Source organism: Drosophila virilis, chromosome 6 (assembly GCF_030788295.1).
Source record: "Drosophila virilis strain 15010-1051.87 chromosome 6, Dvir_AGI_RSII-ME, whole genome shotgun sequence".
Classification (NCBI taxonomy): Eukaryota; Metazoa; Arthropoda; class Insecta; order Diptera; family Drosophilidae; genus Drosophila; species Drosophila virilis.
In genome coordinates this window covers 984,420-1,104,290 of record NC_091548.1, presented here as the reverse complement: position 1 = coordinate 1,104,290, position 119,871 = coordinate 984,420, and the positions used below count along the sequence as shown (strand labels likewise).

At 38.2% G+C, this 119,871-nt stretch overlaps 6 protein-coding genes and 1 long non-coding RNA gene across 25 annotated transcripts; 4 read left to right on the top strand and 3 right to left on the bottom strand.

Moving 5' to 3' along the window:
- Positions 1–9,282: 9,282 nt before the first annotated feature.
- On the top strand, positions 9,283–68,848 carry zfh2 (Zn finger homeodomain 2). 6 transcript variants are annotated; one of them, XM_032434195.2, is made up of 13 exons: positions 9,283–9,320; positions 11,836–12,080; positions 33,301–33,346; positions 43,698–45,499; positions 48,340–48,521; positions 49,623–51,272; positions 57,323–58,795; positions 59,395–60,104; positions 60,175–60,321; positions 60,411–63,404; positions 65,044–65,713; positions 68,014–68,068; positions 68,130–68,848. In XM_032434195.2, the coding sequence occupies exons 4-12, from the start codon at positions 43,728–43,730 to the stop codon at positions 68,028–68,030; spliced, it is 9,615 nt and encodes a 3,204-aa protein (XP_032290086.1). In that variant the 5' UTR covers positions 9,283–9,320; positions 11,836–12,080; positions 33,301–33,346; positions 43,698–43,727; the 3' UTR covers positions 68,031–68,068; positions 68,130–68,848. The 6 variants fall into 6 exon arrangements, with proteins under 6 accessions (XP_032290086.1, XP_002059708.2, XP_015024115.1 ...); XM_002059672.4 differs by lacking the exons at positions 68,014–68,068; positions 68,130–68,848 and having other exon boundaries at positions 65,044–67,540; XM_015168629.3 differs by lacking the exons at positions 65,044–65,713; positions 68,014–68,068; positions 68,130–68,848 and adding an exon at positions 63,836–63,984.
- Positions 20,528–20,935, top strand: LOC138911447 (uncharacterized). The gene has a single exon (XM_070210653.1). The coding sequence runs from the start codon at positions 20,528–20,530 to the stop codon at positions 20,933–20,935; it is 408 nt and encodes a 135-aa protein (XP_070066754.1).
- Tdg (Thymine DNA glycosylase) lies at positions 68,832–92,078 on the bottom strand. Of its 5 annotated transcripts, none has more exons than XM_032434251.2 (6): positions 91,725–92,078; positions 81,156–83,122; positions 79,905–80,597; positions 79,126–79,282; positions 78,670–79,032; positions 68,832–77,159 (listed from the first exon to the last, which is right to left on the bottom strand). In XM_032434251.2, the coding sequence occupies exons 2-6, from the start codon at positions 82,994–82,996 to the stop codon at positions 74,598–74,600; spliced, it is 5,616 nt and encodes a 1,871-aa protein (XP_032290142.1). In that variant the 5' UTR covers positions 82,997–83,122; positions 91,725–92,078; the 3' UTR covers positions 68,832–74,597. The 5 variants fall into 5 exon arrangements, with proteins under 5 accessions (XP_032290142.1, XP_002059706.3, XP_032290143.1 ...); XM_002059670.4 differs by having other exon boundaries at positions 91,769–92,078; XM_032434252.2 differs by having other exon boundaries at positions 91,840–92,078.
- A 723-nt stretch (positions 92,079–92,801) lies between these two features.
- Pur-alpha (Purine-rich binding protein-alpha) lies at positions 92,802–99,654 on the top strand. Of its 7 annotated transcripts, none has more exons than XM_015168631.3 (9): positions 92,804–92,956; positions 93,784–94,005; positions 95,211–95,273; positions 95,854–95,966; positions 96,516–96,618; positions 96,674–96,807; positions 97,491–97,612; positions 97,794–97,899; positions 97,971–99,654. In XM_015168631.3, the coding sequence occupies exons 2-9, from the start codon at positions 93,963–93,965 to the stop codon at positions 98,124–98,126; spliced, it is 840 nt and encodes a 279-aa protein (XP_015024117.1). In that variant the 5' UTR covers positions 92,804–92,956; positions 93,784–93,962; the 3' UTR covers positions 98,127–99,654. The 7 variants fall into 7 exon arrangements, with proteins under 7 accessions (XP_070066793.1, XP_015024117.1, XP_015024116.1 ...); XM_015168630.3 differs by having other exon boundaries at positions 92,810–92,966; XM_002059669.4 differs by having other exon boundaries at positions 92,813–92,972; positions 96,689–96,807.
- Positions 94,001–95,257, bottom strand: LOC116650493 (uncharacterized). 3 transcript variants are annotated; one of them, XR_011417067.1, is made up of 4 exons: positions 95,177–95,257; positions 94,912–95,076; positions 94,576–94,858; positions 94,001–94,515 (listed from the first exon to the last, which is right to left on the bottom strand). It is a non-coding gene; the product is annotated as an uncharacterized lncRNA (long non-coding RNA). The 3 variants fall into 3 exon arrangements; XR_004303462.2 differs by having other exon boundaries at positions 94,576–95,076; XR_004303464.2 differs by having other exon boundaries at positions 94,618–95,076.
- A 1,211-nt stretch (positions 99,655–100,865) lies between the features above and the next one.
- Positions 100,866–102,782, bottom strand: ND-49 (NADH dehydrogenase (ubiquinone) 49 kDa subunit). Its single transcript, XM_002059668.4, has 6 exons — positions 102,612–102,782; positions 102,376–102,497; positions 102,197–102,306; positions 101,937–102,138; positions 101,684–101,871; positions 100,866–101,625 (listed from the first exon to the last, which is right to left on the bottom strand). The coding sequence occupies exons 1-6, from the start codon at positions 102,704–102,706 to the stop codon at positions 100,936–100,938; spliced, it is 1,407 nt and encodes a 468-aa protein (XP_002059704.1). The 5' UTR covers positions 102,707–102,782; the 3' UTR covers positions 100,866–100,935.
- Positions 102,783–104,009: 1,227 nt separating this feature from the next.
- On the top strand, positions 104,010–117,585 carry Ephrin (ephrin). Of its 2 annotated transcripts, none has more exons than XM_032434253.2 (5): positions 104,010–104,161; positions 105,584–106,667; positions 110,920–111,230; positions 111,294–111,932; positions 114,059–117,585. In XM_032434253.2, the coding sequence occupies exons 2-5, from the start codon at positions 105,850–105,852 to the stop codon at positions 114,337–114,339; spliced, it is 2,049 nt and encodes a 682-aa protein (XP_032290144.1). In that variant the 5' UTR covers positions 104,010–104,161; positions 105,584–105,849; the 3' UTR covers positions 114,340–117,585. The 2 variants fall into 2 exon arrangements, with proteins under 2 accessions (XP_032290144.1, XP_002059703.2); XM_002059667.4 differs by having other exon boundaries at positions 104,010–104,176.
- The last annotated feature ends 2,286 nt before the right edge of the window (positions 117,586–119,871 follow it).

Below are 119,871 nucleotides of genomic sequence, written 5' to 3'. Positions count from 1 at the left end.
TATTATTATGTACTTTTATATTAGCATACCTTTCATACTTGTCCCCCAGGCTTGAATGTGTCTTTTCTGTTTATGTAGGCATATGTAAATATGTAGATAAGATGTTGATGAGTATGCTCGGAAAACCGGTATGCGTATCAACCTCTAGCATCGCGACTGGACTAAAGATGGACGCTGGCCGCAACACGAACACGAACACGAAACACGAAAATTAAGACCAAGTCACGACCCAGCCAGTTGGAAATAAATCTTCTACATTTTCTAGAAAGCAAAAGTTTTAAGACATGATTTGATATGACAGTTGGTCAAACTAAAATAATTATATCTCAACTCGGCTCAACTCTGTTTGACTTTAATTGAGAATATTCGCTGCTATTAAAAAACATTATAATTGTCTGGATCACAATATTTTTCAGAGACAAATTATTCCTAATTATCTATAATCACTTTCATATTGGTTCGAAAGTCTTGCTTTTAAGATTGTTAAATATCGAATTATTGAGTGTGCTTAGGATACAATTTATACTTGATTATCTGGATGTTTATTCGAAAGACTCGTGATTAACAATTCTAAGCATCGGAAGTATCGAGTGTGCTTTCTCTCTCGACAAATTGTACCTGATAATCGCTAATCACTTTCGTATTGGTGCCAGTTCATGCCCATCCCTAAGTATGGACACCGTGGCATGCTTTGTGCGCCCAAATAAACTGGGAATTTACAAACAAATATGCAACCCGTACATCTATCTGTATAGTCACACCTCTATCCAGTTAGATTTTATTATAATGCGTTTGTATTCATGCGACTTCGACGTTGACTTAAAATTTCGGATTTCTGATTTCTTTCTGTTGTCTTTCCACGCTCTTTGTGAGTTGCCTGTGATTATTATTATTATATTATATGCATGTGGGCTATATATTTACCTTTTCTGAATGAATGGAGCACAGCACCAGCCTTCAATATTAACGCGTTTAACTGATCAGGTTATATTTATTGACATGCCGTTCTCATTTTCATTGACAAGAATCACCGACCATTCACACGCGACTCGCCCCACGCATTTCTCTCTTCCCCGTGTTCAAGATTAAGAGTTTTTTTGAAGAAGTTTTACATTCTAACAGAAATATGTGCACATGTGTGTGGCTCTACCTGGCATTGCACGGCCAAGCACTTCTGGTTGACAAATTTATATTTAAAATAAATTCAATGCAACTTTTCTTGCCAAGACTTTGGTCTGGAACTGGGCACCAACTCAACCAGTCGCTTTACAATTGTAACGAAATATCAATTTACACAATTTGTGATTCGATTTTTAAAGAGGTTAATCAGTAGGTAATCTGACCTAGCTCCAGAATTGCCATAGATACAGACAGACTACAAATTTCAAAAGATAATCTGACTTGAATATACAAATTTTAAGTCTTTAGAGTAAGTAATGTATGAAAATAAGAAGAAGAAGAAGCCCAGCGCATGCTGGGTATCTTCTACTCGAGCACTCCCGACTCTTTCTGGCTTATTATCCCCTACAAATAGGTAGACTGTATAAGAAGGTCGAAAAGGATCGATTACAAGCTTTTTTAAAGAATATTTTGGTCTCGATCTGGAAAGTTAGTGATCAGATTTCTTCACTTTCCAATATATGTATTATTATTTATTATTATTTTTATACCCCATTTGTGCAAATGTATAAAACAGGCAGAAGGAAGCATCTCCGACCCCTTAAAGTATATATATTTTTGATCATCAACAGCTCAACAGATCAAAATATATTAAGTCTATCTAGCCATGTCCCTCTGTCCGTTCGTCCGTCCTTATGTATGAACGCAAGGATCTAAGAACCTAGTCTATGCGTAGATCGAGTTTATTGATGATGATCGTTAATTCACCTCGTATCCAAGCAATTGATACAAATCGATATGGAAATCCTGTTTTTTTGAAAAAATTGGGTATATAACAAGGGCTAGATTGACCAAAAGTAATATGTTTATTCTAGAATAGTGTATATATATCAAGTATCTATCATTTTATACCCATCGCAACTTCCCCGCTACCACCGCAGAGCTATAAATCATGGTTATAACCCAACTTGTATTGCCCACGTGTTTGCACCGAGAGCTCAGTTCGAAGAATTTCTATAGCCATACATGTACACAATCACATTCATGCGCGTCTGCTTCGAAATTTATCAACAGCTCGGCAATTGCGATTGTATTGCTTGCTGTGCTGCTATTTTTATTCGTTTTTTTCTCAACAAGAGGGTGGCTGTTGTATGAGGGTGGCTGTTGAGTAGAGGCGGTGGCAAGTGGTGTGGTATGACGCGAATTCGAACCCTACCGAAGAAACTATTTTTATACCCTGAACCCATTAAAATGGGTATAAGCGTATATTGTATTTGTGCAAAATCCAAATGTATGTAACAGGCAGAAGGAAGCATCTTCGACCCCATAAAGTATATATATTATTGATCAGCATAAATAGCCGAGTCGATCAAGTCCGTCTGTCTGTCCGTCCGTCCGTCCGTCCGTCCGTCCATCCGTTCGTCCATCCGTTCGTCCGTATACATACGGAAGGACGGACATGGCTAGATCGACTCGGCTGATGCTGATCAAGAATATATATACTTTATGGGGTCGGAGATGGACAAATACAATATACCCTTATACCCATTTTTAATGGGTTCAGGGTATAAAAATATGTATTGATTAACTTGTTATGTAGGGTATTGGGGCCGATCGGACAAAACATAAATTCGTTGATCTAAATTTTTTGCTTAGGAAGCTTAGCTTTTGCGAAAGGTGTGAAACTCAAATTAATTTTCATTAGGGGTCCTAGGAAATTAATTAAAACTGATCTTAATTTCCACCAAGAAGGAATGAATTTGAACAAAGATAAATAAAAAACGTTTTCTTGCGGGCGAAATTTCCCAAAGCCCCATCTTAGCGAGCACCTTCACCTCACATTAGGGAACTGCAGTAAACATATAGATATGGAAAAAATTATGTGTAGCATTTTCTATTTACTGGTTGGAATAATTGAAAATAAATCCAATAATTGTAAGCTTGAAGAAAATGTCGACATAGATAATTAGAAATCAACACACGTTGATGTGTAGGTAGATCCCTATTGGCAATTCAAACTACAAGTCAGAGTTTATTTGAACACCTGTATTTATTTAAAACAACTAATTCACACAAACTACTTATAATAGTCCCCAGCGAACCCATACACACGACTCAGACCTAGTCGATAGTGAAGCATCGATGCATATGTGAAAATTTGTCTATAACGAATATGCCCATAGAACCCCACGAATGTTTACCGATCGATTACCTTCTCGTACGTCTCGTCTGCCTATGGAAACGCATTGAGGGAGTGGCCTCAGCTGTGGATCTATCTGTTTTATTGCCGTGTACAATTATTGTGTATTTTATTTGTGTGATTAAATAGTCGCTGTGACAAAGGAGGCTAGAAACTTGTTAATTAAATGAATTAACAGAACAGAGAATGATTACAAGGGGACGAGAGCAGATAATTGACTCAGCTCTCCATTATTGGACTTAACATTCAGAAGGACTTCCACGTACCCTAGATCTTGTTTTTATATAATCGCCGAAAATAGTTGGATGTAACGTTTTGATGTTTACCCCTTAAAAATTGGTGTAAGGGTATAATGGTCCCGGTTCCAGAACCTATAAGAGGTAAAACGTAGATTCTCTTACGAGTTTGTTTTCAATTATCGATAGCTTGCCCAATTTTTAAACAGTCAACGAAAATCGATATCGATAATCTTATATTTTTTAACGTACCCAATTTGGAAAATCAGAAACTGTCTAGCAGATAAATAAAATGTCAAATCTAGAAAATATACACGCTACACATATCGTGACAAAAATGATTATACAACTCATTGAAATCGATATTTATCGATATTATATTTGGAGAAGTAACCGAAAAGAAAAGCCTACCTATGCAACATATCCGCTTATTAGCATGATTCTACAAACTTCACATACTGCGATTTCATTAGCAAGTGACAGTTGTCTTTAAATAAACAGCTAATCGGTTTGATTCGATTTACCCAGGTGCTAAAACGTCAATAATACGGCCTCGAAGTTGGGGTTAGATTTAATGGATTTTATGCGAGTTCAATTATAAATTATAGCTATGTACATTCTGTGTTATATCAGTTGCTTTTGCTAAGGATAATTTTATATTTTCCATAATATCGGTGGAATTCGATCGAAATTCGATCAAAAATCGCAAAAAGCACCCAGACATTTTTTACATATGTATGTATGTGAAAAATGTGGTTTCTTATGAGAAAAAGTGTTGCCTGCATTACAAATTCGCGAGAAATATAAGAAATGTTGACAGTGGAATTAGGCTATAAGACAAACAATTAATCAAAAATGCATTTATGCAATGCATTTATGCGCTCGAATTAAGGCATACATATATATTCTCGATCATGGTCTCTATCTGTTTGTTTGTCTTCTTCTTGCGAACAGCACGCCCATGCTGGATAACTCCTAAATGAGCAAATCTACTCCTGGAAACATACATACAGACATACATATGTGTGTACGAGTGTATGAGAATGTACGTAAATGAATCTGTGTATACAGTAAAAGTCATGTATGCAATGAATAAAAATATATGCATACATACATATATATATATATATATATAAATATAAACATATATAATATAAATATATATGTATGTATATAAATACCAAAATGCACACACACATGAGAAACGTACTCATCACATACTACTTATGTGTGTGTGCACATATCTACACACACATATGAGCGCACACATACATATAATTGCGAAGGAGTTAAAAAGGCTTGCTCGTTAGTCAAAAACGAAACGAAGCAACGACTTTGCTCTCATGTCACCTCCCTCTTCTGGTGTCACCTCCCTTTTATTCTTTTTTCTTGTACGCTGAGGAGGCTGGCAATACAGCTGTTGGTCGTGTGTGCGTGTATACATATGTTTGCATATGTGCACACACGCGCACACACACACACACACACACACACACGCATACATATTTACAATAACGAAGAGTGTGAGCGCGCGTTTTGCCCAAAGGGGTTTTTCTTCACCTTCTGCCGTGCGGCGCGGCGTGTTTTATTCATTTATATTTAAAAGCGTAAACGCAGACGCGAGTTTTCGTTCTTTTCATTCTTCTTTTGGCTTCGAGTGTCACTTTTTTCAACCAAATGAGAATGTATGAGTGCGGCGCTTATACATATGTACACATACACACATATGCACACCTATGACATGCATACATATGTATATACTAATATTCGCACTCGCACTCGCACACACACGCACACCCACGGCTAGGCACACTTGTATTGAATCAGTGTGTGGATGGGTTGGCTTTGGCTCCATATTCACTAATAATGTATGTATGTATGTACATACGTGCATATATTTACATACATACATATGTACATAATAGTATGAAACAACATATATGTATACGAATTTCTTAAGGGTGGAGCAAGCTTCGCAATGTACCGGGCTCTGGTATTGACCACATTAATATAAATAAAATGGAGTTTTCTGACTGATTCGCACCGTTTCTGCCAAATCAAAATTACTTTGATATTGACTATAACAGAATCCAAGAGGACATTAATATATAATTGTGTACCGCAGATCTGTCCCTTCGTTCAGCCCAACTTCGATTGAACAGGCCATAAATATGAGCTGCTAAACTAGTTCATGATTTCCCAACTGAAAAGGATAACTTCGACGATATCATCTTTCACACGCATTTCTCAACCCACATACATAAACGTAGGGGTAAGGGAGAAAATGTTTAATTGATCTCAGAATACATACAACCAGATAACTAAAAATGTTCATTCCATATTAAACATTAAAAATTGCAAAATTCAGTTACTTTAGTTATAATTTCTGTGAGACGCTTTTCGAAACATCCACCCATTCTGGGGAGAAGAAGCAAAATTATTTTGTGTCTTTCCATCAGATTCAAACATTTATTTTAAAGATAGATCTAAATAATGAAAACCTCACTAGTTTCGAAAATTTCACCCTCAATTGTGAATAGTTACCAGAAAACGTCTTATCTTTGTGGAAATACATCTGCTAAGTGTTAAACTCTTCTCGAAATCGCAACCTCTTGAATGAACAAAGCGAGTTCTAAGAACGTAAGCTCGTCACGATTCTTGTCAATCTCATTTTCTTTGTAAGATATAACTCTCGACATGAAGTTCATGGAGTGTGTTAAGGTTATATTTGAGCGTCCCACGGGCGGGAAATGGGGGAAAAATTGATGTCTGAAATTTGCATTCAACAACAATTGTATTAAAAATAATATTAAATAATTATTTAATGAATTAATATTTTATATAATAAATATTGCATTAATTGGTTTAACTATGACCATAATCTGAACCGACGTACAATATTATATGGCACTTTAAAAAGAATCCGTTAGTTGTTGTATGGCAAAAATTCTGTTTTCCAAGGCATTTTCACGTCCTTCACTATTTTCACATATCTGCAAATGCTGTAAAAGGCAAAAGGCTGCAAATGTCAGTATAAAAAGGATCATTAATACATTATTTATTGAATATATTATTTGATTCAAATTTATTGAGAGGATCATTTGTATATTATTCCTTAAATATATTATTTAATCCTTTTCAAGAGCTCAGGGTACAGTGGAAAATCAAAAACAATCCAATTATTTATGATTTTTTCACTTTTGTGTACATTTTCTATATTAGCTATAATTTCCACAAGTCGTTCGTTTTCATCTATATATCCTTAGCTTTATCGTGTGACTGACTCTTTAGATATTCCTAAGACATGATAAGTAGATCCCAGCTCCTCTATAATAATACTTGAAAGAAGATGTATTTTATATATTAAAAAAATAACTGCACGTTACGTATTTTTATTGATAAATAACTTTAACAAATCTTTAAAGTAAATCGATATTTTATTGCAAACCTGTTGCAATAGATACGACAGAAGCTTACTTTTTGATCGAGAAGATTTTGGAAAGTAGGAATTTTTTTTAAAAAATTCTTTTATTTAATATATCTGATATCTTTTATTATTATAAGCGTGAGGATTAGGAATAAATAGTACCAATAGCCTTGGCTAAAGGGAGATTAGTTTAGATATTTACAGTTAGTATATGGACTTCTGAATATATTTATTTTTGTTGGAGAATGGATCACCTTACAGATAAGAATCTTGAAATCGGAAAAACCTAACGTATCTTTGCTCGGATTTACTGGAAGGCTGTTTAGCCATTTTCGAAAACTGATCGATCCTAGGCGGAAATGAGGTCAGATATTTGTTGACTAAAGATTCGGGATCGAATTAAATGTATTCCTTTGTTCACACATTTCGCAGAATCCAAGCATCAGCTGTAGAAAACTCGGACCAAATATTTTTTGGGAGAAGTTTTTAGAATTCCTTTGGGAATTCCACCTGCAACTGCGGTAAATAGGCGACAAATGGTTGTATGAAATATACCGTTTCCGTTTACCATTCGATCGACTTCAAACTGATTTTCAAATATCTTGTTACGTTGCGTCACAAAATCAACCTCTCGGGAAATGGGCGGAAAACATTGATGCCAATTTTTGCCATTTAAGTCGATGGACTTTAAATTCCCTTTGAAATATCTACGAAGAGTGTAATAATATAGGTATATAGCCTCAAGACGGGTTGGGCTCAAATTTTTGACAAGCCTAATTAGAATATCGATATACACAAATCTAAGGAGCTCAGATGTTAACTACAGTTTCCTTTTGGGTCAAAAGGGTGCACAGCAATATAATTGGGTCGCACGGTCAATAGAGAAGTCGGTGGATCAACTCGATCAGCATTTGTCAAGTTTGTCTATATCTTTTTGTTGTTCTTTTCTTTGAAAAAGAAATATTATTATAATATAATATATACATATAGAATATTGTGTTTAATATTATGTATATTATATAGTATATAGAATATATTTCTGAATAGAAAACCAGTCGATTTTTAACAATGATATTTGCAATTTTTCTTTGGCACATTGGGCATTTTGGAGGTCGGGACCAAAATAATTAAAAAATCATAAAAAAAAAAACAAATTTTATTTTGTGAATCAAATTCAGAGAGAATTATTTTCTTTTGTCCAGTTAAGCTGAAACTATATGAAGGAGGGCAACAATGACATCCTACGGCAGCCTTTACTTGCTTTATTGATTGGGCCGCAACCGGGACATGAATAGGGTATGAATAACTAGAGTATGATTTGCTGGGATTTGATTTGATTGGGGTCTTGGACAGGGAAAAAATTGCTTAAGGTCAAAGTCGCGTCGGGAAATGCCAGTTTAAAAAAAAAAAAAAACACAAGAGTTCAAATTATGGATACGCTTCAGGAGGGGGAATATCTGGATCTTGCAAAAATGTTGAAATCCTTTCCTCAACTCTCTTACCAATGCCATCTCTAGTTTTTAGTTAGTAACTAAATCGATTATGTAAAACAACAATTAATTCCAAATAGGGAAATAATCAACAAGAATATGAAGACAGGTTGCGTTTTTGATTCAATGGAATTTATGTGATTATTAAAAATAAAAATTTGTACATGTTCGAACTAATCGGAAATATGAAAGCCCACGATGATGTGACAAAGCACAGTTCACACATAGAGAGACATAAACTGCATGTACATATGTATGTACGTAAACACACCCATACAGCATACACTTGTAAATACGTATGCAAAGAAAGGGAATATATAAAGCAAAGACAAGGAGAATAACGGGCCAAAGAGTGGGCATGCACATAAGCACAACATCCGACGGTAGTTATAAGCAAAAATAATGAACGATGATTGTCATTGCCCGGACTACTCCCACTCCCACACGCTAGTTGGGCGAGCACAATAGGCGCTCACGTTCTCGCACGAATGAAAAGCACTTTGGTACTTTGTTTTATGGCATCTTTTGTCTCGTTCCCGCCTAATTACCACTCTGCATGGCAATAATTACCCATTACGGAACTCTTGCTCTCGCGACGCGCTCTCTTTGGCGCTCTCTCTCTCTCTCTCTCTCTCTTGCTCAGTGCCATAGTGATTCCGGTTGTGCTCTCGTGCTTGGGCTCTCGCAATGCAGATAGAGAGAGCGAGCGAGAGTGAGAGCAGTGTGCGTACGAGACCATCGCTCTTTAGGGTGAAAAAGTATCTCAAAGACACACAAAAAAGTCAAGATACAGATACAATTGGTAGTATGAAATCGACGGTGGAAGCGGCTAGGTTCACGTTATCGAGGTACAGCGCATAGTGCAACAGCGGATTAATCAAAATAAATATAATAATAATACATCATATTCGAGCAATTAAAATGAATACCAATTTACATACAACAAACAAACATGCATAGACATGCATTTCATGTACACATTCCACGTACTTCACATTCCACGTAAACTGCGCAATTTTGTTGCATATTCCGAATATTCAAATAACGCAATCAATTCACAAATTTCGATTGATTGCGATTCAAAAAAATATAACAAATCGTATTGTGATTATATGTATGTGTTTGTGCAAAACTTGTAAAACCCAATTCGAGTTACTTGTTTTAAATGAGAAATACTGAGCAATAACCGAATCCGCGCAAAATATATCAATCCTATAATCAAGTTCCGCTACGAGTCCAAGTCAAATAATTCATCATATGATAAACATTCAACTGTTAAATTTTTTAAATGAAATGCAAGCTTAAATACTTCTGTGTATGTTGTGTTATGTTTAAACAAAATGTGACTGGATATTCAAATGCTTTAAATTGATTCTTAACATATTTTTCTTTCTACGGATTATCAGTGCATTAAATATACAATTTAATTGTCTACCGCATAACCGTTTAACCGCATAACAACTGCCAGATCTTGGCATATGCTCTGTTCCGTTAAGTTCCGTATCTGTTATATTCGCAGCAAAGGAACCTTTCGGTTCAATATTTTGTGCTTGCCAACACGCTCCTGTCATTTGACCACATCAATTAGTGCAAAACACCAATAAATAAATAAATAATGTACATATATGCGAGCGTACATACTAATATAAACATGTGCTTATGTGTGTACCGTATCCACGGCTCACAAAAAAAAAAAAAAACAAAAGACAAACGTTCTCTGTACAAAGTAAAAAGAGATAGCACAATAAAAAATACGGCGAAAAGGCAGGCAGGCAACAGAGACTCGGGGAAAATTTGTTAATTGCATTCATCACTGAGAGTTTGAACATGTGTGCGTGTGCCTGTGCGTGTATGTGTGTGTGTGTGTGTGTGAGTGTATGTATGCATATACCGAATTTAGGCAGTTAAAAGAGTGTGAAGCAGTGCGGCTGCCAGAGCGAGAGAGAAAATGCGCGCATAAAAGGGGTGAGAGAGCATCGATGTAGCAGATATGTGTTTGCTCCTCTCAGCGAAATAATGAGGCACGTGGTCCATGGAGGAAAGTAGATGTGCAAAAAATTTGAATACGCATACATACATACATATATGCTCATGAAAGTATATGTGTGCGCGCGTGTGCGTGTGTGTGAGTGCAAATTCATGTGCGTACATGAAAAAGAGACAACTGTCTCACTCGTTATAACCAACTAGGAGTAAAAGTGTTGATATTATAAATGCAAAAAGCACAAGTTGGCAAATTAAATCGGCGGGCGTATTGAGCGAGAGCCTGCACTATCTAGTCTCTCTTTCGTTCGCGCCTGCAAATTTCAGTTGTATTCCAATCGTATACATGTACATACATCTGTGTGTGCGTGCATAAATATGCTTATTTACACACAACCGTATGCATGTACACATGGGTGACTGTACGTAACTGTGATAGCTTAAGGTACATAAAAAGCATATGCACACATGCATGCGCCGATTTAAATACGTGTGTGTGTGTGTGTGTGTGTGCAGACACTTGCACTAGATTTAAATTTTGTTAGAGACGCACATGTATTCATTCATACATGTAAGTATGGATATCTTACTGGAATATGGCCTAACAGAATCCCTTCCTCTCCGGGCTCACCCCCTCCCCCAGGCCACCCGCCCGTTCAGACCAAGCGTGCATAGCATTTAGGAAATTAAAATTTTTGTTCGACGTGCCTTTAAGTATTTTCTGTGTGCTTCCAGACATTATTTTTGACTTGTGATGGCAAAAACTAGCAGCTATATATGTCTAGTATTATGGCTAAATGCAGTTACTTAGTATTTTAAACAGCTTTCGGCCGAATTGACAACTCTGTCTGTGACACGGGACATACAAACATACATATCTACAGTTTTGTGTGTATACATAATACATATATGTATGTATGTATGTATGTATGTATGTATGTATGCATGTATACATTGGCAGGATTTATTGTATACTCGTTTAGGCCTGGACTGCCGGGCAGTGCCGGGTCACCTGTCACTGGTCATGGCAATTACACCCTCACTCTCCCTCTCGTCTCGTCCCAGTCACCCTCGCCGAGTCGCGCGGGCTTCTGTGCTTAATTTCGGTTTCGGTTTCGCTTTCGATATATGATGTCGCGATCTCGCCCTCATGTCGTGCATGCCGCGTATCCTGTGACTGTCCCGATTTGATAGGTAGCGACCGGAAGTAGGTGCCATTCCTGGCGGCATACAAAAGACGCTACAAAAGAAAAATTAATTGCTATTTCAAGCAAAAGGCTCTACTCGCTTCTTCTCCTTTCTTATCTGAATGAATACACATATATCGCATACACGCACACACATACATATGTACATATGTATCTCTATTTATTGTTTCAGGTGCAATCCAGTTTGAACTCGTCACGCCACACACTCGATTTAAAGTTCCTATAATATTTAAGCTAAAATTAAAAACAGTACAAAAACTAAACTAAACTAAACTAAACTAGAATCTACATCAGCTAAATCTTAAAAAGAAAATATTTAAAATGGTAAGACTCGAATACAGCGTAAATTGATTCGGAATCGCCCTGATGAGACCCAAAAGAAACAGATCCATTTGCACTAGGATTCGTTTAAACTAGGTAAGTGACAATGTCCTCCCATTGGGCTAATTTAATGTTCACAAGTTGGCATAATATCTATATATCTATATGTCTTTATATCTATGTATATATCTATATATATATATGTATATATATATATCTTTATATCTATCTCTACATATAAAACAGTTTGTCCTGACTGACTGACTGATTTATTGAATGACTAACAGCCAAGAAATTTAAAGTCAAGGCGGGCTTTTGGAAAATTTCACCCACAAGTATCGAAAAATGGCGCAAAACTTTTGTATGAAACTATTTTGCTTTTCAATTTCTTTTCCAAAAATGTATATCTCCTTGCTGGAAATGGGGGACAACAGTTTGGAATGCGGCTCAAAGAATTTTGTCCGATTTGCTTCGAACTTATTTTCAAAGCTCTACATAAGAACTTAATGTATACGTGTTTCAGCGATTTATGATCGTGTTTGATTTCCGTACAAAAACACATTTATCGACACATAGTTTTTGACACATAAATAAAATGCTTATAACGGAGTGATGCAATATTTTTGTATCTTTGTAACTAATAGATTGTTTGCACTATATCGAATTAAGCGATTGACAAATCAAAATTCGCAACTGAAAAATGTTCTTAAATAAAAGGACTTTATTGTTTGTTGGAAACATAGTTCGATAAATTTCTCATTTAATTAAGGCTGTGAATAAGTCGATACAGTCTATGCGTCTATCCCCTGCTTCTTCTTCTTCAGTTTCAGGGCAAGGATAAAGAAAATTGGCATGCGATAAGCATCTGTCGAGATCGGCTGCATGAAATACTTATTTGTTTTTTCCAAATATCAAAATAAATACCCAGCAAAATTGAGATTTATGAAGAAATTGCTTTTTGTTTCAAAGCAAAAAGACGTACTCCAATTCCACCTTTGCTCCAAAATCATATTTAAGAGATATAGTAAGAATGAATTATCTTTCACACAATTGGATACCAAATAAATATAGCTTAAATCTTAAAAAATGTTAAATAATTCAAGGTATTTAGATACCTTGAAATTTCGAACTTGTGGACCCTTCCACTCTCTATTAAATTTCCTTAGATATCCACAGAAAGATACATACATATATGTACGTAGATACTTATGTACATTCATTATAAAGATACGTTTGCTGTAGCAAAAGAAAGCTCAAGTTAGTCGCTTGCCCGATGCCGAAACCCTGCGATAGAACGACAAACTCGCAGCCAATTAAAAGTTTTGAGCTTTGGCGCCGAAGCTAAATTACCCTTTAACACGACGATAATTAATGCCGAGCGCTAATTAGCCAATGACGAGGCAGTTGAGGTTCTTGTTGTTTTTGTTGTTATTCTTGTTCAGTTAGTTTCTGTTATTAAGCGACGACAATGATTGCGTTCACAGACTTAAAGAGAGTGAATGGCTTAATACCGTTTCAGATGCACGCTCTCTTTCTGCTGCTGCTGCTGCGGCTGCTGATGCTGGAGAGCCACAGTGCAAGCCCTTGCAAATGTGAGAGAAGAGTAAGGCAACAGTGCGGGACAGCGGCAACTCGGGTCTTGATTGGTCGACGCTTATCGGGCGGCCCCCTTAGCGCAGCAATTCCCCATACCCATACCCATACCCATACCCATACCCTTTCCCTTACCCTCCTCCCTCCTCCTTCTTCGGACAAACATTGCCATCCATCGTTGCCGGTGTTGCCGCTGTCACTACATGTTCTCATGCTCATGTGTTTTGTAAGGTTTTGCCTTGCTTTGCTTTGCTTTGCCTACTACACATACATTTACACATACAGTTACTTCGGCTCTTCTCTGCTATGCTGCTCTTCTGCTCGTCTGCTCTGCTGCTCTTCTGCTCTTCTGCTCTTCCTACCAACCCCCGGTACTTGCAAAAGCTGCTGCTGCTGCTGCTGCTGCTGCTGAGGCGCTCTTTGCGCGTGTGTCTTGCTGTTGAGTTTCATGTGCATTGCTTTTTTGATGCCCGCGAGAGTGGTAATGTGTTTGTGTACGGCAAGTTAATTGCTCCTTTCGCCCGCCTACCCGCCCACACACAGACGTCAACGACGACCCCGTCCAGTCATATGGCTGACTGTCGTCTACTCTTGTTACTGGCTGAACATCAAACTTTGTGATTCGTTATCGCCTTGAAAGGGAGGAACGCGATGGCACAGACTAATTATTAGAGCAAGCAATTAACCAACGGAATATAACTAACTGGGCACACACACACGCGCACATGCATGAGTATGCATGAGCATGTTTATGTGCCTGTATGTATGTATGTATGTATGTATGTAAGTATATAACCGGTACATTTATGTGCAGACACATTTGCACATATGTAGCTGTAGCGTGTCGTGTGGCCAATTAAAACAAAGCTTTGCAGATTCCGAGGCTCTCACAATATGCGAAACTTTGCTGCAACCGATTCCTGTACATACATAAATTTCGTCCTTTGTTTCTTTTCGTTATATTCCGTATCATCCAAGTGTTTTAATTGGCGCTATGGGTGTGGCCGAATCAAGAAAAATTTACATACAGCACTCCTACATATGTATACACACATACAAGTGTACGTATGTGGTATACATGTATGTGTGTGAGCACACCAGCCTCGAGCCAGACGTCAGGCGTTTCTTACGAGAAATGAGCTCTCCCCCTCTGCTCCCCTCTGTTCCCCTGCCCTTCCCTTCCTAACCCTCGCAGGCATGTAAATGGAAATCAACAAACAAGGAAGTGGTAGGAAAAAATCGATAAGACCGAACAACCAAATTAAAATAAAAAAATAAAAAAAAAATAAAAAGAAAAACGACAAAGTAAAAAAAAACTTCTTTATACGAACATTTTGCTGGGTGGCTGTGTGGTTTTGTGTGTGTGTGTGTGTGTGTGCGCGCGTATATATGTATGCAAGTATATGTACATATATACATATATTTGAATGGGAATGATTGTATGTAAATGCCACATTTTTTTTCAAAATAAGAAATTCATAAAACAAAAATACAAAATAGAAAAAGGACAAATTATTTATTCCCCCAAGTGCAATAGATGTATGTATGTATGTACTTACATACTTTTACATGTGTATGTATGTTCACAAATTCACGTATGAATAGATTAATATTTCGAATTTTAATTTATTCTCATTAAAAGGAACGTTATTTTACGTTATGCCTGTACATATGTACATCAATGCAATGATAAAGGGTATCCTGGCATTATCTACAATATGTAAATGAGGAACATAGACAGAAGCATTAATGCAAATACGTACATATATACACGTACACACACATACATATATAGCTTTGTCGGCTGCCGTAATAATAATAGCATACATGAGATGCGAAACTCCCACATAGACACACCACAAGTAAAAATAAGTATATGTAGGAACAAAAAAGGAAGGGAATTCTCTCTGTGTGTGTGTGTGAGGGGGGGGGGGGGGTTAAGCTGGCTGATTCTAAAGTAAGATGAAAATGTGTAAGCAAAATAAGAAATCAGAGCGAAGGGAAATATAAGAAAAAAAAAAAAAAAAACAACTGTAACCAAAAGAAAAAAGGAATAGTAAACACACGCGACGCGACGCGACGCGAAGCGACGCGAAGCGACACGCGTGTAATTGCGTACTTTATGCTCCTGAGCGCGGGCTCAGGCTCGGGCTCGGGCTCGAACTCGGACTCGGACTGAAGCTCATTCACCCTCGCTGTTTCTGTCCCTTTTTAGCGACAGCGACTGCGACAGCGACTAGCTCCTTGGCGCTCAGCAACACCCACAATAAACTCAAACTGCGTCTTGGTCTGGGTGGTTACAGTGACGTTGCCATAGAAGGCGACGCCGCCGCCGACGACAGCGACGACGACAGCGACGACGACGACGACGACGACGACGACGGCCGACAAAAGCATAACAAAATGGGTGAGAGAGAGAGACAGCGAGCTGCATGTAGCAAGTAGAAGTCGGCGCAGTCAGCGCATTATGTATAAATTATTTATTTACATTATATTTATGTCCGCAACGTTGGTCCTGTAGGTAGCTCAAGTTGTGGATGTAAGAGGGGAACGGCGTTGGCTGTTGGGCTGCCACTTTGTCTCCTTCTTCAAAACAAAGTCCCAGGAAGCTGCTGCTGCTGCTGCTGCGGCTGCTCCCCCACAAACCGACCTGGTTTCCATGGTGGGTGTGTGCTTGAGTGTGAGTTTGAGCAATTACAAAACGGCATAAAAAAATAAAAGGGGTAAGAATTACAAAGGAAAAATGAGAATCTGACTGAAGCGCCTCTCTCTCCTCTCTCTCTGATGATGTGTGTTTGTGTGTGTGTGTGTGTGTCTGTGTGTGTTTATGCGTTTCAGTAGAGGAACTTGTTTTTGAGGCTATTATAAATGCGGCATGATTATTGCAAAAATACATACATAGCAAGAGGGAGAGAGAGTAACAGAAAGAGAGAGAGAGAGAGGGAGAGAGTGAGTGAGAGAGGGAGTGAGAGCATACAAACAAGAGCTGTGCGCTCTTGATTAAGTACATCCCGCTCTTTCATTTTATACTCCAGCACTAATTAAAAGCTTCTCTCAGTATATATCTCTCTTTTTTTGTTTTGTTGTTGACGCTCTCACAAATCAGTGGCTCTCCACTCTCCACTCACGGCTCTCTCTAAACGCAACACTCTTATTCGCTCTCAAATGGGCGTGAGCGAGATGGGTGCATTGGGCTCGAAAGTTAGTGGCAATGATTGCGCTTTACTGCTCATTGCTTTTGTTTTGTGGATGCTGATGTGGTGATGCCGCTGCCGCTGCCGCTGCCACTGCTGCTGCTGCTGCTGGCTCGGTGGGTTTTCTGTTTCGCTCGCGCTCGTTTATGACGCTTTAAGGGGTCTCTCATTACCGCTCGTTACCGTAACCCTAAACTTGATATAGAGGACATGTGGGGACCGGGGACAGCAGCTGGGGAAGATGACACACCAGCGAGCTGCATAGGCGTGGCTCCGATTCCGATTCCGATACCGACTCAGACTTAGACTCAGACTGCTTGGCTGGCTGGCTGGGCTGCGATGATAAAACATGCCTACTGCATTGCTGTCGACTGTCGCCGTGTCGTGTTGTTGTCAGCGACTGTTGCTGTAATTATTTGCATTTAAATTTTTGGTACAGTTGCAATAACATACATACATACATATACGTGTGTATATAGAAGAACTCTTAAGTGTGTGTGTGTGTGGTAGTTGTATCAACTCTCGTGCATAAACACATATGCATACGCACACCCACACACACACACACACACATGTACATTAAGCGTACTGTGTTAGTATTTAAGCGTATTATTCCCCTCACCACATTGCTTACTTACGCGCCAATCTCACCACCCACTCGACCTCACCAAACTGTCGCATACACACATATATTTTCACATATGTACACATACATAGATCGCATGTGTGCATGTGTGTAGTGTGCGGTGTGATTCAGTGTCTACACACTTGCAGAGGAACACACACACACACACACACACACACACACACACACACACACACATATGCAACAGACTGTGTGAGCGAAGCGTCACGATGTTCGTGGAATATTCGCACACTTATGAATGTGGTTTCCCCATCGCATCTTTTGATTGGTCGTTTGTGCGCCAGCGCTCATCCTGAACCCACTCCCTCCCTCTTCTACAATTGACCTGCTGGCTGCTTTAATTAACTTTTCCATTTGCTAAACAAGCCGCACTTAATTGGTGCAGACAACTGAACCACAACTCGGCTTCGCTCGGCTCCACCCACCTGTCCCCAGCGTCTTGCCAGATTCGTTGGCTAGCGATTTTGTATGTTTGTATATTTCTATTCTGACTAAGTGGATGTTAGTTAATAAGAAATAACATGCTATGATTGGCAGAACTTAGTAGTAGTATTTGTAAAATTTAATTATTCACTTACAAACTATCAATGCACATTGGCATCAGCAGATTCTTTGGCAAACACTTCTAGTCAAAATAATAGATTGACTGCCAAAAAAAATTAAAATAAATATGCGATTGCATTTTTATTCATTTTGTTGATATAACAATGTTGTTTTTATATTATAGTCCCGATAGTCCAGATGTATCTAAGTATATCTATAAGGTTCTCTGTGTAATACAAATCGACTTATTTTGAATTTAGAATTTAAAAGGTAATTTTATGGATTTAGATTGAATACTTGTTAGAATAAAATCAAGCTATATTAAATATCTCTAAACGTTTAGATTTGAACTATTTAAATGAATGTATAAATTTTTATCACAAACGAAAGTGCCTAAATTTGATGAAAACGATCCAAAAAATGATATCTAAAATGTTCTACATGTATCGAAAATTCTTGCAAAGCGAATCTACCCTCTTGTTAAGAAGAGTTTTGTTTATTCCTGTACATATGTATGTGTATACGTGTACATATATATGTATGTATGGTACCAAACATTTGCATAACATAAAGTAGGGCAACATATTGAACGTCTCCTATATGCAGGGTATTTAAATTCGGCAATACAAATATAAAACTGTTTCTGCGTGTTAGCCTTACGTACATATGTATGAGCGTGTGGGTGTGTGTGTGCATCTGAAACTACGCGATTAAAAAATGGGAAGACCCCGGACACAATTTGTTAGTTAACAGCAGGCAATGACACGCGCGCAGACCCCGCACCCAATTCCCCTTGACCGTTCCCCCTTGCCTCTGTCAGTCTCGTGACTGGGTCAGGTCAAGTCTGCGTCGTGTTAGGGCAGCGATATCGCATGTTTGACCACAGTTTGTTTGTTTAGTGGCATACTTACATGCAGGTGTCTATGTGTGTGTAAGTGTGACCGTGTGTGTGTGTGTAAGCGTGTGAGTGTGTACGTGGTTTAGCACCTACTCCTTCTCGTAACTGCTCGCTTTTATCTTTACGGTCAATAAAGGTTTTGTTCCTGTCGAGATGCCTGCTTTAAGGGTAACAGCCCAGTAGCACCTGCTAGACTACCCAGCAGTACTTCTCGCTGCATGGTTTTCATTTGGTAACAGATTTTTCAACTGAAAATGCAGTGTTTTTTCCGCTTAACAAGGGCGTTTTAGATATCTAAAACTTTACATTTGCACCAAATTTTAGAAGATGAAGAGAAAGACAGCTGCAAGCCTCACAGTAAATTCTCATAGAGCATTAATAATAATTCACTTTAATCAAACTAGGGAAAATCCTTCATTAATTTCCCATTGCACTTCGGTTCACACTTCTTTGGCAAATTCCCAGTTTACAGTTTTCTCTCGTAATCTACGTGGAAGTGGCTGGGTGGCATGTAAATGTGGAAAAGCGGCCATTTGGTCTCTCAAATGCCCGGTCCAGGAGGTCAGAGCAGCAAACGACGGATTCGTGAGAGCAAAAATTAATGGAATCACCGTTTACAGTTGCTTCGCACCCGCAAGCTGGGAGCTGCGGCGATTTCAGACCAAGTTGGAAGAAATTTCAGAAGACGGTCGCAATAGAGCTCCTCTCGTCATAGCCGGAGACTTTAACGCCTGGGCCGTGGATGGGGAAGCAAGGAAACTAACGCGAGAGGGACCACCCTGCTAGAAGAGTTCGCGGCGCTCGACTTGGGCCTTGCTCTATTATAGACCTTACCCTGCTCAGCAGCTCACTTTACAGGCCAACTACATGGAAAGTCAGTAATGAATTCACGTTCAGCGAGCACCGAGCAGTGCGCTTCGAGATCCACGGGAGAGGACGGAGAAAACAGCAGCCCAAAACAATGGGCCCCAAATGGAAGGACAACAGCCTAGACGAGGAAACCTATACGGACCTCCTACGTCATGCTCAATGGACTTGGGCCACGGAGTTAGCAGACGACATGGCGCGGCAGCTCATGGGAAACATCTCGAACGCGTGCGACTTATCCATGCCCAGGAGGATGCCAAACACAAGAGGAGCACCTTGCTACTGGTGGAATGAGCATATCAGCGACCTAAGGCGCTCTCAGCGTGCCCGAGGCCACCCAGACTTTGCATCTAGGCTGGAACTTCTGCGGGCAGCCAAGCGAGACCTCAAGAGAAGCATTAAACGAACCAAATCCAGCTGTGATGAGGCCGATGGAGGTGGGGAGACAAGGAGTATTGCGCGGTGATTACGTTGGACATCCGCAATGCCTTTAACTCAGCAAGCTGGTCGCGGATACCGTCCTTCCTTTTCCGTATAATATCCAACTACCTGTCCGGTCGGGTATTGAGTTATGATACGGATGACGGTGCTAGGAGTTACACGGTCTCAGCAGGGGTCCCACAGGGGGCGGTCCTGGGACCACTCCTGTGGAACATAATGTACGACGAGGTGCTCAGAGTGCAATTGCCCCAGGGATGCAGAATCAGAATCAGCCATAAGGATCGTGGCCAGCTGGATGCGTGGCGCTAGCCTGGAGCTGGCAGGCCATAAAACAGAGGCGGTCCTCATCACAAGCCGCAAAATGGCCAAAATGCAGGCGGCCCGTTCGAGGATGCTACCCAACATAGGAGGACCCAAACCAGGTAGACGCCTGCTCCTCGCGAGAGTTGTAGCCTCCGTGCTGCTCTATGCTGCACCGATATGGGCTTCAGCGGTTGCAAGCCAGAAAAGCCTCCGAAGGAAGATGTCAATCCCCTATAGGCTCTGTGCTCTGCGCACCATTTCTGGATTTCGGACGGTGTTGGACGAGGCAGCCACAGTATTGGCAGAAATGCTGCCAGTAGATATACTGGCCAAGGAAGTGGAGAAAATTTGGATGGCCCAAATGGCCACGAGACATGCTGTCCCAATGGACGTCATCCGGTCGGAGAGAGCAACATCAATGGCAACTTGGCAGGAGAGATGGAACACGGCGAACATGGGGAGATGAACACATAAACTTATCCCCAATCTGGAGCAATGGATTAGGAGACGGAATGGCGAAATGAACTTCCACCTAACACAGTTTTTCACTGGACACGGCGGGTATAGGAAGTATCTCAATAGGTTCAGGCATGAGGACTCTCCAGAGTGTCCGAACAGACGAAGAACCGGAACATGTGTTGTACTAATGCTATACAGTGGGCTCTGCACCTCCACCGGAGGGACTGGTTGCGTTCATGCTGGAAGGAGAGGACAAGTGGAGAAATATAAGCCAGCTCATAATAGGCATCCAGAAGGATCTGAGACGATGCGAAAAGGAGCGACGACTAATGGATACTGCCTAAAATAGGCAACCCATCCCCGCGAAGTAATACTTTGCGGTGTTCCCGCGGGAAATGTGGTGTGTGAGTGGGGGGTGAGTTTAGTGCGTGGGCGCTGACAGAGTCAGCAAATCGTGCTTACGGTTGGCCCGGGCCATCAGTATCTTGCGAAGATTTTCACCTCCGTGCCGTAAGCAAAAAAAAAAAATACACACACGCACACACACACTCACAGGTACAACGTAAAACAAGTAAGAGGTTCTAGTCGGGAGCCCTGATACCCTGAACCCTCTTCTTCCAAAATCAAATGCATATATATATTCTACTTTAGAAAAACAGGAGTAAGTTATCGATTATCGGAAACAAACTCGATCTGCGCAGGCACTAGGAGCACCTTTCGGACAGACGTACAGACAGACATGGCTAGATCGACTCGGATATTGGTGCTGATCAAGAATATATATACTTTATGGAGTCGGAGATGCTTCCTTCTGCCTGTTACATACATTTGGATTTTGCACAAATACAATATACCCTTATACCCATTTTTAATGGGTTCAGGATATAAAAATACCAACACATTCAAACACACATTCATTCATATGGCCGCGTGTACATGTGTACGCCGTTCATCTGGTTGAATGTGTGTGTGTGCTCGTGCGTGTATGTGTGTGTATCGAACAAGCGTCAGCTGTCGATTTTCATCTAATTTCAGGCTCGATTTTAAAGGAAACAAGAAACTTCCTTTTATCAGCTGTGAAGAGAGTGAAGAGCAAGAGAACTTAATTAAATTATAAACAACAAATTGGTAGGGTCTAAGGCGAGGTACCCGACTGCAGATACCCTGTGACCAGCTCTGATATTCACATTTTGTTGTGTTGCGTTGCGTTGTGATGTATGCATGATATACATTTGTACATATTTATAGATAGGATTATTTTATACCCTGAACCCATTAAAAATGTGTATAAGGGTATATTGTATTTGTGCAAAATCCAAATGTATGTAACTGGCAGAAGGAAGCATCTGCGACCCCATAGCCCATAGCCGAGTCGATCTAGCCATGTCCGTCTGTCTGTCTCTTCGTCTGTCCGTATGTCCGTATGTATGAACGCAAGGATCTCAGTACCTATAAGAGCTAGAAACTTGAAATTTTAGATGTAGGTGCTCCTAGTGCCTGCGCAAATCGAGTGTGTTTCCGATAATCGATAACTTACTCCGTTCTCTCTTCTCTCCGCTGTGAGAGCGCAATGCTACAGATTTCGTTTTCGTTCTCAATTTTCAAAAAATCAAGCTGCATAGTAGCATTTTGTTGTATGGCGTTACTCATCTTAGTGTTTATATTGTCTTTGGTTCAAGGTATCCCCTAGTCGGGAGGTCCCGACTAGAACCTCTTACCTGTTATATATTACACTATTGCAAATAATGTATAAAGATCGTAAGAAATAATAGATATGTGAGATAACCAAGGAATACAATTTAACCTTCGCATTCCTAAATTGAATACATAAAAAAACGGGGTTGATATTGGATTAAGCTTTGCGCCAAAGAGATTCGCTTGGAATTCACCTGCTGGGCACATGTTTTGGGTTCATTCGGCAAAAATGTTTTTTATTTGTCCAAAAATTGTCCAATACATTATTATCATTTACATATAAATATATATATGTATATATATGTTTTTTTTCGTCAAATATATATTATATTGCTTCCTATGCTAAATGAACTTGCTCTTTTGTGTGTTTGCAGACCAACTTAATGTTCCTTGCTTGAGTTTTGAAACGGTAATAAGAGCTCGGAGTGACTTTTCAACTCCTTCTGTTTATTATGAGTCAATGGATTTTTGCTTAAGAGTATATAAATATTGCTTGCTTGTGCAAATTTTTTTCTATTGCTTTTCGCACCAAGCAATTTGTTTGTGTACGAATAATTGTGTTTTTAATGTGTTTACTTGCTCTATCTGGTGCACCGTGTTCGATTTGCTCTGCGCCCTCGCAACCTGCATTCGCATTTAATAATTATGTCGTGCTCTAAGAAACCGTGCACGTTCAAGCAGGCTGACGATTCCGCACTGCCGCAATTTGTTAATTGCTGGCTGTGTGAGAATATGATGCATGCTAAGTGTGCAGGTCTCACTGGGCGTGAGTGCGACAGGATCGCTGCTATTGCCAAGAAGGGCTGCGGTGGCTTGCGTTGGTCGTGCCCAGAATGCATCGACAAGCGAATTGATTTCGCCAGAATGTATAATTCTGTGAGAAGTCAATTCTAAAAATTAAATAATGTGGCTAAGCAGCTCTCGAGTAATTTTGACTCGAGTTTCGAGTTGCTTGGCAAATATAAATTTGAGTCCCCGACCAATCGCCGGTTGGAGCTCCAACTTTTGCAATGGATTCGTAAAGAAGCGGTCTGCTTGAGTTTACTTCCTTGGTAAATGATGCTTTCCTTTCGAAAATGCAAGCTGATGTCATTTACACTGACTTCAGTAGGGCGTTTGACTCTGTGCACCATGACATTTTACTTTTTAAACTTGACCGAATAGGTTTCCCTCTGTCCCTTTTACTTTGGATTAATTCTTATTTAATAGGTAGGCCCCAAAGAGTAATACTGAGGTTGACTACCTCTAAAAGGGTTCACGTTACTTCTGGTGTTCCTCAAGGTAGTCATCTTGGACCTTTACTCTTTACTCTTTTCATAAATGATCTTCCCTCTGTTATACCACATGCCCGTGTACTCATGTATGCGGACGATGTCAAACTTTTTCTATCATACACTAACCCCCTACATCATTCTCGTCTACAAGACGATTTGAACGCTATGCAACTTTGGTGTTCGGCCAATCAATTGCATCTAAATTGTTCAAAGTGTATGCTTATGACATTTAATCGTACTACACCTTATCTTGTCAGATATACAATCGACAATATCCCTTTGCAACGTATACTAACAGCTAAGGATCTAGGCGTTATTTTTTATTCAAAACTCTGTTTAAATCTTCACATAGATACCATTGTTAATGAGGCAAAAGGTGTACTTGGTCTAAAGAGCTTAACGATCCTTTTATAACAAAACTTCTGTACATCTCTCTTGTTCGCCCTATCCTTGAATAGTGCTCTTGCATCTGGTCTCCAGAGTATAGCAACAGCCAGGATCTTGAATCTGTTCAGAAGCAATTTCTGCTTTTTGCCTTACGAGGTTTAAATTGGGATCTAATATTCGGTTGCCGTCCTACTCCAGCAGCTGCTTGTCGTTAACCAACCGTAGGACAATTCTCGGTGTTGTCCTTCTACATAAGTTGATTATTGGCGACATAGATTCTCCTTTTCTGCTAGGGCAGAACCAACCAGAAATTATCGCCCCTTAATACTATCTACGTGCACAACAGACTACGCTATGCACAATCCTTTTCGCGTGCTATGTAAAAATTATAATAGTTTGCATCACGTTTTCTCTACCGAACTTTCTCTACCCCTAATAAAATACCCGAAAGTATCCTGTTCGGGAAGTCGCTGACCATTCCCAGCTATGAGCAGGGGCATAGCTTGCCGGACAGGCTGAAAAATTGTCCCCCACCGGGTCGGTGATTTCCTATTACTTTTCTCTTTGTCCTCTACTTAACACTCTTTATCTTATTTACATTGCTTTACTTTATTAACAATCTTCTTACTTTCTTTTTTCCTATTTATTGTATTTTCTTTATTAATATAGCAAATTAAGATTATTTTAATTTTACTTGAGAACTCTTTTTTCCTACTTACAACCTTCTGCTTAGATGTAGGCTCTAATAGCGTCACTGACAAAATTAGCTGTGAAAAGGGGCACACCTGGCCGGACTGGCAAATAAAACACCTCTATCGATTAGCATATAATTCTATTGTACAATCGTTTGAATAATGAGGAAGACACTCGTTTTGTCGACCATTAATAAATAAATAAATAAATAAATAAATAAATAAATAAATAAATAATATATATATATATAATATAATATATAATATAATATATATTTGACGAAAAAAAGCAATATGTATTTTAAATCCAAACCATTTATGTATAAACAGTAAAGATTTCTGCGCCCTTGCAAAAGAGTTCTTCTTTTTCACAGTCCATACATAAATACACACATATATGCGTATATACATATATACATATGTATTGTTGTAAATATGTATTGACAGGCTAACGCGAGCCAATGGCAAGCAGCGGGCATTAATTAGTTGCTGCCAGCAGCCACCCCCGATGCGAATGTTGGGGTTTAATTGGCAATTCTGGATGATGCGCCCGGACACGAGTAGGAGGAGGAGGAGGGATGGAGGTGGAGGCGGAGGTGGAGGTGGTGGACGTACTAAGCTAAGGAGTTGTCGTAGCAGCAGACTTGCCATTGGCCAGCACCAGCAGCAACGATGGGGATGGGCATTCGGTTCACCGTATTGTTTCATTTTGCTTTTGCTTTTGCTTTTGCTTTGACTGATAATGAGCCAATGACTCAAGAGTCGCTATCCTCTTCATTCCACATAGATACGTACATGATTGGGTTACATCTACAATCTCTGTACATAATGTACCAAGAAAACCCCACAAACTAGAGATGCCACTGAGATATCGAACAATAACTGCGTCTATCGTCTATCGTATATTCATATAGCTGCCATATCAGTCGAAAAGCCTTTTCTTATATGGCAAAATATACTGTTTTCCAAGATATTTTCAAATATTCTCATCTGCAAAAGGCAAATGTCTGCTAAGGCTAAGAGATATTCTTATATTCTTATGAGGAGTAAAGTAAAACTAATAAATGCCAAGATATCTTGAAAAACAAAATATTTTTTCATACAAAAACTTAATTTTCGACCGATCGTTCCTATGGCAGCTATATGATATAGTGGTCCGATCTTAATAGGATTTTGCGTATATATGAAGAGTAAAGTGAAACTAATAAATGCCGAGTTTGGTCAAGATATCTTAATAAACAAAATGTTTTTTCATACAAAAACTTAATTTTCGACCGATCGTTCCTATGACAGCTAATAATAAAGTATATATATTCTTGATCAGCACCAATATCCGAGTCGATCTAGCCATGTCCGTCTGTCTGTCTCTTCGTCTGTCCGTATGTCCGTATGTATGAACGCAAAGATCTCAGAACCTATAAGAGCTAGAGACTTGATTTGATTTGATTGAATTTTAGATGTAGGTGCTCCTGGTGCCCGCGCAGATCGAGTTTGTTTCCGATAATCGATAACTTACTCCGTTTCCAGGCAATCGATAAAAATCGATATCAATATCCTGCTTTGCGAGCAAATTTGGTAAATAATAAGAGCTAGAGTTCCCAATCATGATATGTTGCTTCTAAAATAGAATATATATATGCATTGATGTGGGAAGAAGAGGGTTCAGGGTATCCCCTAGTCGGGAGCTCCCGACTACAACCTCTTACTTGTTTGGTTCTAAGACAGTAGTAGACCAAACACAATGTAACCAAATGTTTCACACGACTGTAATTCACGATTTTTTTTAATACTTGCGGGTGGAATTTCCCAAACCAAGTCGCAGGGTAAAAAGTCACTTCACTAAAAACTTTCGGTTATCCGTTTATCAATTTATTTAAGCGCATGCTGGCGCGTTACTTCCACATATTCAGGTACACGGAATCATAAGTTCAGTCATATCGAACATACTAATGGGATTTGTTCATGCACATTGTAATTAAAAAAGAAATTACAAATGAAATGAACGTAATTAAATACCTGCACAGCAAATGGTATAAGAAGAAGAGACAATGAGAACTGGACTAACGTACATACATTCACACACATACATATATACATGAGTAAAAACATTTACATTTGTTTGTATGTGTATAAACAAGACACACACACACAAACGCGAAATCTGTGAAGAACCTCTAAAGATATAAACATATGTGCCCAACTAGTTGGATACCCTGTACGAGGACAATGAGGATAAACATTATACGAAAATACAGATACACATACACATCCCTTTGTTGTGACATTTCAGGTAACAAGAATACGAATATGATACACACAAACACATATCATACATGACACAGCAGCAATAGATCATGCTGCCGCCGCTACTAAAGTCAGATTCTTTTCATGACTTGCGAAGGAAGAGGCAAGAAAATGACAAGATAATTATTTGCCAGTTAATGGAACCTTTGCTGCCAAAGTAAGATTTTCTCATGTATTGGATGAAGTAGGAAGCAGGATGTAAAAGTGCATCTCTATTTGTATACCCTTAACCTGTTGAAATGGGCTAAAAAGTACATACATATATATTCTTGATCATATCGACCAGCTGGGACTCGTATAGAATGCCTGGAAACCTTGCCCGGCGCGGGGCACGAGAAACCTGCAGTCGGATAGTCCTGGCAGGAGTATAAAAAGCTTATAAGTTTTAGATATATATAATGAGATAATGAGATGTTATAAATGAGCCAAATTTGATCAAGGTCAATTTTCTATATTATATTTTATACAGCTCCATTAGAAGAATCTCTCGAAGAATGACTTTTTGCATGTTCTGTTTTCCGAGATATTTGCATTTACGAGCTTCACAAACCTATCAACCTACCCTTATACCCATTTTTAATGGGTTCAGAGTATAAAAAGTATGACATCGTCCGCATACATGAGTACACGAGCATGTGATATAAATGAGGGGACATCATTTATAAAAAGAGAAATGTGCGTTTATTTATCGAATATTGAGAATATATATCGATAACGGTAGTCTAATATATTGGATTCTGCATTTATCAATATTCAGCGCATGGAACGAGCTATCGGGAGCACTTGTTCTGCCCTTAAGAACATTTTGATCTCGGCTTTTCCTGATCCTTTTAGTGAGGATGAACGACTTGCAGATACCCCGTTCTTAGTTTCGAAGCTTAAAGTCGAATATTGTTCTATGTGAATATGGAAAGTATGCTTATATTATACCCTATGCCAAGAAATTTTTAAAGTTATAGGGTATAACATTAATTTTGCTTCCGCTTAGAGTTTCATCAGCAATTAGTATGTATGTATGTGTCTATTGGGGTGCTCTCCCGAGTGAAAGAGGAAGATGATAATAACCCGCCAATTGTATGATAATTTTTCTTCTAATTATCCCAAAGCTATTACCAAATTAAATTGCGCTGTTCATAGAAAGTTTAATTTTAACAAATTTGTGAATCATTATTTTTGTGTTTTTATGCTTATGTACAAACATACAAACATACATACATACAATTTAATGAACCTACATATAATAGTAGTTTAAACCTTCCGTTTGAAAAAAAACAGCCTGCTGGAGTAGGCTGTAGTCCCGACAAGTGGATACCCTCAACCCTCTTCTAACAACAACTAATACAATATATGCAGCAAACACATGCTTGCAAAATATAAACAAAAGTTTTCTCAAGTAACTTTTGTATCTCTTAACTAATACTATTCATATAAAGAGACAATCGCATTAATATCATCCCCTAAATTGATGGGTAGTTCATATCAGTATATTTATTTGATTTATATATAAATAAAAGATACTTGATACATTTGTGCTCTTCTAGGCGCTAGCTCTTATAGGAATGTATGCTCATATGCAAATAATTGTGCACAACACTTTCAATGTGCACATACACATGCAGACGAATGTACATACATATATACATACATATGTACATACATACATCTAAGCTTCTTCAGTAATAATCTGTTTTAATATGAGTGAAAAGGCGTCTCGACAACATCCGTTGCGATTGCCTCTTATTGTTCAAATTGCTTTCCGAGTCATCTTCGTCGAAATACAGTTTCGAGTCACCCGCAATCACACCTCGAACAGACGCACACACACTAGCTCGCCACACATACACAGGCCCAACAGGCCCAACAGGCACACGCACTGTTTTGTCGTAGAAATTGAACACACACATACTTGCACAAGCACAGACACATAGACACAGAGACAGGGCCAGGCTTGTAGAGTGAAAAACAAGTTTGTGATGAAGAAGAAAACGACCAGAGAGCAAATGGGAAACAAAAGATAATTATTATTAAGACTCTTTCCACTTAAAATTTGTATAAAAGGTTCAACTACAGCGCTAACAGTTATTACGAGTAATCACCGCCTGCGATACACCTGATGAAATATATATGAATTTATGTGCATACGAGAGCACAGTACATACATATGTATCTGCAAAATAATATATCTGGCTGCAAGTGACAATTCGACAAGACAAGGCAATTCAGCTACATTTTGGCTATATTCAGAGGCAAAGTGCAGATGCCTGCAATTCCGACTATTAATCCCCGAATCCATCGAAAATGGGTAAATGGGTAAGAAGCTCCTAGTATTGTACAGTAGCAGTTGTTTTAAATAATCGATGAAATCGATTACCCGTAAGGGAAATTTCATATTCAAGCCTGGGAGTTTTTATTTAGATCGGAAAATAAGCACTTTAACTAATTATTTCCTTTAGTGTGAGGCTAAAAGAAGCAGCACAGTCGCTATGGAAGCTGCTCCCAAGAAAGCTTGGTATCTTCTAGTCGGGCAGTCCCGACTAGGGCAGTCTTAGCTGGTTTCCTCTGAGGTCGCAATGGTTGGTTGAACGAGAGCGTACTGTACTATATTTTGTCATTTGTGGCGTACATCTGAAGGAATCCAAAATAATATATTATCTGAGCTTTAATTTCAAAAATTACCCAGGTACATACATATTTGCTATGATAGGTATTAAAACAGGAATGAAGTCATCAATAATAACCAATACACACAAGCTGCAAGTAAATATCAACATCAGCGCGTTTATTTGCGCCCAATCAATCAACTGCCTTCAAAAACGCACCCCACTTTATCGCAGCACAGGACAATGCCCAAGTTTATGTATATATATAAATATATATACCATAAATAGTTTACATACATACAGACATACAGACACATTTTCGTCCTTGCAGCGATATAATTTCCTTCTTCAAATCAGTTTTTATTTTATAATAATCGAATATTTAATTATTATTATTTATTTGATAAATTAAAAAGAACTGAAGTTGATTACAATACAAGTAAGAGGTTCTAGTCGGAAGCTCCCGACTAGGGGATACCCTGAACCCTCTTCTTCCAACATCAAATGCATATATATATTCTATTTTAGAAGCTATATGTCAAGTTTGGTGACTCTAGCTCTTATTATTTACCAAAATATATACAAAATACATATATATTGCTACATCGGCAGGTGACAATAACAGAGAGGGAAAAAAGGGAAAATCTCCATATATATGACTCTGTTTGTCCTGACTTGGTTGGTGATCAACGCACAGCCCATACCGATTGGTCTAAAACTTATTCTCAAAGAAATTTGTTCAAATACATTAGAAGGGTGTTTCACATTTTTTAAAAAATCTATTCCTCAATGGTTGATATGGGGGTCAAATATTTGGAAGCTGATGTTTCACACTCTAATTCATTTCAAAATTATGATATTATGAACACGTGCTTCAGTGATTTGGGAACTTCCACCCGCAACAGTAGCAAATTGGCGAGAACATTTATTTTATAAGATACATGCCACGGGCAAGGCCGGGTTATACCCGCTAACAACGGCAAATCCGAATCTGAACTAGATACTGAAACTGAAATATTTTCCAAGGTTCCATTTGGTTCCAACCATGAACGGAACCAGTTCATATTGTTATTTTGTTCGCAGTCATAAAATCTTCAATTCTCTAATTCAATCGTTCTACATTTGTCGCTGCCGTGCGAAGCACCTCTAAAGACACACTCATACACACGCATACACACACACACACACACACACGCACACACAAGACGCTTACAAAATAAATGTGCGTGTATGTGTGGGTCTGTGTACGTGATTTGGTGGCCGGTAGATTGGCGCGCGGCGCTGTTTCGTGCATTTGAAATAGTTCAACACCTCATTGTGCGACACGAATTATGTCGTTTGCCAGTTTTTGGGCAATGAACTTTTTCAGTTTTTAATGCTTAACATGATCATGCGCAAACCGAGTCCGGCAAATGCCGCGACACACACAAGCAAACATAGCTGTGTAAATATGTGTGTGTGCATGTACATACATATATACATGTGCATACACGTTACTTGGTCGCAAATTATTGCGCGCTCGATTTCTGCGGTTGCCATACACACACACACACACAAACACACGCACCTACGCACATACATACATACACACATGCACACAGCAAGCATACAAATACGTACATATGTATGTATTAATAGAGCCAATTACGTGAACGCAATATTTAATTACTGCTCGATAAAAAAAATGAAAGAAAAGAAACGGAGCTGAGAAGGGTTAAATAAATAAAGTGGCAATAAAAAGGAAAGACGGCGACGGAGCAATGCAAGGTCGAAGTGTATACACCCTATAATGTACATATGAATATGTATGTATGCGTGTGTATATATGTACGGGTAGGTGTCTGTATTTGTATGTTTATGTACAGTGCACGGACACACCGACCGTCGGATATTTGTGTGCATAAATGTCTGCCTTAAGGAGAGAATATAAGAACGGCCTGATCTATACACCTATGCTTATTAATCTAAGATTGAATAATTTTTTCAATTGATTGCTTACATTTTTTAACCAAAAAAAATATATATAAATAAATGCACATAAATAGAATATATAAATAAGTATATTAAAATGATAAATAAAGATAATATTATAAATAATAAATAATGCCATAATAAAATACTTAAACAAATCTTAACATTTTCAGTATAGATTCTTTGTCAAAATCGTTAAAATTATTGTTGTTTTTATAAGATGAATAAGATAAAATGTTTTAAAATTAAATAGATTAGAACAAATCATATATGTTTTGTTACATACATACTTGTAGCTATGCAGATCAGAAGGTACTGATCGAAAAAAAATACAAAAAAAAAAAAAAGAGAGAGAGAGGTTCTAGTCGGGAGCTCCCGACCTGGGGATACCCTGTACCCTCTTGTTCCTAAATCAAATAAATATTTTCTATTTTATAAGCTATATGTCAAGTTTGGTGACTTTAGCTCTTATTATTTACCAAAATTGCCCAAAAAACAGCATGGCAAGCCTTATGGCCGATCTATTAGATCCTTCGGCTAGTGTATAGCAGCCCAAACTAATTTCGTTTAATAACACATAATTAGAAACAAGCTTGTAGCTTGTAGCCCTGGGTGTATCTCGGAGAGTCCCGAACCAGACCAGATCCGTGATTCAAGTGGTAATCATATGTCTGACTCTCAATTTCTGCCGTGTCTGTCTGCCCCGTTACCTGCCTAATTACAGACGAATTATAACATTATAATGCAGCTGACATAATGCGAGGCAACTTCTTCTTTCCCTTTGAATGTGTGTGTGAGATTCATGAATTTTATTCTGAGCTCAGTTGTAATTGATAATTCTTCAAATCAAGCCTGCTATATATATTATATACATCTGGGTATTCATCATTGAATTTGTCAAGAAGAACGATCGGAAGGGGACTTGAGTAATACATACATAGAGATATATAAATATGTAAGCTATTGAAAACCGACCATTAAAACTACATGTGATCGTGTCGAAGAATAAATTACTTGACAATGACATACCCTGTAACCAACATACATACTAGCTTAATGACACGTTGTGTGCAATCTACGGCATCTTATGATTTAATTTAATCGAACGCCTCTTCTTTGTTTCTTTGAACTTACAAATTTGTGTTTATTTTAAGAGCTACCTTCCATTTTTCGCATGTCGAATATTTAAAAAATTAAATTTAATTGAATTTAGAACCAAATCGAGTAGAGTTTGCAAATCAAATAATTTAGTACAAAAACTTTCGAGCAGTCGGAATAATCAACTGAGAGAATATTTTCAATACCCTGAATATCCGCAATTAATCTTGATCGATTATTGACTATTCTTCGCTTCAGTACTAAACAAGTTTTTGGTGTCATTCTCAATCTTACTCAATTCTCTTATGTTTATATTCACAGTTAACTCAACTTCTTCTCCATTTCTTTCAGTGCACACAATGTTGTGATGGGGTGAATGCATCACCTAATTTAATTGGTAAGTTTAACTAATTCCCAAACACTTAAGTCCAACAGGAGGTTATCAATAACAGAATCCGTTATCCAAATTTTACATTTAGCTACTAGCATATTACATAGATCAAAATAAAATATAAAGTGGCTAAGTTTTTCAGATCAGTGGAGATACACAGAAGTTAATAAGAACGAGAAAGAAGGGCTATCTTCGGCACGCCAAAGATCTAATACCATTGCAGACCCAACCTTTTCATAATGCTCATAGTGCTTTGCCCCTATCTAAGAAGTACCGGGAAAATAGTAAATACCGAGTTTGGTCAAGATATCTTGATAAACAAAATGTTTTTTCATACAACTTAATTTTCGACAGATCGTTCCTATGGCAGCTATATGATATAGTGGTCCGATCTTAATAGGATTTTGCACATATATGGGGAGTAAAGTAAAACTAATAAATGCCGAGTTTGGTCAAGATATCTTGAAAAACAAATTATTTTTCATACTAAAACTTAATTTGCGACCGATCGTTCCTATGGCAACTATATGATATAGTGGTCCGATCCAGCTGGATTTCACATATGTGCTGCGTGCAACAGAAAGTTTCATTAAGATAGCTTTAACACTGAGGGACTAGTTCGCATAGAAACAGACAGACGGACAGACGGACATGGCTATATCGACTCGGCTGTTGATGCTGATCAAGAATATATATATTTTATGGGGTCGGAGATGTCTCCTTCTATGCGTTACACATTTGACGACAAAATTAAAATACCCTCTGCAAGGGTATAAAAAGCTTAAAATCAAGGTGGAAACTAGCGCAAGGCGCAATAATGTCAGTACATTCGTTACATTTACTTTACATTACATATCATAACATTTCAAACATTCATATGCATTAGGGCTGTTTTTGAATTGCAATACAATTTTTTTTCTGTTAGTATGATTGTACGGTATGAGGCGATGGCAAGTAGATCGCACGGTTGAGCTGGTTGCGAGTTCGAGGAAGCAACGTTTTTATTATTTTTAATGCGTTTATCCATTAAATAGGTATGACTACTATATTATCTATTACCATTCTTTATACCATTCTATACTACTATTAGTATTTCTACTACTCCTTCTACTACTATAAGTATACTACTTTTACTACTGTCACTTTTTCTAATACTATTACTACAACTAATTCTGGTACTAATATTATTATTGTTAGCTTATTACTACGAACACTTCTACTACTATTAGCATACTACGACTATCTAATACTAATACTATCACTTCTACTCCTACTACTATTAGTATTACTCCTACTCCTTTTACTACTTTTAGTATGCTACTACTGCTACTCATACTTCTTCTACTGCTATTAGTAATACTACTACTTCTTCTACTACTATTAGTATACTACTTCTTTTTCTACTACTATAAGTATTACTTACTTATTGTTATTCTACTACTATTAGCATACAAATAATAGTACTTCTTCAACTATTAGTATTACTATACTCCTTCTACTACTATTAGTATAGTACTACTACTACAACTACTATTAGTATTCGTATTATAACTACTACTACTTCTACTTCTATTAGTAGTAGTAGAGTAATTTTCTTTGACTCTTTTCGAGCTTTGCCAGGTGTTAGTTAAAGCAAAATCTCGATCCTGCAGACTCAATTTTGTCTAATTTTTAAAATTTAGAAAATATTTGCAAAAATGTTTGCAAAATATATTTGTGGGGAGGGTGATAATTGAAATAAATGGAATTGGATAAGAAAATATACAAGTTCTAATTGATAAACTGATCTCACTTCAGCTCCGACATCTGTTTGTGTTAATACATTAACGTTTGTATATGGGCTCTTAGTTGACAAGGAACGATTCTTGCCTCGCCACGGCCTGCCTATTGTTGTCATTGTTGCCATATAATTCCCCCTGTCCCTGTAGATGGTTGTCAGACTGAGCATAGTTTGCTGCGCTCTGTCTGCTCTGCTCTGCTCTGTCTATCATCTTGGCTTGGCCATTTACCCCCTCGGCCCGCTGCAGGCTCATCGTGAACCGAACCGCATTGTGTGTATGTTGGAACCCAACAGCACCCGTTTCTCAGAACAGGAGGCAAAAGAAAACAATTCATACAATACATTATGTATGTATGTATGTATGTACATTTATTTCCTTTATTTATTCTTTTTTTTTTTTTGTTTTTTTTTTTTTTTTGTCTTTGTTTTTGTCCTTTCTGCATTGTGTCCATATGTATTTATAGTGCATTAATTCGTTTTATTATTACTTTTTACTCTTACTCTTCCTACTTATCGTTTTCCTCCTCTTCTTCCTATTTTGTTAGTCCTCATTGTGTGCAGAGCTCGCTTATGAATTTATGGATTCAAATGTGGCTCTCCCTTGGCAGTTTTTGTTGTTGCTCTTCTTGTTGTTGTTGTTGTTGTTGTTGTTGTTGATTTTGTTTTCTGCTGCAGCGCGTCTTAAGTCCCAAGAATAGGGACGATGTAAACACATACCTTTGTGGGTGTCTGTGTGCGTGTGTATGCGTCTTTGGTATGCGTGTACCTTCAATCTGGCACCGGCTATTCATTGCAAATAGAGGGCGATTGTAACAGCAAACATGGCATGAATCTTTATATGTATGCACATATATGTATATACATATACATATATGATATGTGTGTGCATTATTATGTGTAGCTTATGCCATAATCAGTCGCAGCGGTAGCCTTATGAATGTATGTTTGCATGTATATATGTATGTATTAATGTATATGTATATGTGTAGGTTTGTAGGTACACACATACATGCTCACATACTTACTCGCTAGCTGACACTAGGCTGCTGGAACTACTTCTATTTATAGCTTAATGCGCTTCAGCTGAGCCGGTATTTCGGTTCACAGTTTGAACCGAAAGCCTTGTGATCCGTGTTTTTGGTCTAAACGTTTTGTCGTACTTTTTTGAATATTAAATAAAATTAATTGTAAGAAAACTTTTTCAAAAATATATAAATAAAATAAAATAAATAAAAATATAGAATTAATAAATAAATGAAGGGAAAGAATAGGGATATGTACATTTATGGTGAAGGTAAATCCGTCCGTTCGCCTTGTTCGCATTTGAAAGACACGGAAAAACTGTAGGAGCTGGAGACTTCACGTTGGGAATGATGAAATAGATTTATAATCTTTCGAAAGGAAGCTCTCTTTGAGCTGCACTGTAATGCATTAGGTCGAACACAAAATAATGCCAAAAGCTATCGGAAATCAATTTGTCTAAGCGTCAACTGTGGGAGTGCCCGGATAGGAGATACCCTAAGAATACACTCCAGCTACTTCTAAACATATGTACATAATGCGGTCAATATCGAACCTTAAGTTGCTTTATTTTATCCATAGTATGCACTCCTTTTGGGGTAAGAGTTTGTATATTTGGCCGATACATACATTAGCGTATAAACAATGCACCCATTTGGCTCGATGGGTGCAGGGTATAATAAGTGCGTGAAGGGTAATTGATAGTCGTCGAAGTACATCTGTAAATATGTACTTAGGTATGCACACGCATAATTATCTGTACATGCACAAGCTCTGTTTGAACGTGCACACATACATACTTACATATATGTTTACATACATACACACATACAAGGGACGTGGTATTTTTTGGAAGACTCAAATACACGGAGGACGTGGAAGGCCGCAGCCGAAACAATGGGCTCACACTTTTTGTGATGTTCCTGTGCCCGGTTCCGATTCGATCCGTTCGGTTCGGATCTGGCTGTGGCCCCATGTTGTGACCCCTCCACCTTGAATCCGGGCCGATGACAATGCGAGTACACGAGTGTGTGTGTGTGTGTGTACGGACAATAATTCATTAACATATTCATGCGTTGGAAACAATTCGCGACAATTTTAATGAACGCAAAGAGAGGCAGAGGCTAAGCTACAGGATATTTATTGTTCTTTTCCCAAATTGGTCTTGCGAGAGAATTTTGAAAACAGTCCATCACCGTCTTTCAGATCAAACATACATATATGTATGTTTGTATGTATATATGTATTTGTGGCCGATGCCTGGTCGCTTCCTTTTTGTCCCATTGCCGGGTGTATCGTATCGATCCATTGATCTCACCGAAATGAATGATTGTGAGCTTTTGTGGAAGCGAAAAGGAAAGAATCAAATGACCACGGCCAAAAACATCACACAAACATGCATACACATGTATGTATGTACAATGTGCTGCATATACCAATGTATTTATGCATATACGAAAGTCTGGCCAGGGCAAACAAAAAAAAAACAAAAAGGGGGAAAACAATGCAAGTTCAGATTGCTGCTGTCTCGGCGGCAAAAGCGAACAGCAAGTGACACTTTTGTTTTATATTCGCAACTTTTTATGCTGAATCTGAGAACAAAGGCGATTTCTTAGTAAAAACCTCAACACAGGGAAACACACACACACACACACACACACACTCTGGCTTACACAGAGCCACAGACAAATCAAACCCGTAACAACATAAAGCGATTTGTATTGTACGTCGAGGTACTAAGCACCCATAGCTAAATGTATCCCTATATGAACATACATAAATGTATATGTACATACATATGCATACAGACATAGGGCATTCTTATGGGCGTGTCCCCTTGCCTCCGTGCTCGCCTTCCTCTTGTCCATGATCGTGCGTTAGTTAACTGGCTGTCAAGGTGCCTGGTGCCTTGCGTGGCAATGATGAAAAAGGGACAGCAATGACAATTCAACAACTCAACAATTTTGACGAATTTTCCCATAGTTAAATACCAGAGAGAGACCCATTTAAGCAGGATTCCAACTTCGACTGTTATCGATTACAATTTATCGATGATTTCAAAAAATTCGAACATTGCTTTGTACTAATGAAAAAAGGACAACAATGAAAATTAACAAGTAAGAGGTTCTAGTCGGGAGCTCCCGACTAGGGCATACCCTGAACCCTCTTATTCCAACACCAAATAAATTAATAAAAAAAAGTTCCCTTGGCAGGGCTAGAACTCGCGACAGACCGCACCACTTGCTACGCCTCTACTCAGCAGCCACACCAACAATTAGATACTTATGATAAAAAAAGGAACTAAAATAACATTACAAAAAAAGATGCAATTACCATGCTATTAGAATGCGAAGCAGACGCGCATGAATGTGTGCGTGTACATGTATACAGAAATTCTTAAAGCTGCTGCCCCATTCAATTGCGTAGTTGCAGCTCTTATTATTTACCCAATTTGCTAAAAAAAAATATATCGATGTTTATCGATTTTTATCGATTGCTTGGAAACGGAGTAAGTTATCGATTATCGGAAATAAACTCGAACTGCGCGGGAACTAGGAGCACCTACATCTAAAATTTCAAGTCTCTAGCTCTTATAGGTTCTGAGATCCTTTCGTTCATACATACGGACGGACGGACGGACGGACGGACGGACGGACAGACAGACGGACATGGCTAGATCGACTCGGCTATTGGTGCTGATCAAGAATATATATACTTTATGGGGTCGGAGATGCTTCCTTCTGCCTGTTACATACATTTGGATTTTGCACAAATACAATATACCCTTATACCCATTTTTAATGGGTTCAGGGTGTAAAAAATGTTGACGAATTTGCCCATAGTAAAATACCAAAGAGAGATTTTTATCGATTGGATAAAAAGAGGACAACTTATCGATCATTATAAAATAATAATTTAAAATATATATTAAATATATTTATTTGAAAATTCGATTAAGCTAGTTAATCTGGAGGTTACATTTTAACATCTCTTAACCGTGATTTCTTTAATGGGATGAACCCATTAAAATTGAGTATAATGAGTATTATGGTTTTTTGCTATTGTATTCTACCATTCTACCGAATTATTCGCACTGACTTGCGGGATAAACTCATTATCCGAAATTGGTATCCACCAAATATGGTATCCAATGTTTTGGGGCCGAGTCTCGCTTAAATACAAAACTAAATCATTTTCCCATAATAATCTACGTATGCTTCGGTCCGAATGTTTTTTCGGCCAACTGGTTTCATTAATAGTTCGGATCGGTTCGAATCGGTTCAGTTTAAGCCCATTACATACCCTTTTGTAGTACAAAAAAATTTATTAAATACGCTTTTCACAAAATCTATCGGTTTTGAAGGGATAATACGGGTCATTGGTTTAATGAGCTAAAGTTGATTTTTCGACTTTAAGATTCTCGCCCAAATATTGGCAGAAAACGTTGATATCAACTTTTGGTTCTCTGGTCGGAACCTATTTAAAATATTTATGTAAAATTAAACTTTAATCTGTAAATTGAAGACTATTCGAGTATTTTGAAATTTTCCCCGAGTGTGAAAATATTATATCTGAACAAAAAACTTACCACAAACAAGGACGTGTTAAGTCTTGGATAACATATTTTCTGACTAGATAAGTGCGCAGATCTTCCTGAAATTGAACGGCACTTTCTTTATGCTTGTACATCTGTGTTGTACATAATTGATATGCAAGTCAGAAACTGATTAACTTTGGGCCGATCAGAAATGTAAGACTTAAGAATGCCTCGCTCTGTACGTACTACTCGCAGAAATAAAAAGTTCAGTGCCTCCTTTTGCTGCATAACAAAACAAAGGCAAGTCAAGGTTCTGTTCTCCTTCTGCTCAATTCCTCCCCACACTCCCCTCCACACACTCCATGGTCTACACTCCACACTCCGATCTGCAACTGCCTTTATACATCTGAATCTGCGGTAAGAGTTGGAATCTGTTTGTGTGTGTGTGTGTGTTCAGGTTGCACGTGCCTTGTTGTTGTATGTCTTTATTTCTGTGTGGAGTCGTTATCTGTTTTCATATTCCTCAACTGGTTTATATTGTGTGCTCGTCTTGCTTATGCAGTACACCCACACACAAATTCCGTGATATATCAACCACCACCATCGAGTGGCATGCAGCTTTGACGACGACGACGGCAATGGTTTGGCTTATGGCTCGCGCTCGTGTTTTGTTTCGGGGTCGTCGCCTCGGCGGGGCGTGTGTGCGGGAGGGGGTTGATAGAGGTGGATGCAGGCAGGAAAAGACACGAGGCGCACAAACATTTTGTTTTTCAAGATATCTTGACCAAACTCGGCATTTGTTAGTTTCACTTTACTCATCATATATATGCAAAATCCTATTAATATCGGACCACTATATCATATAGCTGCCATAGGAACGATCTGTCAAAAATTAAGTTTTTGTATGAAAAAATATTTTGTTTTTCAAGATATCTTGACCAAACTTGGCATTTTTTAGTTTTACTATGCTCCTCATATATATGCAAAATCCTATTAAGATCGGACCACTATATCATATAGCTGCCATAGGAACGATCTGTCGAAAATTAAGTTGTATGAAAAAACATTTTGTTTATCAAGATATCTTGACCAAACTCGGCATTTACTATTATACTAGGTGCAAACCACTATGAGCATTATGAAAAGGTTGGGTCTGCAAGGGTATTAGATCTTTGGCGTGCCGAAGATAGCCCTTCTTTCTCGTTTAGTTAGTTGTTGTTCGTGCGGGCCCGGGCTTCTTTCGTGCCGAGCTCGCGCCCATCTCTAACGCCGGCCTCTGTCTCTGCCGTCGCGGCTGGTATGCAAAAACTGCGCACACTCATCGGTTGCAGAGTTAAAGGCCTGTGGTGGGTTCTACAAGTCTTTTCATTACACCTTCGGTCCTCATAATTTCTGCTCTTTCTTGTTACTCTTTTGACGCCAAAATTCGTTGCAATATGCTGGCAAATCCACTATGCAAATTCCCGTCCCTTGACCCCCTGTCCCCTCCCGCATCAACCTTCTCTCCTTTCTGTCGTCCTCAATAACCTATGCCCATGCTAATCGCATGACATGTCCGAAGAGCCTAAGTATTTCAAAATTAATGTTAACTTAATTTTGGTGAAACTGGTTATGTTTTATAATACTGCAAATCTGGTTTTAATCGAATCCTGTTGCCCAAAAATAAGCGAGTCTATAAAAAACAAGGTTTCAAAACATTTGGTGCATTCGAAAACAGCTGTGTAACATTTTCTAGCTTCTGACCTTGGACAAACTAAAATGCTTATATATGTATGTGATAGACAGATGAACAAGTCTGCCGGATCCTTGGATCCTTAACAATTTGATGGTTTCACCTTGAATTACACATTCGGTCTCAAGTTCTGTGTAGCACAGTGTAAATATGTATAAGTGAAAGGACACATACACATGTATGCATTTTTGTGCAGAGATTTTATTTCACGGCAAATGAGTCGCCTAATAACAGCAATTAAATATTTACCTAGCTTGGAGCATAGGGCCTATTTAAAATCGCTTCTGCTCTCCTTAAAACCATTTATTTCCGAGTCTGCGAAATTATTTAATGTTTAACCATCTATATCCCATAAGAACTTATGCAGTGCACTGTTAACTATGTTTGCCAGCCCTCATTATTCAACCATTTAATTTCATTACCAAATAGAGATGGACCCATTTGGTCTATTGCTTCGTGACACGAACACTCATGCCGCGCACGTCGGTTGACAGTTTAGTTCGAATAAGATATTTTTGAAAATCAAGACAAACTTTATTTAATCTCTAAAATCAAGGAATATATTTCCATATATCTAAACAGTTTGTCTGAGACAGGAATCGCAGCGTTCGACTGTAATTATTTTATGTGCATATTTTTTGCTTACCTTCCGATTAAACACATATTCACATTTTTCTTCAAATTCCTTTAAAAGGTGTTTCACGCTTATTGCAAAATCCATCGCCCTTAATGGAAATGGTTATCAAATGTTGCGGGCGAATTCTTTTTGCTTCTTTTCTATGAAACTGCCAGAAATGTAGCCATAGCAGTTGAAAATTAGCAAGAATTTCAGGCATAACTTCAACAGTTTTGCTTCAGTGTCAAACGAGCTTTGAAAGTGTTATAATAAAGCCAGGAAAAATTTGAATATGCAGCACTGCGCGTGATTGAGTTTGAATTGAGGTATTAAACAAAAGGGACACGTACCCATCTCTAAGCCCAACTTTGAACTGTAATTTCATCGTACGCAAATTAGTACATACATATGCCTGTATGTGTGTGTGCACAAAAGTTTTTATGTATGTGTATATGTGTTCATTCGAGTATGGACATACAAACATATATATGTATGCGCATGCATATAGTTATTGTCAACATTTGTTTGAATGCAAATTGCAGTTACATTGAGTGCACACACACACACACACACACACACACACACCACTTTGCCTGTGTGCGGCGAGGCAGACAGACAGACAGAGCGCACACGCACACCATATTTAAGTTGTCATCAGAGCCCCGTTGTCATTAAATAGCTATAAAGCACTTTGAAAACGCATTTCAGATAATTGTCAAGTAATTACCCATTTTACATTGTTTGTGTTTTTACCTCTGTTGTCATCACTGTTCTTGTTGCTCAACGACATTCAAATCAACTGCTGATGCCTGTGATAAGTCTGTGAATGTGAATGTGAATGTGAAGATATGTGCATAAATATGTTACATTGGGCAAGCGGCCATACGAATTATTTTAGCTTCTCAATACAAGTTAACACTTCAAAATGCAAAGGGCAATCCTAGATGCGATAGCAAAGCTTAGTTCAGCCTGCGTTCAAATTTTACTTTGGTAATAGCCTGATTCCACTGTGCTCAATGAAAGTTTGATTTTAAAAGCTCACATTTTGCGGTTCCATTGGCAAGTGACCGTTGTCGATAACATATGAATGTTAAAAGTTGCGCTTCTTTAATTCCATTTTAGGGCGAAATGTGAGTTTCGCAAAAAAATTTAAGAAATTTTGACAGTGGAACATGTCATATTTCCACTACTTATTTTCACATAAACATAAACATGTCTCGAATTAATTTTGAGTACAGGCATTATAATTAAATATGGTAAACGAAATACCAATGAGATCTTGCAAATAATTCAATATTCAAATCCAGTGTTCCAGCAGAATACGCAAAACTATAAAAATCATGTACCAACTATCTTAAACGTAAATGCTTTAAAATTAATTGTATATTTAAACTTACATATCTATGTGGCTTTAGACGTGGAAGAAAAACAGCCAAAAATTGTGCTGGGCAATGCCGGTTAATGCCAGCTAGCAGCTAGTATTAACAATAACCATTATTTAGATATAGAGGAGAAAACTGGATGCAAGTTTATCTCAAGCTTAGAGTACGTTTTCTTATTGTCAACATCCACAAAGATGGAATGTTGGTTAGCTATGTGCTTGACAAATATAATTAATTCTATAATTGATTTTTAATTGAGTTTATTGTGTGATCGATTTTTGGTTTTCAGCACTCTAATAATGCTAACGACGGCTCTCCAATGTCCAGCTCTGATGTTGAAAATTTTAATGGCAAAATAGTTTACAATCTTGACGGCAGTGCGTTAATTATCGATGCAGGCAATGCGACTGTCGCCAGCATAGATCTGAGCTCAAGCGGTGCCATAGCCACGCCATTGGACACTGGACATACGACAGCTGCGTCTGCACAACAACAACAGCAATCCACAGTTCGTGGCAGAGTAACAGAAAAGTCAGAGGATAGAGCACACACTGAAGGAGGGGACGGCTATTCGGTATCGGGTTCGGGCTCGATTTTGGGCGGTTGCCAGCAGCTGAGCCCAAAGATCCATTCGTTTCGTGTGGTGTCTGCCCAAGATGCAAACAGTCATTGCCAGGACCCAAGGAATGCCATACAGAGCCACAAGCACAAGCCGATATTGATGTGCTTTATATGCAAACTGTCCTTCGGCACCGTCAACTCATTTAGCTTGCATGCGAACTCGGAACATCGGCTCAATCTGCAGGAGCTGGAGCAACAGCTATTGAATCGCGAATATTCAAGTGCTATCATTCAGCGTAATATGGATGAGAAGCCGCAGATATCCTTTCTCCAGCCACTGGATGTCAATGCCGTCGAGCCAGTGGATCTAGCTGGTATCGAAGCCAATCAAACCATTGCGGTCCTCAATCAACTATCCGCCGCGGACAGCAGCAGAGAAGATCTCCTGAACGATGGAGATGGCGATGGACTTGGCGATGGTGCTGTTGCCGAGGCAGAGACCGAGACCGAAGCCGATGTGGAGATGAGGACAACATCATCTCCGAAAGTAGCAACAAAATCAACTGTGAAATTTGGTTCCTTAAATTCAGCAACAATAAAGACTAATAACCCAACAAACACATCCGCATCGTCATCATCAATATCCTGCATCTCACCCGCATCAGCGTCCACCCCAATACAATCGCCGGCTCCGAAAGATGCAGCAGCAGGAGCAGCAGGAGCAGCAGAAGCTGGAAGCCGGGAGGAGGAGTCCTTGCCACCGGCAGATAGTATAAAGGCTAGTACTGATAATCTAGGTAGCGATAAGTCAAATAAGCGTAGCCAAAGGCCAGATATGACGGGCCCCGTTACCACAAGTCCAACTGTGTCAATATCAGCGGCGACTGTTTCCGCCTCGGACTCTCCCCCAGCACCAGCAGCACCAGCAGCACCTCAGCAGCATCTGCATCCAATGGACACGGATGCCACATTAACAGCAGCCGATATATTGCAACAGCACCTCCTGTCGCTCCAACAGCAACAAGTGTCTGGCACTGCCGGCCTCTTCCCACCGATGCAGTCCCAACTCAGTTCCTTTCACGCATCCCTCGCTGCCCTGGCAAACGAACAGAACGCGAGGGGTGTCAAACTAATCACCGAGTTTCTACAGCAGCAGCTACACCAACAGCAGCAGCAGCAGCAGCAGCAGCAACAGCAGCATAAACAACCTTTGTTTCCAGCCAGCTGCTTGGAGCATCCAGACTTTAAGGGTGTCGACTGCAAAACCTGTGAATTGATTGATATTCAACACCGAACCAGGTCGCCGGCTACTCCACAATCCCAATCGCAGTCCCAATCCCAATCGCAGTCCCAGTCACTACCTCCACGCTCTCCAAATGGCAGCAGCAGCGGCGGGCTCTCAGCCTCTATGCCCATCTCGCCCAGCGCCTCGTCCGTCGGCAACGTTGGCAACGCGACTGCCTCAAGCTTCACAATTGGCGCTTGCTCCGACCACATCAATGGGCGACCTCAAGGCGTGGATTGTGCTCGGTAAGTTCCCAAGAAAAACCCTTTATATTTATATCATATACAAATATATTTTATATATATATATTGGTATATTTAATATAATATGGTATATATATATAATGGAATATATTTATTACCAAAAAAAAAAACGATTTTTTAACTCGCTATTTACTCGATTTATATATTCTAAGTCGGGCCATCAAGATAGAATAATTCCAATTGTATCAAGAACATATTTGCTTACCACCAAAACTATCATCCGCAGATCATTTGATGTGTTTGATTCGCTCTATTGGGTTAGGATTAGTTCGTTTACCTTAGAGCTGGCGGCACTTCTCTTCTAATTGGGAAGCATACTGTGGCTAAAGTTAGCATTCCTGCATCCTAGTAGTTCGCAAGGACCTGGGGCAGACCATGGCCAGAGAGGAGCGAGTGTAACAAAGACCTACTAATAATTTATACTTAATGCAGTAGCTTCTCACTACAATGTATCTAAGCCAAAAACGTTAATGACAAAGGGTAGAGCGGACAAAGAACAAAAGCGGAATTATATCATTCAAGCGTAATATTATCAATTTGAGCGTGAGAAAGCAAGTGCTCCTGGCGTTTTATTTGTTATAAAAGGGTGGCTGGGCTTTTTTTTTTGCCTTGTCGCTCGACCAGACTCTGCAGGGGTGCGAGGCGGGGCAGTTGTAGTCGACAAGTTTTTGGACAGGGTGGCAACCACGTGCTGCTAATGCAAAAAAAGGGGTTACGACTCGGACTGCTCGGCGTATAATATGCGCAATTATTGCTCCTGTTTGAACTTTGACAGTCCGAAGGGGTTTCTCCACCAAAATCATAAAATAACTCATTAGTCTAATTTTCACATGCACAACATGCCAGAGGGGGTCAGAGGGAGGAGGCAGGAGCAGGACATGCCTCACGTCCTCACGTCCTTCCTCCGGCTATGCCGGTTGTTCATTTAAACGCAAATGAACCTTGGGACATGTTCATTCCAATTTGTGGGATCACATTGATTGCAAGCGCTTTGGGAGCTGAACTGGAATCCTTCCATCAATGGCATTTAAATTAACCCAATGCATTATTACGCACACCATGATCTTTGTTAATAGGATGGAAATCAGGATGGAAAAATTCTTGAATATTTTGAGCGTTCATCATTCGAGAAATTTGTGAAAATACATATATATATACTATATAGACCCCCGAATTCACAACTTCGTCTGACTTTAGAGAAATAAAACCCCTCGAATCTCTTTCTGTAAGAGTTTCTTCTAACTTATTTAATGTCAAGGCTCTCGTATATCATTTGCAGATCAAATATAAGTATATTTAAAAGATTTTCTTCTATTCCAAAAATAGGAATATACATACATATGCATATAAATATTTCAAAACGAGTTCTTTTTACGCATATCTCAGAAATGTTTAGCAAAAACAAAAGCAAATTATTTCTTGGATATATAGTTATCCAGCATTGTATACTAGCTTTCTTTTCTAAGAAAACGTAAAACAGTCTTGATCTCACTTAGACGGACAGATAGCTAGATATAAGACTGTGAAATAAGGGCACTGTTACAATTGTGAATTTTGTGGGGTAATATAACTAAAGGGTGATTAGAGGAAAAGTAGTATTCAAAATGTTTCGATCACAGTAGTATCTATATATTTTATTTGTATTGTATATATAATTTATCGTCGCTTAAAAAGAAGTGGATAGCTAGAGCACAAAAGTTGGTTGGTTTTCGTATATACAAAATATACATATTAGGAATATTTAACTCCCAATATACCTACGCCTATTCCCAAAAACAAAACTCATTCCTGAAGGTCGACGTCTTGCTCTTTAACATATACAAACACTTGGTTGTCATACTATATTTTAGCCCTAGACTAGAATTACCGAAATTAATCCAGAACAAATTTCCCATTCATAAGTGTGTAGAATGATTGAAATGGCAGCCTGGCACTAGGGTGTAGGGTATATCATAGATGCGCCACGAACTAATCGCTAATATACCTGCAAAAGCCTGAAGTGTATTATTTGGGATATGGAAATGACAATTTGAATGAGCATGCTCTTCGTATGATATGGCGAGATAATATTACGTAGCTTGATTTAAGCTTAAATCACAAACAATGGTATTTAAATAAGAGCCCATTTAAATGAAATCATTGTGGAGATCTCTTATGAGCCGGGCATGAGAATGAGCTGTGGGAAGGAACCGCCGGGCGGACGTCAGCAAGGGCGACTCGGCTTAACTAAAATAAATTAAACCAATTGCGCTGATTTCACTTAATAAATGTCATATAAATATTCTGATTCTGATTGTGGCTCTGGTTCTGGCTCTGGCTCTGGCTCTGGTTCAATTCAATTGTCGCAATGCGCGCCTCGGTATCATTAAGTTTCATCAACACGTTGTAGGGTGCCTCGGCCCGCTATTGTGAACTACTATTTGACGTACGTTTCGTTCACAATAGTAGAGGCTCGAATTCGAATTAAGTAATTATGATCTTGCGTTATATATCCGGAATATTTTCAGTGCTGAGAGTTTGAAGCCCCTATAAGTAGTGAATCGTATTTACTTCAATTAAATATACAGACAACTGTCTCCACAGCCATCGATACTTGCGACAAGCCAGAGAGTGCCCGACTAGCAGCTACCTCGTGCCCAAAAAATCATCGGAGGCTTAATAGTTGCTAACAGGGTATTCAAAGGTTTTAATATTTCTGTTCTTGTATATGCACGTATGCACGTATGGCAATTGTATTGTGTAAAGGGTATATAATTAGTCGGTATATTTGATTTTTATATTTTATATATATGCTTTGATTAAATTCCTTTGATTTGTTACAGCTGCGAAATGCTGTTGAGCTCGGCGCGTCTCAACAGCGGCGTCCAGATGTCCACACGGAACTCCTGCAAAACTCTCAAGTGTCCGCAGTGCAATTGGCATTACAAATATCAGGAGACATTAGAGATCCACATGCGTGAAAAACACCCAGATGGAGAGAGTGCCTGTGGATACTGTTTGGCAGGTACGTTTTATGCCGAAAAAACAAACTGGATATCTCTTAAAACAAAAGTAAAGATTGGTGAAGAAAAATGAAATAGTTAAAATAATTCCTGGCAATTCCTACAAGATTACTTTTTTCATCTCTTAGTCTTGATCAAGACTATTAAATTTCGATCAATATACTCAAATTTGTTATGCATAATATTTTTTTAAACATATTACATAAAGAATTTGCATATGATTTGGTGCAGAAATTAAAATAAAATGCTTTAGTCAAGAGTGCTTGGAGATGTATTTATGTTCCAATAAGATTCAAATAATGATGTTTTGTAGATGAAGAGTTAGGTTGACAAACAATTCAGGTTACATCGACTTGGCTGTGGATGATAATTAAAAGCAGATCGTTTTCAAAGGCTCACAAATTGCTTCTTCAGCATGGTATATAAACCTTTACAACGTTATTGAAAACATTTTGTTTAGAATGTAATAAGAACCTTTTCACAATGCTCGTACTGTGCCCGCATCTAAGAAGCGCAGAGAAAATAGTTAATGCCAATATCCTAATAAACAAACAAGAACCTACTTTTCAACCGATCGTTCCTATGGCAGCTACATGATATAGGGGTCGATGTAAATAAGATTTTCCATAAATGTAGGGACATAGTGAAACTTATAAATGGCGAGTTTGGTCAAAATATCTTGAAAAACAAAAAATTGTTTCTCACATCAACTTAAATTTCGATCGATCATTCCTATGGAAGCTATTTGAAATAGTGGTTAAATGCTGATATGATTTTGTAAATATATGAGGAGCATGGTAAAACTTATAAAAGCCGAGTTTGGTCAAGATATCTTAATAAACAAAAAAGTTTTCCATGCAAGAACCTTCTTTTCAAGCGATCATTCATATGTCAGCTATATGATATAGTGGTCCGATTTAGCTAGTTCCCACTGATTAAACCAATCAAAGTTCCAGTTTTATCGAGAATTTGAATTGGATTGGAATAGATTTTTGTGTCAGAACCGATAAAGATCATCTAATTGAATAGTCTGCAAAGAGCGAGAGAGAGAGATCACAGAGATATTTCCATATCTTCTTTACCGTATTTTTGCCCCGTTCCAGGCCAACAGCATCCACGACTGGCACGCGGAGAATCATACTCATGCGGATACAAGCCGTACCGCTGCGAGATTTGCAATTATTCGACGACCACAAAAGGCAACCTATCCATACATATGCAGTCCGACAAGCACTTGAACAACATGCAGGAGCTGAACAGCTCCCAGAACATGGTCGCAGTCGCCGCGGCTGCAGCGAGCGCTAAATTAATGCTCCCCAGCCCGTCCCCTCAAGGAGCAACTGGCCCAGGTCCAGTCGCAAGCGTCGGTGTGGGAGTAGGAGTGGGTGTGGGAGTTCCACAGCAAGCGACCTCGAGCTCCTCGAGCAGCGGCAATGTCGGTGTCATCGTCAGCAGCACAGCCAATTCGGCGATGAGTTCGACAGTTTCATCAGCATCCGTGAAACCAAAGCCCTCGTTTCGTTGCGATATCTGTAGCTACGAGACGTCAGTTGCCCGTAATCTGCGCATACACATGACCAGCGAGAAGCATACGCACAATATGGCTGTGCTCCAGAACAACATCAAGCACATACAGGCATTCAACTTCCTCCAGCAACAGCAACAAGGAGCACCCGGAGCCGGAACTGGGGCCAACAGCTTTATGCCCGTGCCCGAGGTGGCCCTGGCCGATCTGGCCTACAACCAGGCGCTCATGATTCAGCTGCTGCAGCAAAATGCCCAACAGCAACAGCTCCAGCAGCATCAGACCAACTCCTCTTCGAATAGCAAACTGTCGCCCACGTCGAGCTCCCCGGTGAGCACACCGGATCAGATGCATGCAACGTTTGCGTACTCACCGAACCCCCGGAAGATGCCGCAGAGTTTGAACCTGACCATGGGCATGGCCATAGAGTCGAGCACATCCGGCGGGGGGGAGACGACGCTGGATGCATCGTATCCAGATAGCCTGCCAGAATTATGGCCGACAGCACTGTACAGCTGCCTGATTTGCGACTGCTTTAGCACAAGCGACCTGGACGAGCTGAATCAGCATTTGCTGGTGGATCGGTCGCGGCAATCCTCGAGCGCCTCGGCGGACATCATGGTCATACACAACAACAACTATATATGCCGGCTGTGCAACTACAAGACGAACCTAAAGGCCAACTTTCAGCTGCACAGCAAGACGGACAAGCACCTGCAGAAGCTCAATTTCATCAATCACATCCGCGAGGGCGGCGCCCGGAACGAATACAAGCTGCAATATCAGCCACAGCTGGCCACCAATGTGGTCCAGCTGAAGTGCAACTGCTGCGACTTCCAAACGAACTCCATACAGAAGCTATCGCTGCACACGCAGCAAATGCGACACGACACAATGCGCATGATCTTTCAGCATTTGCTCATCATTATACAGAAGAGTCGTATGCGCAAAAGCTATAGCTCCGGCTCTCTCAGCCACGCGGAGCGGGAACGGGAGTCGCCCATGACGCATGACGGTGATCAGGAGCAGCCAAAGAAGGTGCTCTGCTGTCATCTGTGCAACTTTGTGGCCAAAAATCTGCACGACATGGTGCAGCATGTGAAGGGACTCAGGCACATGCAGGTGGAACAGTTCATTTGCCTGCAACGTCGCAGCGAAAACATCGAGATGCTCGGACTCAATGAGGTATTCATGGTGATCGACGAACTACCGGGCACCACCACTGAAGGTATGTCAATTCATTTTCCATTTTCCATTTTCCGAACCTGTTATTACTATATTTTTTTGGCTCTAAGTCCACATTTCTAATCGTACCTGGCCTTGATTCGACATTCACATTGATTTTTGCTGATTTTAAAGATTTCTGCAATTGTGGTTCCAGCTTTCTGTAAGCCCCTTTCCTTATCAAACCGCGATCCTCTTTCGATAAATGAAATTTTCTGATTTTTATAATTCATTTATTATTAAGAATCAAATAAATGTTAGCTTATTGGCAAGTAGTTTATATTGCACCTATTTCCGACTCTCTTAAATATGTTTTTAATATTCAACTATATCTCCACGTCGCTATAATCTTGATAACACGAAATACTTAATACTTATTCCCAAATATAAAACATAACAAGGCCTGGTATTCTTAAAAAAAATGGTTTTGAAATGAATAAAAAAAACGAGAAATTAAGGCTATCTTCGGCACACCGAAGATCCAATACCTTTGCAGACCCAACCTTATCATAATGCTCATAGTGCTTTGTCCGTAGCCAAGAAGCATAGGGAAACAAGTAAGAGGTTCTAGTCGGGAGCTCCCAACTAGGGAATATCCTGAACCCTCTTATTCGAACACCAAATAAATTTTAAAATAAAGTTCCCTTGGCAGGGTTGGAACTCGCAACTGACCGCATTACTTGCTGTCGACTCTACTCAACAGCCACTCCAGCAAAATACAAGTATGAAGTTTTAGTCGGGAGCTCCCGACTAGGCGATACCCTGAACCCTCTTCTTCCAACATCAAAAGCATATATATATATTTTATTTTAGAAGCTATATGTCAAGTTTGGTGACTCTATTTATTATTTACCAAAATTGCCCTAAAAACAGGATATCGATATCGATTGCTTGGAAACGGAGCAGGTTGTCAATTATCGGAATTAAACTCGGTCTGCGCAGGCACTAGGAGGACCTACATCTAAAATTTCTCTAGCTCTTATAGGTTCTGAGATCCTTGCGTTCATACATACGGACAGACGGACAGATGATTGATGCTGATCAAGAATATATATACTTTATTGGGTCGGAGATGGTTCTTTCTGCCCGTTACATACATTTGGATTTTGCACAAATACAATATGCCCTTATACCCATTTTTAATGGGTTCAGGGTATAAAAAAAATATTTTTCCCGTTAGGGCTCGAGCTCGCGACAGACCGGACCACTTTCTATGCCTCTACCCAGCAGCCACGCCGATACTTAGGCACCTTTGTTAAAAAATGGAACTAAGCTATCTATATGATGTAGTGTACCGATCTTATAGACTCTGTCCACTGGTTTACGGCATATCACATTTTCAAATTTCACATATTGGTGTTCCACCGGTTGTCGGTAACATGTGAATGGTAAAAGTACCGTTTCTTTAACAAAAAAACAGCTGATCGAGTTTCTTTAATTTACATTGGCTCAAAACTCAAAAATTGCGCTGTTGGAGTAATGGCTCCATTTTAGGTACTCTTTTCGAAATCTCGCCATGTTTAAATACTAAAAACTGCGAGATTATTTAAATTTGTAATACCTTCGGGAAGTCGCTGACCATTCCCAGCTATGAGCAGGGGCATAGCTTGCCGGACATTACTTTTCTCTTTGCCCTATCTACTTTACACTCTTTATCTCACTTACATTGCTTTATTAACAATCTTCTTACTTTCTTTTTTCCTATTTATTGTATTTTCTTTATTAATATAGCAAATTAAGATTATTTTTAATTTTACTTAAAAACACTTTATTCCCTTATACCTTATATGGTACTATTATTTGGATTATTTAATATTTTATAAAACACATATTTTCTAATATGACGTTATATTGTGTATATATTGCTTTTTTAGGGATCTTCATATATCTGTGCATTTAACTCTCCGCGACCGTATGTAGACTACCAAAAAGACATTTGAAGAACTAAAAAATAATAAAAGATTTTGGTTTTGTTATTTTATAAATTTACAAATGGTCAAAATGCTTAGTTCTGCACTTGTTTTGTATATATATATAGAATGGGGTCAGTCGAGTCTGCTTTTGGGCAAAATAAACGCAAATAGTGAAGGATAATATTGGGCATAAGTTATATGTGTTTGGTCTGCATATTCAAGTCTGAATTACATAAATGTTATTTATAAAAGTAATTAAAAATTCATATGTATAAAAATAATTAAACATGCATATGTATGTCTGCATTAGATTTACGGTATTTATAAATATAATTAAAAACACATACTCAATAATCAGTTTGACCTTCACCCCAGCACCTTAAGGTACAAAATGCTTCTAAGTATCTGTCATTATTTTGCCTTCCCACAACAGTCTGTATACTGTATACTGTATTCTGTACAGTACAGTACAGTATATCTGTACAGAATATGCGGTGCGTTCGTAACTCATCATTAAGCGCTGATTTTGGTTTGATTTTTTGCCCCGTTCTTCGATTATTATCGTCCTTGTCCTGTGCTCTCCAATACCAATCCCAATCCCAATCCCAAACTCATGCTCGCTTCGTTCGCGTATACGTACGTAAATACTTCATCGCGTACCCTCGTGTTGCCCTTCTGCGATTTATATGCGCTGTGAGATTTATACGCCGAAGCTGACCCTTGAGGAAATTATTACAAATTACTTAAGAATGCAAAAACGATTATATGTATCCATCGAATTTGCAATTAGTGACGTGCACACTTTGCTCCACGTCAGCCCCAGCCCCAGCCTCAACTTCAGAGCCAGTCGCAGTTAAAGTCCATTCGCCGCCGCTGCCTCTGCCGATGCTTCGAAAAGGCAAACATACAAAGCCACAGTGTGATATTCCCATATCAGATGCGGCGTCGTGCGGAGCCGAACCGCAGGCATGGCACCTAACCACAGAGTATCCAGACCCTAACCGGAGACGGAGACACAACAAACGCGGCGCTGCTCCTCACACAAAATACGCTCACATCTGGATTTGGAATTGCACTCTAAACACCCACCGGCAGCTACAGGGTATCTAGCCCAATGATAATAGGTCCCCTGCCCATGCCCCTTGCCTTTTCTTCCGTTGGCAGCCTTCTCCATTAAGGGTATGCAATATTCTACTCAATTTTCTCTCGCGCGTTTGTGGTTGCATTCGAGTTAATTCGAACAGCAGTTGGTGCCTCAGCTTGTAATTGCTCTGCTCTTTGTCTTGACTCGACGATTGAACCATTGTGTTGACCATCCTGGAGTCTTGGACTGCCGACCCCAAAGCCTTGAGGTTCGGTTCGTGAACCTGGTTTGCCACATCGCAAAATCCCATTTGTGATTGTGAAAAATATTCTTTTCATAATAATAAATAATAATAATATATAAATATTTAAAAATATTGCTTATCCAGAATTTCCTTGGATGTCCATTGGATGTCCGTTGCAAATTCGAATGCCATTGCAACAAAGATCTGCATAATGATACACATCTTAAATCATAACCTGAGCTTCTTCCATTCCGTTCTTCAACCCTAACCTTTGCTTTATTTGCAGTGAGCTCTTCTCTTTGTTGGTGTGAGATTACTTTTTGTTATATTTTGCTAACGCATGTCCCTTTCAAAAACGTAAAATGCAGGGTATAATAAAGTTCTTCTCTGAGCCTATTTTTTTCAAAATGTATGCTGGCAGATCTATTAGTAAAGGAAATATACTCTTTCGAAGAATTTGCTTCAGGGATTTGCGGCTTTGAACCGATCCGGTTTTACTCCGGAATTTAAATTTCTTATTAACCCTGAACTAAAGAAAAGTCGAACCTTTAACTGAACCGAACTCGATTTTCGTAAATAACATTTGGTCAAATAAAAAAATTCTTTGCATTTATAAATAAATTATAATTTCGATAAATAAAAATATTTATATATGACAAATTGAACAAATTTCGGATCCAATATTATCATAAAGAAAGTAGAAGGAAACCAAAAACTGCAAATATGCTAATTATCGGAGAGCAGGGTCTATTTGATAAATAAACTCTAATCAAGATAAAAAAAATATCTACAAATATTATATAATATATATGTATATTCTTAACTAATTTAATTAAAAAGAAAGCATTTGAACATCTGTAAATAAGTATATTGATTATCGGAGAGCAGGGTATAACCAGGTTGAAAGCCCTCGACTGGGGCATTCTTTCTTGTTTTGCTTTGGTGTTGGCGTCGGTGGCAGGCTCGATGATGAAGATGGTGATGCTGGTGGCTGTTGCCTCGTGACCGTTTCAGCGGTAACAGCTGCGCATGATTATAGCAGTAACAACAACAACAACAAGGGCAGGAATACAAGAAATACCCAGGCACACATCAGTTTGGTTAGTTTCATTTCTCTCTCTCTCTCTCTCTCTCTCTCTGTCTCTCGGTCTCTTTTGGCCAAGTTCATTTTCCTTTACTCGCTCGAAGAGCCACAGAACGCCAATGGTCTTGATTTTCATTTTTTGTCGGCTTTTTAATTTGATGCAATCAAGCTGTATGGAAATTGCTTTGAAATTGGTAATGGAATTTCAAATATATTCGCATTTGGTCGTATCAACGCTCTGCACCCTTGCTTGCAATTAACTCAACTCTACGCAGCTGAGGCCAACACCAACACCAAGACCAAGACCAACACCAACGCAGCACTAAGCCCGATGCCGAGACCGAGACTGCGACCGAGCCAGACCGAGGCCAAGCCGGGGCAGGGACTGTGTCTTCTTCTCGCTTTCTGCTGCTCATGACTTGTTCTGCGTCTCGCTTTTGTTGTGGTCGTTCCTATTATCAAAGGCATTGATTAGCCAAAGGGCTATTACAGGATTATTAATCTATACGTAAAAAGCACAACTGTGTGTGGTTATGTTTCTGTGTGCTTCAATATATACACACACACAGGTCATTGACTATCACTTGTTAGTCAGCTTAACTTAAAGTGCCAAAGTTTTCAGGTACTTCACACCTATCCATTAATTATATTTATAATATAATTAATTTATATTATTAAAATATATTATAATTTTTTTATTTGAATTCAATTATTATTTTTATTTAAATTTGTTATACCCCGAACCCATTGAAAATGCGCATTTGTATTTTGCGACTTTTTTCTGTAATGCTATTTTAGTTCCTTTTTATACCCTGAACCCATTAAAAACGGGTATAAGGGTATATTGTATTTGTGCAAAATGAAAATGTATGTAACAGGCAGAAGGAAGCATCTCCGACCCCATAATACTTTATATATTCTTGATCAGCATCAATAGCCGAGTCGATCTAGCCATGTCCGTCTGTCCTTCCGTCCGTCCGTTTGTATGAACGCAAGGATCTCAGAACCTATAAGAGCTAGAAACTTGAAATTTTAGATGTAGGTGCTCCTAGTGGCTACGCAAATCGAGTGTGTTTCCGATAATCGATAACTTACTCCGTTTGCAAGCTATCAGGAGTCATCAAACTTGATATGTTGCTTCTAAAATAGAATATATATATGCATTTTATGTTGGAAGAAGAGGGTGCAGGGTATCCACTTGTCGGGAGCTCCCGACTAGAAACTCTTACTTGTTTGTGTATATATGTATGTGCGTATGTACATATATATGGTCGTATGTATGTGCGTACATATGTATGTGTTTATGATTGTATTATTGTATTTATGTGTGTATGTATGTATTTATGTACGTATGTATATATGTATGTATTTACTTATGTATGTACATATGTATGTTTGTATGTACGTACCTATGTAGCTCGCCCGGTAGGGCTCTGATTAGAAGCATTTTAGCATTTTTCTACACAAAAGTAAAATGAGTGCGAATTGAGCAGGATACTCGGTTTTGAGGGTATTCCCTAACTCAAATATTAAATATTCGTAGTCCGTTTTTTCATATGCGTAAACATGTTGATTATGGATACCAAAACAGCTAGAGAAAACAAAAATGAAAAATTTGTTTTATATTATTTAGTCTTTCATATACCATATTTAACATTTAGTTTACCCTCGGGGTTTATGTTTTCAATATTGAAATTATTTTAAACATGTTTCACAATGCCAATTTCAGATCCAGGCCTTGACTGTGGACTTAATTTGGCAACGACAGCTGCCGTTGGATCTGGCACGGAAGTCGGATTCGGCGTGGCTAGTGCATCATCAACAGATGGCAATATATTTTCGCCCGCCTCCGTGTCCAGCTGCTCGACATCCTGCGGCAAGGCACAGCCACGAGTGCAATCTCCATTACCAATGGCTGGTGACCTACACCCGAGCCCTTCAACCACCGTTTTTAAATGCAACCTGTGCGAGTATTTTGTGCAATCCAAAAAGGACATGGAAAGCCACATGGAGACCCTGCACCCAACAACGGAAAGCGATGACTATATCAGCATACCCACAAACACGGCGGCACTGCAAGCTTTTCAGACAGCCGTCGCAGCCGCTGCCCTGGCTGCTGTCCATCGCTGCAATGCTAGTGCCACGCCCACATCGACAGCTGCTGAAGTGGAGGCGGAGGCGGAGGCGGAGGCACGTGGCGGCGACAGCGGTTGTCCCATTGATATTAAGCGTGAACGGCTGGAGGAAATCGATGATCCAATGACGAATAGTGCCGATGCTAAGGATAACAATAACGCCGACCTTGAGCTTGAGAGCAATCGGAACAAGAGCAGGCTGTCGCCAAAAAGTGAAACTATGCCCCAATCGGGTGTATCGTGCCCCCTATGCCTGGAGAGCGGTTATAGTGAGAAATCTTCCCTGGAAGCACATCTTATGAGCGTGCACAGTGTCACGCGAGATGGCCTTGCCAGGCTTCTGCAGCTGGTCAACCACAAAGCCTGGCGACCGTTAAGCAATCCGGATGCGGCTACAAGTGCCGATTCGGGTTCGGGTTCGACTGGATCCTCGGAAAGGGTGCTACAGGAGAACAAGTGTAATGTTGTCAATGCCGAAGATTATGCATCCACATCCACACCCACCACATCAACAACAACAACAACGAGCTGTACCGCCGGCGGTATGCAAGGCATCTCATGCCAACAGTGCGACGCAAACTTTAAGCACGAGGAGCAGTTGCTGCAACATGCCCAACAAACACAACACTTTCCAGTGCAAAACGGCGAATACCTTTGCCTGGCCGTCAGTCATATTAGCCGTCCCTGCTTCATGACATTTGCCAGCTTGCCGTCGATGATCGCTCACTTCAAGGACTCGCACATGAGCCTTGTGATCTCGGAGCGACACGTCTATAAGTACCGCTGTAAGCAGTGTTCGCTGGCGTTCAAGACACAGGAGAAGCTGACCGCACACATGCTGTACCACAGTATGCGGGACGCAACCAAATGTTCCCTTTGCCAGCGTAACTTCCGCAGCACTCAGGCACTTCAGAAGCATATGGAACAGTCGCATTCTGCCGAATGTACGGCTGTTATGGGCAGCAGTCCGCGGGACCTGTCACCCAGCTTCAGTTCTAGCGAAATGGAAAAGCCACCAACTGAGTCAAATGTTTTTGACTTTACCACAGCGCGTTCTAGTGAATCGGGTAGGTCTTTCTCAAAGGAGCTCGTCGATCTATACACGACAAAGACCCTTAATACGAACTATACTAGAGTACACCTTTCGTATCTGGTAGCCACAATATGCCCTATTCATTAAGTTAGAATTGAATCTGTGCAGAGATTAAGCCCTTCGTGGCTTAATTTGGGATCCGTCACAGTCCAGTAAAAAATTAAAGTTCTCCATCCCTTCTAGACTAACAAGTAATTTTATCACTTATCACTTTATCACTTTTATTCTAAACTTTGAAGTTCGTACTCTAATTTCTTGAGCAGAAAGTAAAGCTGAAATAAGATAAGCTGAGCAAGTCTAGCTGGCAGTCTGTCTGTTGTCCCTGCCAAGGGATGGCTGTTGTATATACTTATTTTGCCCATTTGCAAAAGATAGTCACAAGCCGCAACCTGTTCCTTAAGCCAATACTATTCGAAATGTCCGAAGTACCCGACGTAGCATTTATTTGAATTGCAAGTTCGTTTGGCCGACGATTTATATGATGAAGTCCTCCAGATCGGACCAATAGCTCGCTATTTACTATTGAAAATAAACAATTAAAGGGTATTTAAATTGTAAACTAATTCGTTTCAGTTGGCAAGACGAATAAGTCTGTTAAGCAGTCCCCCCAGCGCTCTCGATCGCCATTTCAATTGGATACACATACGAAGGATCAGCTTTCCGATCAGCTGTCGCCAAATGCGCTTGATGACCCATCAACTGAACAGCAGCAGCACTTTGCTGCGCTGACCGCAGCATTGCTTAAACAGCAGCAGCAGCAGCAGCAGCAGCAGCAGCAGCAGCAGGATGCAGATAATCAAATGGCCATGTCTCCCGGCGGGATGCATCAACTTCAGGTGAAACCTCTTCAGCACGGTCCATTCGGCAGCATCGGGAATCAGCAGTCATTTCACGGACTTCAGAGTATACAGAACTTGCAGCAAATTCAACAACAGCTGAGTGCCGCTGCGGCTGCATCGGGAATGCCGATCAATCCGGTGGACATGCTCAATCTGATGCAGTTTCATCATTTGATGTCGCTCAATTTTATGAATCTAGCACCTCCATTAATATTTGGAGCCAACACTTCCAGCGGAACAACCGCAGCAGCTGCAGCAGCTGCAGCAGCAGCAGCAGTAACCGGAGGGATCCAGAACAATGGCATTGCCGGAGCCTCCTCGGCTGGCACCTCGGCCTGTCTGTCTGACCGCCAACAAAAATGTTCCGGCAGTGCAGGACCCTTAGCAAGTGATTCCGCCAGCATCAATATGATTCCACAGTCGAGTGTAACCAACAGTAACCAGGTAAGTCGAGCCTGAAATTCCCATCGAATCATATAGATTTCTAACCCACTATTTCCTTTTTTTTTTTTAGCAACAATTAAGCAGCAATCAGAAACGCGCACGCACCCGCATTACAGACGATCAGTTAAAGATATTGCGGGCCCATTTTGACATTAATAACTCACCCAGCGAGGAGAGCATAATGGAAATGTCACAGAAGGCAAATCTTCCAATGAAGGTACCACGTCGAAATCGTTTAAAAAAGAGCAGAGACAATCAATAAGTGAATGATGGCATAACGAAATCATTTATTTTATATTCAAACAGGTTGTTAAGCACTGGTTCCGAAACACGTTGTTTAAAGAACGGCAGCGGAACAAAGACTCGCCATACAACTTTAATAATCCGCCGTCGACTACCCTCAATCTGGAGGAGTACGAACGCACTGGCCAAACCAAGGTGACCCCGCTGCCGGATGCGGGTGTCAGTAATCCGGTCCCTTTACCACCTGCATTACCGCCAACAACAATATCAACAGCAGCAGCAGCAGCAGCAGCAGCAACAACGGCGGCGGCGGCCATCAATGAGGCAGCTTCGACTGCGGTTTCTTCAGAAGCGGCATCCACGACAAATTTAAGTGCTAACATATCGGATTATTTCAAGACGCAGGCTGAACTCATGAACGCCAAGCCGGAGCCGGAGAATTTGGGCGTGATGAGCTTGCCATTGGAGGTTCAGATAAAGGTCGAGCCCCAGGATGATGTTTCAGCTGGTGACTTTACGTTTCACAAAAACCAACGCCAGCTACAACAGCAACAGGAGCAAGTATTCGAGTTTCTTAAACAACAGCAGGCCGAGACGGCAGATCCGGCGAATCCCACCCCGAACGAGGACTTGATGCATGACCCCGCCTCGATACAGCACTATCAGAGCCAGCCCCAGCACCAACAGCAGCAGCATCATCAACAGCAAACGAATTGCTTTGAGACGAAGTCGGAAAGCGGTAGTTCCGATGTTCTTTCGCGGCCGCCAACCCCAAATAGTGTAGCAGCCAACAATCTGTATAACAGTATGAACGATTTACTGAGCCAGCAGCTGGAGAATATTGGCAGCAACATGGGTCCACCTAAGAAACTACAAATCGCGGGTAAATCATTCGAGAAGCTATCAAGTACCGGCTCTGCATTGCCTTCAGCATCATCATCGGCATGCGCCCAGTTGGAGAGCAACTCTTCGAACTCGTCAAACTCATCGTCGTCAACGTCCGGAGGAAAGCGCGCGAATCGGACACGTTTCACCGACTACCAGATTAAAGTGCTGCAAGAGTTCTTTGAAAACAATTCGTATCCAAAGGATAGCGACCTCGAGTATTTGAGCAAGCTGCTGCTTCTATCGCCACGCGTGATTGTTGTCTGGTTTCAGAATGCACGTCAAAAGCAGCGTAAAATCTACGAGAACCAACCGAACAATTCGCTCTACGAAAGCGAGGAGACCAAGAAGCAGAACATTAACTACGCCTGCAAGAAGTGCAACCTTGTCTTTCAGCGCTACTACGAGCTGATACGCCATCAGAAGAATCACTGCTTCAAAGAGGAGAACAACAAGAAGTCGGCTAAAGCTCAAATCGCCGCCGCCCAAATAGCCCACAATCTTAGCTCAGAGGATTCAAATTCTTCCATGGACATCCATCATGCCGCTGGCGGGCCGGCTGGACTGGGCTTGGCCTCACAAAACGTGGCGGCTGCGGTTGCCGTGGCCGCTGCTGCGGCAGCAGCCCATTCTGGATCGCAGACGTTCGGCTCATCGCCCTCGCCGCAGCACCTGTTTAGCAAGGCCTCATCCCTAACCGATTTCAGTCCATCGACGACGCCAACACCGCCGCAGCGGGAACGCAGCAATAGTCTTGACCAGCAGAGACTGCCGAAATTTGAGTGCGACAAATGCGAAATGCAATTTAATCAATTGGAACTATTGCGGGAGCATCAATTGATGCACCTAATGAGCCCAGCACTCTTTCCCGCTGGCCACCATCAGTCCAATCAGTCGGAAACTACCTACGGTCCCTTTGGCACCATATTGCAAGGTTTGCATCAGGCGGCCCAACAGCAACAGCAACAGCAACAACAGCAGCAGCAAAATCAACAACCGCCTCCGGCAAAGAAAAGGAAATGCTCCGAAAGCTCATCCAAAGCGGAGGAGGCATGTATAGGAGAATTTGAGACTACACAGAAGAAATACGAGTTCCTATACCAATACTTTATGCAGCATGAAACCAATCCAGAACTGAAGCAGCAATTCCTTATCCAACAGCAGGGAAACGAGTCGGACCTGGAGCTGGAGTTCCTGAGCAATTTTTATCAGCAGAGCGAGCTGAAAAAGGTCAGCAGCTACGATTTTTTACTGCAATACTATCGCAAAAATGAAGATTCATTGAAGCACCAGTCCTCATTTAGCACTAGCAAAAAGCCAACCATTGAGTTTCTGCTGCAATATTATCAGCTAAACGAGTCGAAAAAGTTTTTTCAGTTAGCTGCCTCGCCCCAAACAACACCTGATGGCACAGAATCGCAGCCGTCGTCGCATCAGCCGAACGCGACGGCGGATGAAGCAATCAAATTAATCGGCAGGCAAAAAAGTACACAAGAGCAGATGGTTAAACTAGAGCACGAATTGGAATACTATACCAGCCAGGAAAATATCAAAGCGGAGAGCTCCAAAAATGGACTTTGTACAGCGACCGAACCAAACGACCTGACGGATGATGTGCATCAAAAGCTAAATAATAATCACATCAATATAAATGTTGGTCCAAACGAAGGGCAGCTGACCTTTAATTTGCTGCGGGACACAAAGGAAAACAAAATTGAGCAGATGGAAAACCTGGAAGTACCCGGTTCGACCGGATCCATGGATGCAGCTAATGGGGATAGACAAAAATCACCTTTCCGTGGCAGCGAAATCATACGAAAAGCCGGCGATATCGAGAAACCTCAGTATTTTCAAAATCTGGAAGACTTTCTTGACGCGACCATGATTGAAAATAACTCGCAAATGTTGACATTTAATGACGACGATAATCTAAGCCCAAAGGTTGACAATGTCGCCCTATCTGCCGCCGCTGTAAAAGCGAACGATTGCCTGCCCCTGGACTCTTCGGTGCAGTTGAGCGCTCCTTCCAAGCAAAACAAGCGACTGCGAACCACGATACTTCCAGATCAACTTAACTTCCTGTATGAGTGCTACCAAACCGAGTCCAATCCTAGCCGCAAAATGCTCGAGGAGATATCCAAGAAAGTAAATCTCAAAAAGCGAGTCGTACAAGTAAGTCAAAGTTTCGCTTTTCAAAATATACCATATCCATAAGGTTTCTTCCAAGGCGTTAATAGAATCCCCGTGAAGACAAAATATGTTTTCTGATTGCGAACCTACAAAAATACCAACTTTTTTGGTAAATAGAGGTTTCCCATTTTATCCAATAAGGGAGCTAAAATGTATATGTGAAAGTAAATAAATATGAGCAGTGGGTTATTTTTTAGCTATTCAATATTATCATTTAAGCCAGGCTAGGTATATAACCTGCAGGAGCAATTAGTGTTGGGTTAACCCATATCTTATCTTACATTATACATCTTAACCGAACTTCGGCAAACCGAACAAATGTATTATTTTCAATTAAGTTTATGTTTTAATGAGTTGTACATATTTTTCTTTAATTTATTTTATTATTATTATTTACTTTTTGTTAAATTCAGTGAAAGACAGTTAGTAACGCGCAACAGTCAACCAGATATAGATGTCGACAAGACCACAACAAATATCGGACTCTATATGGGAAAGGTATCATTTCATCAATATCGTGTCCCTAGACAGCTGACGATGGCTACTCGCTAAAGCAATCAAATGAATCGTGTGCAGGTAATATTTCAATTAAGAGATAGCCAAATTTATTATTACATAAAGTAAAGGCAAACACCTTATCCTCGGTAAATCAATCCCGAGAAGCGTAGGCAATTTACTGTCTCTAAATGTGTAGGAAATAAGAACTACAGAATGCTACAGAATGCTGAAATTGATTTATTTATTTGATTTATAGCTATGGTCAAATAAAAGATACTTGATCTGTGTAAAATTTGTTCTAAAAGCTGCATCTTTAATTAGTGACTCGAGCTCCGATAAGTTCAATAAAACAGGCATGTTATCGACTATCGGAAACAAATTCGAACTTCGCGGGCACTAGGAACACCTTGGCTTAAAACTTAAAGTCTCTAGCTTGTGTAGGTTCTGAGATCCTTGCGATCATACCTACGAACTACGAACTGACGCACGGATAGACAGACGGACGTGGCTAAATCGATTGGTCTGTTGATGCTGGTCAAAAATACATATATATACTTTATGAGGTCGAAGAGATTTCGTACTACCTGTAACATACATTTGCAAAAATTATCAAATCCTTTTTTCCCATTTTTAATAGGTTTTGGGTATATCTGATCATCGAAAAATTGACATTTTTAGAACTTCTTAAATTGGAAAAAAATTACGTGCATTCGTAAACTTTTATTTAGTGATTTTCTTTTTGATGTGATTCTTTTATACATATTTCCTTGAAATCTGGTCTTTTTTTTACATTCTTTGGGGCTGTTAGATTTTCCAGAATCGTGCTTTTACTACAATGCTAAGTTCTTGCTGGAATATAGAAAACAAAGGGAAGGGAAAACGCCTGTTAGAAGAACAAATATCTTTATGAAATTTTGAAAAATGTATATTCTAAAAGTTCTGGGTTTTGTTTTGGGCTCACAATTAAAATATAAGGTATTATTTAAATCTCAGAAAATGTATAGAAAGTATGGCGTTTTACTAAAATGAAGGAATCTTTTCCTCAATTTGGGGTGTATATACAATCAAATTTCGTACAATACGCCCGTAAATAATTAGATGCTTTTGCAATGGGCTTTCACAGGTTTGGTTTCAAAATTCACGGGCCAAAGATAAAAAGTCAAGGAATCAGCGCCAGTACGCACACATCTCGGACGACAACAACAGCTTCGATGGATCCAGCGGCAAGGAGGCTGGCAACAGCAACAGCAACAACAGTAAGAGTCAAGAGACGGCAGTGGCAATGGCAGCTGCCACCTCCGGCACGGACGCCGATCTGCAGCTGCAGGACTGCCAATTGTGTCAGGTACCGCAGGTAAACATGCAGACGCACGCATTCAGTGTGGAGCACGTCTGCAAAATGAAAGAGCTCCTGGAGCAGACCAGCGAACTCTATGCCCACAGCAATGCCAGCGGCAGCGATGACAACGATTGCGATCGGGAGCGGCGATTCTATAGCCTCTCCAAGGCCTTCCTCCTGCAGCATATGGTGTCCAGTGTGAGTGGCAGCATGCCTGGCACTGAGCCCGGCACTGAGCCTCGCCTGCTGACAACGACGACTGCGACTGGGACGGCGGCGGCTAATGACTCCGCGAACGAGCCCGGCGCTGGTACTGGTGGTCGTCGCCACCTGGCCGGTGATATTGCCGTCTCTGTCAAGGATAGCGACGATCTGCCGGATCCGGGCAGAAAGAGCGCATCCGGCGGCAGTCGGGAGCTAATGCAACAGCTATTCAATCGCAATCACATCACCGGTAAGAATTGCGAACTTCGTCTAGTATTTTGATATGATGAATGTAAACGTGGATCACTCCGGCGGTATGATTAGCATATTATTTGATTTCTATTTTTATTTGATTGTATTTGAAAATATGTTTTAGTTATATGATTTCGTGATTTCTGATTTGATGTACACAACTAACACATATGTTTTATCAACATACTTGCATCACATGCAGCTCATTAACTAAATATTAAGGACTGTCCACTAAGATACGTATGTATTATTAGTTAACCATTGTACATTCTACATATGTACATGTCTGTTTACGTAAAACAAGACACGTGTGTGCCCAACGATGATGTACTGATGTACGATGATGTACTATATAGCACTCGAGCATTCGCAAAACCTAATGTCAAAGACTAAACGAAATTTAATTTTATACAACAATTAAGTAATATAAATATTGATTAGTAATAATTAACATATGCCTCGCAACATTTATTCATAACTGATATATATATAGAGATATATACTTAGTAGGATGGATTGCCACACAACTGAAAAGTAAATAAGATTAGGATATCTCCGATGAGCAGGAGACTCGAATCTTCCAATCAACACTCAACACTAAAAGTGTTCTAGGTTACGTATAACATTCATAATTAATTAATTAATGAATCAATTAATTAATCAAATCAATACGTACATGCATGATATGTATGTATATATGCAATGAACTCTTGCGCTATACGAACTCCTTAGCTTTTCAAATTGAAATCAATGAATATTCATTTTATATGCTCTGCTAATGTATGTAAATATGCATACTCTCAATCTGTTTTTGGAGCGTATACATACTTATATATTCTTAGTTGATGTACTTGGCTTTGTACATAAAATCAACCCATTTGATATTTTAATTTCTGATTCAATTTCTGGTTCAATTTGATACTTTAGTTAATTGCTTTAATTTAATTGACTAAATTATCGACCATGGATCTCGTTATCAACATTCAGCCAAAAATGATATTTTCACGTTCTCTGGATGTTAGAGATGTATTGGATTTGAAGTCCAGAGTTCCGAGCATATTTAAAAAGCAGTCCCATTAATAAATGCTACATAATATTGAGCCTAAAAAAATTCTAGAATCCCTTTCAATGTGAACAAATAATAATTTATATATAATGTATGTCGTGTTCAATTTGGTATCTCAGAGTTTAAATTCTAATATATATTAGCTTCTTCCATTCCAAATGGTAATTCGGAATCGATGCGATGAAAAGAATTCCTAGACAACCTTTTAGAATCTCCGTTTGGGATATAAAAAAATTGTTTCTTCAAAACATTTAACAATTTTCTCATAACTTAATTATTTGAATTATTGAAATGCCTAACAGAACTGTTCCGAATATTTTGAATGAAAGTATTATATAACAAAATTATATTTTATTAACAAAAGTAAATATATATGTTGAACCATTGATATTTATATATTTATAGGGTTTATTTGTTAAATTTTCAAATGTTATTGTCGTCCCTGCTGTACAATATTTCTTGCTGCTAGAGCACGAATTTATTCGAATATTAGAGTATTTTTCGGAGGGTTTTGAGTATAAAGCTTAGTACGATTCAAACAGAGAGGTTTATAACTCGCATGCGTTTATATAGCGCAGCATTTCGTTCCAATTATACATACATACATATATGCATATTAAATCTTGCTGATTGATAGCTTAAGTAGCACATACCTCAAAAGAAAACAATGTTTTGCTTGAGTGTGTTTATATAATACACATATAATTTTTATAACAAATCAGATTATTTTATTTTTAAAAGTCTATACAAAAAAATAAAACATTATTTGACTAAAATTTTCCAATCTATTCTTTATTTTTGTTTTTTGTTGCTATTTTTCATTTGCTTTTGTTGTCCCATCTTGGGACGTATATTTGTATACCCTGTACCTGCTTAAAATGGGTTAACATTATAATAAGATATACAAGATATATGAAGATATCGGCGAAAACAATTGGGACATATATTGTTTATCGTATGTACATATATATTTGTCTGTCCGTATATACTCGCATTGATGTATGAAGATTCTTAAGCCAATATTATGGCCTGATCAAATTTTTGTTTTATTCCTTTCTCTCCTGGAGATATTGGATATTCTTCATGTACAAATGTGTTAAGGGATAAATCAAAGTTGGTTACAGGGTATCTGCTAGTCGTGCTCTCGTGATTTGCTTTTATAAACGGATATATTTTCCCTCATCCTATTTATGCATTCTTGGCTATGAAATAGTAAACAAATTTTTTAACAGTTATAGGTGGCAAATAATTTGGAGTCTTTTAACTGGGCGTCTTTCGGGCCGACGGGTAAGTTAGATAACGTCGCACATATATGTATAACATGATGCCGTACTCTCTCTCATTACAGATTCATTATTTCATCGTATATTTAATAGACATCGCTATTATCACTTGACGTAACCATGGCATGGACGGGAGCATGAGGAGGATGAGGAGGAGGAGGAGGCAGAGGAGGGAATGCACACATATAACTAAGTAAAACAATAACAAGAAACTTTTAGAACATATGCGTATACTTGCATAACATAATAAGATATATTTACATACTATGAAAACTTGAAAGTTCCTATTTTAAAGAAATTTAATGCATGACATTTCATGTGGCTAAATATATACATAACTATGCATAAGTAAATTAACAGAAACGAGATTAATAATTTAATAAGAATTACAAACTATACGGAAGTGTTCCTAACTATTCAAAATATATGTAGCAATAATGTTAACAAAATTATATAAAAAAAAAAAAACAAATGAATGATCAAAATGATAGAATTCACGCGAAACGAAAAAACCAGATGTCCGTGTAGCTAAGGCAGTTGTCCCTCTACCTTGTCTGTTTTTGAGTAAGGAATAGTACTAATTACTAAATTACTTTTCGCAAAAAACAACATGAATACTACTAGTTTATGTATACATACACGTATATACATACAAACATATAAGAATAGTCTCCAGGTCTTGTGTAGATGATGCAAACTGAGTTCCTAGCATTGTATTGCTTTATGCCTTTATTTTCTATTTAAATATTACTAAAATACTATGTTAAAAAAAAAAAAAAAACAATACAACAAAAATACAGTAAACTCAGATTTAAGTTTATAGTATATAGAGTTTCGATTTGCCGAGATTTGCATACACCTTCCAACATAGGTTGGCATTCGATCCAGCCACACATCTCAAAGCTCAATAATTATCCTGTCCAACATTTATTTCACATATGCGTTAAGTCACCTTGGAAAGTGTATGTGCATCACACCGTATCAGATAACTGATGTAATGCATGTAAAACATATTTTTGAAATTGTGCCAATGTTTTACTTTGCCATGCATGCTTACATATATACGTACACAAAGAAATAGTCAACACATACATATATACATATACATATATATTTATGTACTTGGTCTAGACTCTGAAACATATACATTTATGTATCTATAAGTAAAATTGTTTGTCCTGACTGACTGAATGATCAAAACATTAGGAGTGCTTGGAAAGCAGTTCAATGCAATTTTTCGTCTCTCCTCCGATCGACTTTACACTCACTTCTTTTTTAGACCAGTCTGACCCTAGCCATTTTAATTCAATTTAAATCCATTTTGGATCAGCGCTCAAAAAATTTTAGCTTGAAGATCGCGTTTTAGCGATTTTGCAAAGCTCATAAAGTACAAGGAACTTTTTATATTTTATCCAATCTGCTTCGTACTCATTTAAGAGGTCTTAATTAAAACTCGAACAAAATCAGGCAATTTCTTCTACTGGGTTAGCTGATAAATACTTCTAATATATATTACGATATTTTATGCACGTTCATGAGAATAAGAGAGAATATACTTTTGCTTAGGATTTTTTTTTTGGTACTACCCCCTATGATCTAGCCAATTACCAAGGCATCTCAACCCTTGTTGTTTTTTTATTTTGTAATGAATAGGATTGTATAGGCTGTTATCAGGTATCTAATGTGTCCGAATTGCGTAACACATTGAAGGAGAGATCTCCATTCACATCCATATTCTTAAACAGTTTCCACAGCCCCGTCGAAAGATCCAAGTCTATTATACTCCTCAAGTTCATTATATTCTTATCCCTGAGTAATGGCAGAAGAAAAAAAGAAAGTGGATAAAGTGGATCAAACAACATAAATTTCCAAAAATAAATTAAATTCAATTTCGGAGTAGCTTATAATTTATAAGTTGATCGACTGCATGTGCACACCCAATAATATAATCACCATATCGACAGGACACGAAGTCAGGACTTTTCCGATTTTTTCAATTACACAAAATTGGCATTAGTCCTATTTGATCTAAAAAAGGGGACTATGTTTCACTTTTCAGGATCTATTTTTTAAATGAGTTAAAAGGATGTCAGACTTTTCTGCGTTCATATCAAATGGATAAACAGATTTCAGATAACTCTGCTGAGTAGTAAATTAGGTAGATCTCAAAGATCAGATTCTCGCACCCGACACCCGAGATCAGGTGAAGGCAGGGAGGGACAAAACTATTTGACAATTATGTAAATTTATAGTTTTTTTGGTTGATCATTTTTGTTATAAAAGGCTTCCATTACAGCAAGTCGAGCGTCCGGTGTCAAAGCTCACCTGCTAAATATAATACCGTTATGCGTAAACCAGCAAAAACTTTTCTCAAACATAGAAACATATTCAAATTCACATGCAATATAAATATAAACAGAAAAAAACAGTCTCTGAAAATCATCCATATTTAAAATAAAAGACTGGCAATATTTGCTATTCTTACCACAATTGTTTGTCGATAATCCAAATTTTGTTTGTCAAAAAATAATCAATTGCAATATCGTATAAGTACAGTTTTATCTGGATATTCAGTATGCTTAGTTATTTATTTATGTGAATATGTCGGGATCAATATATTTTACTATTTTACTATTTTACTATTGGGTATATTCGAAATACTGAATCTCAATTAATCAACATTTTAAATACTCTAAATTGATCGTTATAAACAAATATGTAATTTGTCAGTTTATTTAAGCATGAATTCTATTTTTGTTACTTACACAATGCTTTATCCTGGGCTTTCCTTGTCAGCTTATGTAATAACAATAACATTAAGCATTTAATTGTTTTCGAAAACTAAGGGACAGACAATTCAAGCATGAACTCTGAAAGATGTATAGATATATATACATATATATGCTGGAATAGCAAGCGAAGCACTTACTATTAATGAATAAGAACAAACTTTAATTAAAAGTTCCTATAGTATTAAATAAAACAAATTCTTAGTCTAAAAAAAGCACATACATACATGCAGTATAATATATATATAGATATATCTATATATATATATATATACAGGTATATTATGTTTTAGATCGTGCACGTAAAATATGTTGACACAAATAATTAAACAAAAATTAAAAAAAAAAATACATGAAACCTCGCAGCAAATTGAATTAGTTGTAAATTTACCAAATTTACATGCATAAACATAAATAGATATACATATGTACAAGTATAACAATATATAATATATAAATATATATTACTGATGCATAACTATTTGCTTTCGCCCATACTTAAATACATAAGTCGTTTGTAATAACACCGGAAAAAGCAAAAACTAAAAACAAACACACACGCACACGCACACACAAACACGCACACATAGTGACTCCCATATATTAATACTTGGATGTTTAAATCCTACAAATCTATTAACACATTCCGTAAATTGGTAAGCAAATGACATATCACTATATCTGATAAGTGCTTATGGATCTGCTTGCCCCACATACACACATGCATAATTTCCCATGATAACGGTAGAACAGTCTGCATTGAGAGACATACCAGTATGCGGCGGTAATTAATATTATTTCTATACATACAATATATATATATATATATATATATACATATATGTACAAGCACAGAAATGCATATAAGTCTAACGGAAAGATGTTTGTATATATGCCTGTATGTATGTATGTACAAATGCATGCACGATCATACATGAATGGGCAATTAAATAATGGTAAATTCAGTAGCCAACCACACAAAAAAAATTATCTGTATTTTAACATGCATACATTTAATTTCCCTCGACGCGCACACATACAAGCATATGCATCTACATACGTACATTATTGTAAGTGTAGGTACAGGTACACAATATTCATAATGTTAATCAGAGTTGCTGCAATAATTGCATAGAATTTACAAAATAAAAATACATATTTATAAAGTTCCTATAAAAATATAATAAATGGCAAAAGATGTGCAGATATTATAAAATTATAAATAAAAACATGCGAAAATGTACACATATTTGTTCTTATTTCTCTTTCTCATTTTCAATCTGTTTTCATCGCACTCAATGATTGATTTACCTTAACCTTAAAAACTCAGAAAATCGATTAACTTTCCGAAACTCCCTACTACCTCTATGGTTCCTAGATGAACGATATATCCTTGGTTTTTCCATACTATAGATATAGACCAAGCGAACCAATAGTTCCAAGTCCCAAAAAAGTTCTTCTCTGCCCAGCAGATGATGCACCGATAAAATTAGTGAAAAACAAGTAAGAGGTTCTAGTCGGAAGCTGCCGACTAGGCAATACCCTGAACCCTCTTCTTCCAACACCAAATAAATTTAAGAAAAAATGTTCCCTTGGCAGAGTTCGAACTCGCAACTGACCACATTACTTCTTGTCGACTCTACTCAACAGCCACACCAGCAAAAAAAAAAATAATAATACTTTCCCCGGTAGGGTTCGAACTCGCGACAGACCGCACCACTTGCTACGCCTCTACTCAGCAGCCACACAAATAATAAAGCACATACGATAAAAAATGAACTAAAATAGCATTACAAAAAAAAGATGCAATTACCATGCTATTAGAATGCGAAGCAGACGCGCATGAATGTGTGCGTGTACATGTATACAGAAATTCTTAAAGCTGCTGCCCCATTCAATTGCGCAGTTGCATATAACTTTGGTATTTCTTAACCGATCTTTATGAACTTTTCTACAGTATATCTTATTGTACCATAGAATATTTGTGTGTTCTCAAAAAGTCAATTGCATTTAAATTATGGCTTATATTGGTTGGCAATAAAAGTTGGGTTATCAGCCTGATTTATAGCTGTGTGGTGGTAGCGGGGAGGTGGCGATAGGTATAAAATGAAAGATACTTGACATATATCTAACATTCTAGAAGCAACATATCATGTTTGGTGACTCAAGCTCTTATTATTTACCCAATTTGCTCAACAAATAGGATGTCGATATCGATTGCTTGGAAACGGAGTAAGTTATCGAGTATCGAAAACATACTCGATCTGCGCAGGCAGTAGGAGTCTTTCAAGTCTCTAGCTCTTATAGGTTCTGATCCTTGCGTTCCTAAATACGGACAGACGGACGGACAGACTGACGAACAGACAGACGGACATGGCTAGATCGACTCGGCTATTGGTGCTGATCAAGAATATATATACTTTATGGGGTCGGAGATGTTTCCTTCTGCCTGTTACATACATTTTCATTTTGCACATATACAGTATACCCCTGTTGTGTTTTGCTGGGCATTCATATTTTTTGACTATTTCGGTAATTTAGGTTCGTTAGGACGTTATCTGTGGTGGGATAAGACCAAGGATAAGTGGGTCATCTAGGAACCATATGTTTTGTCTGTCTGCTTATGCATATATTTAATCTATGTGATTAGATTATGATCTACTAAAAAGATGAACTACAAGTAATTTGTTTACATATAATATTTATTATATTTGCAAATAGTTTCTTAAACCAGTATTTGTATTTCAGCCTCAGCTATTTGCAAATAGAAATTACCTACGACACAATTTGCCATTTACAAAATATTCATTGCAAAACAAACGTTAAATCGAATCAAGCTGGTTTCTAATCAAAAGGATTTGGGCCGGGAACTTTATTTTCTTCTATCAATTAAGCTATAAGTCGAATAAATTGTCCCAAAACAGGCGAAAGTTGTGCGTATTTTTTTCAAAATACAAAAATAATAGTTTGAATTGAATTGAATATAATTTTACAAATTTCTTTTTTAGTTTTGTACTGTAAATACAATTTTACAAAGCAAAGCTAAAGGGCTTAAGGGCTTGATTTAAGCCGGGAATTGAATCATATTATTTACATGGACACTAAAAGATTTTTTGGAAGACAAAAGCGCGAAACTTCCTGAACTTATATGTTTAAAACACAGTAATAATGACTATTCCATATCACGTTTTTTTGGTATTTTCAAAATGTATGAATTTTCGCTGATAAAATCAGACATAACGCTGCACAGTCTGCACAGAAAAGATTCAAATCAGGATTACCTCAAAGAAGAAAACACAGTTCCATATCTCGAATGCAAAACTTATAGTACACATATTGGAGAGTTTTTTGTGATTAGCCTTAACATTTATAAGTCTATTTTGATAAAACGAATTATGGTATTTACTCTAAAGTAATACACTGTGTATCTCAGTAAGCAATAGATATACGTTATATCATACCCACAAAGATAAAGAGAGAGATGTAGACAATTATGTATGTATACTATGATAATACATATACACAGATCTAAGTAATATTAATTGTCCGTTGATGCTTACAAAAGAAATTTATTAGGCGGAGTCTTTGGTTATCTTATTTAATTGTAAAATTTACTTAAACTATATAAGTATAAACGGCCTAGCCGGAGATTTCTGGGCGAAAGAGAGCGCACCCGCCGCCGGCTTCGTATCGTATTTGTTGTTGTTCTGGTTGTTGTTACTCCTGCTGCTGCTGCTGCTGCCATCAGAAGCCGCTGTAGCCGCTTATGTCGGACGGCTTGAGTCGCTCGAAGACGCTCAAATGGTGCGCTGCATGGCCTGCATGATGATGATGATGCGGGTGCGGATGGGCATGTGGATGGGGATGGGCATGAGCGAAGCCCGTGTAATTGCTCTGTGGTGGAGTATGGCCATACGGATGTGCATACGGATAATTGGGGCTTGGCACGTGCAGTGTCGTTGCCGGATTTTGAACGCCATAGTGACCATGCCCATAATCCGGCGCCGAGGTGCCATGCTGCGGCCCATAAGGTGGGCCGTACATTGAGTTAACATTGACCGTCGGCAGGTGAGCCATATGCGATGTGATGTGCGCGTGATCCATGTACATTTGCGGATGCGTATGCGGATGAGCATGTGGATGCGGCGGCGGAATATGATGCTGGGCCGTTGTCAACACCTGTGCATTGCCGGCAGTTGCTGTCGCCAACGCGCTGCTGATCAAATGGCTCGCATGATGCGGATACCCGACTTGGCTATGGTTCAGATAATCGCAGTTGTTATTTGTGTTGGTGTTATTGTTGATACTCTGCCCACTGTCGGGCCTGCTGGTATTACTGGCAGGCTGCGCCAAATGGGTCTCTGTATTCGTCGTTGCCGCTGAAGCTGCCAGGCTGCTAACAGAGAAATTGCTAATCACATTGTTGTTCGTTGCGGCTTCCGGATGAACTTCGTTTTCCTGATGACAGCGCTTTTGCTGCTGCTGCTGCTGCTGCTGCTGCTGCTGCTGCTGCTGCAGGCCGAGTAAGCGGCTTTCAACAGCGGCGGCAGCTGCAGCTGCCGTTGCCGAGGATATTGCACTTGATTCGTGTTCACTTATTGTTGGTATTTGATCGACCAAAGACTCGAGACCCGACAGACTCTTGCGGGACATATCGGAGGCGACTTGCGCCTGAATTTGGCCAGACTGTGGGTTATGCTGGTTATGCTGATGCGGAGACGGCAGCATATAGGGTCTGCTGCTCTGATTGCTGTGCTCTTCGAAACGATGCCAATGCTCGGGATTATCTGGCTCATAGTTCGGTTGCGGATAATGCGAGACGGCGACGGGCGAGGACTGAGATTGAAGTGTTTGCTGGTTAACCTTTTGGGCGGATTGTTGTTGTTGTTGCTGTTGATTCTGGCCTGGTGATAGCCATTGCTGATAATGCGCCTGGACATGCGAATGTGGTTCCGCTTCGCGCTGTGCAACTGAGCTAGGGTATGATTGCGATTTATCTAGCACCCGGCCTTGCTGCGACATAACAACAAGATTTGTGTCCTGTCCATCAGTACGATCCGTCGGCGGCTCAAAATCAACAACGCTGCACATATTTGGTGAACTTGGCGGTGGAGTTTCGCCCAAATGCGGCTGATCTCTAATACCGACGACGACTTGGCTCTGATGGTTGCCCGGCATATGATCCGTAATTTGCTGCAAATGATGCTGCTGCTGCTGCTGCTGCTGCTGTTGATGATCCACCTGGCCCACTACCGGCGGTGTACCATGCGAATGTGAATAGCTGCAATTGAGGGCCGGCGATGCCATAGGCGATGCCGATGCTGTGTACAAGATGTGAGACGGCGGCGGCGTATTGTAGAGGCTGGGCGGCACTTGATGGCTGCTCTGCGGCGACGCGATATGCTCCATGGGAATCGTGTGCATGCTGTTGGCTGTCGGCCCGCCGCCAATCGATGTGACTGTCGCCGACTGCGGATTCGCACCTGAATTCGGCTGCTTTGCAGCTGTTGCTGCTGTGGTGAGTATATTCTCGAGTGTGGGCTTTAGCTTCTTGGGCCTACCCCTCTTCTTTTTGGTGGGCATCTCGCTGCTGCCAGTGGGCATGCTGCAGTTGCCGGCGCCGCCACCAGCTGCCGCAATCATGGACAGATTCAGTATATTATTAAAGTCATGCTGAGTCGTTAGTTGGACCTTGCCGCCGTTTGTTGGATCGATCAACTCTTGTCCTTTGATTTTTTTGGGACGGCCGCGTTTCTTTTTCTCGGGCAGCGGCTGTTGTGACTGGTGTTGACTTGCTCCAAATATGGACAAATAGTTGTGCTCTGCTAAAGATCCCCCCGCCGCCGCTGTTGCGCCCACAATATTGTTGCCTCTCATGGCTTCATCATTATTGCCATACATAAATCCTCCACCCCCTCCTCCTCCCCCGCCTCCTCCTCCACCACCGTCACGTGGTATCACATTGGTGAGATTTGCGTTAAAGTGTGGCAGCAGTTTATCGACAACTTGATTTGAACAATCGGTGCCGGGATCAATATTACTGCCACTGCCGCCGACATTGTCATTCCCAAACATGAGACTAGATTGCTTCATATCATTGGCAGCAGGCATATTCTTGAGCGATTCCTGTTCGCAGCATTGTCGTATACGCTGCTCCGTGAACACGCATTCCGACTCGTCCATGTCCGGTATTAGTCCATTGAGAAAGTCTCGAAATTTTTTCAGCGCCGCATAAAATGGTACTTTGTCAGCAGCGCGAGGCAGCTGAGCGCACCTTGCCGATGAGGAAGGCATCACCCAGATATACTGAAATTCAAAATAAAGAAGAGGTTTATAATATGTAAAATTAAATATAAGAAACCGTGATCTAGTCAGGAGCCACGAGCCACCTTTAAGAACAGTCTAGCGTCCTTCTTTATATTTAAAAACATCTATTAAGACAAAGGATAATCTATGTTGAGTTTACGCTTATTCCTTTGCTCCACACTATCGATAAATATATTCTTGAATTCCTTTGGTGCTTATAGACCTATGGCGCCCAGATGGATGTAAATACCAAGGACAAGGGTTTAACTTTAAAGGTTAGTGTTATTCTTCTTCAATGTTAAGGGGAAGAAGAACAAGTCTCAAAACCGATATTTATTAATCATATACAAATTAAAGATACATCAAATAGAGAACAATAAACTCGTTAACGAATGTAAATACGTTTCAGGGCACTAGCATTTGTAGTTGCCGAAATAAGTGTTGCCATATAGAGGCGTTCATGGCTTCGTCAAGTCGTCTGTCTGTTCGGCGGTCTGTTCAAGGATATTGTATATCATTTATTGGGTCAGAGATTATTCCTTGTGCACATTTGGAGATACTTTTAAAAAGGATTAACAGAGAAGTCGTTATACCCATGAACTTGAACCTGGCTAGGTAATATATACATATGTGCAAAGCGTCTATCTTGGGACTAAAACATATTCGACAATAATAACCAAATATGATTTTAAAATTTAATACGCCTTATCAAATCTCTTACATAAACATATTCTTATTAAATTTGCATTGGTATTTTATATAGCTCGAACATTCATCAACCCAGCCACGGAAATTCGTGTTGATTAGAACCATTGAATGTTTTGGATTATGTTTGCACGATCGACATTAAGTGAATTTCTTTATATAGAAGCCGTGGCACGTATAAAATAAATGTTCTCAAAAAGCTTTGAAAATTATATTGAAACTGATCGGGTGATAAACAAACAACTTTCAAACAAACGTTTTTCGCTAATTTATCATTGTTGATGGTGGAATTTCCCAAACCGTTAAAACACGTATTCATTTAGTTTGTATATATAGCTTTAAAAATAATTTTTAAGCAAATCGGAAAAAATTCTGACCAAACTGTAAAACAGGTCTTAAATGATTTTTCTTATGGATCCTTGAACGTCATCCCTCAAATCCTTGACCCCCATTTCCACCAAGGAGGTATGTATTTTTGGAAAAGTGTGAAACACCCCTCAAATGAATTTAAATAAAGAACTTTGAAATTGAGTTTGAGGCCTATCGAATGGGAAACAAAAAAGGTTCATACAAACGTTTTTCGCGATTTTCCCATACTTGTGGGTGGAATTACCACCGTCTTATCGTTCACATTCATCATATAAGTTAATAACAGTGAATTTTAGCTTCCTAGCTCTTACGGTTTGGGCTGTGCGTTGATCACGAATCAGTCAGTCAGTCAGGCAGGACAATCAGTTTTATATAAAGAGATTGACTTGAGAAGCAAGCAGACCTCACAAAAAATAGGAGTTCGAAATATGCTTACAGTATTTGTGCCGTCGACACGATCCGGTTGCCGACCGAAGTGGAACTCCTTTTTGCCAGAAAAAACCTCGAATATTAGTTTGCCATTAAAAACGGCAACTTTGGGTCGAAACCGTTGAAGTTTTTCAAGCAAAATGCGGCTACCCTCTTTGATTTCCTTTCGCGTAAGATCGGCCGAGCCTTTGGTGGCACGCGCAACCATGTTGGTGAAGCCGATGCCCTGCTTAACCAGCGTGTAATCGTCATCTGCGCTCAATTGTTCTTGGGTGAGTCCGGATAGATAGAGGCATTTCCAGAAGTGATTGCCGGGTCCAGCATAATGATGACCCTTGTAGGCAGCAAACAGACCAGGGTTTATGCCGACCTGCAGGGTTTTTCGAGGAATATATGTTAATCAAACACATTTTTGCAGTTGATCAAATATAAACGGATACGAAACACGAAATTTACAACTCACTATAACAATATCAAGATTATCACAAAGATGATCGGGTATTGTGCGCTTTATAACTTCCGCCTCGGACATGCCATTGAATCGATCGTGCTTCTTGCGCTCCTTGGGCTTCATGGTTAGGATATCATCGGACCCGCCGCTGCCATCCCTGCCGCCGCCGCTGTTTCAAGATAAAATGACGAGCTGGTTAGCAAATCAGTCAACAAATTCAAGCTGTAAACATGTAAATAAATCGGGACGTGAATGAAAATGAATAAATTATGGTGCTTTTCTGAGATATACTTATAACATCATTCATCGCTTTACATTGGGTTAAATCGGACACTGAGGGCATTTTAAGCTTTATTACTAGACCCTTGACTTTGAAACCCTCTTAAATAACTTTTGGGCATTTGTTGTTCTTCCACATAAGCCGCTCCTTGGCATCATAGATTCTTTTTTCTTGTGCGCTCTCTTTGTTTTCTGAATACCTTCATTGAGTCTCAGCTTTATGTAAGGGCCCGAATGGCTCCCATCCATCGGCTCAATGTTTTCCAGGCCATTGAAATCTATACCCGTATCTCACCCTACATATTAAATATATTTTCTATATATTTTTTACCCTTGTAGAGGGTATCATGAAATGTTTCGCTCATAGAATACTTTCAGGCAACCATTTTCAAGGTTTTCTTCACATTCCGAAGCCCCGCCTCAGCTATACTATATATCAGAAAGGTTCCCACAAACATTTTAAGAGCAGGATTAATAGTGAAATAAAGAACATGCCCTGGATAGGAACTCACCATTGTTGTTGTGGAGCTACCATTTGCATGGCATCTGCATCAAGTAGCTTTTTTTTGCGGCCCCTTCTTTTGGGCACCGAACCTGTCCTGGCATTCAGATCGCAGATGGAGTTGTTGGCATCTTGGGATTCAATTCTGGTATCTGCACTATGAGATTCCAGCAAGGGCTCCGTCAGCGATTGCTGATGATCCTTTATGCTGTAGGTGCTGTTGTCCCTGCACGACGCTGCAATGGGAGCTGATCCTGTAACTGGCACAGGCGAATAGCTAGAGGGATTAGAAGATGTGCCTGGCAGATCTACCGCTTGCTGACCTCCTGGCGACAGAATACTCATCTCTTCTGCCATAAAACTATAGGGATCATTCGACAGAGCAACCTCAACGTTATTCGAGCTCCTCGCACTGACGCTCTGCGGCATGGAAAGATCGGGGGCCAGTGCACTCTGCCCACCTGAGACTTGTACCTGCGGACTGCTGCTGGACGCGGTTGCCGCCGTTTGATTATTATTGTTGGAGTTCAGATCCTCGTGTTTATTTTGCCCAACAAGTCCAAGGCCGCCATGCTGCATCTGATGCTGGGGTGTCACAGAATGGGTGGACGAACTATGCGAGTTGGGCGTCAAAACATCTCCTGCGCTCGTCTCGTAGCCATCATCTTGATTTTCCGGCTTTGCATTGCTTGGCGAAAGTGTTCTGCAATAATATGAAATGTGCTTTCCCAATTATTGACTATTATAGATAGCTTAGAGATAAAGATAATTCAAAATTATTGAATCGCTTCCGTGTCTATAATCTTTATGAGGCTTTCATAGCATGAATACAACAAATTTATTGAATCAGCGGGAAAGTAAGCTGCATAGCCAAAAGGCTAAACATTGACATCTGCGAACCTTCTTAAAAACTACAAATTATTTCTCAAATACTATATTTATCGATACTAACCAAATTTGATATATGAAAAAAAAAAACAGTTATATACGAGAATCTTCTTACCAACTTTTGTGTATTCAGCTCTTGAAATTCTCAAATTATGCTCGACAACAACATTTATCGACACTAATCAAATGGGAGATATCGAAAAGAAAAAAAACAGATATCGGACAAATTTGAAGCCTCTTGCGGAACGGACAGACGCAACCTGATCAGGATAACAAAACTTAACTTCCACCCAACCCTAAAGGTGGGATTATTTGTCTGTATATATATATATATATTTCTATAGTTAATGAACGTGCTTCATACGTTACTCACAACTTGTACGCTGAGCAGGGATCCTCGTGGAACTCGTCAATCATCAGATCATGGTAGGGCTCCTGCAGTTGCTGCTGCTGCTGCTGCTGAGGATGCGCTCTCGTCAGCTGAATGGACTGTTGCTGCTGCAAATGGCCATGGCATTCAATGTGATGTCGATGATGGAGTTGAGTCTGTTGTGGATGCTGCTGATGTTGCTCTTGGAGCTGCTGCTGCTGCTGCTGCTGCTGTTCTTGGAGATGCAGCTGTTGTTGGCACTGGGGCTGAGTATGATGAAGGGCAAACAGTTGGTCGTGCGCATAGTGCTGATGAATATAATTGGGATAAAGATGTGGCTGCTGCTGCTGATGCTCATGAATATTCTCTTGATGTAGATTGTGGTGGAGAAGGTGCTGCTGTTGCTGATGCTGCTGCTGGTGCATCATTTGGCCGTACATGTTATGAATATGCGACGGTTGCTGCTGCTGCTGAGTAAAGTTCTGTTGCCTTTGACTGTGATTTTCCACCGGCAGCATTTGGCCAAATCCGGCTGACGAGTTTGTCTCCTTCTCGATTTGTAATAAAAGTTCGGCGGGATGCGACTGTCTTTGCTCTTGGTCCAGAGAGTGCTGCTGCTGCTGCGAGCGATAGATGTCTGAATCGCAGCTCAAATGCAAGCGATCCTGGTTGGGATTGGCCTGATTATGCTCCTGCTCGTGGCCCTCCCCGGTGCCAGGCTGGGCTGGGTCATGTGTTTGGGCATCTTTATATTCACCGTGTGGTGCCCATATTGCTGCACGCCGATCACTAGTCAAAATATCACCCGTTGTTGTTAATGTTAAATTAGTAGGAATCCTTACACTCAAGTTGGATGAGTCTATTTCACAACCATTGTTTTTATCAGTTTCCGCCCTTGTCGGCGAAGTCATAGCACTAAAACGGATCTCACTATTAAAATGTGACTCTAAATGACCCGACGACATCATGGAGTCAAGCGCTCCGGAAGGCGCATGGATGGATGGCACCTGGGCGGGCACAACTAGCTCTACGCGAGTTACGAGCGCCTGCTCGGGTGCAATATATGCATTTGTCGCGTATTGATCAATTGGTTCGGTTCTCGACAGCTGGCCCAGTGCCAGCCGATCTGTGGAATCGGCCTCTTCATCATCGTTTAGAGCTCTCTCAACCGATTTCGTCTGGCCATAGTCCGACACATGTTCGTTGGCTTTCGTTGGAGTAGCTGCTGAATCTAGGGGTCTAAGCTGATCCTGAGCAGATACACCACATATCCTTCGCTCCAGTCCATCTGTGCTAGTTGCTATTTTACAACCGTCAGGACATGTGTGGCTTTCTCTATGCTCGTCATCCCCAGACCCAGACCCAGACCCAGACCCAGCCCCATCCCCATTCCCTTCCCCATTGTTTCCATCCTTTCCAACGGCATCGTTGGCCCTGCTTTCGTATCCGTTGCTATCTCTCCTGATATAGCTTACAGGAGATAACTTTTTTCGCTTGCAATCAATTCTCGCATCAGCATCAGAAGCCGATTGCTTATTACTGTTTAGCTGTCTATCGGGATTGTTGTTATCACTCGAATTATCTCTGGCGATATTTTCGTCGAGATTCTCGTCAGCATCCGCATTTAAAGCCATCTCCGTGCCTGAGAGTTTAGTTATGAATGCGTTCAGTACCAGCCAATATTCGGCCTCAACTGTTTTGATGTCCTTTACAATTTGTTCAAGGCACTCCTCAAATATTGTCCGAATCCGTAAACACCTTATTGTTATTGCCGTGTTATGTGTTAGTATGCAGGAACTACTTGTCAGCGGGATGTTCTTTTGCAATAAACCTTCCACTTGCATCTCCCTTTCAATTCGGCCTCATTAAAACTTAATATGTTTCTCGTTCCTCGTTCGTTGTTTGAGAATAGTTTTATCTGCTCCCCAGGATTTTTCAGCAAGAGTATTTTTTATTTTGGTGGATTTAATCTGGAAGAAAAAACGGTTTATATTATTAACTACTTAATAAATCAATTTGATTTTTTTTCTAATTATAAAACGGTTCAACCTGACTGACTGACTGATCGTAAGAGCTGGGACCATCGCTTGATGAAACCAGAAACACTTCTGGCCTTATTAAAAATGACACCTAATTCGTTAACTTGATTACGGATCAGGTCAAAAGTGGAGAAAACGGTTTGGATGGGGGATTCTTTATGATAATAATCCTTGCATTTGAAGCAGTTTAAATTGAAATGGTTAACTTGACACCAAAACTGGAAGGCAACAAGGTCGGCTACTGCGGGGACAAGGATGTTTTAAGAATAATCCAGTCCCAGTGAAGCATAGGCAATTACTATTTGGATAACACGAGACGAGACTAGGCTATGGTATCTTGGTTAGCTTAAGCTCTTCACTTTGGAGTGTAAACTGTAAAGTGCGAGCTGGGGAGTTAAGGTAAGGGTACTCAGCTGCCGGTGAAATGAGCTGAATTGGCATTGTCCTGGTTGCTAATGCATGTATTGCTTTAAGATTTAATGTTGCTATGTTAATGTATATCTAAATATACATATATAGTTACATACGCATATAGTTACACATACAAGCAACGTACCTATCACACATACAGAAAGCATGCCCAAAGCTAACACTAACTCAAATGGACAGGAACCGTTCAGATTTCTCTGAGCCTACTTCGTGCGGACGCATGTTGTATTCTGCATACACACATATACATCCCTCTGTATATACTTGTTGTGTGTGTGTGTGTGTGTATATACATGGAATCATACATATGTTGGTGCAGGGGTCGGAGTTCAGATCTACCGAGTGCATTAGTTTTTTGTATGCTTCGTGAGCTGATGCTAGTTGTTGCTATAGCAGATTTTGCTTCCATTTAAGCCAAACGATTTTGGAGCCCACCTCGTTATTATTTGGATGTGTGGGTGCTTGTTATACAAAGACACACACATCCATACATGTGTGTGTGTGTGTGTGTGTGTGTGTGTGTGTGTGTATAGGTAGTTTGCATGTGCTTGGACAGAACTACACACGATTGCACACTCACATACATAGACATATGTATGTACATAAATCATAACAAATATATATCCCCAGCCATATGTTTGTATGTACGCATGTTGTCAGTATATATGTATACGAATATAGCTCTAGCATTAAATTATACTTATCAGAGCTGAAACTTGTAATATCTACACTTGTATAACCTAAGTCCACTGTGCTCTAAATTTCTTACATTTACAACCTTTACACTCTGCGATTCCTTTGGCAAGTCTTAGCTGTCGGTAACGTATGGATAGCAAAAGTACCACTGCTTTAAATAAACATCTGATTGGTTGCAATTGATTTACCTAAGATCCACAAAGTTTTCTCAGACTAGGGCGCAATTTGGCCATCTTTTAATTTTAAAAACTGTTTGTGGTAATGATTTTTCATATTTTCCATGAAATCAATACAGAATTCGATAAATCATCTCAAAAAACATAATTACTCGGGGTTAACACAAAAATTAGTGGAAATTTTCTTATGGCAACATACATACTTCACATTTGCATAAAATATAAGAAATGTTGACAGTGGAATTAGGCTATTAGCCAATACTCAAAAATAAAGCTAAGCTGGTGGGTTCCTATTAAGAAATAAGCTAGAACACCGTGTTTCAACCGGATCCGAACCGGTGTAGGTGTTGTGTATGCATTCGAGAACATCTAACACAATTTAATTATAATTAAGAATAGTAGAATATATATTAAGTCGTACCATCTATCTGTACAACCTCAAAAACTATACGAGCTAGAGACATTAAATTTTAATTATATGCACACCAAGTACATCCTAGTTACTGTTTTTTGAGACTACCCAAGAAAGTACAAGAGCAAGAAAGTGTGTCTTGTATATATGTACACATATAAATGCACGTTTAGTAGTAATAATATTTCACCTTTTGATCCATAGGTCCAATACTTTTCTGGAAAAATTTGTGCTTTTAACCTTAGGGTAATTCTAAGGACTTAAGGTTGAATCCCGGAGAGGAAAATAAACTTATTCGATGTTGTCTTAAATTTTGGAATATAAAGTACATACAAGATACTAATGTTATCGACCGTGGGAAGATCAAATCATAAAAACTTTTATAGATAGAAAAATTAAAGAGGTTCAAGAAAATGTATTCCAATCTTAAAATCATGAACCCAAACATATCAATCAAAATGTATTCCTTAAATACGACATAAACATGGAATTACGCAGTCGTGTCGACCAGTGTAAAAATAATATAATTTAAGTTCATTTGAAATATGTAATTAATTTATAATAATTAATAATATTTAATATATAGAACCCAACGAATCATCAACTACTTATGTTATACAAATTTCAGAAAGTTCGGCGTTACAAGAAACACTTCTTTAGTGACACACATTTGTAAAATATCAACGGGGAATTTTAAGATGGAGATGCATACATACATACAAACATATCTGAATACTATTGTACATGTAATTCTATGTACATTTGTATGTACACATACATTTATGTTTGTCGTAGGCTGACAAAAATATGTGTATGTCATGTGCATGTATATGTATGTGCATGTGCTGTGAATGTGTGTGTGTGTGCGTGTGTATGTATCAATGTGCTGTATGCATTCGTTGTCACGACAAACGGAAAACCCGACGAGCAAAATTGAGTCGGTCGATGAGAGGAGAGTCAAAAGCACAGAAGCAGCTGCAGCTTCATCTACCCGAATAATACTAATACATAATCGAACCAAGAAAGAAACAGTTGCATCGAATAGCAACGCACACTGGGGCAAGTGACAAACATAGGCGTTCACAACACGTATAAACTTATATACATATAACAGCCATTTCAGTTTAACGTTTAATTTTATAAGCCTCTCCTCCTTCTGTCTGCCTGTAACTCACAACAGAATAATAGTTGGTTGAGTGAAAAAAATCTGCTGCATAACTCGCATATATTTTGGTTTTTAATAGGTTAATATTCAAATATTTATTTACGTTTGATATCGTTAAACTGTATTAGTATTTAAATGGTTGGAAAATTACAAAAATCTCAATATTTAATGCTCTACATTTCCCAATTAGATTTAAAAATATTAAATACAAGATTGTAAACTTTAATTTTTATTAAAACTTTCGAAACCAAACCCACTGTGCCTTGGCTCTCTCTTTTTATGGCGTGAGAGTCGAATGTGTCGGTGTCGGCGCGTCATTGCTGTGTACCTGTATGTGTGTATGCGTGCATGTGTTTGAATGCAAACCGCACAAAGTGTCCAAAAGCAAGCTAGCTTTATACAACATTTTGTAGATATATGTACATGCATATGTACATACATATGTAGATATGTATGTACTTATGTACGCATGTATACGCACATCTGTACAAATAAATTTCAACACATGCAGTTGAATTTTCGCACACAAATTTGTTGGTGTACGGAAATTTACATACATGGCTATGAAAATACGCATGTATGTACACATATGTATGTATATGTGATTTCCCAATGCGCAATGCTACGGGACCAACAGGCTTCTTAGCTTGCAGGCCGTTCTGTGTGCATACGTCGTACAGCATATACATACATATGTACGTATGTTTGTTTTTACATCACATTATGTACTTGTGATGCTTATGGATATATTACATATTTACATTTAAACTAACATAATTCATAAATACTATAATTACTGCCGAATGTTTCTTTTTGAGTTGATCAATACATAAATACATATGTATGTATGTATTTATGAACATCAATCTCCAGCCCTAACGAAATAACCTAGAAAACAGCTCCACAGTTAAATCGTGACATACCCTATACCATATACCCTTTTTCTTGCCGTTGTTTCGATAGTATCGATTATATTTTTGAGCTTCATTTTTTTAAGATGGAATTTGTTATTTTTTATTTTGAAGCACTCATGAAATAAGAAAATAACTTAAGCAAATGATCTCCGCCTAACATTTAAATTACAGTTTATTGTCTCTGAGATTAGCCCTCTCATACTAAATTATTTTAAATGGGTATAAATGATAACAAAGTTGACTTAGTTATCTGAGTATAACTTGATATTTTGGCATTGATAATTTTCTTTATTATTCAAAATTGATGTAGTACATCTTATTTATAGCTTCTGCTCTAATGCAAATTGCTCCCTTAAGATATGGCAGGCAGGTATTTTTGAAAAATCTTGAGCGCGCGGTAGATTTAATGCCCTTCCTGTTTCCAGAAAATATGTACAATATTTAATAAAGTGGTCTGATGTTGATAGGGTATTGAATATATTCAAGGTCAGGATATCTTAATAAAAACAAAAATGTTTTCATGCAAGAAGTTATTTTTCGACGGATTGTCCTGTGGTATATATGATACATATATAAATAAAATGTATAATATAAATATAAAATAAATGCCGAGTTTGGTCAATTTATCTGGCTAAACAAAGGCGTTGCACTTAACTTTCGGCCGACGATTCATATGGTCACTATTTGATAGACATACATAGCCTGCAACAGAACGGGACGGACCAATGTAAAGGTCCTAACCGATAGCTTTGAAACTGAAAGACTAGTTCACAGCGAATCAGAGAGACGGACATACATATATCAATTAATACTGATTGATAAATGTATATATATATTACATACTTTTTGGGTCGGAAATGTCTCCTTCTAAGCGTTTTACACTTCATGTCAAAACTATAATACACTCTATTTGGGGCCCTTTCCCGTTCTTTCAATTTTTCATTTTATTTAAGTCATTTTTCATTCAAATAAAGTCTTTACTTTGAGAACAAGTGTTATACATACATATGTATGAGTTTACATACATACACACAATGTATGTAAAACAAGAATGAGCATGGCTTCTCTCAAAGCATAAAGTTCGCCGAGGAATATTGCTGCCGGCAGAAGTTTAGATCAAGCCCGCGAATGTGATTCATATGACAGTGTGTGTGTGTGTGTGTGTGTGTGTGTGTGTCGGCATTACCATTAGTTTGAAGAATCTTCGTTTGCTTGTTGGTGCGAGCAGGACCGAAACGTGGCAACATACATATGTACATACATATATAAATGTGACATTGCAAAGAAAATAAAATTGAAACTCGATAAGGTACATACAATCATGCAAGTAGGTATGTATTGGCATTTCCAAATATTACAAAATATTTATTTTTTATATTAAAAAATAAGGTTTGGTTTTGGGCCCAAGTTATATGCACCGGCTCGCACCCGGTACAGACGGTCGGGGCAAGATTTAGTCAGCTTGTCATCCTGGATCAAGAATATATAAACTTTATGGAGCCGAATATAATTTCTTTTGCCTGTTACAGACCTTTGCAAAAAAGCCACATACCCATTTTGAATGGGTTTAGGGTACAACAAAACGATCTCACATTTACAAAAATTTATGTGTAGCCCAACCGGTTTATGTGTCAACACATATACGTATACGTATGTATATACATATGTACACATACAAATGCATGACTTCATATATTTTTAATTATTATTTTTATTTTATTTATTTATTGTTGCACTAAAGTAAGTTGAATCTGGACACATTTAAGAAAATGTAACATTCAAAATCAAAGGAGTAAGTGTGTATCCGTCGATTTTATAAATGCCTCTTTTATGGCCAACAAATCCACATTCGACGATTTTTAAGCCTGTATGTAGCCGATTCAAATGAACTACAACGACTCGGCCGAACGTCTAGAATACAAACATGTACTATATTGTTTATAAGAACAATGTCTCCCTGGTAAAGGGAAATCATGCTGAAGGGTATTAAATATGCGGCGAGTCGAAGATATCCCTATTGTCGTCCGGGAGTGCTCTAGTAGTGCCCTACCGTTACAATCCTTTAAAATTTGTTCTATACATACAAATGTAGACATAAGCTTGATGCGCAGCGCACGCTACGGCTCATTAAGTAATAGATAGAAGCAGGGAAAAGAGACTCTGAGCTTTTATTGAGCTCGTGTTAAAGTTTAAGCAAGGTACATTAGGTTGGTCTGCAAATGCAAATTGAACACGAGCAACAATGAATCACAAAACAACAACAATGCGAACGAAATCCCGTTTTGTTTTCGTCGTCTGTCTTGATCGCCTAGAAGTATAAGGCCTAGAAAAATAATGCGCGGCGCGTAGAAACAACAACACAATTTTGATAATAATGTGGGTAACGCTGCAAGTAGATAGAAAATTGCAAGGCCAGAAGGTCTATAAAATCAAAGGACTACGCACACGGCGCGACAACAACATAAATTATGACGTCATATTGTATAGAATTTTATATCTTGTGTGTTTTAGCTTAAATTTGTACCTTTATTATGTATACTTAAATAGTTTATTATAGAATATAATTTATTTTAAATCAAATTTCTTTAATGTACTGATTTACTGTACCCAACGATCGCGATCGATTTAGCGCGTCGAGGCATAGGATACCCTTTTTTGTAGCAATAGTTTATAAACTTATATATTATTATTTAATGAAAACAATTGTTGTTCAGTCCTTCCATAGTTGCACACTAGATATGAAATTATATATTTCTCTAACATCGCATGAAAACAGTTGTATAAGGTATTTACATTACTGAGTAATGAGTTTAAGTACCTTCTTTTAAGGACCCTTTCTCTTTCTTTCTTTTGATCCAAAGGCCCGCTTTTTTACTTATCCACGCTTTCTGCGTGAAATATGGGCATCATCGACGAAATCCCAAGTGGAGGCAGATTAGCTAAAATATGTTAATTGATTTTAAGAGCATTTTCAAATATTCGACCGAGCTTCTAAGATAAAACTGGCAAATTTAAATCTTTCGACGGTAGGAAAAAAAAGTTAATTGAAAAAAAAACTGGGCAAAGCCGGGTAGCATCCGCTGGTATAGATATATAGATATATATATATATTTGCATAAAAGATTGAATTCAATTTATTTTCGTCAGTCGTGAGAATCGTACAGTCTATAAGTAGATAAGCGAGCAGAAACCATGTGGACCAAAGATTTTTGTGTATTTATCACACAGAGTGGGATCTAAAATCATTTTCTCGTAGTGCAATATATAAATAAATGTCGTAGTTTAGATTGGATGCACCCGACTGTGGAATACTCAATGCAGGATGCTGAAAGCTTCAGCTTCTTCTTTGATTTTTGGACTACAGTTACCAAAAAAACAATCCTATCGCAGTGAATTCCCAAAGCCGGACGCAAATGCGGGGCAATAGTTGAAACCTAGATATGTTATTTATGGTTTCCAATCATATTTCCAACAGAATTCCAAAAAATATTTAAAGTTTGTGCTTTATGTGCTTTCTATAAACTAAATATATATGTTATTTAAAAAAAAAAAGATTTAAAGAGGCCAAGATATAATAAAGACACCTGCCACCACCTGCTCCGCAATTGATCGAAAAAATGTTCCCAATTTTAATATTCTTCCTTGATTATATTTTATATATAAATCTGCATGTTATGACTAAATGATTGGCGCACAGTCCACACTGAGGTGGAATTTGTTTCGAATATGTATACTGTAGTTACCATATATTAGAAAGAAAATTTCAAAAGTTTTTAGAAAACGGTTGCATGCAATTGATAGCTAGTTAAAACGGTTCATTTTAATTTTCCAGCTCCACACGATAGAAATGCATTCTCAAAATATATGGTGTTTATATTTAATCCAATTCACACGAATTTGCACATACCCATTTTCAATGGTTATAGAGTATATACACTAGCGCCCCCCTAGTGAACGTGTATGAAATATTTTCACACTATCGCTCTTGTTTTCAGGAATATTCATTTTCCAGACAATTCTCTTTCATAGGGACAGACAGACGGAAATTTGGGGTGAAGCAAGAGTAAATTGTGCACTAAGTATAAGAATACAAAAATAAGAGATTCTATCGGCTTGTTGCTACACGTATTTATTATTTCGGTTGTGTGGTTTCAGCGAGAGATGCTTTGGCTTTGGCTCTTCGCAGTGAATGTGGATACCAATACCATAACCAACACCATTGCCATGCATACACACGAAAATTGTACGTATGCTGTATGTATGCACACACATGCATACATATATGTTTATGTATGTACGGACGGTCGTATGAAAGTGGAGACATGAGCATTGGCCATGCAACTTACAACACTAATCAATGTGTGTCTGCTGTGTGTGCAAATGTACTACAAAACGCACATAGCAGTTTTATATACAAACAACTTATGTGCATATGCACGTATGTTAATATGTACACATGCACATATGTTTATGTATATGTATATATTTTTAAGCACTCACACCTTGGGCTTGACGCCCATTGAATTTGTTTCGACTTTTGGTACACAAGGAATTATTTTGTATTGTAACATATACATACACACTCGCACACATAGCTATCCGCAAATACAAATGTGTATATGTGTTTGTTATTTAATATATTTGAAATAATAAGTGTGCAGATATTGAAATTAATTACACAACAGAATATTCTAAAAAACACACACGCACACAGAAATTACAGTTGTATTTTTTCATTTACTTTAGGAATGTGAAACAAAGCTTTACGTAAATATTGTGTTTTACCAAACTTGGCTTTTATGTGCAACAACCGAACCGAACGAACAAACAGTACTGCCGCAAATATAAATACATACTATGATCGACATAAATACATATGCATATACGTATGCATATAATGCGTTAAATATGTATGTATATAATATAGACTTCCGCGGCACACGACCGTACGGACGAGCTGTGGATTCTCTTTTACAGTTTATTAACATTCCAATCTGAACTGAGAAGTAAATTTGGGATGGTATGAAGCACGTAACAGACTGTTAAAAGAGCGGTACATTTCTTCGTCGGGTTTCTTCATAAAAATACCATAAAATACTAAATCGCGTACATAACATGTGGATGCGCTGTTGCTTTTTTAAAAGGCTGTTATACACAATGTACTTTTATTAGCAGACTGTTGTATACCTGTTTTGCAAGTTCAGCAGTGCACATATTATTAAGACGGTTGCACGCTTATTTAAAAAAAATATGTTTGAAGCACCTCCATCGTTACTGCGTGCCTGTTATGGCGCCCGAAGTATCGTGTTCGTGTGCCGTATTTCAGCCGAACTGCTAAAAATGTAAAATGAATGTAAAGCAAAAATTAGACAACTCAGCAAATGTATTTATTTAACATAAAATATGTATTTCTAAACGAGAGAAATAAAATGCACTAAAAATACCTGTGGCAAAAATTGTTTTTATACATATTAATCATTGGTATGACTGTAGTTTCAGAACACTGGCTTTGCGGTAGGTCGGCCACTGTCTCAATCCGAAACCTGATCAATAAATTATTTTGTTGGATGATTTTCTACCAAAATATGAATTAAGATAAAAAAGGAAACGCGTATGTACTAATAAAAGTATTTTGTTTTTTTTTTTTTGTTGAAATAGCTGATTTCGATCATTTTTTTAAATCGAATAAGAGGGTTGCCTCTACTATCAGGTCTTCGTGCCCTGCGTGCAATACAATCGAAACTAAAAAGTATACGATATCGCATTGAAACTGCTAACCGTTCATACGTATTTTGATTTGCTTGCATCTTTCCTATTTAATAAACTAATTGAAGAATATATAGAGAGTGTTATTGATACCTGCATGACGAAACCTTAATTGTTAATCGCATATCTTTGAAAATTTAGTTTTAATAAAATAAATCGAAATGGACGTCTCATGTGTCATCTCGAAGTGAGCATCGTCGTCAAACGGTGCGTGCGTGTATGTGTGCGTAAATTATAAAAATAAAATATAATTTGTTATTAAACTAATATATCTTCGTATTTTAGAAGTGCATTAACTAACAATTATATTCACACAATTCAACTTTTTGTGAGACTATCTAACGTTTTTGTATGTACATGTGTGTGTGTGTGTGTATGTATGCATTTATGAACAGTGACGTTTGTCAGCATAAAAGTTCTTAATGCATTTACAATGGTAACACAAGTTTCTTGAGCCTTAAAAATATCAAATGATATATTTAAGTAACATATTTATCAAAGGCTATTACCGACTTAATTACATAAACGTGTTGGGCAGATGGAATTGAACATACAAAGACCCATACACATATGTGCATACATAAGATATGCATGTGTGCATGTACAGCGTTCAAGGTTTTTGCAAGAGTAGTTCAATGAAAAGTTTACATGTACTTTTCTGTGCGAATGTGTGTGTATACAGGCAGTATACAGGCATTAAGTGTACATTACCATATTGATATTGTTACGTATGTGTGTTTGCATGTGTGCGTGTACCGTTAATGAAATACTCAATTAAAATTTTTACAATTATAGACATGTACATTCAAAATGTTTAGTAAACACATATGTTTTGATAAGTTATTTACATATATGCATTTATGTATATGTGTATGCATTCACAAATCTATATGTATGTATGTTTGCGTATGGTTTGACTGAATAAACAGACACATGTCAATGTTTATGTATATGTATTTACATCTTTAAAAAATATGAGATTTTGATTTTCATTGGTCTAACTACTATACAATTATGTTTGTGCATATTTTTAGTTGGAGGAGTGCAGAGTTTGCTCCGGCCAACACGTTAGGTAAACATTGCTAGTAGGCGTAGGATAAGAGGATAAGCGGATAAGAAGGAGAGGCACCAGTGAACCGGATTGACGAATAAACGGAGCTCCAATTAGGCGCCAAAGCTTGACATAAAACGTTATTTTTGAAAGTATTTCGTAATGTCTGATCTTGGAAGTGGCGAGGAAGGTATCTCAGGATCAAGTAAGTACTTCAAATTTCATTCCGGCAGCTGTTGAACGTACGTATGATTATCTTCGGCACGACGAATATTACATACTACTTGGCGCAGATTTCCTAAAGAAGGTAGCTTTGGTCAAGATACCTTGCAAAACAGACAAGTTTTCATTATTATTATTATTATCATCAATCTAAAGGTTAATAGCTCCTAAAGCACCTTCCACAATAAATGTGCGCAGCTCTCTTCACCTTGAAGCTTATTGTGCGGAAAATATAATAAGGGGCGCTCCTAAAAATCCCCTTTCGATAAGATATTATTGGGCATAAATCTCAGATTTAAAGACATTCAGTGACCAACTCTATTTTCGGATACGAGTATTGATCAATCAGTTAACCCCTTCACTTCAGCTTTAATGGATCCTCGCATGGATTGCCGTTAAGCAATTCATTGTGGTTATAAAATCAGTTCTATCGCGGATTTCCTTGTCAGAAATGTCTTTAATCGGCATAACTAAAATCGCTGCTAGCGCATATCTACGGAATTAGAGAGTTGCAGGTTAGTTGTTTATTTAAGACAATATCTGGCTATTTAACCTCTATGGATAAGTAAAGAGTTTACTTGTATAGACTTTGTACCATTTTTAGAAGGCATCAGTGATCATTTGAGGACCTCGCCAAGATCTCTCTGCATCAACTTTTACAAGGGACCGCACGACTCTCTCATGTTGGCAAGCCCCAACGCTCTGAGGCATATACCATATCCTATGAAAATAAAGGCACCGTCTATATTAAGGAGGCCAGGCCAATTTCCATTGCCAGGATTGATCCTCAGTCGTCTTGCCTTTGATATTGGCGATATTATGCCCGATCAAAGTATCTAATAGCCCACTTAACATAGTCAGGATCAAAGATAACACCCGATAAACTCACCTGTTTGCCCACTAAGAGCCACGGAATCCTTAGCCTTTGCTCAAAAGAGATCACTTACGAGAGAAGCTTTGTATAACTTTTTTTTCACCTTTCGGGGACTCGGTCAAATCATATCCGAAGTTTGGCCCTTTGGCACGGGCAAGGCCGGGGTATACCGGATAGTATCTATATAGATGTATTATTATATATAGAATGGGGATTTAGATAACTTATCGCATTAGGGAAAATAGGAAATAGCGGAAAATTGGAGAAAAAGTTTGCATACTTATTGGCATTCAATCATCCTCTTTTATTTTCAGAGTATAATGCGAGCAATATGGAAGGTTCTTCAAGCAGAAATGATTTTGACTCGTCCGGCAAAGGTATGTTATAAAAAAAAGGTTATATTATTAATAAAAATGTTGCATTCAATGGTTTTATTATATATGTAAAAATTTAAATAATGACACCAAATATCATGTCTGTCCGTATGAATGAGCTTGTCCATGTCAGATTTAGTAACAGTTAAAGGCTGGAAAATGACTAGACTTATCTTCGATAATTTACCGTGTTTCCAAGCAACAAATAAAAATCGATATCGGAACCCTGATTTTTGAGTAAATCCATTGGGCCCTAAGAGCTATCTGACCCCGTATGCATGAGCTTGTCGATGTCAGATTTAATAAGATTTAAAGGCTGGAAAATGGCTAGACTTATCTTTGATAATCGATAACGTACCGTGTTTCGAAGCAATCGATAAAAATTGATATCGAAATTTTGATTTTTGAGTAAATCCCTTGGGCATAGAGCTAGAGCCCCCAACTTACATGTAGCTTTTAGAATATATACATAATAATCATTCAAAGTCATTTATCAATTGAATAATTGTATACAACATTTATTCACCAATCGGATATCGTGAAATTTCATTGTTAACGTATATAAATTCTTATCTTTTCGCAGCCGTCAGTGCAGTTGAGCAGGAGCTGGCATCAAAAATGCTCCAAATTCAATCAAAACGATTTTATTTGGATGTAAAGCAAAATCGTCGTGGTCGCTTCATAAAGGTGGCCGAGGTAAATATATATTTATATTTATACCAAGACAAAAGCATTCACCATCAATAACATTTATCATAGGTTTTAGTTATTTCTTAGAATATAAATGTGGGCTACTTTCTAAGATCCGTTTACTCAGCCTTTTTCTAGAACACTCTCGAATGGAATATCTCTTTATAATTCAACTATGCAAAGATATAGGAATCAATTGATTCTAACCTTAAATTTGTTTAGAAAGGAAAGATGTGTTCGGAAAATCTACCTCAACTCGGAAAAAATAGGTCAAGGCGAAAGGAAAGTCCGTTCGTATTCAAACTGGGAGGAAAAATATTGTCTAAGATCTTATCTACAATGGGGAGGCCAAGAAATACCAGATGTTGAATTGATTGTGATCAGGATTAATTCTCTTATAGAACTGGTAGAACGTTCCGAAACCCAAGAAATATATGAGACCAAGTCAATATAAGATTCCTAGATACCAATACTTACAATTTCCAATCCATTTACTACATTGACATCAATCGATAAAGTGGCTTGTGGCAACATTATTAATTTCCATGTTTTCAGATTGGCGCAGACGGCAGACGAAGTCAAATATATTTAGCGCTGTCGACGGCAGCCGAGTTCCGTGACCACCTGTCGTCATTTAGTGATTACTATGCTTCTCTAGGTAGGCTATGTTCTGTTTTTTTAGTGAATTGTTTATGACCTAAAAATCAAATAAGTTCATCAAAATGTAGGGCCTCCGCACACGGAGAGTTTGCCAGAGGATGGCAAGTTGAAATCAGAGATGATGATAAAGGACAATAGGAGGTATTATTTGGACTTGAAGGAAAATGCTCGCGGAAGGTTCCTTAGGGTAAATATTCAATATGTATATTAAATATGTATGTTAATATTTATTTATTTATGTTTATTTATCAAAGGATTGTTATCTGACGATCCAAGCCATGTGAAATATTTTTTCAATGGTTTTGGTTCGGAGTTCGAGAGAACCTTAAGATTGTCATATATTTTAAATTAAGTCATCGAGTTTTTCAATTATAATTACCGGGCTAACTTCGATCTCCAATCTAATGGTTGGTTTATTGGCTGGTTGCTTACCGTCTGAGTCTCCATCAATATATATTTAATCTTAATTCAAAATTTTTTTAAAAATCGTATTATTTTTATGTTTTGGCTCAGCTGTTTTCTGGGTAACTAGTTCGTTTTCAAGTTATATTAACAAGTATACAAAAATAAATTGAATAATAATTATCTTTTCTGAAATTGTCCATAATAAAGCTCCGATCTCATAAACTAAGTAAATACGTGACTGATTATCATCAATTAATTCAATAGTCAATCAAAAAAGGGAATAATCTTATAGACTAAAATATCTCCAAATCGGTTAATCCCGACTAGAGCACTTATTTTTGTGTTTTATTCGTTATTTTATTTCCTTTTAATTGATCAATCAATTGACTGTATTTCAAAGCATTGTTATATTGAAATACTTTCACTTGTTTTCATTTAAATTTACTAAATAATTTACAATTTCAGGTTTCCCAAACAATAACAAGAGGTGGGCCCAGATCTCAAATTGCGTTGCCGGCCCAAGGCATGATTGAATTTAGAGATGCGCTGACTGATCTGTTGGAAGAGTTTGGAGCCAATGATGGGGGGTAAAGTATTTTTACCAATCAATCATTGTAAAGATTTGAAATAACTTCAAGTGAAAACATGCATAAAATCTAATCAAATTTTATTCAATAGTGATTTTAAAAAATTACGCATATAGCATCAAAAGATCTGTACAAAAATATTAATGTAAGATGTGTTTTTGTATCGATTCCTAAATTTCAGTTTTAAAGGCGATTTGCCTGAAGAGCGTCATATGAAAGTGGATAACAAAAACTTTTACTTTGACATTGGTCAAAATAATCGTGGAGTTTATATGCGAATAAGTGAGGTACGAATACTTTAAAAAATTTAAATCGATCAATATATATATTTATTATGTAAATTTTGACTCAATTTCAGGTAAAAAATAACTTTCGCACTTCTATAACTATACCTGAAAAGTGCTGGCTACGATTTCGTGATATATTTAATGATTATTGCGACAAAATGAAGAAATCGCCCGATTCAATCACTGCCGATAATATTGTACCGACATCTACAAATAGTCTTAAATAATTAGAAAGATCCCCAGAACTTAGTAGTTATCAAAGATGAACACAATGCTAAATACAAATACAAATATAAAGCTATTTTAAAATTCTGCGTTCAAGCCTTGAAATCAAACAACTGAGACGATAAGAGAGGGCGCGGGAACGAGGCTGCAAATGTTTGTTGTTCTCAAAAAAAAAAAAAAAAATCAACATTGTGCGACGATATGTAAATAGCTTTATGTATTATGTCATCTGCTTAAATGATATGTGATTATTTTTGTTAAATATCGTTTCTTGACAGAGAAAATCGAAAAGCTTTTAAATTAATGTAATGTAACTACTTATATGTATTTATATTCAATTATATAAAAGTAGCATTTAGAAGATTCATTTGTATATTAGTATACTTTTTACGTATATATTAATTTAATTAAATACATAAAAAATAGGGCTTCATATGTGCTTAAGTCGATCCACCAATATGCAACACAATGTTTGGTCACGCGAGAAAACAATATGCTTTAAAATTTAAAAAAGTAACCAATACGCAATATTGCATCTGTTAGAGATATATCATTCATTAGGGATGTCTTTATTTAATAAATCTTGTAACTTTTGTTGTGCAGCCTTTTCCCCACCATCATTGTGGTCGAATTACCTTTGATTTATAATTATATAACCAATTGTGGATATAGAAAATATTTAAATATTTAATATGTTTTTAAGAAACATACATGTATGGATGTATGCATATATTAAATTCTGTTATATATGGCTCTGTACCTTTGATAATACAAACAAATAGCGAGAATACTACCTTCATGATTCACAGGAGTGTTCTGTATTTAGATAATATTTGTATTACATAATCTGTGAATATTATGACCAATTTGTGCAATACATTATCATCAAATCAGTTGAAACTATCAGCTTTATATTTTGAATATATACTGTTTTGGGATCTGGGATCCATGATGCAATATTCTCAAATATACAATTTTCTTGACTGTTTAATAATTTTACGGTCATCATTAATTGAATGTCCATTCGTAGGATAAATACCGCCTGTTGCAAAACATGGCACCCACAGCAATCTGTTACTCGTTAAACTAATTTGTAGAAAAGAACACTCGAACACGTACATGTGTTTGGTAGATTGAATAGATCTATTGTGTAAATTTCGTAATAGTATATATCCAGTTGGCGTAACTTAAAATGTCATCGCAAATATGAATGTTACAAAATTGTTAAAGCTTTTAGGAATATGTTATGAATTACAAAATGTCTTTAACTAATTACTAAAACGTTTATAAAACAAAAGTTTCAATGTGATCACGTAGAATAAAAACTTATTAGGTACGAATACAAATGCATAGCAAAATAAATAGAATTCATAGTATGTGTGTATGTATATTAATTTAAACACTTATGTATACGCACACATGCCTCTGCCTATGTATTAAAAACAACAACAATTATATGAATAATAATATACGATATGCAAACTAGTGTTATATTAATAGTATCAAATTTCCGCCTATTAAATAGATAAACCATATAATATTTATTATTGATGAATGAAAACAAATACACTATACATAATGCACTACTACAATATGTATATGTGTGGGTCACAAAAAAACTCTTTAATGTACATACATATATAGATAAGTTCACGAATGCGAATCTGTTTGCGAATGTCCGGACATCCACAGATACGCTTATCGATGGACTTATTCTCTAAATTATTGCTTAGGATCCTCCAGATCAGACGATAATACATACAAGTATATTCATTTGCTAAGCTAATGCACACAGATAAACAACAACAATGATTATCAGAACAGATTACCATATGTGACAAAAAAGGTTATTTATAATACAGTGAATTTATCTTTGAATTTGTTTGGCATTACAATTTTAAGATTTTTGTGAATGAAGAAATAAAAATAAAGTTGAATAAAACAAAAGCTCCAATGCAATACTACAAAAACGTAAACCTGCTCGATTCGTTTAGTAGACATTCATATTGATTTATATCTTAAAAAATATGAAAGAGTTCAAATGTCATAAATCTCTTGGACATCACACAATGTGGAATCAATCGTGCGTAATAAGGATAAGTGCGGACTACAAACTGTGTAGTAGATGGCTCTCTGTCCATCCACCCTCTGGACTCGGGCCTGGTGCCCTCCTGACTGACCATAGCTTACTGCTATCCTTATAAACAAGCGCGTACCAAAAAATTGAAATGGCCTATTGCCGAGACGACGGCGTAACTGATCGGGAAACATGGGACCTGTCAGAAGAGCAGAAGTCATTTGCAAGCCGTCAAGTCGAATTGATCCAGCTTGAAAATGATGGCCTGGAAAAGACTCATAACATGCTAAACATCGACGAGGCAGCTGTACTTGAAAACGAATACAAAACTATCCTCTCCCGACCCCATGGTGTATTTATTCTTGATCAGGATGACGAGGTAAGTCGATTTAGCCACGTTCGACCATCCCTCTATGTAAAATCGCCAAAGTTTCAAAAACTGAAGAAGCTACCGAAGAATATATTTCCAAAACATATTCTGGTAAATATAGAATATTTAGAATATTCACATCAAGATCTCTAGAGCTTAATGCTAAATATGCTAAATATTTATTTATAATATAAATATATATATATTATATTTGTTTAATAAGAATAATTTTCGAATTATTGGAAGAGCTATGGGTGCATGGATAGGTTTTCGTTGGTTCTAAAATTGTTGGTGTTTTAATGACTGTATTGCATTTATATTTTCATAAGCTTCCAAATTTTGATGTTTGTAAAATTAAAACAATCTATCGATCGATTTCACCAAACACAACGTCCAGGGTGCCGATTATGGCAACTACATCGGCCAACATGTGTTGCTTGCCAATTTTTTCGAGAGCTGCCAAATGAGCGAATCCTGGCGCTTTGATCTTGCAGCGGTAGGGACGACTGGAACCATCTGATATCAAATAAACTCCAAACTCGCCCTTTGGCGCCTCGATTGCCGTATAAGTAGCACCGGGTGGCACTGGATAGCCTTGCGAAAAGAGTTTGAAATGGTGTATGAGCGCTTCCATGGAGGTTTTCATTTCGGAGCGGGTCGGTGTCGTCACCTTTGCGTCGTCTGTTTTGATTTCACCAGCTGGCATTTGGTTTAAGCACTGATCTATGATGCGCAAAGACTGACGCATTTCCTCGATGCGGCACAGGTACCGGTCATAACAGTCGCCTTTGGTACCAATCGGCACATCGAAGTCGACCAGATGGTATGCGTCGTAGGGCTGTTGCTTTCGCAAGTCCCATTTGATTCCAGAGCCTCGCAACATGACACCACTGAAGCCGTAGTTAAGGGCTTCCTCGGCAGACACAATGCCAATATCTTCTGTGCGTTGCACCCAGATTCGGTTCGTGCTGAGCACATCCTCAACTTCATCCAATCGCTCGGCGAATTTTGATGCAAACTCGTAAATGTCATTCATCAGACCCAGTGGCATATCCTGCAAAAAAGTTATGTTAACTTTGTTTTCTTCATATTTATCTATATAAAAAGCGTACCAGTGAGACACCGCCGGGTCTAATGTAGGCGGCGTGCATACGCGCTCCTGAAACACGTTCGTAGAATTCCATCATTTTCTCACGTTCCTCGAAGAGCCAGAAGAAGGGAGTCAGTGCACCCACATCTAGAGCATGCGTGCCCACAGCCATTATGTGGTTGAGGATGCGCGTTATTTCAGCGAAGAGAGCTGGAAACAAATCATACGATTTTGCCTTTGGTTGGAACTATGAGTGGGCCAAATTTAGCACCTACTTCGTATATACTTGGCACGCAGCGGCACCTCGATGTTGAGTAATTTCTCCACGGCCAGCGAGTAGCACTGTTCGTTGCACATCATCGAAACATAATCCAAACGATCGAAGTACGGCAGAGCCTGCGTGTAGGTCTTGTACTCAATTAGCTTCTCAGTGCCACGATGCAACAGGCCAATGTGTGGGTCGGCGCGCATTACCGTCTGAAAGCAAAAGCACGCTCAATCATTTAAATATAAATTAAGAAGTACATTTATGTACCTCGCCATCGAGTTCAAGTACTAGTCGAAGGACGCCATGGGCAGCCGGATGCTGGGGTCCAAAATTCAGCGTCAAGTTGCGCACAGACTTTTCAACGGGGACCATTTTGCCTTTTGCGGAAAATTAAGCATAAAATCATAAAACTCATTAAACTTTAATAATTATCTTTGTAAGCATACTGTTCCATGGCGGCACCTTCCACAGCGAGGTTACTTGATCGGGATACATGACCGGACCACTGAATTGCTTCATGAATTCGGGATCTGGATACCATTTTGCTGCACCGCGATGTTGATTCGAGCTATCGAATATATATTTATATGATTTGGAAATTATTTCTATTTGCACTTATTTTGCTACAATGGTTCCTGTAGAAATATGATTATGTAAGTATCCGCGTAGTTTGATTGTTTACCTCAAGATGCTGGCACCGGCCGGTGCAATAGACGATTGGGATTTAAGTAGCTGCGCCCCTGCGACCAGCGAGCGCCTAAAGCCCTGGGAAATCATTTTTTATTTCAAAATAGTTTATTGGACTTTTTACGCAAACAGTATGGTCAAACCAATGGATGGTCAAACAGCTGTTGATTTGTGTATGTGCAGCGCTGGTGCAACCGATAGCTATCGATATACTTGCAGTCACTACCTCTGTTCGATATGCAGAATCGATATTTTAACTATGTATTTCGATTCATCCCTATACACTCTTGTAGCCTCTGTCGACTGAACACATTTCTCACACATTTCAGAATAAGTCACATTTTTGACAAATATGTGAAATGCGCCCTATGCGTTTCCCCATATGAAAACACATTTCACACATCTTTCAAAAAAGACACATTTTTCAGATATGTGTAAATTCGCCCGAACATTTCGTGTTTATTGCGATGGTTAATCGAGATTTCTATCGATATTGTGAAAAAGTATCAAAAACATACACAGCTGATATCAAACAAGGCTAGCGGCAACTTTAAAAAAGGTATTAAAAATTAGAATAATTACACAGTTTTTAGAATTACACATGGCGAAATTTCGAAAAGAGGAGGATATAAATAAAAGAAACTCGATCAGCTGTTTTTAAAAGAAGCGGTACTTTTGCCACTCACATGTTACCAATACCGATGGAATACCAATATGTGAAATTTTAAAATGTGACATTTCTTAAACCAGTGGACAGAGGCTATTAAGTATTAGCACTAACCAGACAACACATGTTTTTTGGATAGTGGTATTAGATTTGTGCCATGTATGTATCGATAAATATATAGGCGACGAATATATCGACGTTATATCGATATTTGAATACAAAAGAAAAACCTCGAATCTAGGAGCTTGGAATTAAACTTATTTTCCGAGCGATTGATTAAGAAAAGAGAGCTGCGAAAATAAAATAAATTAATTGAAGCATCACGATAATTTGAAGGGGGCCGAAAGGTCTTAATATACAAATATTCAAATTGCGTAAGATTTACTGCAGAAAATCATACCGAAATCGGTTAAGTAACGCTATTGATAAGGTCGTAATATAAATATAAAAACACTAAAAAAATACTGACATTTAACTGATTAGATAGTTTAGTTAGTATAAATACAGTTTATCAGGTTTTTGCAAAAATGAATGAAAATTTATTGTTTAAGAGTTTATTAACAAGGGGAGTTATGAGAAATGCAGTAAATTTACTGGTTTCATTTCTGAGCGATACAAAAAAGTCACACCTATTATTCGTGACTTGCAAATACTTTTGTAACTGTAAAGTACTTTTAAAAAAATACGTTTTAGATACAGATACATTTTTCAGATACTGCCACACTGTCAGTACCGTATTATTTTTTTTTACATCTAACACAGCTCTTTAAATGCTGCATAATATTATTTACATACGAATTTATTTAAATTAATTTTAAAATGTTGTGAATACGGATACGGCAACTCAACTCACACCAATGGAAGATAATGGGAAAAATGTGATTAATTGAAAAGTAAAATAAAATGCAAAAATGTATACATAAAAACTGGCATTGTGTCTGTGTGCGTGTGCGTGTGCGTGTGCGTGTATAGTGGTTATATTATGCATTTATAATGAACAGCAAATGTCAAATTGGTTAATTTCTAGTTATTCGGGAATACTAATACGGGCCCTGTATCCTTCGCCAAGTATCAAGTCTTTGAGTTTATAAATTTTCTCACGTTTTTATTCATAAAAAGTGCTCAATTATTGTATCGGGTTTGTGTATGTATACAGAAAAGTGTCGAATTCAATGTTTATGTATTTGAGTCTCTTGCGAGAGAGCGAATGAGAGAGCGACAGAGAGAGAAATAGAGTGGGATAGAGGGAGAAAACTTTTGATTTTAGTGCAACAATATTATTTGCCTTGCCAAAACAAGCCATATAAAGGACTCGAATTTAAGAAAGGTTTTTAAAACAGTTTTTTGCCCTCCGAATTTATATATTATACATACATACGTATGTAAATGCAAATGTATGTATGTATATGTAGGTTTCAAAAGACTGCTGTTCATATAAAGGGAAAAATTAATTTTTTCTTTATGTATTATACTAGAAATAGAGGATCTGCAAATGTCGGGCAGATGCCGTACGATTTCGTAGCGTATTATAACATGGGCAAATATACATTGATATGTATATAATTTAGCCTGTATACATCTCGAAATCGGCGACATTTACTATACGATGAGTGAAATACAAAGAGCATATGATGTACAGACATATATACATACATACACAGAGATGTGTGTATGTGCAAAAATGTACACAGACTTAATTTACATCACTCTTAAACCCCGACGTACGCATACTCTTATTTTCTTGATACAATTTAATAAACTAAATTATTTTATCAAGTAGACATGTAAGTTAATTTATAAATTACCTTTCAAGGCTTTTTCTTGCATTCAAATTGAATAGGATCCATGGATAACAAAGTCGCAAGAGTCACGAACAAGAAATTATATGGTATAAATATACATGTAAAAATTATTTGTCAAGTTTCTTCCGTCCTTTGTAAAACCGAATGTAACTGAAAGGTGAAGTTATCTCTTATCATCTCTTATCATTCTTATCATTCTCATAATCTCTTATTATTCTCATTATCTCTCATCATTCTGATTATTATTTTTTTTCGATGACGTCTGTTCTTTTAAGAGGGGCAGCCTTTTATTGTTGACAAACGGACTCTTTAAATATTAAATAAAGATACTTTTTAAATAATTAATTGAGTTATATATAGTCCATCAGGATAAACAGTGTTATATATGATTGATATGATATATGATTGATTGATTGACTAGTTAAAATTGTGTGAGATTTGATTGAGAGTAAGAAAACTTAAAAATGCGCCTGAGTCTGTGTTTTAATTTACTTACAGAAACGGGAGACATCGGCATGTTGCCGGCGGATGCAAGTTTAATTTTGTCAAGAGCAAGCAAGAACAAGAACAACAACTGGGTCAACAGGCAACGCGAGGAAACAAGTCACATCTACGGCAGGCGCAAACAACAGTTACCAAAGTTGTGCTTAAGCAGAAAACTTGAAATCGTCCAGAATCGTGGATGTTGGAGCTAAGGCAATAGAGAAAGGTCAAAAAACAAATATCAACGCGCGAACCAAGTGAAATACAGAAAGACTTTATAAATGATGCTCGTCCCGTCAAAGACCAAGTCAAATGGAAGACTAGCTCTTACTGTCACTTGGAAGTCATTGCCAGCAGGAACGGGAACAGGAAGCCCCCGCAAAGAATCGGGCTGCCAAAAAAAAGAGCTGATGTCCAAGCGTTCCAGTCTCAAGGAGCCCATGTCACTGGATGGCGCACCCGTCGCTCCATCGCCCAGTTTGGCGTTCTGCTGCATTAAGTGCCAGCGATCAGCTGTTGCTGTTGACAAGTTTGTGGATAATGTTGAGCATGAGAATGATAAATGGGCCATGGGTAATAGCAGAAAAGTTGTCACTCGGATGATGACCACTGACAACCATATACCAAAAGCTCGACCCCAAAATCGAAATCAACCAACGACCGCATTCTTAAAGCCAGCGATGCATCGAAAGTCCAAAAGTAAAAGCAGGAGCAATACGGCAACGTTTGGCATTGGAGTCATGTCTCATGTCAACCCAACAACAACAACAACAATAACTTGTGTTGGCCCACATGTTGATAGAACGCAGCTTAATCCCCACTCGCATCCCCGGTCCCAGGCCCGGCCGGGGTCATCGCTTAAAAAATCCAGATTGATCGCAGCTGAACAAAAGAATACGGAATGCAGTACGAGAATAAACATAAGCAATAAAAATAAAGCTCATTCAGCGCGATGTAAATTGGTAGTTCCGTTGCCATCTTTGCGGGCCACATCCTTCGTCACGCTTCTCACGATCATCTGCATAGAGACGGTGCTTCTATCAACTATGTCAAGCTGTGCTAAGACATTCTACATGCATTGGAACACATCGAACAGCATGTGAGTACCTTCCCATTGAGTACCTTCAGATTGTGATCTTACACCTACATACACCTTATTGGGACACGTAGCAACTCCGACCCCACATAATAGGTATAGTGATCATACATATATCAGCTTACCACTTAGGAATGCCAGAAACATATAAGAATACATAAATAAGAAGAATAAACATTGAAACCCATTTAACGATTCTGGCTGCATAGCAGCATTCTAATAATTGAATTCAAAGTGAATATATCTGTTATAAGTATTCTTCTTCTTCTTTCAGTTTTAAATCTCGGAAAATCAAAAAGCTACATAGTCTTGTATTTTTAACTGTCTTGTTTTCCTAGATATTCTAGAGGGAATTCAACATTTGTAGGTTTCACTACGTTCCTTAAATATGAGCAGAATTCCGTTAATATCAGTATTCTATAATATATTAGAAAGACTCACTCGAAAGATAAATATTTTGAATGAGACATTTGTGTTTCTTGTAGATAACCAACAAATTCATCACCAAATTGTGTCTGTTCCTGAAGATTGAGGCGACCATTTCTACATGTTTTGGGAGTATTTAATTATACTCTATTTATATATTTATAAACAAATTATTGCCTTTTTACCTCATAAACTGTTATTAATGCTTATTTATGTGTATTTATCAATATGAATTAATCTGAATTGCGCGTAAATTTTAAATCTCATGCAGAGCGTCCTGCAAGATAACTAAGTAGCATGACACGTCTGCAAGAGCGTCCGTCCGGCAAAGAGTCGCGCCACACTTTAAGAACATATTTTTCTTGTCGCAAAATTACCACCTTTGTTAATTTAGCAATCTATATATGTATATGTATATATAGGAAGATGTCTTCTTTAGATTGTCCATTTCGATTTCTACATGGTTTTTCTATATTTAAATGCGTGTTACGTATCCCCTAAGTGGAATAGCGTTCATATAAGTCTCGTCAGAGCGTGAGCATAGTTGAAGTAGTTTTACGAAGATTCGTACAAACATACAGAACACGCATAGTAACGCACTTCAGTCACAGAACAAATAAGAAAGGCAGAGGGAGGCACATAAATGTCCTCAAACCAGTTGCACTGACGGCCACCTGAAACCTTCGTCCTATTGGGATACGCCGCCAGAGAAGTGCACAGAATAATCGCTCACAAACTTTTTGAACAAGCGGCGAGGTGAGTGCATGGAATTTGTAGCTAAGCTGTGTTCGTATGATAGTATGCGAGAGTTGTTCACTCGATACAATACAAAGTGTTGTAATGTAGCCGGACACATATTTTTGATTTGATCAGGGCTGAAAATACCCTAAATAGCAAATATTACCATCGCAACCAACGCAATTTTATGCGATAAACTAAGTATGAACGCAAAGATCTGAGAACCTATACGAGATAGAAAGTAGGTCCTCCTAGTGACCACGCAGTAGGAGTTTGTTTCCGATAATGGATAACTTGTCCCGTTTCCACACAATCGTTAAGATATATTATATTGATATATATATTGATATATTATTTCTTGAGCTATTATTGTAGCTTTTAGAATAGGATATATATTGAGCATCTTTCATTTTACAGCTATTGTAAGTCTCATTCTAATCAAATAAATAAATCATTTGTAAATAGCCCCTAATTGAGCTCACAATTCTAATGCAATTAGATTATACGAATATCGTATAGCGCAATAAGATCTGTTGTGGTAAATTTGATATACACAATAGAAAACGTGTTTTATCTGGCCACGTGGCAGCTAGCTTAATTGCAAGAATTTCTGACACACACACACACACATTCATTCGTGTCTTTATTTAATTCTATCAACAGAATTGCAATTGCGATTGTTGTTTTCCGTTTTAATCCGATTTTTTCCCGGTACAAGTCAATTGTTGTCGTGGCTGTTGTTGCGCTGGGACCTAGTGCGGGCTGCTTCGAGCTCGAGTCCTATTGAGAGAACCATTTTTTTAATTACTGCTTTTTATACGCTGAACCCATTAAAAATGGGTATAAGGGGATATTGTATTTGTGCAAAATCCAAATGTATGTAACAGGCTGAAGGAAGCATCTCCGACCCCATAAAGTATATATATTCTTGATCAGCATCAAGCCATGTCCGTCTGTCTGTCCCCCCGTCTGTCTGTCCGTCCGTCCGTCCATATGTATGAACGCAAGGATCTCGGAACCTATAAGAGCTAGAGACTTAAAAGATGTAGGTGGTCCTAGTGCCTGCGCAGATCGAGTTTCCGATAATCGATAACTTACTCCGTTTCCAAGCAATCGATAAAACTCGATATCGGTATCCTGCTTTTTGGGCAACTTTGGTAAATAATAAGAGCTAGATTCACCAAACTTGACATATAGCTTCTAAAATAGAATATATATGCATTTGATGTTGGAATAAGAGGGTTCAGGGTATCCCCTAGTCAGGAGCTCCCGACCCTCTTACTTGTTTATTATGAGCTCCATTTGATGTTTGTAGAAGAAGGTTCAGGTTATCCCCAAGACGGGTTTATTTATGTTATATAATACTAGGTATTTCCTGGCCTTGTCAGTGGCAAGCTTTTCGTTCAACATTTTGGATATAAATTTACTCCACATCTAGTTGAAGTTGTGTTAAAGGTCTATTGATGAAAGAGCCCCAAGTTTGGAATTTTCAATATCGCTGACTACGTATTCATCAAGTTCTTTTGTATGGCTTTCAAAATGAGTTTTATGGTAAAGAACAAGTTTAATAGAAACATTTTTCGCGATTTTTTTTACACTTTCGGGTGGAAATTTTAATAGAAGATTTAAGGGTATCCCCTACTATTTTATATGTTGATAGTCGGAATTGGGAAGGGCAGTATAAATTGAAAAAACTTCGGGATAGTAAATATCTGTTGAAGGATGTTTAACTTTAATTTCGACTATATGGTAATTTTGTTAAAACTTATTAAGCAACCCTCCAATATGTATGTGTATGTTTACTTCGACTGTGTGTCCCTGTAACCCTAGTCGCACACTCGCATTTATGGGATTGAGTGTGTGTCGCCAAAGCGAACATGTAAAATATGCGTACTTCATCATTAGGGGGTGATTTTTGATTTACAAAGCTCTATAATAAAATGGAAAGGAAAAAACAAAGAACAACTTGGAAGGGCAGAAAAAAAACCAACGAAACGTCGACGGGGCGAGGCGAGGCAGACATACATAAGTGCGTGCGTCGTGTTAACCAGTACTTGGATAGGTTGGAAAGTGAGAGGGGGAGGGGGGCCTTGGGGTACAGAGGGTACCCTCCTGTGGTTTCAACTGCAGCCGAGCATGGGTTTTAAGAATCAGCCTTACGCCAATTCCCCCTCCCCCGCACCGCACGTTCTGCATTCTACATTCTGCCAACGCACCACCAGCTTTTAGTCGCAAATTTCACAAATAAATAACGCATTTTTTCCTCTCTCTCTTTCTCTGTCTCTCTGTCCTTTTCTCCGCTTGCATGTGAGCACATGCGTAATGGGTGAATGGTGTGGGTGAGGGAGGGGGGACGGGTGCTACGGAGGATAACTTGTTGGCGTTCTGCTTAGTGCTGTTATTTATTCCTGTGGAAGGCTTCACTTTGACAAACCAAGATTGTTCGGCTTGGATATACCCTGCACTGTTGTGCGTTCCTTTACAATAGTTTTGGGTTATGCATTTAAAGTAATATACCCCATTAAATGAAACATTTTGTGAGTCTTTTATATACATATTTACCGCAAGCAACTCAAACATAAAAGATAAGAAGATGAAATACCCTAGATAACCGAAATATTAAGATCTGCCATAATGTATTTTACATGTGTAAAAAAAGTCATCTTTGATCTTAAATCATAACCAGGTGGATCTCAGAGAGTAATAGGGGCTGGAGAATTTGAAATTGTTACAACCTTTAGATTTCTGAAGACAACCCTTTCTGCTTGGCTTAAGTAATACCGTTAATATTCTATTAACAGTTAATTCAAAAAGGCCCTTTGAGGAATTTAGATTTGTTTGATACTCAAACTAATTTTCCAAGATTTTCGAGAAAATATCCATTTTGATGGCTTTCACCCTTTTCACAAAGCGAGTCCTCTTGTGGGGAAAAGGGCCGGAATATTATTATTTTATTATCCCCATTGTTATTGAAAAGAATGATTTATTGGTAATTTACAAGTGCCCTAATAAATTAAAATTATCTGAAAACTTGGGCCCTTTTCTTCGAAGGTAAATAAATAATAATGTCTATTCAAATTTTGATTTGTAGATTTCGGATTGATAACACCGATCATATTATTGACGTGAATAAGGGCAATCTGGCATTCGAATTCGACCAGGTGCACATTATATGTCCAGTTTATGAGCCCGGCGCATTCGAGAACGAAACGGAGAAGTACATAATATACAACGTGTCTAAAGTGGAGTACGAAACATGTCGCATAACGAACGCAGATCCGCGAGTAATAGCTATATGTGATAAGCCTCAGAAATTAATGTTTTTTACGATAACTTTCCGGCCATTTACACCGCAGCCAGGTGGTTTAGAGTTCCTACCTGGAAATGACTACTATTTCATTTGTGAGTACTGCGATTATATTATTATAAATATATATTGTATGCTTTCTTTTTTTCTACAATTAGCGACGTCATCGAAGGACGATTTGTACCGTCGCATTGGCGGTCGTTGTTCCACAAATAATATGAAAGTTGTGTTTAAAGTGTGCTGTGCAGCCGAAGATAAGAACAAGACAACGGAAACAACGCTTCTGGGCAGTGTCCCAGCCGAAAGTGGCAATGGCGTCGACAATGCGGGGCTAAATGTAGATCAAAATCTAAATGCGAATGCTAACCATGGACATGGTCATAATGGTGTCAATACCATTAGCACTAATACTGGATTCATACCGGGTGGATCAGCAGTTGGCAGCGGAAGCGGCGGCAGCGGAGGCGGTGTTCAACTAAAGCCCATAAGCGGAATGATGGGCACGTCGATCAACACGAACATTGATCAATTCAATCGCATACCCATTCAACCAAACGTAATGGGCAACAATATTGGAGCAGCTGGAGGTGGTGCTAGCGGTAGCTCTGGTACTGGCGGCATAATGCTGTCACCTGGCCATGGGAGCATAAATATGCTGCCACCGGGTCGGGGCGGCGTTCATATGAACTATCCCGGCCATCATCACATACAGACTGGCATTCGAATTAATAATGTGCCAACGCAACCAAATAATCAGCATCCGCACCACAAGGGCAATATGAATGTGAATAGCAATGGTAAGGACACATTAAAAAAACAGATTGCAGATGCAGATCAGTACGATAAACAAAAAGTTGACAGCCGTTTGATGGCGGGCAGCGGCATTGGCACTGCTATTCCCGTCAATATTGGCAGAGATATTCACTATTTGCCGCCAGTTCTGGTTGACACAAACCACAGTAACATTGTACAGAGCACCATTAATTGGCCATTAAATACTTGGGGCATGGACACAAATAACACATCATCCAGCAGATTCTTAATAACTACATCCACCATAAATACTACTACTAACAATAGCAAGCAATTGTTCCATCCGAAACACATCAATGTCAAAATTAACACCAACTCAGACAGTCATAACAATACAAGTATTAGCAATTACACACAATCTTTCCACAGTCCGCCAGACCTCGGTACTAACAATAATAACAGAAAAAGTAAGTAGAACTTATAGAAATGCATTTGCCATTACCTAAAACTGTGCCTGCGTCCATGATACCCATACCATAATTCCGTTCCATACCCACCTTAATAATAATTTCTAAGATGAAGTTTAGTTCGGCATGCTAATTTTCAATTTTCACAATAGTGCGTGGTTACAGCAAAGCTTGAAAAGGTCGTCTTGATTATTGATTGACTTCACAATTTTAGGGCGCAGATAAAATATTTTTGTGAAATTATGCTTTTTGTTTGAGAAATCCGAGGAATTTTTGGGTAGCTTGTAATTGCTGAGTTTGGTGTAATTCTTTCTGCAAATCTTATGGTATAGTTGACTGATGTTGATACGTTTGTAGGCTTTGGTTAAGATATTTTAAAAAACCAAATCTTTTATATAAGAACATGATTTTCCACCGACCATTCCTATGACAGCTATATATACTGTCTGCAATAGAAGGACGGACCTAGGCAATGTTTTATGACAGAACCTTCAGACTGAGAGACCAGTTTGCGCAGAAACACACAGACGATAGTGCCTATCGGTAAAGTTTTTGATAATAATCAGAAGTATATCTACTTTATAAGGTCGGAAATTTATCCTTCTATGTGTTACGCATTTCATGACAATGGTCCAATGGAATGTAGGATACGTGTCTTATTAATGTGTACAGGAGTATCTAATATTTTCGTTTGCTTTGAAGGCACTAATGATAATTATATACGCTTTTCAAAAAGGTAATGATAATGAAAATCGCATTTCATCACTTAAAATGTTTAATAATTATTAAAATTATAAAACCAAAAACCATTATTAATGAAAAGATATGATAATGGAAATCACATTTCATTATAAATAAAAAATTATAGCAAATAATTTTACGAATATATTTCCAAAATTGAAAGTAATGAACAAATATTTTTAGCATTAGCATTTTCAATGAAAACTTTATTAATTGATTTTAATCATTTAAATATGCTTCATTTAACTTGTATTTCAATTATATATTTTATAAATATATGTAAGTAACTATTTATAAATCAATTATCAGAGTTAATGAAATTAAGTTTTCATTACTTACTATTCATTATCACTATTCATTCAATTCATTTTCATTAGCATTACCTTTTTTTAGTGGTCATGAAAAAAAAATAAAACAGATATTATTATAATTAGAACAGACGAAAAAACTCCTTTTGCAAGCAATCAATATAAATCGATATCGATATCCTGTTTATTGGGAAGTTTTGGTAAATAATAAGAGATTGAGTCATCAAACTTGACATATATCTTCTAAAATAGAATATTCATATGCATTTGATGTTGGAAGAAGAGGGTTCAGGGTATCCCCTAGTCGGGAGCTCACGACTAGAACATCTTACTTGTTTACTTTGTAAACAGAGTATGAAAGTGCAAATATTTTCAGCGAAACTCAAAAATTTACAGCTTTATTATTTTGCCAACCTACCACCACATTATACTATGTAAACGACCAATTACATTAAATGTTGATCATGATAAAGGTGATAAATCCCAAAATATTTGGGTTGATTATAAACTGAACCATTTTGGGTTACAGTCCAGTTCTTTTCACAATCCGTCAAAAGAGCACACGATATAAGGATTTTACTTGGCATTATTGTCAATATTAAACGGCTAACTTTGAACCCAAATGAAAATTCAACATCCATTTTGTAATTACAGATGATCACCACAATTATGACAAGCATCCCAATGAGGTAGTCAAAAACGAAGAGCTCACCTACAACAGTGGATCAGGGCAAGCAACTCGCAGCCATATCTGGATTTGGACCTGGCTGGCAGGCGGAGCAGCCACCCAGGGTCTAACTTCTATGCATGCCTATGGTATTAATTTAACACTCTTGCTGGCCATCATAGTAATCACATTTCAATACCTGTTTTGGGCACCTGCCGCATATACGATGCGTCGCCGCCCCGAACCTCTTGGCATTAATTACCGGTGAATCGTTATCAACGGCTCTCTCTCTCTCGCTGCAGCTGCTAGTTAATTTAAGAAGACATAACATCTCACACACAACGTCCTTTGGTAGTACTATGTAAACATATTTGCATAATTTTGTATTTTCAATAGGATCGATTCGAATGGAGCCAAATTAAAGCAAGCGAGGAAGTGAGTAGTTGAAAAGAAGGAGAAAGGTGAAATAGAATAAATAAGTAAACAAATGAAATTTTCAAGCCCATTAAAACATAGTTTATAGCGATATAGATTAACTTTACGCATAAGTCAAGAAAAAATGGCAATACGCCGATTTAAGACGATTACAGTTTGAAGAGAGTATAAGTTTTAATTGCCATTGGCCTTAGAGCCATAGGGCTCTGGTCTCGTTGCAGTTCGTATTCCCAAAGTTTCCCAAAACCGAATCAATATAATCACTTAGCGCCTTGTTTATTCTACCTTATTGGAATGAGTCAAAAATATGCAACTAAATTCAGTAGGAAGCAATGCACATGCGAGCACCTCACAAACTATTTTTGCATATGTCGATAAAATGTTATGAAGTTTGCAATTTATTTGAGGTATTAAAGACAACTTTGGCATATTTATTTTGCTGTAAATATAATTATTTATGTTGCTCCTTCAACAACTTCATCTTCAGTTAAAAGTTATTGTTTAACGTGGACCTAAAGAAGTTTTTGAATTGAAAGTCATTCAGATCATAAACACACGTTTATCCACGCACTACTCCATCAATTAGCATCTAATCTTTGTGTGTAATAGATCCTCGAATGTCGTAATCAAACAAATTTGACACTTCTAACTCAAAAGCAAACTCACATTATATACACATACTTCTCGTGCAGCAACTGCCTTGTACGGTGAAAGTTTTGACTGAAAATTAACAAAAAAAATTTAAAAAAATAAATAAAAAATTAGCGTTTATATAAAACACGTGTAGGAAAATAGATACTAGGTCAGACTAAGCGAATGCCAGAGACGATAATGTAAACGTACACGAAAGTAAATGTTAAATCGAACCTATGTATGTATGAATGTTTCGTATGCATTTACATTTACATTTACATTAACATTTACATTTACATTTACATTTACACTTACACTTGCAATTACAATTATATTCGTATTAAGTATTTCGAATATGGGAAAGGTGAAATTCAAAGAACTCAACTGTAAGTTTTACGTTCTTATGCTTTTTGTTCTTGTTTTTTTAGTTTTTAATTTTATAATTTTGTAAATGAACCAAGCAGTATATGCATATATATATATATATACATATATATATATATATATAAATATAAGTTATATAAGTATACTAGAAGATACATTCGTATATACATTGAAATGTATGTGAAAGGACACAGCAAAGTTTAGGTGAAACGTTATAATAATTGTATATTTAATAAACGAAGAGATTTTGTAATTTGTCATGTATTGTAGCAGTATTTGCTCCATTCATACATAAAGAAAACTGAAAACAAATGAAATGAAAATGATAAACAAACAAATATTTACATACCATATAAGCAAGTATTCATATACAGAAGACATTCAAGACATAAACTTGCACACACTCGAGAATAATGAAGGTACAGATTTTTTCGGTGTATAATTAAAGTCTAGTTCTGATCATGTGCATTATGTATAAACTGACTTTAAAAATATTCTGAAAAAATTATTGTTTTTGTTTTCTGTAAGGTACTTAACTAACAAACAATGAAGTAAACATACATATAGAAACAAGCATACCCATACACCCACACACACACACACACGCACACACACACACACGCACGCACGCACACACACACACACACACACACACACACACACACACATACACACACACTCAAAATGCAGTACTTAATTGTAAAACACACTCTAAGCTCTAAGTTAGTGGAGCGTAGCACTCTTTTCCCACTTGTAACTCAAGGTACTCGATCCCCACAATAGCAAACGCTTATTTAAGGAAAACCAGACAGCTTACGACTAAACCGAATTTATATCATCCGACGACCTCGCCCAAATCGTAGCGAAATCGGGCAGCACGCAGAAACCGAGAACCGAATCCCGTTTTAAAATGATTTCAATAAAATGCTTTGCAAAGCTAACTCCACATAGTCAACAATACACACACAAATGTAGATACAATAGGATCTTACCACATACCGATTGAGATGATTAGGATTACGCACACAATACACCCCATACAATACAATTCAATACAATACATACATACAAACAATCATATACATACGTACATACATACTGAACCTTACAAATAGTTTTTTTTAATAACTAACTATCCATTTAGTTTTATCAAATTTATCTCATATTTTCTGTCTTCTTTTGGGGTTAAATAGGGCTTAAAACGTTAACAACTTACCCCATCCGGCTTGATTTTGACCGCATATTCCCTTTTTTGACTGACGATTAGCCATTATATTTTTACACATTGTTCACAAGTCTGTTTCCTGAAAATGGCACAATTTTTATCGGTACAATTATATTGGAATGCAAATTTTTGGAATGATTTACATTTTTCTTGTCCATCCGATTTTGTACATTTTTTCAGATAAATTTGGTTATTTTTATTTTAATGCTCGTCGATCGTAAATAAATAACATTTTTAATTGATTTGGCTTTTTGCTTTTGCTTTAAATTGTCAATTTGTGCTTCAGTTTTATTTAAACATTAGACTGATTCGTACAATGATTTAATTATACTTCATTCCAAGCCTCAATTTATGCTTTTATGCAATTTAAGAACACGATTTTGAATACAGAATACATAACAGACCGAATAAACAGCTGTTGCTCTCATATGAACCATATTATAACTGGCCCTTATAAGTATGCTATAAACATCCACGAACATACACACACTCAACACACATTCACACACTCACACATGCCACAAGCGCTCAACGATAACTGTGTAATTCAATTATAGTGGAATACACTTGTATGTGTATGCACTTATACATGGAGCTGGTTTTATTGTAGGCCGATAGCAAAGTTGGGGTAGTGAAGGACTAAATTGTAGTTTTTAACTGTAGCACAGAAAATTTATATCTACTTATACCATTTAAGGGGTAAGATAAGCAACTGCATTCAACACAAACGAACTACATATGTATGTATAAAGAGAATACGAACGAAGGCAAGAAAACAACAGAGTGGAGAAGTGAACAATGTATCAATGAAAATAAAAACAAACAAATTTAAATTAACATCCTGCGTGTCATTCATTCATTTTCTTATATCTATGTGTACGATCCCTAACCATAATGAGAGAGCACTGAGTAGCTGCCGTTCTACCAAACAAGAGAGTAAGCCAAGGCAGTTTTCTGTAGTGAGAGCAAGATAAATGACCGCAATTCCATTCCATCGCACAAATCATATGTACTTCTTACTTGCTCTCTGAATCAGTCCCAGAAAGGAGTGGAAGTGTATGTGACTTAAAGAAGAACCTTTTAATTAAATACAGTTTGTCAAGTAATTGTTTGCAAAAGGAAAAACAGCACACAAAATCATTTTTAAACTAATATTTGACCGAATTAAACTATTTCTTCTTAATTGTTTTTGCATATTATTATTATTCTAAGTATTCTTCATAGATATAAGGCACAAACGAAATAGACCCCAAGCTACCTAATGGTACTCCAAATTCAAAGAAATTTGAATGTGTGAGTCATTGATATGCAGTGTGCGAACCTTCTAAGCGATTTTGCGTTTTTGACAGTTTTCATCTTGCCTAATTTAGAGCTTTTTGCAATGCCTGGTCAACGAGTTAATAAAAATCTAATTCAACTAGTTTATTTCCACTACCATAAGGGGAAATCTGCTAAAGAATTGGCGGAAATGTTCGTAATAAGGCTAAGAACTATTTATAATATTATTAACCGCGCCGAAAAAGAAAACAGATTGGAATTAAAGCACTCCGGATGCAGACCAGCGAAGTTCACTAGACGCGATCATGGACAAATTTTAAAACAGATCAACGATCAACCTCAAACTAGCCTCCGACAATTGGCATTGGACTTAAAAATGACTGCAATAAGACAGTGAGCCACGAGACAGTTCGTAAAGTCTTAAAAGTGCATAAATACTCCTCGCAAATAGTTAGGAAGAAGCCACTACTGTCGGCAGTAAATATTCAGAAGCGGCTTAATTTTTCAATTGCCGATGTCAACAAGCCAACGGAGTACTGGGATGACGTTATTTTTTGTGACGAGACAAAAATAATGTTATATTATCATGACGGACCCAGCAAAGTTTGGAGAAAGCCCAATGCAGCTCTGGAATCGAAGAATATAATACCAACAGTAGAGTTTGGCAAGCTTTCGGTTATGGTGCGGGGCTGCACATCGTCAAAAGGTGTTAGTGAGCTGCGCATTTTCAATGATGTGATGACTAAAGAGTTTTACTTGGGCATTCTAAAAAATGAATTGTCAAGGAGCGCAATAAAGTTTGGCTTCAAAGCCCCTTAAAACCCCAATAAACAGAGGTACAAGCTTTATCAGGACAACGACCCCAAACACAAATCGTTTTTGTGCAGGACTTGGCTACTGTATAATTGCAGCAAAGTCATTGACACCCCTGCCCAGACTCCTGACTTAAACCCAATTGAAAATTTGTGGGCTTTTCTAAAGAAGCGCGTAGGGAAACGGAGCCCAACTAATATCGAGAAAGAAGGGCTATCTTCGGCACGCCAAAGATCTAATACCCTTGCAGACCCAACCTTTTCATAATGCTCATAGTGCCTTGCCCCTATCTAAGAAGTACCGGGAAAATAGTATGTGCCGAGTTTGGTCAAGATATCTTGATAATCAAAATGTTTTTTCATACGACTTAATTTTCGACCGATCGTTCCTATTGCAGCTATATGATAGAGTGGTCCGATCTTAATAGGATTTTGCATATATATGAGGAGTAAAGTAAAACTAATAAATGCCTAGTTTGGTCAAGATATCTTGAAAAACAAAATGTTTTTTCATCCAAAAACTTAATTTTCGACCGATCATTCCTATGGCAGCTATATGATATAGTGGTCCGATCCAGCTGGTTTTCACATATGTGCTGCGTGCAACAGAAAGAGGGAGTTCTGCAAAGTTTCATTAAGATAGCTTTAACACTGAGGGACTAGTTCGCATAGAAACAGACAGACGGACATGGCTATATCGACTCGGCTATTGATGCTGATTAAGAATATATATACTTTTTGGGGTCGGAGATGTCTCCTTCTATGCTTTACACATTTCACGACAAAATTATAATACCCTCTGCAAGGGTATAAAAACGTTCTCATCAAGGCCATTCAAGAAGAATGGATAAAAAAACCCGAAATCTATGACCTGAATAACCTTATTCACTCAATGTCACGTCGTCTGCGGGCTGTAGTGGATGCTAATGGGCAATATACCAAATATTAGTACCACCATTGCTATAGTTTCCTAGATGTAGTTATGTATATAGTAATATTTTGCATTTTGCAAAGAATTAATTGACAGCGCAAA

What these genes read in the sequence shown, in the direction of transcription:
- LOC138911447 (XM_070210653.1), top strand. Translation starts at nt 20,528, where the DNA reads ATGGCCAAAATGCAGGCGGCCCGTTCGAGGATGCTACCCAACATAGGA.
- zfh2 (XM_002059672.4), top strand. Translation starts at nt 43,728, where the DNA reads ATGTCCAGCTCTGATGTTGAAAATTTTAATGGCAAAATAGTTTACAAT. An exon ending in CAAGGCGTGGATTGTGCTCG is followed by an intron (nt 45,500 to 48,339) that starts GTAAGTTCCCAA and finishes GATTTGTTACAG; the next exon opens with CTGCGAAATGCTGTTGAGCT. An exon ending in GTGTAACCAACAGTAACCAG is followed by an intron (nt 60,105 to 60,174) that starts GTAAGTCGAGCC and finishes TTTTTTTTTTAG; the next exon opens with CAACAATTAAGCAGCAATCA.
- Tdg (XM_032434251.2), bottom strand. Translation starts at nt 82,996, where the DNA reads ATGCAAGTGGAAGGTTTATTGCAAAAGAACATCCCGCTGACAAGTAGT. An exon ending in GTAGCTCCACAACAACAATG is followed by an intron (nt 79,283 to 79,904) that starts GTGAGTTCCTAT and finishes ATCTTGAAACAG; the next exon opens with CGGCGGCGGCAGGGATGGCA. An exon ending in GTGTCGACGGCACAAATACT is followed by an intron (nt 77,160 to 78,669) that starts GTAAGCATATTT and finishes TTTGAATTTCAG; the next exon opens with TATATCTGGGTGATGCCTTC.
- Pur-alpha (XM_015168631.3), top strand. Translation starts at nt 93,963, where the DNA reads ATGTCTGATCTTGGAAGTGGCGAGGAAGGTATCTCAGGATCAA. An exon ending in GCTTCATAAAGGTGGCCGAG is followed by an intron (nt 95,967 to 96,515) that starts GTAAATATATAT and finishes CCATGTTTTCAG; the next exon opens with ATTGGCGCAGACGGCAGACG. An exon ending in CTCGCGGAAGGTTCCTTAGG is followed by an intron (nt 96,808 to 97,490) that starts GTAAATATTCAA and finishes TTACAATTTCAG; the next exon opens with GTTTCCCAAACAATAACAAG.
- ND-49 (XM_002059668.4), bottom strand. Translation starts at nt 102,706, where the DNA reads ATGATTTCCCAGGGCTTTAGGCGCTCGCTGGTCGCAGGGGCGCAGCTA. An exon ending in GCCGGTGCCAGCATCTTGAG is followed by an intron (nt 102,498 to 102,611) that starts GTAAACAATCAA and finishes TATATTCGATAG; the next exon opens with CTCGAATCAACATCGCGGTG. An exon ending in GAAGGTGCCGCCATGGAACA is followed by an intron (nt 102,307 to 102,375) that starts GTATGCTTACAA and finishes TTTCCGCAAAAG; the next exon opens with GCAAAATGGTCCCCGTTGAA.
- Ephrin (XM_032434253.2), top strand. Translation starts at nt 105,850, where the DNA reads ATGATGCTCGTCCCGTCAAAGACCAAGTCAAATGGAAGACTAGCTCTT. An exon ending in TGGAACACATCGAACAGCAT is followed by an intron (nt 106,668 to 110,919) that starts GTGAGTACCTTC and finishes TTTGATTTGTAG; the next exon opens with ATTTCGGATTGATAACACCG. An exon ending in AAATGACTACTATTTCATTT is followed by an intron (nt 111,231 to 111,293) that starts GTGAGTACTGCG and finishes TTCTACAATTAG; the next exon opens with CGACGTCATCGAAGGACGAT.